This window comes from Coregonus clupeaformis, unplaced genomic scaffold (assembly GCF_020615455.1).
Source record: "Coregonus clupeaformis isolate EN_2021a unplaced genomic scaffold, ASM2061545v1 scaf0083, whole genome shotgun sequence".
Lineage (NCBI taxonomy): Eukaryota > Metazoa > Chordata > Actinopteri > Salmoniformes > Salmonidae > Coregonus > Coregonus clupeaformis.
The window spans coordinates 738,669-872,592 of record NW_025533538.1 but is presented as its reverse complement, the minus strand read 5'-3'; the positions used below and the strand labels follow the sequence as shown (position 1 = coordinate 872,592).

Genomic DNA, 133,924 nt, shown 5'->3' with positions numbered 1-133,924 from the left:
GGGGAAAAAAAGTATTTAGTCAGCCACCAATTGTGCAAGTTCTCCCACTTAAAAAGATGAGAGAGGCCTGTAATTTTCATCATAGGTACACGTCAACTATGAAAGACAAAATGAGAAAAAAAATCCAGAAAATCACATTGTAGGATTTTTAATGAATTTATTTGCAAATGATGGTGGAAAATAAGTACTTGGTCAATAACAAAAGTTACTCAATACTTTGTTATATACCCTTTGTTGGCAATGACACAGGTCAAATGTTTTCTGTAAGTCTTCACAAGGTTTTCACACACTGTTGCTGGTATTTTGGCCCATTCCTCCATGCAGATCTCCTCTAGAGCAGTGATGTTTTGGGGCTGTCGCTGGGCAACACGGACTTTCAACTCCCTCCAAAGATTTTCTATGGGGTTGAGATCTGGAGACTGGCTAGGCCACTCCAGGACCTTGAAATACTTCTTACGAAGCCACTCCTTCGTTGCCCGGGTGGTGTGTTTGGGATCATTGTCATGCTGAAAGACCCAGCCACGTTTCATCTTCAATGCCCTTGCTGATGGAAGGAGGTTTTCACTCAAAATCTCACGATACATGGCCCCATTCATTCTTTCCTTTACACGGATCAGTCGTCCTGGTCCCTTTGCAGAAAAACAGCCCCAAAGCATGATGTTTCCACCCCCATGCTTCACAGTAGCTATGGTGTTCTTTGGATGCAACTCAGCATTCTTTGTCCTCCAAACACGACGAGTTGAGTTTTTACCAAAAAGTTATATTTTGGTTTCATCTGACCATATGACATTCTCCCAATCCTCTTCTGGATCATCCAAATGCACTCTAGCAATCTTCAGACGGGCCTGGACATGTACTGGCTTAAGCAGGGGGACACGTCTGGCACTGCAGGATTTGAGTCCCTGGCGGCGTAGTGTGTTACTGATGGTAGGCTTTGTTACTTTGGTCCCAGCTCTCTGCAGGTCATTCACTAGGTCCCCCCCGTGTTGTTCTAGGATTTTTGCTCACCGTTCTTGTGATAATTTTGACCCCACGGGGTAAGATCTTGCGTGGAGCCCCAGATCGAGGGAGATTATCAGTGGTCTTGTATGTCTTCCATTTCCTAATAATTGCTCCCACAGTTGATTTCTTCAAACCAAGCTGCTTACCTATTGCAGATTCAGTCTTCCCAGCCTGGTGCAGGTCTACAATTTTGTTTCTGGTGTCCTTTGACAGCTCTTTGGTCTTGGCCATAGTGGAGTTTGGAGTGTGACTGTTTGAGGTTGTGGACATGTGTCTTTTTTACTGATAACAAGTTCAAACAGGTGCCATTAATACAGGTAACGAGTGGAGGACAGAGGAGCCTCTTAAAGAAGAAGTTACAGGTCTGTGAGAGCCAGAAATCTTGCTTGTTTGTAGGTGACCAAATACTTATTTTCCACCATAATTTGCAAATAAATTCATAAAAAATCCTACAATGTGATTTTCTGGATTTTTTTTTCTCAATTTGTCTGTCATAGTTGACGTGTACCTATGATGAAAATTACAGGCCTCTCTCATCTTTTTAAGTGGGAGAACTTGCACAATTGGTGGCTGACTAAATCCTTTTTTTCCCCACTGTACAGTGATGGTGAAGAGATGGCAGGAGCAGTGGAATAGAGATCATAAGGGCAGGCATTTATTTCAAGTACAGAGGAAAGTCGGGGAGGGGAGGACGGCAGGAAGGAACAGAAGAGAGGAGGCTATTTTTACAAGATGAAGGGTGGGACACAGCCAGTTGAATAAGACCTTAAATGTGATAGGAAAGCGTCCAACAGGAAAGTGTGATTATTGCCAGGATACAGAGACCATGGAGCATGTATTTCTACAGTGTGGGCAGTATCAGAGGGAAAGAGAGAGGAAGCGATCTAGTATGAGGGAGAAGGGGATACAGGAAATTAGTTTAAAGAGTATATTGAGTAGAACGTCATTAGATATAGTCTCAAATATTGTTATATTTTTTAAGAGCAACGGGGCTGGCAGGTAGGATTTAGTTTCTCCCTGTCTCTGGCCCACACCCAGTACAGTAGGTGGCGGTAATGCACCATAACGTTGGATGCCAACCGCCGATAAACCCCACCGAAGATGAAGACAACAGCACAGCACCCTAACTGTACTGTTGTAGCCGACAACATTTCATATCATACAAAGAAACAATAGCTTCCACAATGAATCGGGTAAGTCTGGTTTCAACATTATAGGCCTGCAGTGCTGTATAAAATGTCTAGGCATAGTTTTCAATCATCTTTGACGGTAAAACTTGCTGGGATTTGTTTTCCTTCAGCAAAAAGTAGCCTACTACTATTAATGTTTAGGAATCTGTGACTATGACCTAAACATCTCTCCTTCCTCCCAAAGTGTGCACATGTTCACATCCCTTCACGGATTTCGAACACATTATCCATTATTTGACCAGATACTCAAGTGGCCTCTCTAACAAAGAATATAAATGTATTCTAAAATGGAAGGCAATCAGAACGAGGCAAGATCAGGTGGGACCATTATAACCAATGAGAGGGCAGATAATCGAGTTTCCACTAGTTACCCCAGCCACAAAGTCAAACGTCTATATCGCATTTTTATTTATTTATGGTTAGGTATAAAGTTAGAAGTGTGGTTAAGGTTAGGGTTAAAGTCATATTTTAATAAGATCAATTGCATAAATGGGCGTGGTTTATAACTTTGTTTGTGGTAACTAGTGACGACCAGGCACTACTCCCATGTAAGTGTTTATTTTCTCAAAGTTGCCGGGATGTCACGTGTCCTACTTTTACCAATACACTCCTAACAACCTAATCGTTACGAAATGTATATTCGATCAAATAAGCCAGATTTTGGGCCCAGTTATCCCTCTCGTTTCTCCTCTTCCTCGCTGTTTGAAAGGAAATGACTGGTATAATAAATATAATATAATAATAATATGCCATTTAGCAGACGCTTTTATCCAAAGCGACTTACAGTCATGCGTGCATAACTTTTTTTGTGTATGGGTGGTCCCGGAATATGGTGGAAACTAGCCCATGCCTCCACCAATCCAATGCTTTTAGATTTGTGGGTTGTAGTGAACGATTGAACATTTCAGGTAAAAGGAGATATTCGAGGGATGCTCCCAAATCAATCAGAGGTTTAGACTGAATTAATAAAATCATTAGTTTAATATGAATCTATGTAGAATACTTCTTGCCGCCAACAGGACAAAGCTAGCCTGTCCCCCTCCACCCTCCAGGAGTCCCCAGGTCGACCGCCTCCCGGTACTTTACTGCTCGACTGCAGGAAAACACCGGGGCAGAGTGGAACTGAGAGAGGAGAAGTGGAACATGGAGATTTGATTTCATTAAGTAAGAACCATGATGTGTGGATTAGACTACAGTCTGCTTCTGTAACAATTAATTGCTTAATTATATATTTATGAAAATATCTGGTTGTTCCATACAATTTTGAGAAGTGTAACTTTGTATAAAAAAATAACAACTTTGATTTCACCTAAATTTAACATTCTTGTCATAGAGCATGTGTTAAACGTAATAAAAAACGTGTTTTCCCATCTCAAGAGGTGAAATAAAAATGAAATACTATGGTAAATGCCAATGTGCCAAATAAAGTAACAGTGTTGAACATAATAATAACAGGGGACTACTGAAAACAACACAACCACTAGTTTACATTGGTAAAATAGTCCTTTAAAATCAGCCACGAATTCGCTTATAACAAGGGTAATGGAAGCAAGTTTTGTGCAACAGGGAGTGGCAATTGATTTCAATATTCACAAAAAAATGTAATTGTTAAAACATTTCTACCATGTCAATTTATGGGTAAAAGGGTTCACTTGCTCAGTTTTCCACCACAAAACACCAGAGAATTGACAGAAAGATTAGAACCAGCTCACCTGCTTTTACTCTATGATTTGACTATTAGATGATCAATGTCTCTTTTGCAAAAAAAACATGTAAGGAACAGTTTCACCTTATTTTTTATTTTTTTAGTCATTTAGCAGACACTCTTATCCAGAGCGGCTTACAGGAGCAATTAGGGGTAAGTGCCTTGCTCAAGGGCATATCGACCGATTTTTCACCTAGTCGGCTACGGGATTTGAACCAGCGACCTTTCGGTTACTGGCACAACGCTCTTAACCACTAAGCTACCTGCCACAGTTCATGTGACATGGTTGACCTTAAAATCAAATCAAATTGTATTTGCCACATGCGCCGAATACAACAGGTGTAGACATTACAGTGAAATGCTTACTTACAAGCCCTTAACCAACAATGCCGTTTTTTAAAGAAAACATGAGGGACAGACATAAATTAATCACAAATCACATTAAATAAATAAACTTCAGAAATGACTGTCAAAGTAACCAAATAACTAGGGCTTTACATGCATACATAATTTCCTATTAAACTGATTATGGCAGTAGGCTGAGTATGGCATTAGTCATGTAAACACCTTACTCTGCTTATCTTAATTGGCGTGAGGTCATAACCAAAGTAAGCATAACCCTTTAAAAACACCTGCTTTTCTGAGCAATCTTTGGAATTATTAGGACATGTCAACACTTTAATCAGAGTTATGGCGGTTCGTTTCCCACGGGGGGCCAGTATAAAGGTGTATGCACTCACTAACGGTAAGTTGCTCTGGATAAGAGCGTCTTCTAAATGACTAAAATGTAAATGAATTTAATCTGCGTATGTGCTAGCATGCTTCCTTCTTTTGTGTGAGTGCAGTGAGTTCTGAAAAACTGAAAGTATGCAGCTTAAAAATAGTTTTGAAATACAAACTTTATTTGTCTGAACTCAGAATGAAATATGCTACATGGCCTCTGTGGTAGAACGTTTATTTAGATTGATAAATGCAAAAAATTGCCAAAGTCCCATCAGGTAGCCTGATTTCAGATGTGTCCATGTAAACAGGATTATTAGAGAAATTATTCATAGCATGTCAACGTTTAAATCAAACTCCTATACTAATTGACTATTCACAATAATCATATTATTCTGCGCATGTAACCGTACTCAATGATGTTAAAACTTTGAGAAATTATTGTATTAGGTGGGTTAAAATCTTTCTAAAAGTTACACAGGGTTGACTGAGGGACCTGTCAAAATGCTGAATTTTGTCACTTTAGCAGATCTTTATTCATATGAAAATTTGATTAATCGAATTCTCCATATGTTCTGTTTTAATGGGTACTTTATTTAATATAACAGAGATTGAAAATGTTATATTGGTGCACAATTTCTACTGAACAAATATAAAAAGCGACGTAAAATACATTAATTTAGTGGAACGACCTGTCTGTTTATGGGCCCATGTTTGCAAAATCTAACAATTCAATGTCTTTGTTTCACAGGGGACAGCCCTAATCGTTGCTCTCTCAGTGGGAGGAGCTTATCATCTGGGGAGCCTCAACAACATCATGATGCTGACAAGACAGAGAAAAGTCTATCCGGATCAGAACACCTCAAGAAACACCAGCAGAGAGGTGTAGGGAAGAAACATCATCATTGCTGCTCTGACTGTGGGAAGAGTTATGCTAAACAGAGGGAATTGATAATTCACCAGCGGATTCACACCGGAGAGAAACCGTACCACTGCTCTCAGTGCGGGAATAGTTTCACTGCATCTAAAACCTTAAAATCTCATCAGAGAATTCATACAGGGGAGAGGCCTTACCCCTGCTTTGATTGTGGGAAATGCTTCAATCAATCAGGAACCCTGACTGCACACCAACGCACACACACAGGAGAAAAGCCTTATAGCTGTGAGCAGTGTGGGAAGAGCTTCAGTCAATCAGTATCCTTGATTACACACCAACGCATACACAAAGGAGAGAAGCCCTATATCTGTGGTCAGTGTGGGATGAGCTTCAATCATTCAGGATCCCTGATTACACACCAACGCATACACACAGGAGAGAAGAAGCCTTATAGCTGTGATCAGTGTGGGAAGAGCTTCAATCAATCAGGACACCTGACTACACACCAGCGCATACACACAGGAGAGAAGCCTTATAGCTGTGATCAGTGTGGGAAGAGCTTCAATCATTCAGGAGCCCTGATTACACACCAGCGCATACACACAGGAGAGAAGCCTTATAGCTGTGATCAGTGTGGGAAGAGCTTCAAGCAATCAGGAGCCCTGAGAACACACCAACGCATACACACAGGAGAGAAGCCTTATAGCTGTGATCAGTGTGGCAAGAGCTTTAATCATTCAGGAGCCCTGATTACACACCAGCGCACACACACAGGGGAGAAGCCTTATAGCTGCGATCAGTGTGGGAAGAGCTTCAGTCAATCAGTATCCCTGATTACACACCAACGCATACACACAGGAGAGAAGCCTTATAGCTGTGATCAGTGTGGGAAGAGCTTCAGGAAGTCAGGAGCCCTGAGCACACACCAACGCATACACACAGGAGAGAAGCCTTATAGCTGTGATCAGTGTGGGAAGCGCTTCAATCAATCAGGAGCCCTGAGCACACACCAACGCATACACACAGGAGAGGAGCCTGATAGCTGTGATCAGTGTGGATAGAGTTTTCCTCCAGATTCCACCCTGACTATACACCAGCTCTCACACACTGGAGAGAAACGTTACTCCTGTCTATGTGGAAATAGCTTTGCTCATTCATGGTCACATAAAAAAACACCAGAAAGCAGAAACATGTTTTCTTTCATCTCCCTCCTCTCCGGCACCGGTTCCAGATCCCTAAATAAAGTTTCAGTAGAAAATATATTGTAAAGAGTCATCCAATCCTCCCGTTCTCTAACAGTTTACTGAGTCTGAATACCATGGTAACATGTGTAGCATAATATGCAGCTGGGTGGGGGGGGGGGGGTGTTGAGCTGTATCTTATTTCATTATCTCCTATTATCCATTAAATAATTGTAGTATAATGTAGAATAATGTTTCAACAATACTAGGTGTGTATTCATGCATTCAATTAATCAATCAATTAAATCCATTATCTGCTCAACAACGACTGCTTATCACAATTATATTTTTTATCCATTATAACAATCTTTTTTTTTGAAGGAGCATAGGCCGCTTGTATAATTAGTTTGCGCCTAAAAGATGTTCACATATTTATTGTAAATCCCTTCACCAGGTTTTAGTGTAGCTGATGGGACATACGGAAGTACAGAAGCCATAGGACTATTAGTGTGGTCAAGTTATGTTGTTGCATTTAATTGGGATATCTTTCAACTTTCCTTATTGTACAGTGGGGGAAAAAAAGTATTTAGTCAGCCACCAATTGTGCAAGTTCTCCCACTTAAAAAGATGAGAGGCCTGTAATTTTCATCATAGGTACACGTCAACTATGACAGACAAATTGAGAAGAAAAAAATCCAGAAAATCACATTGTAGGATTTTTTATGAATTTATTTGCAAATTATGGTGGAAAATAAGTATTTGGTCACCTACAAACAAGCAAGATTTCTGGCTCTCACAGACCTGTAACTTCTTCTTTAAGAGGCTCCTCTGTCCTCCACTCGTTACCTGTATTAATGGCACCTGTTTGAACTTGTTATCAGTATAAAAGACACCTGTCCACAACCTCAAACAGCCACACTCCAAACTCCACTATGGCCAAGACCAAAGAGCTGTCAAAGGACACCAGAAACAAAATTGTAGACCTGCACCAGGCTGGGAAGACTGAATCTGCAATAGGTAAGCAGCTTGGTTTGAAGAAATCAACTGTGGGAGCAATTATTAGGAAATGGAAGACATACAAGACCACTGATAATCTCCCTCGATCTGGGGCTCCACGCAAGATCTCACCCCGTGGGGTCAAAATGATCACAAGAACGGTGAGCAAAAATCCCAGAACCACACGGGGGGACCTAGTGAATGACCTGCAGAGAGCTGGGACCAAAGTAACAAAGCCTACCATCAGTAACACACTACGCCGCCAGGAACTCAAATCCTGCAGTGCCAGACGTGTCCCCCTGCTTAAGCCAGTACATGTCCAGGCCCGTCTGAAGTTTGCCAGAGTGCATTTGGATGATCCAGAAGAGGATTGGGAGAATGTCATATGGTCAGATGAAACCAAAATATAACTTTTTGGTAAAAACTCAACTCGTCGTGTTTGGAGGACAAAGAATGCTGAGTTGCATCCAAAGAACACCATACCTACTGTGAAGCATGGGGGTGGAAACATAATGCTTTGTGGCTGTTTTTCTGCAAAGGGACCAGGACGACTGATCCGTGTAAAGGAAAGAATGAATGGGGCCATGTATCGTGAGATTTTGAGTGAAAACCTCCTTCCATCAGCAAGGGCATTGAAGATGAAACGTGGCTGGGTCTTTCAGCATGACAATGATCCCAAACACACCGCCCGGGCAACGAAGGAGTGGCTTCGTAAGAAGCATTTCAAGGTCCTGGAGTGGCCTAGCCAGTCTCCAGATCTCAACCCCATAGAAAATCTTTGGAGGGAGTTGAAAGTCTGTGTTGCCCAGCGACAGCCCCAAAACATCACTGCTCTAGAGGAGATCTGCATGGAGGAATGGGCCAAAATACCAGCAACAGTGTGTGAAAACCTTGTGAAGACTTACAGAAAACGTTTGACCTGTGTCATTGCCAACAAAGGGTATATAACAAAGTATTGAGAAACTTTTGTTATTGACCAAATACTTATTTTCCACCATAATTTGCAAATAAATTCATAACAAATCCTACAATGTGATTTTCTGGATTTCTTTCTCTCGTTTTGTCTGTCATAGTTGACATGTACCTATGATGAAAATTACAGGCCTCTCTCATCTTTTTAAGTGGGAGAACTTGCACAATTGGTGGCTGACTAAATACTTTTTTCCCCCACTGTATATTAAGTGTTCTCCAAAAAGACGTTCACACATTTTTATTGTGAATCGAATAATGTGTTGGTTGTTAGGAAGAGGCATCATGGGGGCAGGAAGCCAGCTCTGCCCATCAATACTTATAGGTCATGTCAACCACAGACCTCACACTACTCTGTTTTCTCACAGCCAGTAAGGTCTCCTACCAAACTTCTTCTCTTCACTCTGGAAATACAGTTGATATTATCTTATACCTATAACATTCTATACAGTTTATTTAGTCAATATTTTCTAAACTCAATTTCTTGAACTGCATTGTTGGTTAAGGGCTTGTAAGTAAGCATTTCACTATAAGGTATAACCTGTTGTATTCGGCACATGTGACATAACATTTGATTTGATTTGATATATTTAGTGTTTTCCTTGCACTGCCAGTCAGTTGACTTATCCTACAAGACTTCCCCCCTTCACTTCACTCTGTAAGTAAGTTTGATGACATCTTGAAATATATATTTTGATGATTTGTTTAGTCATAAACCATATTATTCTAGGTATGACAGCCCCATGTTTCAATTCTATAGTCAGGGTAAAATGTATTTAGACCAATAAAGGAATAGTAATGTTGTGTGCTAGGTATATATATATATATATATTTAAATCAGTTATAAAGTGTGTTTTAGTTGTCTATCTTTATGTTTCTAAGACTGCAGGGAGGGAGATGCAACAACGGATTTGAGAACAGCAGGAAGTGTGTTGGTGGGCTTTCTGTGGTCTGTGGCAGGTATGGGCTCATTCGTAACTTTGAATAGCAAATGATAGAACATTTTATATTAAATCTATAGACATTTGTAAATTGATATAGAGTATGCACAATAAAGTTGCTTCTGAATGTCTTTCTGGTGTGCACTGTTGCTTTTCTTGTCCATATTTAGAGCTGTTCTTCACACCTCAAACACAGGCTTGTGGTTTCCATCTCTCAGCAACTGTGAAACAAACTGCGTCAGAGTAATGCTTGTCGTGGAGCTGTTCACACTCAACTCAGCAACTACGACAGCAAAGTGGGGACAAATCCTACTGTTAGTGTGATCCAATAGGTTTGAGCTTAATTTAATGTCCTTGTGATGTGTGACTGTGTTGCAGTGGAACCCTAACCCCACATGCAACAGTAGATCCTCATCTCTCCCAGGCCCCCATCTCTCCACAACGTGGTTCTGAGAGCACTGGTATTCAGCTAGCAAGAAGCTAACAACCTCATTTCAATCTGAAATTATCAACAGGATAACATGACCATCTGTCATAAATATTACAAAACAAACTCTTATACATTGCAGATGATGCAAAATATGATATATTTCGGTACGAAAGTAAGAAAAAAAAGTATTATTTACTTATAGTAATACATCTAAAGTAACATTTGACCCATAATGGATTACAACAGCTCTTTAATGTAATTGCTTGCGCTCACTCTTACACAATGTGCAGGCTCAATCCCATAACACCTTCTACACATTATTTACTGATCTCTTAAATGGACATCTAGTGGATATAAATGAATACAGCAATGTGCATTTACCACCTGGCTACATCAGGCCATGACCCCTACTGCAGCAAAGAGAGTGGACACAGGCGGGCAGGATGATGTTCACTACACCTGCATCCACCACAGAAACCAGGAAGTGCCTGTCTGTTGCAAAATAGTCACATTGATGGTTGTTGTGTTGTTGAGATGCCAGTAGAGAGCGCTGTAGTACAGTACACTGGAAACACCAGGTTTTAGTGTAGCTGGTGGGACATACAGAACTACAGAGAAACCATAAATCTATTAGTATGGTCACATTATGTTGTTGCATTTGTTTTAAAGTATTTTAAAATTGATATTTTCCAACTTTCCTTCCAGTATAGTATGTGTGCTCCAAAAAGGTGATTTGTTCTGCAGAATGAACACCTTCCTAATATTGAGTTGCACCCCCCCATTTGCCCTCAGAACAGCCTCAATTCATCGGGGCATGGACTCTACAAGGTGTCGAAAGCGTTCCACAGGGATGCTGGCCCATGTCTACTCCAATGCTTCCCACAGTTGTGTCAAGTTGGCTGGATGTCCTTTGGGTGGTGGACCATTATTACAAGGGAAACTGTTGAGGATGGAAAAACCTAGCAGCGTTGCAGTTCATGACAAAAACCGGTGCGCCTGACACCTACTACCATACCCCTTTCAAAGGCGCTTAATAGGTATTTTGTCTTGCCCATTCACCCCCTCTGAATGGCACACATACACAGTCCATGTCTCAATGCTTAAACATTCTTCTTTAACCTGTCTCCTCCCCTTCATCTACACTGATTTGAAGTGGATTTAACAAGTGACATCAATAAGGGATCGTAGCTTTCACCTGGTCACCTGAGCAGGTGTTCCTAATGTTTTGTATACTCAGTGTAGACTAATGTCTTAAAGAGGTAGTATAGTTCTGTATTAGCTACTTGTGTCCTGACCAATGTTCCCTCATGTTTTGGGGCACTGAGCTAATTTTAGGTCTTGTGAACGGAAACTTGAACATTGTGAGAATTTTGTGCAACTTCTGGCGCGCGTTTACAGTAATAAAGTAATACACACGCGGCTCTGAACTGATCTGAAAAGCCATTCACTCGCGGTTGATTGAAAGACCGCTCGTGGCCTACCCCTGCGGATATAATTCTACTCAATTGCGCTCTGGATCTGCCTACAACAAAATCACTGACTCAATCTTGCAAAGCTATATTTGTTTTGGTTTGTTGCTGTGGTGTATTGAGAAATGTATTATGTGTTGATGAGTTTAGATTTTAAATGGTTGCAAATAGCCAATGGGATTTGTATGCAGGAGTTGAGTTATTTGATTTAACAAATGACAATGGGGTTTCCGTTCTTGCATTGAAGTGATTGGATTATGAGATGCAAGGGCGGTAAAAGTTCAATGATATAGGAGAGTTGGGCTGAAGACACTGTAGAGAGTAGTTGATTGGAATGTGTTAAGGTGAATGTGAAATAAATCAGTTTTGGCTATTATAAGTAAGCTTCAGAGTCATCAGTAAAAGAACCCAGCATCTTAGGATGCAGCAGTTGCATTGAAAAGGTCCTGATTATAATGTTTATTCGAGCACAGAAAAATCGTTTATCTATATAGTAATGCTCTGCTAGCTAGTAAGTTGATTTACTGTACAAGTCCACTTCCCTTCACTCTATAAGTACTTGAGAATATCTCTGTAGCTCAGCTGGTAGAGCACGGCGCTTGTAACGCCAAGGTAGTGGGTTCGATCCCCGGGACCACCCATACACAAAAATGTATGCACGCATGACTGTAAGTCGCTTTGGATAAAAGCGTCTGCTAAATGGCATATTATTATTATTATTATTATTATTTATTATTATTATTATTATTATTATTATTATCTTGAAACATTGTTTAATTGTGTTTTTAGTGATAAACCATATATTCTGATAATGATAGGGCCATTGGTCTCAATGCTATAGTCAGGGTTGTGAGAATAAAACAGATTTAGACCAACACATGAATAATCATGTTGTATGCTAAGTATCAGGTGTAGTTATTTCACCAGTTAAAGTGTTTTAGTTGTCTACCTTTGTGTCTAAGACTGCAGGGAGAGTGATGCAACAATAGCCTTGAGAACAGCAGGAAGTGTGTTGGTGGTCTCTGGTCTGTGGCAGGTATGGGCTCATTCATTGGTTACCCTCTTTTTCTGTATTGTTCAATCTACATACAGTGCCTTCAGAAAGTATTCACACCCCTTGACTTTTTTTGACATTTTGTTGTGTCACAGCCTGAATTTAAAATGGATTACATTGAGATTGTGTGTCACTGTCCTACACACAATACCCCATAATTCCAAAATGGAATTATGTTTTTAGAAAGTTTTACAAATTAATAAAATGATGAAAAGCTTTAATGTCTTGAGTGAATAAGTATTCAACCCCTTTGTTATGGCAAGCATAAATAAGTTCAGGAGTAAAAATGTACTTAACAAGTCACATAATAAGTTGCATGGACTCACTGTGTGCAATAATAGTGTTTAACATGATTTTTGAATGACTACCTTATCTCTGTACCCCACACATACAATTATCTGTAAGGTCCTTCAGTTGAACACTGAATTTCAAACACAGATTCAACTACAAAGACCAGGGAGGCTTTCCAATGCCTCGCAAAGAAGGGCACCTATTGGTAGGTGAAAAAAAAGATTAATAACTTCCCCATGCACAAAGGGATATTCAATTACACTGGATGGTGTATCAATACACCCAGTCACTATAAAGATATAGGCATCCTTCCTATCTCAGTTGCCGGGAGGAAGGAAACCGCTCAGGGATTTCAACATGAGCCAATGGTGACTTTAAAACAGTTACAGAGTTTAATGGCTGTGATAGAAGAAAACTGAGGATGGATCAACAACGTTGTAGTTCTTCCACAATACTAACCTAAATGACAGAGTGACAAGAAGGAAGCCTGTACAGAATAAGGCACTAAAGTAAAACTGCAAAACAAATGTGACAAATAAATTAACTTTATTTCCTGAATAGAAAGCGTTATGTTTGGGGCAAATCCAACACAACATCACTGAGTACCACTTGTGGCGGAGTCTAGGGATATGGCTTTTGCTGTTCTGTTCAGGGACTTTATATTGATATATATACAGTGGGGAGAACAAGTATTTCATACACTGCCGATTTTGCAGGTTTTCCTACTTACAAAGCATGTAGAGGGCTGTAATTTTTTATCATAGGTACACTTCAACTGTGAGAGACGGAATCTAAAACAAAAATCCAGAAAATCACATTGTATGATTTTTAAGTAATTATTTTGCATTTTATTGCATGACATAAGTATTTGATCACCTACCAACCAGTAAGAATTCCGGCTCTCACAGACCTGTTAGTTTTTCTTTAAGAAGCCCTCCTGTTCTCCACTCATTACCTGTATTAACTGCACCTGTTTGAACTCGTTACCTGTATAAAAGACACCTGTCCACACACTCAATCAAACAGACTCCAACCTCTCCACAATGGCCAAGACCAGAGAGCTGTGTAAGGACATCAGGGATAAAATTATAGATCTGCACAAGGCTGGGATGGGCTACAGGACAATAGGCAAGCAGCTTGGTGAGAAGGCAACAACTGTTGGCACAATTATTAGAAAATGGAAGAAGTTCAAGATGACGGTCAATCACCCTCGGTCTGGGGCTCCATGCAAGATCTCACCTCGTGGGGCATCAATGATCATGAGGAAGGTGAGGGATCAGCCCAGAACTACACGGCAGGACCTGGTCAATGACCTGAAGAGAGCTGGGACCACAGTCTCAAAGAAAACCATTATTAACACACTACGCCATCATGGATTAAAATCCAGCAGCGCACGCAAGGTTCCCCTGCTCAAGCCAGCGCATGTCCAGGCCCGTCTGAAGTTTGCCAATGACCATCTGGATGATCCAGAGGAGGAATGGGAGAAGGTCATGTGGTCTGATGAGACCAAACTAGAGCTTTTTGGTCTAAATTCCACTCACCGTGTTTGGAGGAAGAAGAAAGATGAGTATAACCCCAAGAACACCACCCCAACCGTGAAGCGTGGAGGTGGAAAAATCATTCTTTGGAGATGCTTTTCTGCAAAGGGGACAGGACGACTGCACCGTATTGAGGGGAGGATGGATGGGGCCATGTATCGCGATATCTTGGCCAACAACCTCCTTCCCTCAGTAAGAGCATTGAAGATGGGTCGGGGCTGGGTCTTCCAGCATGACAATGACCCAAAACACACAGCCAGGGCAACTAAGGAGTGGCTCCGTAAGAAGCATCTCAAGGTCCTGGAGTGGCCTAGCCAGTCTCCAGACCTGAACCCAGTAGAAAATCTTTGGAGGGAGCTGAAAGTCTGTATTGCCCAGCGACAGCCCCGAAACCTGAAGGATCTGGAGAAGGTCTGTATGGAGGAGTGGGCCAAAATCCCTGCTGCAGTGTGTGCAAACCTGGTCAAGACCTACAGGAAACGTATGATCTCTGTAATTGCAAACAAAGGTTTCTGTACCAAATATTAAGTTCTGCTTTTCTGATGTATCAAATAGTTATGTCATGCAATAAAAGGCAAATTAATTACTTAAAAATCATAGAATATGATTTTCTGGATTTTTGTTTTAGATTCCGTCTCTCGCAGTTGAAGTGTACCTATGATAAAAATTACAGACCTCTACATGCTTTGTAAGTAGGAAAACCTGCAAAATCGGCAGTGTATCAAATACTTGTTCTCCCCACTGTATATATATATATATATTTACTTTTACCCCTTTTTTCTCCCCAATTGGTAGTTACATTCTTGTCCCATCGCTGCAACTCCCCTACCGACTCGGGAGAGGCGAAGGTCGAGAGCCATGCGTCCTCCGAAACGGTGCCTCGGTGCCAGAGTATGCAGGTCGTGCTGAATTCGGTGGGGATAAAAGAGAATGTCTGCACCCTGAGAATCACAGACCTGAGGGAGAGCGACTCAGCTGAGTACTGGTTCACATTCAAGACTCCGACACAACACTATTGGTATAATTTCCTTCAAAGAGAGACACATGTCAGGCTGTCTGTCACAGGTACACTAGTTTGTGATGCTTTATCAGTTACATTCAAGTATTTTGACCTTAATATGAATGACAGTCTACAGTGAATTCAGAAAGTATTCAGACCCCTTCCCTTTTTCCACATTGTTACGTTACAGCCTTATTCTAAAATTGATCAAATAAAACATTTCTCATCAATCTACACACAATACCCCATAATGACAAATGCGAAAACAGGTTTTTAGATTTTGAGCATCGTGTTTCAATTAATCATCCTTGAGATGTATCTTTAACTTGACTGAAGTCCAAATTTGGTGAATTCTATTGATTGAACATGATTTGAAAAGGCACACACACCTATTTATATAACATCCCACAGGTTGACAGTGCATGTCAGAGCAAAAACCAAGCCATGAGGTTGAAGGAATTGTCCGTAGAGCTCCGTGAGTGGATTTTGTTGAGGCAAAGATCTGGGGAAGGGTACCAAAAAATGTCTGCAGCATTGAAGGTCTCCAAGAACACAGTGGCCTCCATCATCCTTAAATGGAAGAAGTTTGGAACCACCAAGACCCTTCCTAGAGCTGGTCGCCTGGCCAAACTGAGCAATCAGAAGAGAAGGGCCTTGGTCAGGAAGGTGACCATGAACCCGATGGTCATTCTGACAGAGCTCCAGAGTTCCTCTGTGGAGATGAGAGAACCTTCCAGAAGGACAACCATATCTGCAGCACTCCACCAATCAGGCCTTTATGGTACAGTGGCCAGACGGAAGCCACTCCTCAGTAGTAGGCACACGACAGCCCGTTTGGAGTTTGCCAAAAGGCACCTAAAGGACTCTCAGACCATGACAAACAAGATTCTCTGGTCTAATGAAACCAAGATTGAACTCTTTGGCCTGAATACCAAGCGTCACGTCTGGAGGAAACCTGGCACCATCCCTACGGTGAAGCATGGTGCTGGCAGCATCATGCTGTGGGGATGTTTTTCAGCAGCAGGGACTTGGAGACTAGTCAGGATCAAGGGAAAGATGAACGGAGAAAAGTAGAGAGATATCCTTGATGAAAACCTGCTCCAGAGCACTCAGGACCTCAGAATGGGCGAAGGTTCCCCTTCCAACAGGACAACGACCCTAAGCACACAGCCAAGACAACGCAGCAGTGGCTTCGGGACAAATCTCTGAATGTCCTTGAGTGGCCCAGCTAGAGCCCGGACTTGAACCCGATCGAACATCTCTGGAGAGACATGAAAATAGCTGTACAGCGATGCTACCCCTACAACCCGACAGAGATTGAGAGGATCTGTAGAGAAGAATGGGAGAAACTCCCCAAATACAGGTGTGCCAAGCATGTAGCGTCTTCCCTAAGAAGACACAAGGCTGTAATCGCTGCCAAAGGTGCTTCAACAAAGTACTGAGTAAAAGGTCTGAATACTTATGTAAATATGATTTCGTTTTTATTTATATATTTTTTACATAAATATGCAAAAATGTCTAAAAATATATATTTTTGCTTTGTCATTATGGGGTATTGTGTGTAGATTGAGGGGAAAAAACAATTGAATCCATTTTGGAATAAGGCTGTTATGTAACAAAACGTGGAAAAAGTCAAGGGGTCTGAATACTTTCCGAATGCACTGTATATAATATGAATGTTTTGCTTCATATAATTAGAATTGTTGTCAAGTAATGTAATATGGTATGTTTTTAATCCCAGGTCTGCAGGTGAAGGTGTCTTCTGCCACGGTGACAGAAGGAAAGGCAGTGTTACTGACCTGTAGAACCACCTGTACTCTGACTGACAACCCCACCTACATCTGGTACAAGAACGGACAACTCATAAACAACCAAAATAACTACCTGTTCCTAGACCCAGTCAGCGGAGAGGATGCAGGCAGATACTGCTGTACTGCAAAAGGATACGAGAATCTCCACTCTCCTGAAGACTCGTGTGATTATTTGTAAATAAATGACAGTTTTAAACTTCACTAACATCAGCTCTGAGGATAGTGGAGAATACTACTGTGAAGCTCTCAACATTATAGGGAGAGAGACATTCCATTTACATTTACATTTTAGTCATTTAGCAGATGCTCTTATCCAAAGCGACTTACAAATTGGTGCATTCACCTTATGATAGCCAGTGGGACAACCACTTTAAAATATATATTTTTTTGGGGGGTGGGGTAAGAGGGGGTAGAAGGATTACTTTATCCTATCCCAGGTATTCCTTAAAGAGGTGGGGTTTCAAGTGTCTCCGGAAGGTGGTGAGAGACTCCGCTGTCCTGGCGTCGTGAGGGAGCTTGTTCCACCATTGGGGTGCCAGAGCAGCGAACAGTTTTGACTGGGCTGAGCGGGAACTGTGCTTCCGCAGAGGTAGGGGGGCCAGCAGGCCAGAGGTGGATGAACGCAATTCCCTCGTTTGGGTGTACGGACTGATCAGAGCCTGAAGGTACGGAGGTGCCGTTCCCCTCACAGCTCCGTAGGCAAGCACCATGGTCTTGTAGCAGATGTGAGCTTCAACTGGAAGCCAGTGGAGTGTGCGGAGGAGCGGGTTGACATGAGAGAACTTGGGAAGGTTGAACACCAGACGGGCTGCGGCGTTCTGGATGAGTTGTAGGGGTTTAATGGCACAGGCAGGGAGCCCAGCCAACAGCGTGTTGCAGTAATCCAGACGGGAGATGACAACTGCCTGGATTAGGACCTGTGCCGCATCCTGTGTAAGGCAGGGTCGTACTCTGCGAATGTTGTAGAGCATGAACCTACAGGATCGGGTCACCGCCTTGATGTTAGCGGAGAACGACAGGGTGTTGTCCAGGGTCACGCCAAGGCTCTTCGCACTCTGGGAGGAGGACACAACGGAGTTGTCAACTGTGATGGCGAGATCATGGAACGGGCAGTCCTTCCCCGGGAGGAAGAGCAGCTCCGTTTTGCCGATGTTCAGCTTGAGGTGGTGATCCGTCATCCACACTGATATGTCTGCCAGACATGCAGAGATGTGATTCGCCACCTGGTTATCAGAAGGGGGAAAGGAGAAGATTACTTGTGTGTCGTCTGTGTAGCAATGATAGGAGAGGCCATGTGAGGATATGACAGAGCCAAGTGACTTGGTGTATAGCGAGAATAGGAGAGGGCCTAGAACTGAGCCCTGGGGGACACCAGTGGTGAGAGCACGTGGTGCGGAGACAGATTCTCGCCACACCACCTGGTAGGAGCGACTTGTCAGGTGAGATGCAATCCAAGAGTGAGCCGCGCCGGAGATGCCCAACTCGGAGAGGGTGGAGAGGAGGATCTGATGGTTCACAGTATCAAAGGCAGCAGATAGGTCTAGAAGGACGAGAGCAGAGGAGAGAGAGTTAGCTTTAGCAGTGCGGAGAGCCTCCGTGACACAGAGAAGAGCAGTCTCAGTTGAATGACCAGTCTTGACACCTGACTGGTTTGGATCAAGAAGGTCATTCTGAGAGAGATAGCAAGAGAGTTGGTTAAAGACGGCACGCTCAAGAGTTTTGGAGAGAAAAGAAAGAAGGGATACTGGTCTGTAGTTGTTGACATCGGAGGGATCGAGTGTAGGTTTTTTGAGAAGGGGTGAAACTCTCGCTCTCTTGAAGATGGAAGGGACATAGCAAGCGGTCAAGGATGAGTTGATGAGCGAGGTGAGGTAAGGGAGAAGGTCTCCGGAAATGGTCTGGAGAAGAGAGGAGGGGATAGGGTCAAGTTGGCAGGTTGTTGGGCGGCCGGCCATCACAAGTCGCAAGATTTCATCTGGAGAGAGAGGGGAGAAAGAAGTCAAAGCATAGGGTAGGGCAGTGTGAGCAGGACCAGCGGTGTCATTTCACTTAACAAATGAGGATCGGATGTCGTCAACCTTCTTTTCAAAATGGTTGACGAAGTCATCCACAGAGAGGGAGGAGGGGGGAGGGGGAGGAGGATTCAGCAGGGAGGAAAAGGTGGCAAAGAGCTTCCTAGGGTTAGAGGCAGATGCTTGGAATTTAGAGTGGTAGAACGTGGCTTTAGCAGCAGAAACAGAGGAAGAAAATGTAGAGAGGAGGGAGTGAAAAGATGCCAGGTCCGCAAGGAGTCTAGTTTTCCTCCATTTCCGCTCGGCTGCCCGGAGCCCTGTTCTGTGAGCTCGCAATGAGTCGTCAAGCCACGGAGCAGGAGGGGAGGGCCGAGCTGGCCGGGAGGATAGGGGACATAGAGAGTCAAATGATGCAGAAAGGGAGGAGAGGAGGGTTGAGGAGGCAGAATCAGGAGATTGGAGGGAGAAGGATTGAGCAGAGGGAAGAGATGATAGGATGGAAGAGGAGAGAGTAGCGGGAGAGAGAGAGAGAAGGTTGCGACGGCGCATTACCATCTGAGTAGGGGCAGAGTGAGTAGTGTTGGAGGAGAGCGAGAGAGAAAGGGATACAAAGTAGTGGTCGGAGACTTGGAGGGGAGTTGCAGTGAGATTAGTAGAAGAACAGCATCTAGTAAAGATGAGGTCAAGCGTATTGCCTGCCTTGTGAGAAGGGGGGGACGGTGAGAGGGTGAGGTCAAAAGAGGAGAGGAGTGGAAAGAAGGAGGCAGAGAGAAATGAGTCAAAGGTAGACGTAGGGAGGTTAAAGTCACCCAGAACTGTGAGGGGTGAGCCATCCTCAGGAAAGGAACTTATCAAGGCGTCAAGCTCATTGATGAACTCTCCAAGGGAACCTGGAGGGCGATAAATGATAAGGATGTTAAGCTTGAAAAAGGATGTTAAGCTTGACTTCCAACCATGTCCGTATTCATGTTTCATGTAAGTATTGCATGATGGTATATACGTTGATTTGACAGAAGTATTTTCTAACATGTATTAATGATCCTGTGGCAGTGTTTCCCTGGGTTCCTGTGGTGGGGGCTGTCCTGACTGCTGGAGCTCTTCTAGTCACCATCTACTGCACTCTGAAGAGGTCAGCATTTAATTTACATGTATTGTATTTGTAACATATCAACCCCTAAAGGTCAGTAAAGAGCAGAACTCAATCTGTCCCTCTTTACAGGAGATCCACAGGAGGAAGTGATGCCACAGCAGACACACAGGTGATTATATCAGTTAAAACTCCACACCTGGTCACATTAATTTACTACATCACTACACATTGTCTTTCTTTCTTATCTTATTATTATCCCCCCCCACAGAGTGTCCATCCACACCCTAACAGTACACAGGTCTGAACATGAGGACCAGGTCACCTGACTACGACACTCTGGCAGTAAGTCTCTTGTAATGTAGATTGTGTGTGTCTGTAAACATGTTAGATATAGTGGTGTGTAAAGTGTTCATTCAGTGTGTCTTCTTTCAGAGTGTGAGGGACTCCCCCAGTGACACAGCCCCTCAAAAAGACTCAGTCCTCTGATTATGAAAACTGGCGAAAACCAACACAGAACCTGGACTGAAGAGAACCACCACAGAACATGGACTGAAGAGAACCACCACAGAACATGGACTGAAGAGAACCACCACAGAACATGGACTGAAGAGCTATGGCACCAAAACCAAAGCTAGGCCTTACACCTCTGTTCTCTTAACAATCATATTGCTACCACATCTAGAAGTTTTCCAGACCATGAACTTCAACTTTTGAGTGAATGCTGTATTTGAATGATCTGTCCTTGTTAGGATAGTGATCTACAGTATATATCAAGATTTTACTTCTGCTCTTTATCATTGGGATTTTGCATTTCTATATTTTTGATTACACAAAAACTTTTCTCAGCGACTAACATGGATAATATTGATAACAGCGTTTAATATTTTTTGCTCTAGGACCGAATGCTCCTGATATGTTTAATGATTTACTTCGTGTTGCTGTCAGTCATTATTGCGCAATTGCCTTTTATGAAAATATTATATTACGCAATACCATATTGTTCAGTGTAATAATATTCTATGTTTGATTATCAAATTATTCTTTACTACCTTTTTTAGACACATTGTGGTTCAGGATCAATAAACTACAGTGAGTGTACAAAACATTAGGAACACCTGCTCTTTCCATGTCATAAACTGACCAGGTGAATCCAGGTGAAAGCTATGATCCCTTATTGATGTCACTTGTTAAATCCACTTCAGTCAATGTAGATGAAGGGGAGGAGACAGGTTAAAGAAGGATTTTTAAGCCTTGAGACAATTGAGACATGGATTGTGAATGTGTGCCATTCAGAGGGTGAATGTGTAATACAAAATATTTACAGTTGAAGTCGGAAGTTTACATACACTTAGGTTGGAGTCATTAAGACACGTTTTTCAACCACTCCACAAATTTCTTGTTAACAAACTATAGTTTTGGCAAGTTGGTTAGAACATCTACTTTGTGCATGACACAAGTAATTTTTCCAGCAATTGTTTACAGATTATTTGACTTATAATAATTGACATCATTTGAGTTAATTGGAGGTGTCCCTGTGGATGTATTTCAAGGCCTACCTTCAAATTCAGTGCCTCTTTGCTTGACATCATGGGAAAATCAAAAGAAATCAGCCAAGACCTCAGAAAAAAAATGGTAGACCTCCACAAGTCTGGTTTATTCTTGAGAGCAATTTCCAAATGCCTGAAGGAACCACGTTCATCTGTACAAACAATAGTACGCAAGTATAAACGCCATGGGACCACGCAGCCGTCATACCGCTCAGGAAGGAGACGCGTTCTGTCTCCTAGAGATTAACTTACTTTGGTGCGTAAAGTACAAATCAATCCCAGAACAACAGCAAAGGACCTTGTGAAGATGCTGGAGGAAACAGGTACAAAGGTATCTATATCCACAGTAAAACTAGTCCTATATTGACATAACCTGAAAGGCCACTCAGCAAGGAAGAAGCCACTGCTCCAAAACCACCATAAAAAAGCCAGACTACGGTTTGCAACTGCACATGGGGACAATGATCGTAGTTTTTGGAGAAATGTCCTCTGGTCTGATGAAACAAAAATATAACTGTTTGGCCATAATGACCATCGTTACGTTTGGAGGAAAAAGGGGAAGGCCTGCAAGCTGAAGAACACCATCCCAACCGTGAAGCACGGGGGTGGCAGCATCATGCTGTGGGGGTGCTTTGCTGCAGGAAGGACTGGTGCACTTCACAAAACAGATGGCATCATGAGGAAGGAAAATTATGTGGATATATTGAAGCAACATCTCAAGACATCAGTCAGGAAGTTAAAGCTTGGTCGCAAATGGGTTTTCCAAATGGACAATGACCCCAAGCATTCTTCCAAAGTTGTGGCAAAATGGCTTAAGGACATCAATGTCAAGGTATTGAAGTTGCCATCACAAAGCCCTGACCTCAATCCTATAGAACATTTGTGGGCAGAACTGAAAAAGCGTGTGCGAGCAAGGAGGCCTACAAACCTGACTCAGTTACACCAGCTCTGTCAGGAGGAATGGGCCTAAATTCACCCAACTTATTTTGAGAAGCTTGTGGAAGGCTACCCGAAACATTTGACCCAAGTTAAACAATTTAAAGGCAATGCTACCAAATACTGAGTGTATGTAAACTTCTGACCCACTGGGAATGTGATTAAAGAAATAAAAGCTTAAATAAATCGTTCTCTCTACTATTATTCTGACATTTCACATTCTTAAAATAAAGTGGTGATCCTAATTGACCTAAGACAGATAATTTTTACTAGCATTAAATGTCAGGAATTGTGAAAAACTGAGTTTAAATGTATTTGGCTAAGGTGTATGTAAACTTCCGACTTCAACTGTAAGTGCCTTTGAACGAGGTATGGTAGTAGGTGCCTGGTGCACCGGTTTGTGTCAAGAACTGCAACACTGCTGGGTTTTTCATGTTCAACAGTTTTGTGTGTGTTTAAAGAATGGTCCACCACCCAAAGGACATCCAGCCAACTTGACACAACTGTGGTAAGCATTGGAGTCAACATGGGCCAGCATCGCTGTGGAACGCTTTCGACACCTTGTAGAGTCCATGCCCTGACGAATTAATGCTGATACAAGGATCCAATATTAGGTACTATTACAGTGCTAGCTAGCTACATATGGTTTTACAGTACTAATCATATTTCATGAATGTACAAAGTCCACTTTGACCCAAGAGAACAATCCAGACTAAGAATTGACTAAAGATCATAATGAATACTAGTGTTATATGGACAGTTGACCTGATCCTAGATCAGCACTCCCAGGCAACTTTCAGGCATTTTGGTGCCACAACAGCCCTTCCATGGGAGAGCATCCTCACCTGGCGGACAGTGGCCCGTTTCTAAAAGACAGGAAGAGGTCTGCTGGAGTTAACCACACACAGCAATGGTGTTGGTCAGGTGACCCACTCCCTTCTCATGGTCTCCTGGGGGTTAGAAAACTAAATAGATTAGTATAAAGCCACACTGTCAGGTCAGGATTAGATAAACCCTGAACTAATAGAAAATAATGTATTCCAAACATGCAACAGCCCCCTTACAATGTCTGGTACTGTCCCCTGAGGGAATATAATCATTCTCTATTGTAAGTCTTCTGACCATGATAACATTTAATTTAATTGAGAAAGGTCAAGTCAAATGTGAGTGTGCGTGTCTGCCTGCCTCTCAGTCAGTCTGTTGTTACTCAAAGCATATTCTACCTCGATCAGTAGAGCGTTGCATGGTGATGAACTTGGCTGACTTCTTCCTGGCCTCAGTGATGGTCAGAATCAGGGGGATCTGATAGGTGCTCACCTCTACTGTAATAGATTGAGGGGAGACCACAATAGAAGTGTTGAATGCAGAATAAAGCATCTCTCATGGTGATTGGATGTCAAAAAAATCCTTGCCGACAGCTAAGAAGAGTTGCTATTTTTATGCTAGTCCCAGATCTGTATGTCCACTCACCCACATCTACTAATCATAGACCAGGGGGTCAATCTGAAATTATAGAAAGGATGATCAGAGAGAGAGAATTCGTCATCAGAGTAGGAGTGCTGATCTAGGATCAGGTCGACTCTGTCCATATAATACTAGTATTCATTATGATCTGACCTTTGGTGCATTCTTAGTCTGGATTGTTGTCTTGGTTCAAAATGGACCCTGTACATTCATGAAATATGATTAGTAAAGGAGGGCTCACCTGCTAACACTGTAGTAGTACCTAATACATATAGAATACTTGTATCAGCTGTTATAGATTCATTTTATGACGATGAGCTCCTACATTTGCTCCAGTATTAAAGTTGCCTTCCAGTGGCCACCACCTCTCCTCCAGCCACATCTGGAACTCCAAGAGACAGACAGAGAGAGAGAGAGAGACAGTCTGAGAGCTGGGAAAATAGACAAATGTAAAACAAATGTTGCTTATTCATAGGTTGCACCTCAGTCAGCGGGTCGCGTCATGTCAATGTTATGAATATTCTCCAAGCCTCCCTCTGCTGTTGGTGCATAGACATGCACAAAAGTCACGATGGATGGAGGCTAATGACTATTTTGTCTAAGTAACACTATAGTGGCCTGGAAATATGACGACATTGCTAAAGTAGACAAATGTTTAGTAGGAAACAACTGACATCGTTATCATGTCATCAACGTGGTCCTCTGTAGCTCAGCTGGTAGAGCACGGCGCTTGTAACGCCAAGGTAGTGGGTTCGATCCCCGGGACCACCCACACACAAAAATGTATGCACGCATGACTGTAAGTCGCTTTGGATAAAAGCGTCTGCTAAATGGCATATTATTTATTTATTATCAAATGGATGGCAATGTCATTAGCTAACAAGTTAATCAAAAATAGCTAGCAATGCTAACGGCAGCTAGCAAAAAGAAATCAGCATGCTCGATCAGTCGGACATGCTTCTCAGACAGGGGCTTGCTTGTTCGTTCTTGTCTGAGAATAGCCATAGCTAGCTACCACAGTGATCCCCTCGGGAGTAGCTAATTTCAGTACATCATTCATAAGGCTAGCTAGCTAGTGTAGGAGCTCCCTAGGTGAGTCCTCTTTACCTTTACTGGACAGGCTGAGATATGCTGTCCATGTTCACTTCATGGATCTCCTTTCTTGCCACAGTGTGACTTAAAAAAATATGTACATGTATATTTACATTGCCCTTGGCTGGAACATGTATGACAGGGCAAAAATCAAGACATATTTCACACAAAAGTAGGATGGATGCACAACGCATACCATTTTTGGTCATAACAAAGTTCATTTAAATAATGTATGAGTTGAGAATCTCAAATAGAGTTTGGTAGAGTTTGGTTTGAGAGCCAAACTGAGAGGCTGTCATGTTAGGTGAGGTTTTGCTCACCTGCAGACAGCAGGTATTCAGCTCAAGGCGTTATTGGCCCCGGCAGCGCTTTCTCCTCTGTCTGAGCATTGATCTTGGCATCTGCAGAACAGAGACAACAGAGGAAGGATTCAAGATTGTTTTTCTGGGAACGCACTTTTAAAGGAGTACTAATCTACTTCCACTGTTGGCTATTGACCCCAGAATCTTATTTAGGAAAATCCAGCATCGTATTATTAAACAGACTTTCCAAACGTGGGTCTGTTGTAGACCCACTTCCTTCCTGCTTACATCATGTCAAAATAAAATTCCCCCACAAACTATTCATTTTTGTCCACATATGGCGTACGTGCATGACTTTTATTTTAGATTTTGTTCCAAATTCCCCCCTTCATAATGACTAACCTTCCTGCCCACTGACACAGTACGTCTAAAAATGTTTTGTGCAACCCAATACAATTGATAGCAATGTTAATGTTTTTCCATCAACTCCCATGTAGTTGCATTGATCGGCCCGAGCTCTTATCCCTGTAACACAAACCCTTGAGACACCATCAAGGTCGGCATGGTGTTGGTCCAGATGACGACTCCCGATGCTGACTCTCAGCCGTTCATGCCTTTACTCAACCCGAGTTCGGCCCGAGTCCTGGTCCTAGCTGGGCAGTTATACTACTCCCAGACTGCATTGTAACGCCCAGCATGCAACGCTCCAACTGGCTAACGTTAGCAATTAGCAAGCCCAGCCTAAGTCTACACATGCCATTCCACATTTATTTTGGGTCATAATCATGTTATAATGAGGAAAATATGATTATACCATTGTCCACCAATCAACTGCATTTCACTCAAAATAATTTGAATTCAGATGCTGGAAGAGTTAGTCACCTCCCCCTCTGCTCTGGAGGATGGTCGAAGACCGCCCTGAACAGAACCATGCACCTCTCATAGAACCCAGCTCCTCCTCTCCTCTCTCCCAGACGGCCGTAGCCCTCTCCAACGCCCGTCCGGTCAGCAGGGAAATTACCGTGGCAACCTTGGACCCCTCGGTGGTGGGGGCTCCTGTCTAATAGACAAAATAGACGGAACACTGGAGTAAGATGCCATGGCATTTCGATGGAGTACCGTCACATTTCTCCGGAAGGGACAGTCGGCCATCACTGACCTGGGCGGACGACTGGGTAGGCTGGGGGGCTGGCTCACTGTGATAACCCGTGGTAGGAGACATTCAACGTGGAGGACCTCCATGGCCGTACTCAGTGTAGCCAGCTGGTCGTGGTGTTGATGGAGTAGATGACCTTGTTCGTTAACCGTCTGGAAGAGGGTTGAATCTTCTGCTGCTTCCATATTGGGAGGTGTTATTCTGTAACGTATACGCCGGGAGTCAGAAATCAGGTGTAGAAGGTAAGTTTTAATACTGAACAGATACAAAACAACAAACATGAGCCGCTTACTGAACGTGCAAGAAAAACCAATAACACCGGGAGTAGACGTGGCAATCGTCAGATTGGGGGAGGAGAAGAGGTAGGGGGCCTACGTGGGTAACTGGGGGGACATGCCTTAATGGTTAACTGATTAATAAATAAATAAATAAATAAACTGCATAATAAATACATGACAGGTCAATTGTTTGAATCAGGGGCTGGGCGCAAGCCCAAGAGGCAAAAAAAAATCAAACCACAGGAGCTCACTTTCAATGTTCAAAATACACCAGAGAAAATAATTTTGCCACAGAAATAAATTACTGTGGATTAAGTTTTATCACAAGCACATATACGTAACTGCTGAGCCCTTTCCCGACCATGCAGAGTTAAAAAGTAAGCTAAGTAGCTAAGGAAAATAGTAACACCATAAAATAACAATAACGAGGCTATATACAAGGAGTACCGGTACCGAGTCAATGTGCAGGGGTACAAGGTAGTTTAGGTAATTGTGGTAATATGTACATGTAGGTAGGGGTAAAAGTGACTAGGCTATCAGCACGTGTGTAATGTTGAGATGGAATTGTCAATCAGTAAAGCAGAAGCCAATGGGTTAATAAGAACAGTGGTTAAAAACAAATTGCAAGAGTTGTGGAACAAGGAGAGAAAGGGAAGACACCTGTATAAGATCCAGGAAAAGGTGGGGGCAGGGAGGTCCTCAGGCCGAGAGAGAAGGTAGGAAAGTGTAGTCACAAGGCTGAGACTGGGACACACAAGGCTCAATAGTACATTGAAATTGGTGGGGAAACTTCAGACTGGAAGGTGTGATCATTGTCAGGAGGAGCTGGAGACAGTGGAACAATGCCAGAAATATGTTAGGTAAAGAAAGTGATTTGTTTGAGTTTTGAGGAGTAATGGAGTTAAGTGAACTGCTGGGGAAATCTTCAGGGGATGTAGTATTAAATTATCTATTTTGTTTCCTTAAGGAGACAAGAATATTGGGCAGGATTTAGACCTTCTCTGTCTCTTGTCCACACTCCAGTCCAATTGGTGGCGGTATTGCACCTTAAAGTTGGTTGCCAACAACTAAATAAAATGTTGCAAGATGGTCATTCAAAACGTAAAATCCAAAATGGTGACAAATACTGACATTTAATCAATTAGAAATTACATGACGCTCCCCTAGAATCAAAATACAAACTAAACTCTCCCCCTGACTGAAATTGAAAAAGCATGACCCTCCCCCGGGAAATACAGTAATTGCATACATTTCTGCCTGTCAACTAAAGTATAATGGATTTATACTATAGTCCAGTTGGTGGCGGTAATGCAAGATATTGGATGCCGACCACCATTAAAATCCACTGAAGAAGAAGAAGAAGAAGAAGGAGGAGACGAATTCTTCATTGCAAATCTTTTCTGATATGTGAGATAATTTACTTGTTCTCTGTAATATCGTATAGCTTTGGAATCGTGACATTATCTAGTGTGGAGGAAAAGATGCAGGTTTCTGGACTCATACCCAGACTCTGAGAAGGCATTGTGTGACTATTAGCTTAGCAACCGCGTGACCCAGCATGACAACGTAAACGCGATTGTTCGACAGTCTGCTGGGTGAGGCGTTATACGTTCCTCCATTCATTGCCGAATGAGATTCCTAGATCCTCCTTTCTCTAATATCTCTGCCATGAGTTCTTCAATCGAGATAGCTGTGTATTTTTCTACTGCATGACCAGTGTGAGCCAGAATGTCTGATGAAGAAACAATAGCTTCCCCAATGGATCCGGTAAGTTTGGTTTCCTTTTACATTTTAGTCATTTGGGCAGACGCTCTTATCCAGAGCGATTTACAGGAGCAATTAGGGTTAAGTGCCTTGCTTAAGGACACATCGACAGATTTTTCACCTAGTCAAAATCGGGGATTAGAACCAGCGAACTTTCGGTTACTGGCACAAGGCTCTTACCCACTTCGCTACCTGCCGCTTTTAACAGTATAGGCCTGCTGTATAAAATGTCTATGCCTAGTTTTTATCATATTTGATCCTGCACATTCCTCTGTTAATGGCTGGACCAAAAAAAAAAAGACTAGAACTTGTTGGGAATTTTTTTCCTTCAGCAAGGTACTATATCATGCGTAGGAATCTGTGTCTAGTACTTAATGATCTCTCCTTCCTCCCAAAGTGTTCACTTGTTCACCTCCACTGATTTGAAAATCAGATTATCCATTATATGACCAGATACTCGGAAGTTGCGACTCACAATTAAAATACATCTTATTCTGTGGGGTTTATCGGCGGTTGTCATCCAACGTTTTGGTACATTATGCCACCTACTGTACTGGAGTGTGATGAACTCAATCCTATATGACAGCCCCGTTTCTCTTTAAAAATACATATTTGAGACTGTATCTAACGATGTTCTACTCAGTATGCTGATCAAACTCAATTCCTGTACCCCATTGTCCCTCATACAGTTTCAGTCTCTCTTTTTCCCTATCATACTGCCCACACTGTATCAGTACATGCTCCACTGTCTCTGTTTCCTGGCAGTAATCACACCTTCCTGTTGGATGCTTTCCTATCACATTTAATGACTTATTCAGCTGGCTGTGTCCCACCCTTAGCCTTGTAAGGATGGCCTCCTCTCTTCAATCCATTCCTACCATTGACAGAGATTTTTTAGTGGACTAAGAGATAAAACTGGGTTAATCACGAACATAGAGTTAGAAATCTTTGTTGCTAGGCAAATAACTTAATTGGGTCATTTCACTGTGTGTGTGGGTGAAGTGGGAATCTGACCTAGGGTCGAATTGCTCACTCTTACTTAAATCCATGGCTGTCCTACTTTATCAGAGACTGAAACCAGACTGGCCTTTTGCCTCTCTCCTCAAACAAAGTGGAAAGAGCGGTCAGGGTTGAGCAGAGTTCAGGCTAAACCTTTGTCTCTCCTTGGCTATCTTCTTGATTGATTACAGCATGATGGGGTGGGGTTTGTCTATGTTTGAAAGATTTAAGTATGGACCTGTCATGTCCAACAATCAGTCTTCAGGTCAAGCCCGGGAGAGCCGGGGTTGAACAGAGTTTAAACTAAACATGAGTGTTTTTGCAAGATAAGGGATTGATTGATTGTATTACTATTGATTCTGAACTGAATGAAAGTCTAATTTAGCCGCCATCATAGACAAAGGAAGTAGGCGGAGCGATAAAGAGCGGGAAACTGAAGAGGGAGGGATTTTAAGCTAGGGTGTGTGTGAAGGAGACTATATAGCTAGGGAAAAGAGAGAGAGAGAGAGAGAGAGAGAGAGAGAAAAGGGGGCTACTCTGCAGACCAGCACGGGTTTGTTGAATTGAAATAAAGTCAAATCTTGATTCTACAAAAACTCTGGAAGAACTTTGATTTTTAATAAAGGAATAGGGGCGGCAGGTAGCCTAGTGGTTTAGAGCGTTGGGCCAGTAACCTGAGCCGACAAGGTGAAAAATCTGTCAATGTGCCTTTGAGCAACTTAACTCTAATTTCTCCTGTAAGTCGCTCTAGATAACATTGCCTGCTAAATGACTAAAATGTAAACAATGAATAGATGCCTGCCCTTAGTGTCACTGTTCCACTGCTCCTGCCATCTCTGCACCACCGCTGCCCATACAAGTCCCTTAGCCTCTGCCTTGCTCATTGGCACCTTAACCTCCTGTCTCCTAAGGGCCTGTTTAGCTAGCACATCTACTTCCTCATTCCCTTCCACCCCCACATGGGCCGGGACCCAAGCAAAGCTTATATGGACACCCATCTGTCTCAGCCGGGCATTAATTTGAAATCCCTCAAATAGCAGGCCTTGTCTGCTATGTTAGCTAAATGATTGCAGGCTTATCAACACAGTATATGAGTCAGAACATATAACTACTCTGTCTGGCTTGACTTCCTCCACCCACTGCAAGGCCAACAGTACGGCCATCAGTTCTGCCATGTACACAGCCAGGTGGAATGTAATAAGTCTCCTGACAGCCACCCCACTTTCCTGTTGAACAAAGGCTGATCCAGTCCTACCTGTCCATGGGTCTTTTGATCCATCTGTATATATGTCCAAAAAATACAGATTTACCGTTTCAGGTGTCTTTTTAAAGAACTAGCATGGATCAACCCCCTCTCTGTCTTTCTGTACTCTCTCTAACACTTGTAAATCAACTACTGGAGGTGGGAGTAGCCATGGTGGACTCACAGGGATAGGTACCATGGGGCTAAAGTCCCTGCCATACAGTCCCATCTGCCTCGCCTGCTTATCACCCACCCACAAAGGTTTTATTCTGTCCATGTTCATGCTCCCAACTTTTCTGTATTACCCTTTTGTGGGGTGACACACCCCATGTTCCTGTAAGTTAACCCAATAATTAATTGCCAGCGATTGCCTCTTAATATGTAATGGCAATGAAAATAAATGTCTTAAAAAATGAAAGGCAGTCGTTACCACAACCACAAAGTCAAAAATATACATCGTAGAAATGAATGTAAACAGAATTGTGCTTTTTAGATTTTAAGGTTAGGGTTAGGGTTAGGGTTAGGGTTAACCCTAACCCTAACCCTAACCCTAACCCTATGTCTTCCCGAGTGGCGCAGTGGTCTAAGGCACTGCATCGCAGTGCTAACTGTGCCACTAGAGATCCTGGTTCGAATCCAGGCTCTGTCGTAGCCGGCTGCGACCGGGAGACATGGGGCGGCGCACAATTGGCCCAGCGTCGTCCAAGGTAGGGGAGGGTTTGGCCGGCAGGGATGGCGTTTGCAATGCCAGGGTTGTGGGTTCGATTCCCATGGGGGGCCAGTATGAAAAAAATAATGTATGCACTCACTAACTGTAAGTCGCTCTGGATAAGAGCGTCTGCTAAATGACTAAAATGTAAATGTAAATGTAAGGTTAGGGTCAGGCATAATGTTAGCAGTGTGGTCATTGGGGAGTAAAAAGTACAAACAAAAAAAATGAAACAGGGACTCGCTCCTGCAGGTTCATGCTCTACAACATTCGTATAGTACGATCCTACTTCACACAAGAAGCAGAGCAGATCCTAATCCAGGCGTTTCTCATCTCCCGTCTGGACTACTGCAACTCAGTATCAGGTCATTAACATAAAAAAATATATATTAAATGTTCTTATTACATGCTAGAACAAAACAAATATAGTGTTGAGTTTTTGCTCTCATCTGATTGGCAGGTAATCCATCAATCAACTACAAAGTAGCAGTAGGTGGGATCTCCACTCATAACAATAGTAACAATGCAAAACAAAACGTTTTACAATAAGATTCACATGGATACATTAATTCATATCAAATCCTGGTCTCTTCTACATAATACAACTAATGAATATGCAATCAGCAATGTAAAACAAAACAAGAAACATGAAACCACATTCCAGATGTATGTTTTACAATGACATTCACATACAAGCATTCATTCCGTGTAACAAATCCCCAATAAAAAAGTAGAATGGTAAGGTATAAGATATTATCAAGTGTATTTCCAGAGAGAGAAGAGAGCAGTTTGGTAGGAGACCTTACTAGCCGTGAGAAAACAGAAGAGTGTGAGGTCTGTGGTTGACATGACCTATATGTACTGATGGGCAGAGCTGGCTTCCTGTCCCCATTTTTTTTATTTTACCTTTATTTAACTAGGCAAGTCAGTTAAGAACAAAGTTCTTATTTACAATGACGGCCTACACCTGCCAAACCCGGATGACGCTGGGCCAATTGTGGGCTAATTGTGCGCCGCCCTATGGGACTCCCAATCACGGCCGGTTGTGATACAGCCTGGAATCGAACCAGGGGGTCTGTAGTGACGCCTCAAGCACTGAGATGCAGTGCCTTAGACCACTGCACCACTTCCTGCCCCCATGATGCCTCTTCCTAACAACAAACACATAGTTGCATTCACAATAAAAATGTGTGAACATCTTTCTGGAGCACTCTTAACATACAATGAGGAAAGTTGAAAGATATCACTATTAAAATCCTTTAAAATAAATGCAACAACATAATTTGACCACACTAATAGGCCTATGGCTTCTGTACTTCTGTATGTCCCATCAGCTACCCTAAAACCTGGTGAAGGGATCTACAAGAAATATGTGAACATCTTTTAGGACCAAACTAATTATACAAGAGGCCTATGCTCCTTATAAAAAATAATAATAATTATAGATTTTAAAAACATAATTAATGTGATAAGAAGACATTGTTGAGCAGATAATGGATTACATTTATTGATCTGTTGAATACATGAATACACACCTAGTATTATTAAAATATATTCATAAGACTTTATTTATTTATAGACAGTTACAAGGCTTCTCTCCTGTGTATAAGTTGGTGTGTAGTCAGGTCTCCTGATTGACTGAAGCTCTTCCCACAATCAAAGCAGGTGTAAGGCTTCTCCCCTGTATGAATTCTGAGATGTAAGGTTTTAGGTGCAGCAAAACGCTTCCCACACTGAGAGCAGTGGTAAGGTTTCTCTCCGGTGAGAATCCACTGGTGAATGATCAATTCCTTCTGTTTAGCAAATCTCTTTCCACAGTCAAAGCAGCAGTGGTGAGGTTTCTTCCCTATACATCTCTGCTGGTGTTTCTTGAGGTGTTCTGATCTGGAGAGACTCTTCTCTGTCTTGTCAGCATCATGATGTTGTCGAGGCTCCCCAGATGATAAGCCCCTCCCACTGAGAGAGCAACAGTTAGGGCTGTCCCCTGTGAAACAAAGATATTGAATAGCATGGACATCTGAAATCAGGCTACCTGATGGGACTTTGATAAATGCAGAAAATTGCCAATCAAAATAAACGTACTACCGCAGGGACCATGTTATTTTTGAGAAGCATATTTATTTCAGAATTCGGACATATAAAGTTTGTATTTGAAAACTATTTCTAAGCTGCATGCTTTCAGATTTTCTTAACTCACTGCACTCGATCAAAAGAAGGAAGCTTGCACCGCTTGTGCTACCACATGTACAGATTAAATACACCGCTATAACTCTGATTAAAGTGTTTACATGTCCTAATAATTCTAAAGATTGCTCAGAAAACAAGGTGTTTTTAACAGGTTGCTTCGATTGTCACCTTAAGCCAAATAAGATAAGCAGAGTAAGGTGTTTACATGAATAATGACATACTCGGCCTACAGCCATAACTAGTTTAATGTCAAATTATGAGTGTGTATGTAAACATACTCATTGTAAAGCACTAGTTATTTTGTTGCTTTGACAGTCATTTCTGAACATTATTATGAATGTTATTAGTAATTCATTTATGTCTGTCCCTCATTTTAAGGTTGATATTATGAGTTTCTGTGGTATTAAGGAATTCAGGATGCACTAATATAACGAAACACTTAGATGGAGATTTGATGCAAGGTATTTCATAATACGGTACCGGATTCAACATAATAAGATACAAGTAAGTTGCCTCTTGCTATCCGAAAGATAGACCCAGAGATCTGTTTATATACTTGAGTGTAAACAAGTTCTAACCAACAGATGCCAAGCATCATTTGGTGTCACTCCCAACCCTGATGGTATCAGTTTGCACCCCAGTCAGGACATTCATCACGTACTCATTCTAAGATTAACACCAGTGGCCCCCCAGAATTCTTGGCACCCATCAGTGACATAAATAAATGGAATGTCCTCATCCTCAAGTCCTATGTAACACGTAATATCAAAGGTCAACTGTGATGGAAATAGTGGAATGACCCAGATATTTTGATCATAATATAATTAATCAATTAATGACTAAAGTGCATAAAGATGGCAGAATTCTTAAGTGACGTCATTGTTTTAGCACTATCCACTGAGTTACAAAACGACGGTGCACAACATTGTTCAATGTTCTGTTAGCAGTTGATGTTATTCTTCAATAACATATACCCCAAAGCAAATCAGGGGGAGATACATATATTTATTAAAAGAGAACAAATCATAGTTGTTATGCTGGAAAGTAGATGGTAGATCTTTCTCCTTCCCTGTCCTCAGTTTCTCCACTGGAAAAAAAGTAAACGTCCTGGTTTCAAGATAAATTGACATTTCACCTAGATATCCCTAATATGTTGACTGCTGTGTACAACATAGAAGCTTATCAGGTTCTGATCTTCTTACTATGCTTCTTCACCCGAGATCAGCCCCCGACTGCTAATCAATCAGTTCTTTATTCTCCAGGCTCTGCTTTGTCATCAAAATGGACAACCTTACAATGAGTGACATGTACGGATTTGTGATTTTCCCTGGACTTTCACTGCTGACCTTGTTATGAGTAAAACTTGATAATGACCTTACCATTTTGGCCCTAATGTCTCTGTTACATATTTCTTTTACCATTATCCACTGTTCTGGCACTATGTCATGTCCCCCCTCAGGAGTTATTCCCCACGCCTCTTTTACTTGTCTGTCTATGATTTCTTGAATCAGAATTTTAGCTGTGTGTTGTGCGTTCCTTTCTTAGTAGGGTAGGCTTCAACCCATCGTGAGAAACGATCAACAACAACCAGCACATCTTCCTGTAGTCCACTGTCACCCGCCAATCACCATTCAATTTTTTTCCCCTGGCTATACTGGGCTATTAAAGGCAGAATGTGTATTTTCAACAATACCAATGTCCCATAGATCTTTAATCACTACTTTAGTAGCGGCAATAGCTTTCTTGATAACAGGATATTGTTTTGTGCAAGGTGGGGCAACACCTGTCAAGAACACTGGTTCCATATCCAAAGTTCCACACACATTTTTCTTCATAGTCCAAATAGCATGGTTCTGAACTGTAGATTCCTGCAGTTGTCTAATTTGCCAAGTCACCTTTCCTTCAGAGATGTTCAGTGTAGAGTCAAGTTGCATAATAACATCAAGGCCTAAGATAGGTTGTTCAAAGGAGCCTATCCACACCCCTGCATCAATCTTCATTGGCCCAATAGAAATTGATAATGGTTTGGTCTGCTTCATATCTGTCTTCACCCCCCACTCCTGTTGCTCTCATCTTCTTGCCTGTGTACTGATGACATTTATTTTGCATAAGATATGGACAATACAGTGACTTCAGCACCTGTATCTACTAAGAAATCTACTGCAAAGTTGTTAACCGTCATGTTCACATACAGTGGGGAGAACAAGTATTTGATACACTGCCGATTTTGCAGGTTTACCTACTTACAAAGCATGTAGAGGTCTGTAATTTTTTATCATAGGTACACTTCAACTGTGAGAGACGGAATCTAAAACAAAAATCCAGAAAATCACATTGTATGATTTTTAAATAATTAATTTGCATTTTATTGCATGACATAAGTATTTGATCACCTACCAACCAGTCAGAATTCCGGCTCTCACAGACCTGTTAGTTTTTCTTTAAGAAACCCTCCTGTTCTCCACTCATTACCTGTATTAACTGCACCTGTTTGAACTCGTTACCTGTATAAAAGACACCTGTCCACACACTCAATCAAACAGACTCCAACCTCTCCACAATGGCCAAGACCAGAGAGCTGTGTAAGGACTTCAGGGATAAAATTGTAGACCTGCACAAGGCTGGGATGGGCTACAGGACAATAGGCAAGCAGCTTGGTGAGAAAGCAACAACTGTTGGCGCAATTATTAGAAAATGAAAGAAGTTCAAGATGACGGTCAATCACCCTCGGTCTGGGGCTCCATGCAAGATCTCACCTCGTGGGGCATCAATGATCATGAGGAAGGTGAGGGATCAGCCCAGAACTACACGGCAGGACCTGGTCAATAACCTGAAGAGAGCTGGGACCACAGTCTCAAAGAAAACCATTAGTATAACACTACGCCGTCATGGATTAAAATCCTGCAGCGCACGCAAGGTCCCCCTGCTCAAGCCAGCGCATGTCCAGGCCCGTCTGAAGTTTGCCAATGACCATCTGGATGATCCAGAAGAGGAATGGGAGGTCATGTGGTCTGATGAGACAAAAATATAGCTTTTTGGTCTAAACTCCACTCGCCGTGTTTGGAGGAAGAAGAAGGATGAGTACAACCCCAAGAACACCATCCCAACCGTGAAGCATGGAGGTGGAAACATCATTCTTTGGGAATGCTTTTCTGCAAAGGGGACAGGAAGACTGCACCGTATTGAGGGGAGGATGGATGAGGCCATGTATCGCGAGATCTTGGCCAACAACCTCCTTCCCTCAGTAAGAGCATTGAAGATGGGTCGTGGCTGGGTCTTCCAGCATGACAATGACCCAAAACACACAGCCAGGGCAACTAAGGAGTGGCTCCGTAAGAAGCATCTCAAGGTCCTGGAGTGGCCTAGCCAGTCTCCAGACCTGAACCCAATAGAAAATCTTTGGAGGGAGCTGAAAGTCCGTATTGCCCAGCGACAGCCCCGAAACCTGAAGGATCTGGAGAAGGTCTGTATGGAGGAGTGGGCCAAAATCCCTGCTGCAGTGTGTGCAAACCTGGTCAAGACCTACAGGAAACGTATGATCTCTGTAATTGCAAACAAAGGTTTCTGTACCAAATATTAAGTTCTGCTTTTCTGATGTATCAAATACTTATGTCATGCAATAAAATGCAAATTAATTACTTAAAAATCATACAATGTGATTTTCTGGGTTTTTGTTTTAGATTCCGTCTCTCACAGTTGAAGTGTACCTATGATAAAAATTACAGACCTCTACATGCTTTGTAAGTAGGAAAACCTGCAAAACAGGCAGTGTATCAAATACTTGTTCTCCCCACTGTATATTCCATCCAATTTTAGTATGTACAACAGCTGAGATGGGACCTAAGAGGGGGTCTGTGAGTTTCCATCCACAGCATTCAGCAAACTCTGCTGCTGAGCCGTAGAGAGCTTCTTACATTTCTGTATCAGCATTGTGTCGTTGGGGATGTTGTCCTGTTTCCATATTCCCTTAGACGGACCCTGCTTCTCCTGGCCACTTCTTATACGGACACGTTTTCTTTTCCGACATTCTTTTTGCCAGTGACCAGAAGTCCCGCAATAATGACATATACCAGGTTTCTCTTCTGCGGAACGAGTAATGTTGTTGGTTTCACTCGGAACCTGCACAACTCTGATGACAGCCGGTTTATTATGTTGATTGATGTGTCTGTCCAGTCGTGACAGCCTGTCAATGATGTCGCCATAGTTTTGTCTCTCCCAATCAGCAGTTGTGGAAACAAAAGTTTTGCGCAAATCATCATATATGGATTGCATCAATTGATGTGTGATTGCCCCATTTTTGGATGAGTTGAGTGCATTTTCATCTTCCATGTCGGGTAACCCACTGTGTCTAACCACCTCTGCTCTAAACCTTTCTTCAAATTCAGCAAACGGTTATTTCGGTTTTTGGATACATTTGGTTATCTCTCCCCAATTGGTGGTGGCATTGGTCAGACCCTTAAGGAAAACATATGGCTCTCCATCCATCGGCCACATCTTGCTCTTCACCACCCACAGCGCTATAAACCTTTTCTTCAAGTACACCATGTTCACGGGTGTTCAAAACAAAGCCTAACAACTGTAACCCATCATAAGGATGTAGATTGTAGAGTTTTTTTAATCGCTTTAAATGGTTCCACGTCTTCATACCCACGTCTCGTGGATGCTTCAAAGTCTTTGACCATTCATCCACGTTTTGGAGATGCTGATTTATTTGTGATTACTGTCACCGGGGGTTTGTCTTTACTCCCTTTAACAGCCTGTGTTCTGATTGGCCTAAGACATCGTTTGTCACCGCTGTCAGAATCTGTTGATTCAAAGCCAGGCAGTGCTGACCAGATGCTTGAAACCCGATCTGCCTTGCACAACTCAGCATGAGGGTAGAACAGAGAGCACACAGGTGGGGGCCAAGTCTTCCTTTAGCACTCCTGCAATTGTTGAATTTCCTCTTTTAATGTTAGGATCTGTTCCCCAAGAGCCTTCAAACTCTCTTCACCTCTTTGCTAGGCAAATAACTTAATTGGGTCATTTCACTGTGTGTGTGTGTGGGGGTGAAGTGGGAATCTGACCTAGGGTCGAATTGCTCGCTCTTACTTAAATCCATGGCTGTCCTACTTTATCAGAGACTGAAACCAGACTGTGGCCTTTTGCCTCTCTCCTCAAACAAAGTGGAAAGAGAAGCCAGGGTTGAGCAGAGTTCAGGCTAAACCTTTGTCTCTCCTTGGCTATCTTCTTGATTGATTACAGCATGATGGGGTGGGGTTTGTGTATGTTTGAAAGATTTAAGTATGGACCTGTCATGTCCAACAATCAGTCTTCAGGTCAAGCCCGGGAGAGCCGGGGTTGAACAGAGTTTAAACTAAACATTAGTGTTTTTGCAAGATAAGGGATTGATTGATTGTATTACTATTGATTCTGAACTGAATGAAAGTCTAATTTAGCCGCCATCATAGACAAAGGAAGTAGGCGGAGCGATAAAGAGCGGGAAACTGAAGAGGGAGGGATTTTAAGCTAGGGTGTGTGTGAAGGAGACTATATAGCTAGGGAAGAGAGAGAGAGAGAGAGAAAAGGGGGCTACTCTGCAGACCAGCACGGGTTTGTTGAATTGAAATAAAGTCAAATCTTGATTCTACAAAAACTCTGGAAGAACTTAGATTTTTAATAAAGTATAGTGATTAATTTCCACAACACCATCCTCCCCTACTTTACTCTGTACCTGGAATAGGGGCGGCAGGTAGTCTAGTGGTTTAGAGCGTTGGTAACCCGAGCAGACAAGGTGAAAAATCTGTCAATGTGCCTTTTGAGCAACTTAACCCTAATTTCTCCTGTAAGTCGCTCTATAGATAGGTGTCTGCTAAATGACTAAAATGTAAACAATGAATAGATGCCTGCCCTTAGTGCCACTGTTTCACTGTTCCTGCCATCTCTGCACCACCACTGCCCATATCATTCCCTTAGCCTCTGTCTTGCTCATTGGCACCTTAACCTCCAGTCTCCTAAGGGCCTGTTTAGCTAGCATATCTACTTCCTCATTCCCTTCCACCCCCACATGGGCCGGGACCCAAGCAAAGCTTATATGGACACCCATCTGTCTCATCCGGGCATGAATTTGAATTCCCTCATATAGCAGGTCTTGTCTGCTATGTTAGCTAAATGATTGCAGGCTTATCAACACAGCATATGAGTCAGAACATATAACTACTCTGTCTGGCTTGACTTCCTCCACCCACTGCAAGGCCAACAGTACGGCCATCAGCTCTGCCATGTACACAGCCAGGTGGAATGTAATACGTCTCCTGACAGCCACCCCACTTTCCTGTTGAACAAAGGCTGATCCAGTCCTACCTGTCCATGAGTCTTTTGATCCATCTGTATATATGTCCAAAAAATACAGATTTACCGATTCCGGTGTCTTTTTAAAGAACTAGCATGGATCAACCCCCTCCCTGTCTTTCCGTACTCTCTCCAACACTTGTAAATCAACTACTGGAGGTGAGAGTAGACATGGTGGACTCACAGGGATAGGTACCGTGGGGCTAAAGTCCCTGCCATACAATCCCATCTGCCTCGCCTGCTTATCACCCACCCATCCAAAGGTTTTATTCTGTCCATGTTCATGCTCCCAACTTTTCTGTAGAACCCCTTTTGTGGGGTGAGACAACCCATGTTCCAATAATTAATTGCCTTCTAATATGTAACGGCAATGAAATATATGTCTTAAAAAATGAAAGGCAGTTGGGAGGAGGCAAGATCAGGTGGGACCATTCTAGCCAATGAGACGGCAGATACGCATGTGAACAACAGGCACAATGGTTTCCACTAGTTACCACAGCCACAAAGTAAAAAATTTATAAGGTTAGAAGTGTGGTTAAAGATAGGTTTTATCAGTACACTCGTAACAACCTAATCATTATTACATTTACATTTGAGTCATTATGAAACCTATATTCGATCAAATAAGCCACAAGTCGCCTCTTCCTCTCTGTTTTGAAAGGAAATGACTGGTATAATAAATATGGTGGAAACTCTGACTAGCCCATGCCTCCACCAACCCAATGCTATTAGATTTGTGGGAAGTAGTGAATGATTGAACATTTCAGGAAAAATGAGATATTCTAGGGATGCACCCAAATCAGAGGTGTAGACTAAAGTAATCAAATGTTTGGTTTAATGATAAACTGTTTAATATTTATTGTGGCCAACAGGACAAAGCTAGCCCGTTCCCCTCCACCCTCCCAGAGTCCCCAGGTCAAAAGCCTCCCGGTACCGCTTTACTGCAGGGTCTGGTCGACTGCAGGAAAACACTGGGGCAGAGTGGAACTGAGAGAGGAGAAGAGAAGGAAGATGGAGATTTGATTTCATTAAGTAAGAACCATGGTGTGTAGATTAGACTACAGTCTTCTTCTGTAACAATAGTGGAGGTGCATAAAGATGGCTGCCCGCATGTACTTACCACAAATTCCTTGTTTTGCTAAGTTCACTGAATTGTACATTGCTCTCCTTTTACTGTTTTTTTGGTATGGTCATTAGCACAGTAAATATGATTCCAATTTTAGCTTCAAGACGCCGGCAATTTGAAAAAGTGAAAAACTAGATTGTGTTGATTTATTGGAACATTGAACAATGTCACGCACTGTAGTTTCAAAACTCAGTGGATATTGCTAAAAAAATGACTTCATATCAGAAGTCTGCCATCTTTACGCACTTTAGTCATTAATTGATTAATTATATATTGATGAAAACATTTTAAAAAGTGTAACATGGTTAAAAAAAAGTATTTTTCACCTAATTATCATTTGGTCATAAAGAGCACATGTTCAACTTCATAAACATGTTTTCCAATCTCAAGACATTGAATAAAACTATTACTATACTAAGTGCTATGTGCCAAATAAAGTGACATGGTTGAACGTAACAGGGGACTGCTGAAAACAACAAAGCCACTGCATTAATAATCATAATAATAATTTGACATTAAACTAGTTATGGCAGTAGTCTGAGTATGGCATTAGTCATGTAAACACCTTACTCTGCTTATCTTAATTGGCTTAAGATGACAATCGAAGCAACGCTGTTAAAAACACCTGGTTTTCTGAGCAATCTTTTGGAATTATTAGGACACACAAACTCCTTAATCAGATTCATGTAGGCATATTTAATCTGTGCATGTGCTAGCACGAGCAGCGCAAACTTCCTTCTTTTGCACGAGTGCAGTGAGTTTGGAAAAAGTGAAAGTATGCATCTTATAAATAGTTTATATGTCCGTATTCGGAAACAAATATACTTCTCAAAAATAACGTGGGCGCTGTGGTAGTACGTTTATTTTGATTGGCAATTTTCAGCATTTATCAAAGTCCCATCAGGTAGCCTGATTTCAGATGTCCATGCTATTCATTATCTTTGTTTCACAGGGGACAGTCCTAACCGTTGCTCTCTCAGTGGGAGGGGCTTATCATCTGGGGAGCCTCAACAACAACATGATGCTGACAAGACGTCTGTCCAGAAGAGTCACTCCAGATCAGAACGTCTCACTAAACACAAGCAGAGACGTATAGGGAAGAAACCTTCCCACCGCTGCTCTGGCTGTGGGAAGAGTTTTTCTAAACAGACGGAATTGATGTTTCATGAGCGGATTCACACTGGAGAGAAACCTTATAGTTGTGATCAGTGTGGGAAGAGCTTCAATCAATCAGGAGACCTGAGAACACACCAACGCATACACACAGGAGAGAAGCCTTATAGCTGTGATCAGTGTGGGAAGAGCTTCAATCAATCAGGACACCTGACTACACACCAACGCATACACAGAGGAGAGAAGCCTTATAGCTGTGATCAGTGTGGGAAGAGCTTCAATCAATCAGGACACCTGACTACACACCAACGCATACACACAGGAGAGAAGCCGTATAGCTGTGATCAGTGTGGGAAGAGCTTCAATCATTCAGGATCCCTGACTATACACAAACGCATACACACAGGAGAGAAGCTTTATAGTTGTGATCATTGTGGGAAGATCTTCACTGAATCAGGAGACCTGGCTACACACCAACGGATACACACAGGAGAGAAGCCTTATAGCTGTGATCAGTGTGGGAAGAGATTCAATCATTCAGGATCCCTGACTACACACCAACGCATACACACAGGAGAGAAGCCTTATAGCTGTGATCAGTGTGGGAAGCGCTTCAATCAATCAGGATCCCTGATTACACACCAACGCATACACACAGGAGAGAAGCCTTATAGCTGTGATCAATGTGGGAAGAGCTTCAATCATTCAGGATCCCTGACTACACACCAACGCATACACACAGGAGAGAAGCCTTATAGCTGTGATCAGTGTGGGAAGAGTTTCAATCATTCATTATCCCTGACTAGACACCATCGCATACACACAGGAGAGAAGCCTTATAGCTGTGATCAGTGTGGGAAGAGCTTCAATCATTCAGGATCCCTGACTACACACCAACGCATACACACAGGAGAGAAGCCTTATAACTGTGATCAGTGTGGCAAGAGCTTCATTCATTCAGGAAACCTAATTACACACCAACGCATACACACAGGAGAGAAGCCTTATAGCTGTGATCAGTGTGGGAAGTGCTTCAATCATTCAGGATCCCTGACTACACACCAACTCATACACACAGGAGAGAAGCCTTATAGCTGTGATCAGTGTGGGAAGAGCTTCAATCATTCAGGAGACCTGATTACACACCAACGCATACACACAGGAGAGAAGCCTTATAGCTGTGATCAGTGTGGGAAGAGCTTCAATCAATCAGGATCCCTGACTACACACCAACGCATACACACAGGAGAGAAGCCTTATAGTTGTGATCAGTGTGGGAAGAGCTTCAATCAATCAGGATCCCTGACTACACACCAACGCATACACACAGGAGAGAAGCCTTATAGCTATGATCAGTGTGGGAAGCGCTTCAGGAATTGAGGAGACCTGACAACACACCAGCTCTCACACACTGGAGAGAAACCTTACTCCTGTCTATGTAGAAAGAGCTTTGCTCATTCAGGGTCATTGAAAAAACACCAGAAAGAACAAACATGTTTTCTTTCATCTCCCTCTTCTACAGCACCGGTTCCAGATCCCTAAATAAAGTTTCAATAGAAAACATTTTGTAAAGAGTGATTTATCTCCCATTCTCTAACAGTTTACTAAGTCTGATTACCATGGTAACCTGTGTAGCATAATATGACGCTTTGGATCGATATGTATCAAGCGTCTCGGAATAGGATGTTTGTGTGTGTGTGTATTGTGGGGGTGTTCAGAGCTGTATCTTATTTCATTAACTCCTATTATCCATAAAATAATTGTATAATGTTTCAACAATACTAGGTGTGTATTCAAAAGATCAATACATTAAATCCATTATCTGCACAACAACGTCTGCTTATCACATTGTTTTTAAAAACTTTAATAATAATCTATTTTTTATAAGGAGCATAGGCCTCTTGTATAATTAGTTTGGTCCTAAAAGATGTTCACATATTTATTGTAAATCCCTTCACCAGGTTTTAGTGTAGCTGATGGGACATACGGAAGTACAGAAGCCATAGGACTATTAGTGTGGTCAAATTATGTTGTTGCATTTATTTTAAAGGATTTTAATAGTGATATCTTTCAACTTTCCTCATTATATATTAAGTGTTCTCCAAAAAGATGTTCACACATTTTTATTTTGAATCGAATGATGTGTTGGTTGTTAGGAAGAGGCATCATGGGGACAGGAAGCCAGCTCTGCCCATCAGTACTTATAGGTCATGTCAACCACAGACATCACACTCTTCAGTTTTCTCACAGCCAGTAAGGTCTCCTACCAAACTTCTGTCTTCACTCTGGAAATACACTTGATAATATCTTATACCTTATCATTCTACTTTTTCATTGGGGATTTGTTACGCGGAACGAATGCTTGCATGTAAATGTAACTGTAAAACACACATCTGCAATGTGGTTTCATGTTTTCTTGTTTTGTTTTTCATTGCTTATTTCATATTCAATTTTTTAAATATGTATTTTTTAAATGTTTAGTTGTATTATGTAGAAGAGACCAGGATATGTTGTTGCCCTGTGTCCCACCACTCAATGTTTTAGTCATGGTCCTGAGAATAAAACAGGTTTAAAACAATCAACAGAGAAACATGTGTCTTATTCCTTTTCCTGCTTAATTGAAGTATCAGATGTAGTTTTTCACCAGTTATAAAGTGTGTTTGTTGTCTATCTTTATGTTTCTAAGGCTGAAGGGAGGGATATGCAACAATAGCCTTGAGAACATCTGGACTAATATAGAACTCTGTTCCAAGTTGCTGTCAGGTAAAAGTAGATGACAGCAGACAACATGATTCTTAATGAAAGCGGTGTTGTTGAACGTTTTTTTGACTTTACTCAACTTTTATAGATCAGGTCAAATCTTATCCAATAACTTTCTGTAGTAGGATTAGCCTACATGACATGTGAGACGTTATGTTGTCATAACGTAATTGAGCTTCGATATTTAAATAGATGTTTGATTAATCTGGTCTAGGGGTGCATCAGTTGCATCCTTGAGACTTGAATTCTCTCCCGACAACCCACTAATCCTTATCTGAACACTGTGACAACATAGTAACTGTACTGTAGCCTACACATTTATTGTCTTAGTAATAAACGCTGAAGAAACAATAGCTTCCACGATGGATCCGCCATGTCTGGTTTCCTTTTAACAGTATAGGTCTGCTGTGCTGTATAAAATGTCTAGGCCTAGTTTTCATTATCTTTGATCCTCCACATTCCTGTGTTCTGTTTAAATGGCTGGACAAAAAAAACATGACGGTAAAAGTTGTTGGGATTTTGTTTCCTTCAGGAAAGTAGCATACAACTATATCATGTTTAGAAATATGTGATATTACATAATTATCTGTCTTTCCTCCCAAAGTGTGCAATTGTTCACATCCACTGATTTGAAAGTCAGATTATCCATGTATGACCAGATACTCAAGTGGCCACTCTAACGATGAAAATACATCTTCTGTGGGGTTTATCGGCGGTATCCAACGTCATGGTGCATTACCCCACCTACTGTAATGGAGTGTGGGCCAGAGACAAGGATCGAGGAACTTAGTCCCACCTGCCAGCCCCGTTTCTCTTTAAAAAGATAACATATTTGTGACTGTATATAACAATGTTCTACTCAGTATGCTTATCAAACTCAATCCTGTACCCCCTTCTCCCTCATACTGGATCAGTCTCTCTCTTTCCCTATCATACTGCCCACACTGTATCAGTACATGCTTCACTGTATCTGTTTCCTGGCAGTAATCACACCTTCCTGTTGGATGCTTTCCTATCACATTTAATGACTTATTCAGTTGGCTGTGTCCCACCCTTAGCCTTGAAAGAATAGCCTCCTCTCTTCTGTCCATTCCTACCATCCTCCCCTCCCTTACTTTATTCTGTACCTGGAATAGGGATAGATGGCAGCATTCGCGCAAAACTGAAAGCGCGAACCACCGCATTTAACCATGACAAGGTGACTGGGAATATGTTAGAATACAAACAGTGTAGTTATTCCCTCCGTAAGGCAATCAAACAGGCAAAATGTCAGTTTGAGTCGTAATTCAACGGCTCAGACACGGGAAAACCAGCCATGTCTCTGACACCGACGTCTTGCTTCCAGACAAGCTAAACACCTTCTTCACCCGCTTTGAGGATAACACAGTGTCACTGACGCGGCCCGCTACCAAGGACTGTGGGCTCTCCTTCTCCGTGGCCGACGTGAGTAAGAAATTCAAGCGTGTTAACCCACGCAAGGCTGCCGGCCCAGACCGCATCCCTAGCCACGTCCTCAGAGCATGCGCAGACCAGCTGGAAGGAGTGTTTACGGACATATTCAATCTCTCCTTATCCCAGTCTGCTGTCCCCACATGCTTCAAGATGTCCACCATTGGTCCCGTACCCAAGAAAGCAAAGGTAACTGAACTAAATGACTATCGCCCCGTAGCACTCACTTCCGTCATCATTAAGTGCTTTGAGAGACTACCTTACCTGACACCCTAGACCCACTTCAATTTGCTTACCGCCCCAATAGATCCACAGACGATACAATCACCATCGCACTGCACACTGCCCTATCCCATCTGGACAAGAGGAATACCTATGTAAGAATGCTGTTCATTGACTATAGATCAGCATTCAACATTATAGTACCCTCCAAGCTCATCATTAAGCTCGAGGCCCTGGGTCCTGCACTTCCTGACGGGCCGCCCCCAGGTGGTTAAGGTAGGAAACAACACCTCCACTTCGCTGATCCTCAACACTGGGCCTCACAAGGGTGAGTGAGAGAGCGAGAGAGACTGCTGTGACTCACCCAAACTTAAGGAAAGCTTTGATGATGTACAGACTCCGTGAACATAGCCTTGCTATTGAGAAAGGCTGCCGTAGGCAGACCTGGTTCTTAAGAGAAGACAGGCTATTTGTACAGTGCCCACAAAATGAGGTGGAAATTGAGCTGCACTTCCTAACCTTCTGCCAAATGTATGACCATATTAGAGACACATATTTCCCAATTTTGATAAACTCCCATATCTATTAGGTCAAATACCTCAGTGTGCCAACACAGCAGCAAGATTTGTGACCTGTTGCCACAAGAAAAGGGCAACCAGTGACGAACAAACACCATTGTAAATACAACCCATTTTTATGTTGATTTATTTTCCCTTTTGTACTTGAACTATTTGCACATAATATGACATTTGAAATGTCTTTATTCTTTTGGAACATTTGTGAGTGGAATGTTTACTGTAAAAGTTTTTCACTTTTGGTTATTATCTATTTCACTTGGTTTGGAAATGTTAACATATGTTTCCCATGCCAATAAAGCCCTTAAATTGAAATTGAATTGAGAGAGAGGGGGAGCAGGGTTGTACACCGAAGTTAGATGGTAATTAAATACGTAAATTCCAAAATGGTGACATACTGACATTTAATCAATTACAAATTACATGACCCTTCCCTGGACCAAAAAAATTATAATACTAAACCCTTCCCAGACTGAAATTGAAAAAGCATGACCTTCCCCCATTTTCATCCAGAAATACAGTAATTAGGTACATTTCTGCATGTCCCTAAAGTGTAATGGGTTTATACTATAGTCCAGTTGGAGGCGGTAAAAAAAGATATTGGATGCCAACCACCATTAAAGCCCACTGAAGAATAATAACTTATTCATTGCAAATCTTTTCCAATATGTGAGAATTTACTTGTTCTCTGTAATATCGTATAGCTTTGGAATCGTGACATTATCTACTGTGGAGGAAATACCCTGACTCTGAGAAGTGTTATGTTGCGTCAATTCAAATCTGGTATAGGAACAAAGAGGTCAATACACGTCTTCTAAAATAGACTAGTATTTTAATTAATGCACACACTTGAATGGTAAATATGATGTTCGTATATACGGGCCCACTGAAAAACCCCGCAGGGCAGTCAGAGAACTAACTGTCCCAACCCAAAATTATTATTTTAATACTCTGACAGAGATAGGCCTGCTTGGAGCAGGAACTATCAGAGTAGAGACTGAGCGTGGTTTAGACTTACTCAGCCTATCGTTGGCGCACAGGCTGGTCCGAGCTCTTGGCGCTTCACTGTTGCCAGGCATTACAGTGGGGAAAAAAAGTATTTAGTAAGCCACCAATTGTGCAAGTTCTCCCACTTAAAAAGATGAGAGAGGCCTGTAATTTTCATCATAGGTACACGTCAACTATGACAGACAAAATGAGAAAAAAAATCCAGAAAATCACATTGTAGGATTTTTAATGAATTTGCAAATTATGGTGGAAAATAAGTATTTGGTCACCTACAAACAAGCAAGATTTCTGGCTCTCACAGACCTGTAACTTCTTCTTTAAGAGGCTCCTCTGTCCTCCACTCATTACCTGTATTAATGGCACCTGTTTGAACTTGTTATCAGTATAAAAGACACCTGTCCACAATCTCAAACAGTCACACTCCAAACTCCACTATGGCCAAGACCAAAGAGCTGTCAAAGGACACCAGAAACAAAATTGTAGACCTGCACCAGGCTGGGAAGACTGAATCTGCAATAGGTAAGCAGCTTGGTTTGAAAAAAATCAACTGTGGGAGCAATTATTAGGAAATGGAAGACATACAAGACCACTGATAATCTCCCTCGATCTGGGGGCTCCTCGCAAGATCTCACCCCGTGGGGTCAAAATGATCACAAGAACGGTGAGCAAAATCCCAGAACCACACGGGGGGACCTAGTGAATGACCTGCAGAGAGCTGGGACCAAAGTAACAAAGCCTACCATCAGTAACACACTACGCCGCCAGGGACTCAAATCCTGCAGTGCCAGACGTGTCCCCCTGCTTAAGCCAGTACATGTCCAGGCCCGTCTGAAGTTTGCTAGAGTGCATTTGTATGATTCAGAAGAGGATTGGGAGAATGTCATATGGTCAGATGAAACCAAAATATAACTTTTTGGTAAAAACTCAACTCATCGTGTTTGGAGGACAAAGAATGCGGAGTTGCATCCAAAGAACACCATACCTACTGTGAAGCATGGGGGTGGAAACATCATGCTTTGGGGCTGTTTTTCTGCAAAGGGACCAGGACGACTGATCCGTGTAAAGGAAAGAATGAATGGGGCCATGTATCGTGAGATTTTGAGTGAAAACCTCCTTCCATCAGCAAGGGCATTGAAGATGAAACGTGGCTGGGTCTTTCAGCATGACAATGATCCCAAACACACCGCCCGGGCAACGAAGGAGTGGCTTCGTAAGAAGCATTTCAAGGTCCTGGAGTGGCCTAGCCAGTCTCCAGATCTCAACCCCAAAGAAAATCTTTGGAGGGAGTTGAAAGTCTGTGTTGCCCAGCGACAGCCCCAAAACATCACTGCTCTAGAGGAGATCTGCATGGAGGAATGGGCCAAAATACCAGCAACAGTGTTTGAAAACCTTGTGAAAACTTGCAGAAAACGTTTGACCTGTGTCATTGCCAACAAAGTATTGAGAAACTTTTGTTATTGACCAAATACTTATTTTCCACCATAATTTGCAAATACATTCATTAAAAATCCTACAATGTGATTTTCTGGATTTTATTTCTTCTCATTTTGTCTGTCATAGTTGACGTGTACCTATGATGAAAATTACAGGCCTCTCTCATCTTTTTAAGTGGGAGAGCTTGCACAATTGGTGGCTGACTAAATACTTTTTTCCCCCACTGTACATATATTGTATTTGTAACATATCAACCCCTAAAGGTCAGTAGAGAGCAGAACTCACTCTGTCCCTCTTTACAGGAGATCCACAGGAGGAAGTGATGCCACAGAAGACACACGTGATTCTATGACCACCTCCACACTGCTGACATCACAATACTGCATCACGACAGTCTCTTTCCTACTAGTTGTAAAAATATATATATCTTTTGTCATCTCTCTCTGACTGGGTCTAGGTACAGGTAGTTATCTAGTCTTTGGGTTGGTAAGACATTTTCCGTTCTTGTACCAGATGTAGGTGGGGTTGTTAGTCAGAGTACAGGTGGTGCTACAGGTCAGTGTCAGATTCCTCTGTCCCTCACTCACTACATCACAAGGGACTTACTGCCATGGTGTCATACTCTGGTGACCTGGTCCTCATGTTCAGAGCTGTGTACGTGTCACTGTTAGGATCGGGTGAACTCTCTGTTGGAGAGAGACACACAGAGTCATGGGTAACTGCATACGTGGAGTGTGTCTGGAAGTGGGCGTTGCGAAACAAGTGGGAGGCTCAATCCAAGTGGTGTATTGAAACCTAACAGCTAATTTGGCAGATTGGTTGCCACCCAAGACCGTTTTGCGTGGCTTCTTGCTGCTTCCTTGTAGCATTTAAGCTAAGCCTAACCCTTTTCCTAACCTTAACCTCATTATCCTAACCTGCTAAGTTAGTTATCCTAACCTGCTACATTTATTCTCCTAACCTGCTACGTTGGTTCTCATTACCTTCCACGTTAATTATCCTTACCTGCCTAACTGGCTTAGCTAAAACGCTACAATGAAGCAGGAAGCCGCCACGCAAAACAGTCTTGAGTGGTAACCATTTGCGATCAATTAGCTGTTATGTTTCGACACACCTACTGGTGTTGATCCACCCACTTGTTTCGCAACGCCCACTTCCAGACACACTCCACGTATGCAGTTACCCATGACTCTGTGTGTCTCTCTCCAACAGAGAGTCCACCCGATCCTAACAGTGACACATACACAGCTCTGAACATGAGGACCAGGTCATCAGAACATGACACCATGGCAGTAAGTCCCTTGTGATGTAGTGAGTGTAGGAGTGAGTGAATGAATGAGTGAGGGACAGAGGAATCTGACACTGACCTGTAGCACCACCTGTACTCTGACTGACAACCCCAACCCCACCTACATCTGGTACAAGAACGGAAAATGTCTTACCGACCCAAAGACTCTAGATAACTACCTGTACCTAGACCCAGTCAGCAGTGAGGATGCAGGCAGCTACTCCTGTGCTGTAGAAGGACCTGAATATCTCCACTCTCCTAGACAGGTGAGTCTGCTGGAATCAGTTGACTGAGAACTGCATTGACCTGTAGCACCACCTGTACTCTGACTGACAACCCCAACTCCACCTACATCTGGTAGATGGACTTAATGACTGTGGTATTACTTTATTTGACTCTCTCCCATTAGGGAGACTTGAGTCCTGTGTATGACAACATCTGTGTAGCCTGGTGAAAGTAAACCCAGCACAGGACACAAAACTAATTTGGGGTTGTTTATTCTGTCAAAGCTTACATTTAAAAAAAGGATGATGTAAGGTGGAAATCACCACAAGGTGGAGTCACCATGAAGTAAAGTTCAGTCTAAATCACCATCAAGTGAAATAAATATGTTAGTAAAGTGCATGAAAACAATATGAGTACAATAAGTACAAAGTGAAATGCATAAACGGTAGTGGCTGTGCTTTCTACAACAAAAATACAAGAAAATACAAAGACCACAATGTTCACAGTTAGAATAGACTTTCCAATGTTTCAAATGTCTGAGTACAAGATGTCCGTCAACAAAATGACGTTGTGCATGAAAAACTAAAATCCATTCTGTCATCAAATACAATATGAATACTTACAAACACACTGTCCACGTGATACCCTAAACCCACATGCAACAGTAGATCCTCATCTCTCCCAGACCCCCATCTCTCCACAACGTGGTTCTGAGAGCACTGGTATTCAGCTAGCAAGAAGCTAACATCCTCATGTCAATCTGAAATGATCAACAGGATAACATGACCATCTGGCATAAATATTACAAAACAAACTCTTATACATTGCAGATGATGCAAAATATGATATATTTCGGTACAACAGTAAGATAAAAAAAAATTATGATTTACCTAAAGTAATACATCTAAAGTAACGTTTGACCCATAATGGATTACAACAGCTCTTTAATGTAGTTGCTTGCTCTCACTCTTACACAATGTGCAGGCGCAATCCCATAACACCTTCTACACATTATTTACTGATCTCTTAAATGGATATCTAGTGGATAGAAATGAATACAGCAATGTGCATTTACCACCTGGCTACATCAGGCCAGGACCCCTACTGCAGCAAAGAGAGTGGACACAGGCGGACAGGATGATGTTCACTACACCTGCATCCACCACAGAAACCAGGAAGTGCCTGTCTGTTGCAAAATAGACTGTTTTTGAGTCACATTGATGGTTGTTGTGTTGTTGAGATGCGAGTAGAAAGCGCTGTAGTACAGTACACTGGAAACAACTAGGTTTTAGTGTAGCTGGTGAGACATACAGAACTACAGAGAAACCATAAGCCTATTGTTACAGTCCAATTATGTTGTTGCATTTATTTTAAAGGATTTTAATATGGATATTTTCCAACTTTCATTCTAGTATAGTACGTGTGCTCCAAAAAGATTGTTTATAAGCACTTCAGTGACGTGTTGTTTGTCAGGAAAAGGCATCATGGGTGCAGGAAGCCAGATCTGCATCACCTTCTTAGACCCTCAGTACATCTAGTTGGTGTCAACCACAGAACTCACAGTCTTCTGTTTCACACAGCCAGTATAATGTATCCTACCAAACTCCTCTCTTCACTCTGGAAGTACCTTTTACATTACCATTCTACCTTCTCTTGGTGATTTGTTCTGCAGAATGAACACCTTCCTAATATTGAGCTGCACCCCCCCATTTGCCCTCAGGACAGCCTCAATTCATCGGGGCATGGACTCTACAAGGTGTCGAAAGCGTTCCACAGGGATGCTGGCCCATGTTTACTCCAATGCTTCCCACAGTTGTGTCAAGTTGGCTAGATGTCCTTTGGGTGGTTGACCATTATTACAAGGGAAACTGTTGAGGATGGAAAAACCTACTACCATACCCCTTTCAAAGGCGCTTAATAAGTATTTTGTCTTGCCCATTCACCCCCTCTGAATGGCACACATACACAGTCCATGTCTCAATGCTCAAACATTCTTCTTTAACCTGTCTCCTCCCCTTCACCTACACTGATTTGAAGTGGATTTAACAAGTGACATCAATAAGGGATCATAGCGCTCAACTGGTCACCTGAGCAGGTGTTCCTAATGTTTTGCATACTCAGTGTAGACTGTCTTAAAGAGGAAGTATAGTTCTGTATCAGCTACTTGTGTCCTGACCAATGTTCCCTCTGTTTTGGGGCACTGAGCAAATTTTAGGTCTTGTGAGCGGAAACATGAACATTGTGAGAATTTTGTGCAACTTACGGCGTGCGTTTACAGTGAATACTGAGGCTTTACCCTTACAGTTTTAGACAGTAGCCAGTAGGCAATTGTGGCTATTTGAGCATAATGTAGGCCTAACAATAAAACCAATGGAGCCAATCCCATAACATTTTTACATGGAAATAGCTTTTGAGTTCTATGATATAGCCTACAGTAGCCTATATGTGGTATTCAATGCAGGCCTACATTGCATGATAATTTAAAAAACGTTTTTACCTTAAAGGCTTGACATTAATTACTGATTTTTTTTACTTGGTCTTTAACACCATGGGCTAAATAGGTGCCTGTAAATTGCATTGTGTTGCATGATGCAAGAAACCACTATACAAAATAAAACAAAGTATTATTACCATACAGAGAATTAGACAATGTAGGCTACCCCTCTGCCTATTGGCGTATTTGCATGGTCAAGCCTGTCTCAAAATACAACACTGCCCCTTTAATTAAGACATAAGCTTTTTACCTAACTGGCTTTTTAAAGACCTCTTGAAATGTACAGTGAGGGAAAAAAGTATTTGATCCCTTGCTGATTTTGTACGTTTGCCCACTGACAAAGAAATGATCAGTCTATAATTTTAATGGTAGGTTTATTTGAACAGTGAGAGACAGAATAACAACAAAAAAATCCAGAACAACGCATGTCAAAAATGTTATAAATAGATTTGCATTTTAATGAGGAAAATACGTATTTGACCCCTCTGCAAAACATGACTTAGTACTTGGTGGCAAAACCCTTGTTGGCAATCACAGAGGTCAGACGTTTCTTGTAGTTGGCCACCAGGTTTGCACACATCTCACAAGGGATTTTGTTCCACTCCTCTTTGCAGATCTTCTCCAAGTCATTAAGATTTCGAGGCTGACGTTTGGCAACTCGAACCTTCAGCTCCCTCCACAGATTTTCTATGGGATTAAGGTCTGGAGACTGGCTAGGCCACTCCAGGACCTTAATGTGCTTCTTCTTGAGCCACTCCTTTGTTGCCTTGGCCGTGTGTTTTGGGTCATTGTCATGCTGGAATACAAATCCATGACCCATTTTCAATGCCCTGGCTGAGGGAAGGAGGTTCTCACCCAAGATTTGACGGTATATGGCCCCGTCCATTGTCCCTTTGATGCAGTGAAGTTGTCCTGTATCCTTAGCAGAAAAACACCCCCAAAGCATAATGTTTCCACCTCCATGTTTGCCGGTGGGGATGGTGTTCCTGGGGTCATAGGCAGCATTCTTCCTCCTCCAAACACGGCGAGTTGAGTTGATGCCAAAGAGCTCCATTTTGGTCTCATCTGACCACAACACTTACACCCAGTTCTCCTCTGAATCATTCAGATGTTCATTGGCAAACTTCAGGCGGGCATGTATGTGTGCTTTCTTGAGCAGGGGGACCTTGCGGGCTCTGCAGGATTTCAGTCCTTCACGGCGTAGTGTGTTACCAATTGTTTTCTTGATGACTATGGTCCCAGCTGCCTTGAGATCATTGACAAGATCCTCCCGTGTAGTTCTGGGCTGATTCCTCACCGTTCTCATGATCATTGCAACTCCACGAGGTGAGTTCTTGCATGGAGCCCCAGGCCAAGGGAGATTGACAGTTATTTTGTGTTTCTTCCATTTGTGAATAATCGCACCAACTGTTGTCACCTTCTCACCAAGCTGCTTGGCGATGGTCTTGTAGCCCATTCCAGCCTTGTGTAGGTCTACAATCTTGTCCCTGACATGCTTGGAGAGCTCTTTGGTCTTGGCCATGGTGGAGAGTTTGGAATCTGATTGATTGATTGCTTCTGTGGACAGGTGTCTTTTATACAGGTAACAAACTGAGATTAGGAGCACTCCCTTTAAGAGTGTGCTCCTAATCTCAGCTCGTTACCTGTATAAAAGACACCTGGGAGCCAGAAATCTTTCTGATTGAGAGAGGGTCAAATACTTATTTCCCTCATTAAAATGCAAATCAATTTATAACATTTTTGACATGCGTTTTTCTGGATTTTGTTGTTGTTATTCTGTCTCTTACTGTTCAAATAAACCTACCATTAAAATTATAGACTGATCATTTCTTTGTCAGTGGGCAAACGTACAAAATCAGCAGGGGATCAAATACTTTTTTCCCTCACTGTAGCCTACACGTTTAATGTTCTTGTAGGAAGCAGTAACATTTTTGACTTATACTTATCTATAACTGGCCTAATAACTCGCTAACTAAAATGTCTGCAGCATTGAAGGTCACCAAGAACACAGTGGCCTCCATCATCCTTAAATGGAAGAAGTTTGGAACCACCAATACCCTTCCTAGAGCTGGTCGCCTGGCCAAACTGAGCAACCGGGGGAGAAGGGCCTTGGTCAGGAAGGTGCCATGAATCCGATGGTCACCCTGACAGAGCTCCAGAGTTCGTCTGTGGAGATGAGAGAACCTTCCAGAAGGACAACCATCTCTGCAGCACTCCACCAATCAGGCCTTTATGGTAGAGTGGCCAGAGGGAAGCCACTTTCAGTAAAAGGCACATGACAGCTCGTTTGGAGTTTGCCAAAAGGCACCTAAACGGCTCTCAGACCATGAGAAAGAAAATTATCTGGTCTGATGAAACCAAGATTAAAATATTTGGCCTGAATGCCAAGTGTCATGTCTGGAGGAAACCTGGCACCATCCCTACGGTGAAGCATGGTGGGGGCAGCATCATGCTGTGGGGATGTTCTTAAGCTGCAGGGACTGGGAGACTAGTCAGGATCAAGGGAAAGATTAACAGAGAAAAGTACAGAGAGATCCTTGATGAAAACCTGCTCCAGAGCGCTCAGGATCTCAGAATAGGGCGAAGGTTCACCTTCCAACAGGACAACGACCCTAAGCACACAGCCAAGACAACACAGCAGTGGCTTTGGGACAGGTCTCTGAATGTCCTTGAGTGGCCCAGCTAGAGCCCGGACTTGAACATCTCTGGAGAGACCTGAAAATAGCTGTGCAGCGACGCTCCCCATACAACCTGACAGAGCTTGAGAGGATCTGTAGAGAAGAATGGGAGAAACTCCCCAAATACAGGTGTGCCAAGCTTGTAGCGTCTTCCCTAAGAAGACGCAATGCTGTAATCGCTGCCAAAGGTGCTTCAACAAAGTACTGAGTAAAAGGTCTGAATACTTATGTAAATGTGATATCTGTTTTTTATGTATAAATATTCAAAAATGTCTATAAATATGTTTTTACTTTGTCATTATGGGGTATTGTGTGTAGATTGATGAGGGGGGAAAACAATTTAATCAATTTTGGAATAATGCTGTTATGTAAACAAAATGTGGAAAAAGTCAATGGGTCTGAATACTTTCCGAATGCACTGAATATAATGAATGTTTTGCTTCATATGATTAGAATTGACGTCAACTAATGTAATACGGTATGTTTTTAATCGCAGGTCTGCAGGTGAAGGTGTCTTCTGCCACGGTGACAGAAGGAAAGGCAGTGTTACTGACCTGTAGAACCACCTGTACTCTGACTGACAACCCCAACCCCACCTACATCTGGTACAAGAATGGACAACTCGTAAACAACCAAAATAACTACCTGTTCCTAGACCCAGTCAGCGGAGAGGATGCAGTTAGATACTCCTGTACTGCATAGGTATACGAGAATCTCCACTCTCCTGAAGAGACTCATTTGTGAGTATTTGTAAATAAATGACAGTTTTAAACTTCACTTGTATGGTGTGTGCTCTTGTATTGAGTTGAGTTCTTTAAACTCCTAACATCAGCTCTGAGGACAGTGGAGAATACTACTGTGAAGCTCTCAACATTATAAGGAGAGAGACTTCCAACCATGTCCGTATTCATGTTTCATGTAAGTATTGCATGATGGTATATACATTGATTTGAGAGAAGTATTTTCTAACATGTATTAATGATCCTGCAGCAGTGTTTCCCTGGGTTCCTGTGGTGGGGGCTGTCCTGACTGCTGGAGCTCTTCTAGTCACCATCTGCTGCACTCTGAAGAGGTCAGCATTTAATTTACATGTATTGTATTTGTAACATATCAACCCCTAAAGGTCAGTAGAGAGCAGAACTCACTCTGTCCCTCTTTACAGGAGATCCACAGGAGGAAGTGATGCCACAGAAGACACACGGGTGATTATATCAGTTAAACAACCACACCTGGTCACATTAATTTACATCACTACATTTTCTTTTCTTATTACACCCTGAGTATCAACTCCAACTTCACACCAGCCGGCATTAATTGACTGTGTCATGACAGTCGCTTTCATACTATTTTCACTGTTACCTCTGTGTCCATCCTGACCCTAACAGTGACACGTACACAGGTCTGAACATGAGGACCAGGTCACCTGACTACGACACTCTGGCAGTAAGTCTCTTGTAATGTAGATTGTGTGTGTCTGCAAACATGTTAGATATAGTGGTGTGTAAAGTGTTCATTCAGTGTGTCTTCTTTCAGAGTGTGAGGGACTCCCCCAGTGACACAGCCCCTCAAAAAGACTCAGTCCTCTGATTATGAAAACTGGCGAAAACCAACACAGAACCTGGACTGAAGAGAACCACCACAGAACATGGACTGAAGAGCTATGGCACCAAAACCAAAGCTAGGCCTTACACCTCTGTTCTCTTAACAATCATATTGCTACCACATCTAGAAGTTTTCCAGACCATGAACTTCAACTTTTGAGTGAATGCTGTATTTGAATGATCTGTCCTTGTTATGATAGTAATCTACAGTATATTTACAGCTTTGCTTTATCTTGGCAAGGTCGCAGTTATACATGAGAACTTGCTCTCAACTGGCTTACCTGTTTAAATAAAGGTTAAATAGAAAAAATAAAAATATTTTTTTACACTTCTCTTTATCATTGTGATTTTGCATTTCTATATTTTTGATTACACAAACTTTTCTCAGCGACTAACATGGATAATATTGATAACAGCAGTTAATTTTTTTTGCTCTAGGACCGAGTGCTCCTGATATGTTTAATGATTACTTTGTATTGCTGTCAGTCATTATTGCGCAATTGCCTTTTATTAAAATGTTATATTACGCAATACCATATTGTTCAGTGTAATAATATTCTATGTTTGATTATCAAATTATTCTTTACTACCTTTTTTAGACACATTGTGGTTCAGGATCAATAAACTACAGTAAGTGTAAAAAAACATTAGGAACACCTGCTCTTTCCATGTCATAGACTGACCAGGTGAAAGCTATGATCCCTTATTGATGTCACTTGTTAAATCCACTTCTGTCAATGTAGATGAAGGGGAGATGACATGTTAAAGAAGGATTTTTAAGCCTTGAGAGAATTGAGAATGTGTGCCATTCAGAGGGTGAATGTGTAAGAAAATATTTAAGTGCCTTTGAACGGGGTATGGTAGTAGGTGCCAGGTGCACCGGTTTGTGTCAAGAACAGCACCACTGCTGGGTTTTTCATGTTCAACAGTTTCCCGTGTGTATAAAGAATGGTCCACCACCCAAAGGACATCCAGCCAACTTGACACAACTGTGGTAATCATTGGAGTCAACATGGGCCAGCATCGCTGTGGAACACTTTCGACACCTTGTAGAGTCCATGCCCTGACGAATTAACGCTGATACAAGGATCCTATATTAGGTACTATTACTGTGCTAGCTAGCTACATATGGTTTTACAGTACTAATCATATTTAATGAATGTACAAAGTCCACTTTGACCCAAGAGAACAATCCAGACTAAGAATTGACTAAAGATCATAATGAATACTAGTGTTATATGGACAGTTGACCTGATCCTAGATCAGCACTCCCAGGCAACTTTCAGGCATTTTGGTGCCACAACAGCCCTTCCATGGGAGAGCATCCTCACCTGGCGGACAGTGTCCCGTTTCTAAAAGACAGGAAGAGGTCTGCTGGAGTTAACCACACACAGCAATGGTGTTGGTCAGGTGACCCACTCCCTTCTCATGGTCTCCTGGGGGTTGGAAAACAAAATAGATTAGTTGAAAGCCAAACTGTCAGGTCAGGATTAGATGAACTAATATAGAAAATAATTTATTCCAAACATGCAACAGCTGTCACGCCCTGGCTCTGGGGACTCTGAAATGTTGAGCCAGGGTGTGGATTTTCTATGTTTAGTTTCTCGGGGTAGCTTCTATGTTGTGTTTTCTATGTTTTGGGTTTTGTTCTAGATCATATAGATCTATGTTGGTCAGGGTGGTTCCCAATCAGAGGCAGCTGTTGCTCGTTGTCTCTGATTGGGAGCCATACTTAGGTAGGCTGTTTTCAGCTATTCTTTGTGGGATCTTGTTCTGATTTGGTTTGTGTTATACCGTAGACGTCACGTTATCGTTGTTGTTTTGATCGTGTGATCATTCTAAATAAATAATATGTTCACCTTCAACGCTGCGCCTTGGTCCGCTTCATCATGTGTCAACGATCGTGACAGAAGATCCCACCTTGACTGGATCAAGCAGCGTGACGAGGAGAGAGGATGGACGTGAGAGGAGATGAGTGCGAGTCTGGCAAGAGGGATGGAGGCCTTGGCCACGGGTAGGAGTGAAGGCCATACATTTTTTAGGGGGGGGCTAACGCCGTGGACGACGGGGCAGCAGGAGGACGCCAGGTTACGGGAGTCACTGGTCACCAGGGGGAAGGAGGTTGTAGAGGCACGGCGAGAGGTACTGGCATGTGTTGCCAGTCCGGTCCGGCCTGTTCCTGATCCCCACGTAGGGCCAGTGGTGTGTGTTCCCAGTACGGTCCGGCCCGTTCCTGCTCCCCGCACCAAGTCAGTGGTGCGCTTCGTCAGCCCGGCTCGGCCCGTTCCTGCTCCCCGCACCAAGTCAGGGGTGCGCTTCGACAGCCCGGCTCGGCCCGCTCCTGCTCCCCACACCAAGCCAGTGGTGTGCGTCGTCAGTCCGGCACGGCCCGTGCCTGTTCCACCGGTGGCTGGTCCGGCACCGGTCAGATGCTTCACGTCGGAGCTAGAGCAATCCGCTCCACCAGTGGTCAGTCCAGCTCCGGCCAGCAGGGCCAGACCGGACCAGGGGTACTGTGGGGGGTTAGAGAGGGAGTGGGGATCATGCCCAGAGCCGGATCCGCCGCCAAGGCGGAGTGCCCACCCGGTCCCTCCCCTGTGGTGTTCTGTTGGCGCGGTCGGAGTCCGCGCCTTTGGGGGGGGTACTGTCACGCCCTGGCTCTGGGGACTCTGAAATGTTGAGCCAGGGTGTGGATTTTCTATGTTTAGTTTCTCGGGGTAGCTTCTATGTTGTGTTTTCTATGTTTTGGGTTTTGTTCTAGATCATATAGATCTATGTTGGTCAGGGTGGTTCCCAATCAGAGGCAGCTGTTGCTCGTTGTCTCTGATTGGGAGCCATACTTAGGTAGGCTGTTTTCAGCTATTCTTTGTGGGATCTTGTTCTGATTTGGTTTGTGTTATACCGTAGACGTCACGTTATCGTTTTGATCGTGTGATCATTCTAAATAAATAATATGTTCACCTTCAACGCTGCGCCTTGGTCCGCTTCATCATGTGTCAACGATCGTGACAACAGCCCCCTTACAATGTCTGGTACTGTCCCCTGAGGGAATATAATCATTCTCTATTGTAAGTCTTCTGACCATGATAACATTTAATTTAATTGAGAAAGGTCAAATCAAATGTGAGTGTGTGTGTCTGCCTGCCTCTCAGTCAGTCAGTTGTTACTCAAAGCATATTCTACCTCGATCAGTAGAGCGTTGCATGGTGATGAACTTGGCTGACTACTTCCTGTCCTCAGTGATGGTCAGAATCAGGGGGATCTGATAGGTGCTCACCTCTCCTGTAATAGATTGAGGGGAGACCACAATAGAAGTGTTGAATGCAGAATAAAGCATCGCTCATGGTGATTGGATGTCAAATAAATCCTTGCCAATAGTTGAGCTGCTGTTTTTAAGCTAGTCCCAGATCTGTACGTCCACTCACCCACATCTACTAATCATAGACCAGGGGGTCAATCTGAAATTATAGAAAGGATGATCAGAGAGAGAGAATTCGCCATCAGAGTAGGAGTGCTGATCTAGGATCAGATCGACTCTGTCCATGTGTAACAGTACTCTTCTTGCGTTGTGTACAATCAATCATCAACACGAACTCCATCTTGTAACACCAGTCATGGAGCTTTATTCTGATAGGAACAGCACAAAATTGCACGTCATGCAATGCACGGCTCACTATCCAACTCTGCACTCACGCACGCTGGTTTGGTGCTTGTTCACTGGGCATGTAGTTACCAAAATAAGACAATTACAATATAATATCTTTAACAATGTACCTGATTGGAACAGCACAAAATTGCACATCATGCAATGCACAGCTCACCATCCAACTCTGCACTCACGCACTGTACAAAATATACAAACCCCCCACCAGACACAGTAAGTTGCTAGCTAGTATTAGCTGGAATTCTCTACAACAAAATGCACAACAAATATTCACCAAAAAACACTGCCTCTTATGTGTGATGTTCGAATAACATTTATCATACATCATCACTTGGGAGTATAAAAATCACTTTTGACATACAGTGCTTTGCAACCAACAACTTACCGCTGGTTTGGTGCTTGTTCACTGGGACGATTCTAACTGAAACATCCTCCCTCGTAAGCAAGCTACGCCAACCAGCCAATAAGATGCCATGTTGAGTAGGTGAAGGCAAGACAAAACCACAAACCCATTGACTTAACAATAAAGTGTCAAGGGGAATCACCAATATAACCCTGTTACACTCCACTTGCAAAGAAAAATAATAAAAATACAAAAACGGCACTGTGCAAACATACCAGGTACAGAAACACTCAACATATGTACAGAATAATTCAGAGAGAGAATTTTTTTTTATAGATATATTTTTATACTACCTAATATAGAAAACTAAAAGGTAAAGCTGTGTATATCGAGGATGCAGACCCTGCTTTAAAACAGTCACTAAATATTCCAGTCATTAGACCATTCTCCTTGAGAATTAGAGTGAAAAGCGGTTGATCAATCCCCTTAGCCCTCATAGGTAAACATGCCTGTTACATGTTAAGTACACTCAGTGACTTTAAAACATCCAAGTAATAAAATAAACAACCATAAGAGACTTTATCATATCCGTCACATTACCATCCTGCAACCTCTAATCATGGTCATAATAGTGTAAAAACAAAACAAATAAAAGGTGTCAATACCATTCACATACTAACCTTCAAGAGCTAACTTTCTGCTGATTCATAATCTCAATCAGTCTAGACACTGGTTTAAATATTCTTCCTGCCCTTGACCTAATACGACCCAGAGTACCTTCAACTGCATAAGGGGTAACAGTGTTGTGTACTGTTGCAATAGTGGGTCTGTCAACACAGTCAGTGCGTAACTGATCAGGTAAGGAATGGTCCGAGTTTGGTAGGTCAGTACGGATATAGTAAGCAGACTGGTCAATTATCTCACTCACTACACTGTTACGGTCTCGGTCAGATTCTTGAAGACTCTCTGATGGAGGCAGACCTTCCAGCTGCAGTATATCTTCCACAGAATCCAAAGGTGGAATATCCTGAGCTTCCAAGGATCGCACATCACCCTCCAGGCTTGTGTCACCTATTCCTTCAGAAGGCAACTCTGACACCCACACTCTTGTTCTGTACTCAGCATCATCATCCACTGCAGTGTCCATGGCAGCTGAGACCACAAAGCTGTCATTCATGTCCTCAGACTCTGTTAATCCAGACATGTCTGTTCCCTCATCAACGGCAGCATGGGGAAGAGGAAGAAAGTTGACTGGCATTATCAGGTTGCGATGTACCGTCTTCTCCTGTCCAGTGGAGCTGTTCTGAATCTTAAAAGTGTGACTGTCAGCATTCAATCCAGTGACAAGGTAGACAGTATCCTCCCAACGGTCAGCGAGCTTCCGCTTTCCTCGCTCCCCCTTGTTAGCCAGCAACACTCGATCCCCAATCTCCACTGGTGCTCCTCTGACTCTGTCATAAAGGTCAGCATGCCTCTTCAACTGCTTCGCTGCCGATGCCTGTGCTGTATTCATGGCTTCTTTCAGATCTCTCCTCAAAGACTGAACGAATTGATCAAAGTCGACAACTTCTGGGTTCGCTATGACAGAGCCAAAGACTATGTCAACAGGCAGTCTTGACGTCCTCCCAAACATTAGCAGGAAAGGGGCAAAGCCTGTGGTCTCGTGGATGGTACAATTGTACGCAAACGTGAGGGACTTCAGCGCCTGAGGCCATCTGTGCTTTGCTCTCGTCGGCAGGGCCCGGATCATGTTTCCCAACGTCCTATTCATCCTTTCACAGGACCCGTTCCCCATCGGATGGTACGGCGTGGTGTGAGACTTCTGAACACCTGCAACACTCAACAGTTTGGCTATTAAAGCACTCTCAAAGTTGGCTCCCTGGTCTGAGTGTATACGGCGAGGTATCCCGTAGACACAGAAATAGTTGTTCCACAACTGATGAGCTACTGATTTAGCAGACTGGTTCGGGCACAAGAAGGCATGAGCCAATTTGGTGAAGTGGTCAGTAACAACGAGCACATCCAAGGACCTGTTTGAAGAATCTTCTGCAGACCAAACGTCTATGCACACTAGTTCAAGAGGCTCAGTTGTTATTATGTTCTCAAGAGGAGCTCTTGCTTCCGGATCAGGAGTCTTGCTCACAACGCATCTCCTGCAGCAGTTCACATATGCTTTTACTTCCCTCTCCAGGCCATGCCAGAAGAACCTCTGTCTTGTCAGGTAGACTGTTCTGTTGGCCCTGGTGGCCAGCTTCATCATGGACACCCTTCAACACCATTGCTTTCATGGAGGCTGGAACCACATACAGATACATCTTCCTCTTTGTAACCACATTCTTCGAAACACGATACAGTACACCCATCTTCATGGTCAACTTGTCCCAACTTCTGAGAAGACACAAAACCTCAACACTCTCATGGGCACGCTCTCTCCGGGATGGTCTTCTCCCCCTCTCCACAAAGAAGATCACTCTGCTGATCACGTTGTCCTCACGCTGCTTACTCATCAGTAGGTCGTGTGGCAGAACATCGACATCGGTCTGCTCTGATGGCATAACAGCCTGTGGAAGCTGTGGCAACAGTAGTGCATGTGAGCCCACTTCACCCACCCAGCACGTGTGTGAATGAAGAACAGCTGCAACTTCATGTCTTGATAAAGCACCAGATGGGGGGGTCAACTGTAGCCTGACAGTTAATGACCACTTCGTTGGAGTCAGAGGCTTTGTCAAAGGGGTGGCTGGACCAGCAAAACACATCTTGCACTCTGTCTGTGCGCACAGCGTTTGCTTCAGCTAGTAAGGTCTCGTACGGGACCCTTGTCAGGTGATGGAGTGCACTGGGACTTACGAAGGGCTCTCTGCTCAAAGCATCTCAACAACATTTATTTTTCCAGGGACGTACTTGATGTCAAACTCGTACGGTGCCAGCTTGGCGACCCATCTCTGTTCACAAGCATCAAGCTTTGCTTTGGTCAGAATGTATGCCAAGGGACTTTTATCCGTCCATACCGTGAACTGCTGTCCCCGTAGCCAGTGGTGGAACTTGTCACAGATAACCCATTTCATGGCAAAGAACTCGAGCCGGTGCGCAGGATACCTCGACTGCGCATAACTGAGGGACTTGCTTGCGAAGGCTATAGGTCTCGCTGTAGCTCCCTGTTCCTGCACCTGGGACAGCACAGCACCTAAGCAGTTGCTGGACGCATCCACCGAGAGTAGAAAGGGTTTGTCGAAGTTGGGGTGGGCCAACAAAACCTGGTCCAGTAAGGCTTGCTTTAGCTGGAATAAGGCCTGTCTGCATTCTGTTGTCCAGTCGGCAGCCGTCAACTTCCTGACAGGTGAGCGTCGCTTCTTTTTCCAGCGTGGAGTCTTGTGTCCAGTAGTCAATCCAAAGAGAGGCTTTGCGATGGTCGAGCAACCTTCAATGAATTGTTGATAATATACCACCATCCCAAGGAATGACCTCAATTTCTTCTGAGATGGAATGTCAGTGCCATCTTCCATCAGATCAGCTTCTGTTACTCCTGTAATGGCCCTCACCTTCTCAGGGTCTGTAGCTACACCATCCAAACTAATGATATGCCCCAGAAACTTCACAGACCTCTGCAGAAAGTTACACTTTTTAGGCGCCAACTTCAGGTTGTGAGCCTTGAGACGCTCAAAAACCATTTCCAGGCGCTGTATAGCCAGATCTTCAGTGGGCGCGTAGACCAAGACATCGTCAAGGTAACACAGCAGGCTAAGAAAGTTCTGATCCCCAAAGATGTTTAGCATCATCCTCATAAAGGTTGCAGGACTATTACATAACCCCTGTGGCATACGATTGTATTCGTACAATCCAAATGGCGACGTAAAAGCTGTGAATCTCCAGTCATCCTCATGCACTTACACATTGTAGTAGCCAGAGGTAAGGTCCATTGTCGAGAAAAAGGCATTTCCACCTAAAGCAGCCAGCGCATCAGCCTGGTGAGGGATTGGGTGTGCGTCCTTGATAGTGCGAGCACTGAGCAAACGAAAATCAGTACAGAGTCTCAGGTCTCCAGATTTCTTCCATACAAGGACAAGGGGAGAGGCGAACTCACTACTAGACTTCCTTATGATTTCACGTTCTTCCATCTCATTCAATGCTTGCTTGAGCTTCTCATAATGATTTGGTGAAAGGCGTCGGTAGGGCATCCGAAAGATTTTATCATCACTCAGTTGAATGCAGTGAAGACATCCAGAAGCTTTTCCACAATCCAACTTGTGCCTGGAAAAAATGGACTGATACTCAGCTATGAGCTGGATGAGTTTCTTCTTACCAGCAGGAGACACTTGACAGGAGTCGACATCAATATCAGTCAAACCTCAGGACTGTCACGTAAGACCTCAGGACTGCTTGAACTGTCAGGTCCGTCAGTATCGTGAAGTTGGCTGGAACCGTCATCAGTCAGTGTCAAGTCATCTTGGCAGTCAGTGAGTATATCAGCCGTTCTCTGCACTTGCTGCTGAAAAGCTGATGATGAATCATCATTCACACACGAACAGTCAAAGTCCTCTAGAGCCATGCAAGGAAAGACATCGGCTAGAGTGGCATTTCATCTCAATGTCACGGTCTTCTGAAGGGTTTACCACGCTAACAGGGAGCCACCCATCCCCCCGCAATAGAGCTACTGTCCTCCATACCAGGATTGACCTTGGTGTTGACATTGAACTGCTGGGCTCAATGAGTACAGCACTGCCCACTGATAGATTCTGAGTGTTTCGTAGTCTGCCCCAGACTACGTGCTCCTGCATAGGCTCTAGAGTCCCATCCCCTTTTAGTCTCACAGTTCCAACTTTGTCAGGTACTTCACTGTCTCTCCATCTCTCCACATTAGCCATCATGTTGATTAGCTTGCTCTCCTCACCCCCATCACACACAGGAGTATAAACTCTCTTCCAGAGATCTCCATTAGTCTTCAGGTGGCGAATCAAGTGCTTTAGGAGATTGCTGCCCAAGATGAGGTCATCACTCTGGCCTTCAACCACCAGTATAGGCACGGCAACTCTACAGCCGTACACCTCCATCTCCAGCTCACATACTCCCGAAGGCCTCGTCTTCAACCCACCACAACCAACCAAGACTACCTCTGTAGGACTCAATTATGGACTTTTCAACACTCCTGCATGCAACAGTTCAGGTAAGACCCTAGAGCTCAAGGTACAAGCCATGGACCCACTGTCAAGCATAGCTCTCACTTCTACTTCTCCTCCTATTAACACCTTGGCATAGAATAAATCATCATATGGGAAAAGTCTCTGTGTGTTCTGCATTATGATACTCTTAATCTCCATTTAGTCACAAACACTTTTATATACAGACTCCAAATCAACAGCTCTCACCGATGGGGACTCTACAAAAGGCCCAACACTCTCCCCTTCTACATGCAGGCCTACTAGTTTCCCGGGAGCTGAGCAGTGATTACTGTAGGGACTCCACCAGCTGTGCTCAGAGCTGTGCCCTTTGGGCACTGAGAGCGTGTGTGGCCAGCTACATGACAAAGAAAGCAGAGGTGATTGGCCCTGCAGTGAAAGTAAGTATCATGTCCAGCATCCCCGCACACATTACATGGCCCATTAGACTTCAATTTGCTCCTATTCTCTTTGTTGGAACTTACGGTCAGACTGTTGTGGCCTCTGCTCCAGCACACGCTCCAGCATTGCAAGGATACGTTCCATCGGCTCAGCTGAGCCCTGAATAGTCTGGGCTGGAGAAGGCAACGCATTAGGTACTTCCATGTGGGGCCTCACAGCAGGCATGGTGATTGGCATGACAGCACCAACTTCCTGCTTCATTGTTGCGATGGCTGGGGTCACCTTAGATAAGTGAGAGTACCTCTGCTCCCTCCTGTATTCATCCAACCTCTCATGAACATCTGCAGCGGTCCACTGCTGTAATGGTTTGCACTTAAAGATAAGCGACAGTTCGGCGTTAGGGCAATGTCTGATGAACATGACTGTGAGCTCACGAGATGGGTCTTCAACACTTTTTTTCTGTCTCTTTAGACAATCTTCAGCAACCTCCATAGCCCTGTTCAGTCTGAGCCAATAGTCGAATGGTTGTTCATCAGTCAGAGGTAATGTGGCATAAAAGTCAGCGAGGGGCATGCTTGAAAAAGCAGTGTCACTAAAATGTTGTTTCAGTATGTCAAAGATGGGACTCGGGCCTTTGGATAAATCAACGGAGGGATTGCTGCGTATGCCCACTTTAACATCATCACGGGCCCTTCCCATAAGCCTACCCATAACCTTATCTGCTTGGTCCATCACAGATACGCCCCTCTTACGCATGTAAACCATGACCATATCCTCCCGCTCATGCACTGTGCACTTTTCAGAGCCATCCCCCCGAAAGTACACCGGTTCCCTGATATCAGACTTCAATACCAGGTTCAGGCCTGACACATCCATACCCCTAGAGCTGCATGCATTTCCCATAACATTGTCACCAACATGTCCAACAATTGCCTTTGACTCCAAACAGGAGGTAATGCTCTCCCCAATGGAATGACCAATCTGCTGTCCTATGTCTGCTATGAAATCCATGGAGACCTCCCCACTCCCTGCATTAGGCAAAACTCTTTCATACACATCCTTGGGCGTTTCCATGGGTAAACTATCATCAAAACTCCCAAAACCCTCCAGTTTAGGCATAGGTGTAGAAGCAACTGGAATTTTGGCTGAACCCCTACCAACAGATGGTGACAGATTAAATGTCAGGAAACCCCTACGTCTCCCAACACCTTCCATCTTAACAATTGGAAATCAACACACTAACAAAAATGTAAATATATATATATTTTACCTCACGTCAAAATCGAACCTATATCTAGTACTCTGGTAAAACTCACCCTACTTATATCAGATATGTTAGAATTGCAAATAAACAAGTAACACAAAAGTTATATCCTTTATCCGTGAAGAGAAAGTCTCAACCAGAGAAATCATCAATTTCGATAGTAAAACGTTGCAGTGGCGAAATGCGATACAGCCATCAACTGCACCAGCAACGTCTTATCTGATTCTTCAACGGCAACCACGGCGAAGTTCTGAGATGGAAATCCAGCGAAGGATGATCCGATCCAGAAGAACGGTCACGGCACCACTGTAACAGTACTCTTCTTGCGTTGTGTACAATCATCAACACGTACTCCATATTGTAACACCAGTCATGGAGCTTTATTCTGATAGGAACAGCACAAAATTGCACGTCATGCAATGCACGGCTCACCATCCAACTCTGCGCTCACGCACTGTACAAAATATACAAACCCCCCACCAGACACAGTAAGTTGCTAGCTAGTATTAGCTGGAATTCTCTACAACAAAATGCACAACAAATATTCACCAAAAAACACTGCATCTTATGTGTGATGTTCAAATAACAATTACAAACAAATTGATATAAATTATACATTTACATTATTGGGGATTTATTATTCTCCTAAATTGATGGGATGACTAACTTAGAAAGAATGCATTCTTGATTGGGCTAATGTAGGCTGTGACACCTGGCAGGCTGTGATTGATGTGAAGAGCTGTTTTAGGGGGTAAAGGGAGATAGGGATTTGTATCTCCAGATGCTGGAATATACTGGTTCTTTGTGATCTGTGAGCCTTCCTTGGACATAGGAATGGTGTCTAAGGGAGCTGGCTCTTCTCACTATGACAGGGTGTTATGATATGGACATATGCCTGGTAACAGAGATGCATCAACGGATTGGCTGAGTAAGTTTAAACCACGCTCAAGTCTCTACTCTAATTGGTCAGCAGAGAGGTAGGAAACTCCCTCTGTCGGAGTATTTGAGTATTGAATCTGAAACAATGTTCTTAGTTCTCTGGGGTGCCCTGCGAGGTATCTCAGAGAGCCCGTATATACGAAACATCATATTTACCATTGAAGGTTTTTGCATTAATTAAAATAACTAGTATATCTTAGAAGTCGTGTTGACCTCTTTTGTTCCTAATACCAGATTTGAATTGACGCGACTTTGACAATTGGTGACCCCGACGTGATCTGGTAGAAGGGACTTCGCTGGGTAAATGTCCGGCCCATTTGGTCACCTCTTTCATCGAACCGTGTGTTTCACAAACTGCCCGGGCTTCTAAAAAGGTAAGCAGCTACCTATTGTTAAATAACTAAAGATCTGCACATTGGCTTTATCCAAATTAATTTTGTGAAACAACTGTCTGATGTAAGTGAACTAAATTATGAAACTATTATGAGTAGATAAGCACAATATTGTGACATGCAGACCTTTGGTAAATTTGATGTTTAAACCTTGGTACCGTAGAGTATTGTTTCACCGGCACGTACCAGGAGCCTAGGTACGGATAGGATCGGGAAATAGTACTGAAGTCTCCAGGCTAGGATCACCAGGGGTGAGAACCGGAGATACAGGGAATTATTGGCTAAGGGCTTTGGCTACTGACACATATCCATCGAGATATGGCTAGGATCAGAGGAGCGCCAACATTTTAGTTGAGTATTGTTTCTTTGACACATATCCAGAAGAGATATGGCTAGGTTCTGAGAAAATACTGAAGTCTCCAGGCTAGGATCACCAGGGGTGAGAACTGGAGACACAGGGAATTATTGGCTAAGGGCGTTGGCTACTGACACATATCCATCGAGATATGGCTAGGATCAGAGGAGCGCCAAAATTTTAATTGAGTATTGTTCTTTTGACACATATTCAGAGAGATATGGCTAGGATCAAGGAAGATACTGAAGTTTCTGGACCACAAATGGTGGAACCGTGAGATACAGGGATTAATTGATTAAAGTGTAACGTTGTGGCACATATCCACTGAGATATGGCTAGGATCATAATGGCCACTTAAATTTTAGATAGTGTTACGCTACTGACACGTATCAGAAGGCTAGATACGGATAGAGTCAGGGGGACACTGGGTGTTGTTGTATGCATGAGTGCGCGAATGATCACAGATGAAATAAAATAGTGAATAGGAGTTATTAAAAATAATAAACCTGTATATTAAGACGTCTGTGGCTGTCCAAACTGTATAATTTGGGGATAACTGTTGGGTTTGTGGTTGCTTAAACCATATAACCCGTTAAAAACAAATGGGAATTAAAGCAAAAGTGATGAATTGTGTGACTGAACTGAAACGGTTGAGCTGATATGTTTGAACTGTGCCGTTTGGTGTTTGACAGCATAATACTGCTTTTGAATAGTTGTGTCGAAGCAATTCGGTTCAGTATTTGATTTGAGGTTTGATGTTTGACATAGCATAATACTGGTTTTAGGTGCTTGGTTTGGGCTATTTGGTTTATTATTTTGATTTAACGTTTGATGTTTGACCGTGCAAAATACTGGTTAAACAATTAGACCGAAATAATTCGGTTTATCGTTGAGATATAAACGTGCACCAACTTTAACTAATTAGGTGGGAATTATTTGATTTAAATAAATAGACTGAAGTACTTTGAATAACGGCAGAATATTAGAAACGCGCTAAAATGAGAAACAGCTCCTCATAGCTCCTCACAAAGTCTGTTCCCCCTGGACAAGAAAAAGGTAGAGTTGCGAGGGGAGGGGCTGGAGAGAGCGAAAGTGTGGCTTTTGGAGCCAGAAAAGACTGGCAGTTGGCTGGGAACGCATGGGGGTATCTGACGAGAGAATGTTCTAAACTTGCTCACCCGAGCGTCATGGGTGAGAAAGTAGAGAATATTTACATTTGCGTTTTTGGTAATTTGGCAGACGCTCTTGTCCGGAGCGATTTATGGGAGCAATTGGGGTTGAGTGCCTTGCTCGAGGGCACATCGGCAGATTTTTCGCCTGGTCGGCTCGGGGATTGGAACCGGCGACCTCTCGGTTGTTGGCGCGGCGCTATTGGTCACTAAACTGCCTGCCGCCCCATATGAGTTTAAGATTGTGGCGTTGTTGGATAATGTGATTGGAATAAACTGACTAAGTAAATGTTGTTTTAGACGTAATGTATAATATAGTACAAAGCAAATAGAGGGTTAAATTGAACTAATTATCATGGTAGAGCTAACGTAGTACAGTGAGGGAACTTCATTTTGTGTCAGAGGGTAAGATGAGATCATTAATGGTACTATTGGTGGAAATCTATTTATCATTTCAAGGCATGGAGTAACAATCTGCATTTATGAGTGTAAATTCCACTGCTGATGTGTTGATTGAATGGGTATGATGGAGTAGTTGGTTTGGTAATGTTGAATGGACTATTTGTAGCGTGTTTTGGGGTTAAATAGAAAAAACTCACGTATTCAATAGGGAATCAAAGGGAGAGAGTTTTTTGCTGAGGTGAAAGCTACTGCGATTTTCATTTGGTGACGTCACTTGCTCTATGAACTGGGAGTAGTTACTTTGAGAGCATCGCAGATGGTGTGGAGTGACTGGCGATGTCCCTGGTTCGAACACAGGTAGGGACAGTAGACAAAGCTTTCGCAGTGGGGCTATATACCTAGATTACTATGTGGATTGAGAAATGTGAAAGGTTGAATTAGATAGCTTAAATAGAAGTATTCTAGAAAAGTCTATGAAAATATGTTATAAGGTTACCATGCACTCTCCCCGAAGGAGCAAGGGGAGGGTGAGAGACAGTACAGTTCAGATGGTAGGAACATCATTAAATGTATGCTAATCAACGATAGCAAGTATTTGTTTTATTAATTAGGGCATAATCAGAGAGAACAGTTAAATAAATTGAATAGCGAACTGAAATGGGTTAGCGGGAAAATACAAAATAATTGGACGATTTTAGAACGATAATTTATTTTGGTTAGGATGAAAGTATGCATTGGCTGTTGTGATGGGGGAATAGCGCCAGCCTGTGGTGGGTTATGGATTTGTTACATAAACTTATATTTTAAACTAAAGTGATGGAATAGGCTACAATTATAACATTATCAGAAAAAAGACACAATTTAATGTGAAATAGTTATTACAATTATTATTGATAGTTATTACAGTTATTATCATTGATCCAGTAATGATATAAGGATAGTAGAGGAAGGCAGGGGATTTAATCTCATTTAGGGAAGTTATATTAGGAAGAAAATACCATTAAATGAGGGAACATTTGATGTAACCGTGATTGTATTGGCTAAAAACTCAAATATGACATTTACAGGGGGGACAGGAACAATAGAAGGGGAGACAGATTTTCCTAGGGGGTTGAACAAATAATTGATAATGGATCATTTGAGATGAGATCACATGTAGCAGAGTTAGGGTAATGAATTAAATAATCATTGTATACTCGAGGAATTTTGAGTGGTTTAATGAATTAGATATGAGGAATTAGAATGATACAAACAATTATTGATGGGTTAAGACTGGGGATATCATGTTTTGTGTGTATCACCATCTCTAGATTATAACCAGGAGAAAGAGATTAGCTCATCTCAGTTAGGCAGTATTTAGGTCAAAAGAGGGAGCTACCAAATTAAGTTGAGCCTAACTATATCTGATTGTTATTTTTCAATTGGGTTTTTCAAATAAAAAAATAAAAAAAACACACCCAGCATGATGTTTATAAAGGGTTGTTATGTTGAATTTAGGGGGATTTTCAACAGATCATGGGTGGTGTTTACTATGCTATAGGATGGAACGGTTTGTTGGGGGATATTTGAACATAAATTAATGGAATTAGCTGCAGTAATCAAAGGAATAGTTATCACTAGGTAAATGGATAAAACAGGGGAAAAACATTATTGACTGGCAGAATACACCAAATGGGGATCAGTATGGCCACTCCACTGGGAGATATAGAATAAAGTTAAATTGGAGCGCAAAAACCCAGCCCAGAGTCCACCTGGAGATAAGTTTTAACGGATGACAGGAAGAGATTTTCTTAACTCAGGAACAGGAGGCTGAGTTAGCAGCAATTCCGTTCAAATTATGGTCACAAGGACAACAGATGTAGGACTAATTAAGGGGGTAGCTCCAGTACAAGTGATTCCTCGATTCGATAATAGACCATAACAAAAGCAATATACTATGAAACCAGAAGCAATAAAAGGGATAACACCTACATTTGAGCATTTACTTAAGGGAGGGGTGATAATTCCTGGAGATGAGGTACACTGCAACTCTCCAGTATTTCCTGTTAGAAAGGAGGCACCTAGCGCCGACTGGAGGATGGTCATGGACTTGCAGGGGGTTAATAGAAGTATCATTCCCAGAGTTCCATGTGTACCAGATCCACATACATTGCTGAACCAATTGAAACCAGAGAACTCCTATTTTACAGTGATAGATTTAGCTAATGCTTTCTTTAGTATCCAAGTTCATCCGGATAGTCAGGGGTGGTTTGGCTTTACTTTTCAGGGAAGGAAATGGACTTAGGCTAGGATACCTCAAGGCTACTCGGAAAGTCTTACAATCTTTGTCCAGGCTATAACTAGGAATTTGGGAAAGTTTGAACCTAGGGAAGGAAGCCAAATGTTAGTTTATGTAGATGTTATTCTATTGGCTAATCCCACTCAGGAGGGATGTAAGAAGGATACAATCCAATTGTTAACCTTCCTTGGCAGAGCGAGGTCATTTACCTAGGACACACTATAACACAGGAGGGGCGAATGTTAAACTCATCCAGGAAAACTGCTATATTTGAAGCGCCAAAACCATTAAACAAAAAACAAATGATGAGCTTTTTGGTAATGATAAACTGCTGTAAAGCTTGGGTACTCCATTATGTACTGCATACGGGTAAATTAAGTGATCTTATCTATGGGAAGGCAATGGCAGCCCATGGTAAAATAATTTGGAACTCTAAGGAGGCATACATACATCAGGGATGTTATCCAAATGGTAGAGAGTAACGAGGGATATGACATTGGTCGTGATTTAAAGATGATTACGTTTTTTGGTGGGCTATTAGATATAACTGGGTTAATCATGAACATAGAGATTTTTATTCTTTGTTGCTAGACAGAAGACTTAGGTGACCTAAGAATAGACTTGTCATGTCCAACAATTAGTCTTCAGGTCAAGCCCGGGAGAGCCTGGGTAGAACAGAGTTTGAACTAAACATGTGTTTTTACAAGATAAGAGATTGATGATTGGATTACTAATTGATTCTGAACTGGATGAAAGTTGAATTAAGCTGCCATAAAAGACAAAGGAAGTGGGAGGAGCAATAAAGAAGCAAAAGACAATCTCAAAAATGAAAGGTATGGCAATTGGATGATAAATTACATAAGGAATTGTTTAGAAAGGTGGTAATATTGACACATGGGCAAATCATGTGTCAAAAAGGGGGAGTGATAGGATTAAATAATAATGATAGGATTAAATAATAATGATAGGATTAAATAATAATGATAGGATTAAATAATAATGATAGGATTAAATAATATTGATAGGATTAAATAAAAAATACTTGAAAATAAAAAACACAACAATAGAAATTGAGAGCTCAACATGTATGTGTGAAGATAGTTTATTAACCACACCTGTATGTCAGAGGTTTTGTGCCCCACAGGTGAACTAAAGGAGAAGGTGACCCACTCTATCTCACCAGGAGACTGGGTGTGGATCCAGTCCCTAAAAGAAGAAAAACTGGAAGCAGGCCTGTTGGGAAGGGCCCTATCAGGTCCTATTAGATCCACCTGGGTGCATGTCACACACTGCAAAAAGGTAAACCCAGTTACACCTGATGAACAAACACAGAGTTAGGAGAAAGAACCGATCACCATTAGGGCTCGGGGGTTGGCTCCTTAACGAAGATTCCCTTACCCTGTCTGATCATCCCTGTGTGAGTTTGGTAGAAGGTGAAGCAATGGGTTGGCGTCTGACATGTTCTCAGGGCGAGGATGGGGATTCACAGGTCTCCTGACGGTAGGTAGCTGTCTGATTGTGGGGGCCATATTCCTAACATACTCAAACCCTTCTGATCAGCCAAAAGTAGTAGTTAACCTAAAACAAGTTGATAAAATAATACCTGAGCACAGTCTACGAAGGCATAGGAGACAGCTAGACGTAGGGAAAGGGGAAGTTTAGGGACTTTAGGGGAGGACATCACTATATGTATGTCACCATGTACATCCTGGGACTATGTAGTTGCTCATATCGAGAGCGTGGGGGATATGTAAATCTCCATACACAGTTTAGGGACAGGTGTAGTATTGTGAAAGTAGGGAATTACCAGAAATGGCAGTGCGACCCATAGAAGGGTAGGTACTGTCTGAAAGTCTGAAGTACGCAAAAACAGGTTTATCCTCCATGCAAGCCACCTGGGAATGTGGTGAAAGAGTCTTGTAGTAACTTGAACTATCTGTATCCCCCGATAACAAAGTCATTCCGACCTAGGTTGCCTACGTTTGAAGTCTCAGGGGATTCTAATTGTTTTTCTAGGACTAGTAAGATAGGATACAGAGTAGGGCATCTTAGCTCTGCTCCTACACAGAGAATATCACAACTAAAAGAGAACATGACTAATCTCTCCTCTTTGTTGCAGCCAGAGGATTTTAGGAACCAAAACCAGGCCCGTGCTGACATCTGATGGTTGTGTGGTGATAACTGATTGTGAATTCACCTACATACGCAAATAATCAAACGTGTCAGAGACTGGTGAGTTGTCACGTAGAAAGTAGGACCTCCTCCCGGGATCCTTTGATGAAAGGATCCTGTGATGGGATAGGAGTAACTCGAGGGGTTCCAGAACAATTCAAAGCTAGGAATCAGATCGCAGTTGAGTTTGAATCAAGTATTTTCTGGTGGTCAACAATTAATAAAAACGTAGATTGAATGAACTATATTTACTATAACCAGCAAAGATTTATAAACCACATTTTACATTTTACATTTTAGTCATTTAGCAGACGCTCTTATCCAGAGCGACTTACAGTTAGTGAATGCATACATTTATTTTTTCTTCATAATGTCAAAGTGGAAGAAAGATTCTAACATTTGTAAATCATTTATAAAACACTATTATCTTGATTAGATAATTATTCAACCCCCTGAGTCAATACATGTCAGAATCACCTTTGGCAGTGATTACAACTGTGAGTCTTTCTGGGAAACTCTCTAAGAGCTTTCCACACCTTGATTGTGCAACATTTGCCCATTATTATTTTCGACATTCTTCAAGCTCTGTCACCACTTTCAGGTTTTGCAATAGATTTTCAGCAAAACTGGAAATTGGCCACTCAGGAATATTCATTGTATTCTTGGTAAGCAACTTATTGTCCTGCTGAAAGGTGAATTCATCAGACTGAACCAGGTTTTCCTCTAGGATTTTGCCTGTACTTATATCCATTCCGTAAATGTTTTATCCTGAAAAACTCCCCAGTCCTTAATGATTACAAGCATACCACACTCGTGATGCAATAACCACACTCGTGATGCAATAAAGGGATTAGCTGAGCAGACAGCGGCAACTAGCTTAATGACATGGCAGAATAGAATAGCTTTAGATATGCTTTTGGCTGAGCGGGGCGGAGTTTGTGTTCTGTTTGGATCTATGTGCTGTATTTTCATCCTCAAACAATATAGCACCGGACGGGTCAGTGACAAAAGAGCTTCAGGGGAGTAACTACACTGACGAACAAACTGGCTGAGAGATCTCGTATTGATAGCTCCATAAACGGTTGGTTTGATAACATATTTGGTAAATGGAAAACTATTGTTGTAACTATTCTGGGTGAAGTTATAGCTTCTATGGGTATACTTGTTCTTTGTGGATGTTGTCTTATTTCCTGTGTCTGAGGTTTGGTGAGAAAGGAGATGGAGAAGTGATTTCCCAACAGATGGTGAGATACGGCCCAATCCTGGACTCCGACCTAAGGAATTGAGGATATGACCTACCAGGCTTGGTGGAGGGACACTAGAGGGTGTCTAAAGGGGGCCAAAATATACTTCTCTGTTTGTGTTTTATGTTTTAATAGTCTTATGTTTTGTGTTCTATTAATCCTGTGTTTTATGCTTTATTAATCAAGTTAACCATGTGAATGTTTGTCTTTCCTTATGTGATGGTTTGATGTTCTTTGATGACTGGTAACAATTTGCAGGTTGGGTGTAGATGGACTGAGGGTTTTAATTTTTTAGTATCATTATGGCCTATTAATAAAAGTGTGATTTTTTGTTTGTATTGTATTATAATGAATGACAATCTGTGTTTTCTTATTTTTTTATTTTTTGAATCACACCTTATTAGGTGTGAAAAGGGGGATTCTTGGGGATTTATTATTCTCCTAAATTGATGGGATGACTAACTTAGAAAACATGCATTCTTGATTGGGCTAATGTAGGCTGTGACACCTGGCAGGCTGTGATTGATGTGAAGAGCTGTTTTAGGGGGTAAAGGGAGATAGGGATTTGTATCTCCAGATGCTGGAATATACTGGTTCTTTGTGATCTGTGAGCCTTCCTTGGACATAGGAATGGTGTCTAAGGGAGCTGGCTCTTCTCACTATGACAGGGTGTTATGATATGGACATATGCCTGGTAACAGAGATGCATCAACGGATTGGCTGAGTAAGTTTAAACCACGCTCAAGTCTCTACTCTAATTGGTCAGCAGAGAGGTAGGAAACTCCCTCTGTCGGAGTATTTGAGTATTGAATCTGAAACAATGTTCTTAGTTCTCTGGGGTGCCCTGCGAGGTATCTCAGAGAGCCCGTATATACGAAACATCATATTTACCATTGAAGGTTTTTGCATTAATTAAAATAACTAGTATATCTTAGAAGTCGTGTTGACCTCTTTTGTTCCTAATACCAGATTTGAATTGACGCGACTTTGACAACATCATCACTTGGGAGTATAAAAATCACTTTTGACGTACAGTGCTTTGCAACCAACAACTTACCGCTGGTTTGATGTTTGTTCACTGGGACGATTCTAACTGAAACATCCTCCCTCGTAAGCAAGCTACGCCAACGAGCCAATAAGATGCCATGTTGAGTAGGTGAAGGCAAGACAAAACCACACACCCATTGGCTTAACAATAAAGTGGCAAGGGGAATCACCAATATAACCCTGTTACACATGTAATACTAGTATTCATTATGATCTGACCTTTGGTACATTCTTTGTTTGGATTGTTGTCTTGGGTCAAAATGGACCCTGTACATTCATGAAATATGATTAGTAAAGGAAGGCTCACCTGCTAGCACTGTAGTAGTACCTAATACATAGAGAATACTTGCATCAGCTGTAATAGATTCATTTTATGACTATGAGCTCCTACATTTGCTCCAGTATTAAAGTTGCCACCACCACTCCTCCAGCCACATCTGGAACTTCAATATAGACAGACGGAGAGAGAGACACACTGCGTCTGAGAGTTGGGAAAACAGACAAACGTAAAACAAATGTTGCTTATTCATAGGTTGCACCTCAGTCAGTGGGTCGCGTCATGTCATTGTTATGAATATTCTCCAAGCCTCCCTCTGCCGTCGGCGCATAGACATGCACAAAAGTCACGATGGATGGAGGCTCATGACTATTTTGTCTAAGTAACACTATAGCGGCCTGGAAATATGACGACATTGCTAAAGTAGACCAATGTTTAGTAGGAAACAACTTTGACATCATTATCATGTCGTCAAATAGATGGCAATGTTGTCATTAGCTAACAAGTTCATCAAAAATAGCTAGCAATGCTAACGGCAACTAGCAAAAATGTGGTGGTATCCCCTCAATCGTAGCTAGCGTTATGCTGCATATCAAAAGTCAATCTGACGACATCAAAATGACAAACGGTTTAACTAATTATTTGCCTCCTTTTGCAATGTCATTGTATTTCCAAAACACTAACTTTTTGAAGAAATCAGCACTCATTGACAAAGCATTGAGTAGAATGCTCGATCAGTCGGACATGCTTCTGATAAGTTGAGTCAATTCAAATCTGGTATTGGAACAATAAGAGGTCAATACACGTCTTCTAAAATAGACTAGTATTTTAATTAATGCAAAACACTTCAATGGTAAATATGATGTTCGTATATACGGGTCCACTGAAATACCACGCAGGGCACTCAGAGAACTGGTCCATTGTTATAAGTTCTTCTTTAAATACTCTGACAGAGATAGTTCCCGCTCCCTGCTGGCCTATCAGAGTAGAGGCTGGGCGTGGTTTAGACTTACTCAGCCTATCGTTGGCGCACAGGCTGGTCCCAGACCCTTGGCGCTTCACTGTTGCCAGGTGTTTAGTTGTTTTGCAACTTGTCCAGAGAGTCAGCAACCGCAGACATCTTTGTAGCAGAACACATGTCCTTGAGCGCGCGCGTGTGTGTGTGTGTATGTGAGACACAAGCCTTATCTCACCCTACTCCCTAACAGTTCCTCACATTAATCACAGCTTGTTATGTTAAACAATTTATATCAGTACAGTACAAACCTATTATGTTTAATCATCATTGCTTTCTTATTAAGCTAACAGCACATCTAAAATATAAGAGAATAATTTCCCACAATCCCCCTTTTCACACCCACTGGGTGTGAACCCAAAATAAGAAATTTCAGGGAAATGTAGGATTCCCCCCTTTATTGTGGGAAATTATTATCTTATATTTTAGATGTGCTGTTAGTTTAATAAGAAAGCATTGATGATTAAACATAATAGGTTTGTACTGTACTGATATAAATTGTTTAACATAACAAGCTGTGATTAATTTGAGGAACTGTTAGGGAGTAGGGTGAGATAAGGCTTGTGTCTCACATACACACACACACTGCCTCTTTGTTAGAACGCTCAAGGACATGTGTTCTGCTACAAAGATGTCTGAGGTTGCTGACTCTCTGGACAAGTTGCAAAACAACTAAACACCTGGCAACAGTGAAGCGCCAAGGGTCTGGGACCAGCCTGTGCGCAAACGATAGGCTGAGTAAGTCTAAACCACGCCCAGCCTCTACTCTGATAGTTCCCGCTCCCTGCTGGCCTATCTCTGTCAGAGTATTTAAAGAAGAACTTATAACAATGGACCAGTTCTCTGAGTGCCCTGCGTGGTATTTCAGTGGACCCGTATATACAGTGGGGAAAAAAAGTATTTAGTCAGCCACCAATTGTGCAAGTTCTCCCACTTAAAGATGAGAGAGGCCTGTCATTTTAATCATAGGTACACGTCAACTATGACAGACAAATTGAGAAAAAGAAATCCAGAAAATCACATTGTAGGATTTTTAATGAATTTATTTGCAAATTATGGTGGAAAATAAGTATTTGGTCACCTACAAACAAGCAAGATTTCAGGCTCTCACAGACCTGTAACTTCTTCTTTAAGAGGCTCCTCTGTCCTCCACTCGTTACCTGTATTAATGGCACCTGTTTGAACTTGTTATCAGTATAAAAGACACCTGTCCACAACCTCAAACAGTCACACTCCAAACTCCACTATGGCCAAGACCAAAGAGCTGTCAAAGGACACCAGAAACAAAATTGTAGACCTGCACCAGGCTGGGAAGACTGAATCTGCAATAGGTAAGCAGCTTGGTTTGAAGAAATCAACTGTGTGAGCAATTATTAGGAAATGGAAGACATACAAGACCACTGATAATCTCCCTCGATCTGGGGCTCCACACGGGGGTCAAAATGATCACAAGAACGGTGAGCAAAAATCCCAGAACCACACGGGGGGACCTAGTGAATGACCTGCAGAGAGCTGGGACCAAAGTAACAAAGCCTACCATCAGTAACACACTACACCGCCAGGGACTCAAATCCTGCAGTGCCAGATGTGTCCCCCTGCTTAAGCCAGTACATGTCCAGGCCCGTCTGAAGTTTGCTAGAGTGCATTTGGATGATCCAGAAGAGGATTGGGAGAATGTCATATGGTCAGATGAAACCAAAATAGAACTTTTTGGTAAAAACTCAACTCGTCGTGTTTGGAGGACAAAGAATACTGAGTTGCATCCAAAGAACACCATACCTACTGTGAAGCATGGGGGTGGAAACATCATGCTTTGGGGCTGTTTTTCTGCAAAGGGACCAGGATAACTGATCCGTGTAAAGGAAAGAATGGGGCCATGTATCGTGAGATTTTGAGTGAAAACCTCCTTCCATCAGCAAGGGCATTGAAGATGAAACGTGGCTGGGTCTTTCAGCATGACAATGATCCCAAACACACCGCCCGGGCAACGAAGGAGTGGCTTCGTAAGAAGCATTTCAAGATCCTGGAGTGGCATAGCCAGTCTCCAGATCTCAACCCCATAGAAAATCTTTGGAGAGAGTTGAAAGTCCGTGTTGCTCAGCGACAGCCCCAAAACATCACTGCTCTAAAGGAGATTTGCATGGAGGAATGGGCCAAAATACCAGCAACAGTGTGTGAAAACCTTGTGAAGACTTACAGAAAACGTTTGACCTGTGTCATTGCCAACAAAGGGTATATAACAAAGTATTGAGAAACTTTTGTTATTGACCAAATACTTATTTTCCACCATAATTTGCAAATAAATTCATTAAAAATCCTACAATGTGATTTTCTGGATTTTTTTTCCCTCATTTTGTCTGTCATAGTTGACGTGTACCTATGATAAATTATAGGCCTCTCTCATCTTTTTAAGTGGGAGAACTTGCACAATTGGTGGCTGACTAAATATTTTTTCCCCCACTGTACGAACATCATATTTACCATTGAAGTGTTTTGCATTAATTAAAATACTAGTCTATTTTAGAAGACGTGTATTGACCTCTTATTGTTCCAGTACCAGATTTGAATTGATGCAACTTAACAATTTGTGACCCCGACGTGATCTGGTAGAAGGGACTTCGCTGGGTATTGTCCGGCCCATTGGACATCTCTGTCATTGGACGGTGTGTTTCACAAAGAGTCCGGACTACTAAAAACAGGTAAGCAGTCACCTATTGTTATATAACTAAAGTTCTGCACATTGGCTTTATCCAAATTAATTTTGTGAAACACCTGTCTGATGTAAGTGAACTAAATTATGAATTATTATACGAATTATTATGATTAGATAAGCACCATATTGTGACATGCAAACCTGTGGTGAATGTGATGTTAAACCTTGGTACTGTCACGGTTTCGGCCGAGGTTGCTCCTCCTCCTGGTTCGGGCAGGCTTCGGCGGTCGTCGTCCCCGGAGTACTAGCTGCCACCGATCTATGTTTCATGTTCGTTTGGTTTTGTCTTGATGTTGCACACCTGTGTCTTGTTAGTCCTCGTTAGTGTCCTATTTAGTTCTCGTTGTGTGTGTTTGTCTTTGTGTGTGATTGCTCTTCTGTTTTGTGTTGGAGCTACCTACTTCCCTCCAGTGTTTTGGAGAGGTTTTTCGCACATGTTAGTGCGCCGTTTGTTTGACGCCTGTGTGCGCCGGTATTTTCGCCTTCGGGCTTATTGTGCTTATTTTCTACGTGAATATTGCACTAAAGTCTTTTGGACTGAGCGTCCTGCGCTTGATTCATGCACCACACCCACCTTCAGAACCCCGTGACAGTACCCCCCCCTTGACGCGCGGCTCCAGCCGTGCGCCGACCCCGGCCTCGGGGACGACCAGGAGGACGCGGAGCAGGGCGCGCGGGATGGTCCCGGTGGAACTCCGACAGGAGAGATGGGTCTAGGATGTCCCTCCGCGGCACCCAGCACCGCTCCTCCGGGCCGTACCCCTCCCACTCCACGAGATACTGGAGACCCCCCATCCGGCGTCTTGAGTCCAAGATGGACCGAACGGTGTACGCCGGAGCCCCCTCGATGTCCAGTGGGGGCGGAGGAGTCTCCCCTATCTCATTGTCCTGGAGTGGACCAGCTACCACCGGCCTGAGAAGAGACACATGGAACGAGGGGTTAATATTCTTATGCTCAACAGGTAGATGTAACCTATAACACACCTCGTTCAATCTTCTCAGGACTTTAAAGGGCCCCACAAACCGCCGACCCAGCTTCCGGCAGGTTAGGCGGAGGGGTAGGTTTCTGGTAGAGAGCCAGACTCGATCTCCGGGTGCGTACACCGGCCCCTCACTGCGGTGGAGATCGGCGCTCGCCTTGTGACGAAGGACGGCCCGCTGCAGGTGGACGTGGGCAGCGTTCCACGTCTCTTCCGAGCGCCTCATCCAATCATCCACCGCAGGGGCCTCGATCTGGCTCTGCTGCCAAGGTGCCAGAACCGGCTGGTAACCTAACACACATTGGAAGGGGGTTAGGTTGGTAGAGGAGTGGCGGAGAGATTTCTGGGCCATCTCGGCCCAGGGAATGTACCGTGCCCACTCCTCCGGCCGGCCCTGGCAATACGACCTCAGAAACCTACCCACATCCTGGTTGACACGTTCTACCTGCCCGTTACTCTCCGGGTGGTACCCTGAGGTAAGGCTAACCGAGACCCCCAAACGCTCCATGAACGCTCTCCAAACACGGGAGGTAAACTGGGGGCCTCGATCAGACACTATATCCTCGGGTACCCCGTAATGCCGGAAGACGTGGGTAAATAGGGCCTCAGCGGTCTGTAGGGCAGTAGGAAGACCCGACATAGGGAGAAGACGACAGGCCTTAGAGAACCGGTCCACAACGACCAGGATGGTGGTGTCCACCTGAGACAGGGGAGGAGGAGCGCACAGGCGTTTGCTCTAGAGTTCCGGACTCTAGCGGCGGACGCAGGGTGGAATGAACGGGCCCTCATCGACCATTTTCGATGTAGCCTACGGGAGGACGTTCAACGTGAGTTGGCCTGCAGGGATACCCATCTCACCTTCGACCAGTTGGTCGATATGTCCATCCGTCTGGACACCCTGCTGGCCACCCGTGGACGTCCCGAGGGGGGTCCGTCCATTCCGCCCTCCGGCACCTCCGAGCCGAGCCCTATGGAGCTCGGGGGTGCCGGCGCTAGAGAAAGGAGGAGGAGGAGCCCGAGGGGGCCTGTCTCCTGCACCAAGTGCGGTCGTGGAGGGCACACTGCGGCCAGGTGCTGGGGAGGGTTCTCCGGGGGAGAAGACAACAGGCCACGCACTGGGTGGGCCTCCCAGGTGAGTAGACGTCCCACTTACCCAGAGCTTTCTGTTGCGCACTTTTGTATACCTGTGTGTTTTCCACAGGTTGCACCTCATTCCCAGCATAAGGCGCTAGTAGATTCAGGCGCAGCTGGGAATTTTGTTGATCGGAAGTTTTGTTTAGATTTAGGGATCCCTCTCCTACCTGTTGACAAACCTTTTCCCGTTCATGCCTTAGATAGCCGCCCGTTGGGGTCGGGGTTGATTAGGGAGATCACAGCACCACTTAGGATGTGTGCGCAGGGGGGTCATGAAGAGACTATACAGCTGTATCTGATCGACTCTCCTGCATACCCAGTGGTGCTGGGAATTCCCTGGTTAAGCACCCATAACCCTGCTATTTCGTGGCAACAGAGGGCTCTCGGTGGGTGGTCTGCTCAGTGCGAGGGGCGATGTCTGGGTGTTTCTGTGGGGGCGACTTCGGTGGAAAGTCCAAACCAAGTGCCCGCACTGCACATTCCGCCTGAATATGGGGATTTAGCTCTCGTGTTTAGTAAAACTAGGGCGACGCAGTTGCCTCCTCATAGACAGGGGGATTGTGCGATTGATCTCCAGGCAGGAGCAGCGCTCCCACGGAGCCACGTGTATCCTTTGTCTCAAGAGGAGAGAAAAGCTATGGAGACTTACATAGCCGAATCTTTGAGACAGGGATACATTCGGCCCTCCACTTCTCCCGCCTCCTCGAGTTTCTTTTTTGTGAAGAAGAAAGATGGAGGTTTGCGCCCGTGCATTGATTACCGTGGTCTCAATCAGATTACTGTGAAATACAGTTATCCACTCCCTCTGATTGCGACCATGACAGAGTCATTGCATGGAGCGCGGTTTTTCACAAAATTGGATCTCAGGAGCGCGTATAACTTGGTGCGCATTAGGGAGGGCGACGAATGGAAGACAGCGTTTAGTACCACGTCAGGTCATTTCGAATATCTCGTCATGCCATATGGGTTGATGAATGCTCCATCAGTCTTCCAATCCTTCGTAGATGACATTTTCCGGGATATGCAGGGACAAGGGGTGGTCGTGTACATTGATGACATTCTGGGGTACTCGTCTACCCGAGCCGAGCATATAACCCTGGTGCGTCATGTATTGAGGAGGCTGTTGGAGCACGACCTATATGTCAAGGCAGAGAAATGTCTGTTCTTCCAGGAGTCGGTCTCCTTTTTGGGTTATCGGTTGTCCGCGTCAGGGGTGAGAATGGAGGTGGATCGTGTGTCCGCTGTGCGTAATTGGCAAACTCCAACCACTGTAAAAGAGGTGCAGCAGTTCTTGGGCTTTGCGAATTACTACCGGAGGTTTATCCGGGGTTTTGGACAGGTGGCAGCTCCCATCACGTCCCTTCTGAAAGGGGGTCCGGTGCGCCTGCAGTGGTCAGCTGATGCGGACAGGGCCTTTAGGAGACTGAAGGACCTGTTTACGTCGGCTCCGGTGCTGGCGCATCCGGATCCCGCATTACCCTTTCAGGTTGAGGTAGACGCGTCTGAGGCTGGTATAGGGGCCGTTCTCTCTCAACGGTCCGGCACGCCACCTAAACTCCGCCCCTGTGCTTTTTACTCAAAACAGCTCAGCCCGGGCGGAGCGTAACTATGACGTTGGGGACAGGGAGCTGTTAGCTGTAGTTCAAGCCCTTAAGGTGTGGAGGCATTGGCTTGAGGGGGCTCAACACCCTTTCCTCATTTTGACTGACCATCGGAACCTGGAGTACATCCGGGCAGCGAGGAGACTGAACCCTCGCCAGGCTCGATGGAGTATGTTTCTCACCAGGTTCGTATTTAAAATCACGTACATCCCTGGGTCCCAGAATGGTAAGGCAGATGCGCTGTCCTGGCGGTATGACACGGAGGAGAGGTCCGTTGAGCCTACTCCCATACTACCGGAGTCTTGCCTTGTGGCACCGGTGGTGTGGGAGGTCGATGCCGAATCGAGCGGCGTTGCGTGCACGACCCCAGCCCTCCACAGTGTCCTGAGGGTCGGAAGTACGTTCCGCTCGAGATTCGGGATCGACTCATTTACTGGGCTCACACGTCACCCTCCTCTGGACATCCGGGTATTGGCCGGACAGTGCATTGCCTTAGCACTAAATACTGGTGGCCCACTTTGGCTAGGGATGTGAGGGTTTATGTCTCCTCCTGCTCGGTGTGCGCCCAGTGTAAGGCGCCCCGACATCTGCCCAGGGGTAAGTTACAACCCCTGCCCGTTCCACAACGACCATGGTCCCACCTCTCGGTGGATTTTGTGACAGACCTTCCCCTCTCTCAGGGGAATACCACAATCCTGGTCGTTGTGGGCCGGTTCTCTAAGGCCTGTCGTCTTCTCCCTATGTCGGGTCTTCCTACTGCCCTACAGACCGCTGAGGCCCTATTTACCCACGTCTTCCGGCATTACGGGGTACCCGAGGATATAGTGTCTGATCGAGGCCCCCAGTTTACCTCCCGTGTTTGGAGAGCGTTCATGGAGCGTTTGGGGGTCTCGGTTAGCCTTACCTCAGGGTACCACCCGGAGAGTAACGGGCAGGTAGAACGTGTCAACCAGGATGTGGGTAGGTTTCTGAGGTTGTATTGCCAGGGCCGGCCGGAGGAGTGGGCACGGTACATTCCCTGGGCCGAGATGGCCCAGAACTCTCTCCGCCACTCCTCTACCAACCTAACCCCCCTTCCAATGTGTGTTAGGTTACCAGCCGGTTCTGGCACCTTGGCAGCAGAGCCAGATCGAGGCCCCTGCGGTGGATGATTGGATGAGGCGCTCGGAAGAGACGTGGAACGCTGCCCACGTCCACCTGCAGCGGGCCGTCCTTCGTCACAAGGCGAGCGCCGATCTCCACCGCAGTGAGGGGCCGGTGTACGCACCCGGAGATCGAGTCCGGCTCTCTACCAGAAACCTACCCCTCCGCCTGCCCTGCCGGAAGCTGGGTCGGCGGTTTGTGGGGGCCCTTTAAAGTCCTGAGAAGATTGAACGAGGTGTGTTATAGGTTACATCTACCTGTTGAGTATAAGAATATTAACCCCTCGTTCCATGTGTCTCTTCTCAGGCCGGTGGTAGCTGGTCCACTCCAGGACAATGAGATAGGGGAGACTCCTCCGCCCCCACTGGACATCGAGGGGGCTCCGGCGTACACCGTTCGGTCCATCTTGGACTCAAGACGCCGGATGGGGGTCTCCAGTATCTCGTGGAGTGGGAGGGGTACGGCCCGGAGGAGCGGTGCTGGGTGCCACGGAGGGACATCCTAGACCCATCTCTCCTGTCGGAGTTCCACCGGGACCATCCCGCGCGCCCTGCTCCGCGTCCTCCTGGTCGTCCCCGAGGCCGGGTCGGCGCACGGCTGGAGCCGCGCGTCAAGGGGGGGTACTGTCACGGTTTCGGCCGAGGCTGCTCCTCCTCCTGGTTCGGGCAGGCTTCGGCGGTCGTCGTCCCGGAGTACTAGCTGCCACCGATCTATGTTTCATGTTCGTTTGGTTTTGTCTTGATGTTGCACACCTGTGTCTTGTTAGTCCTCGTTAGTGTCCTATTTAGTTCTCGTTGTGTGTGTTTGTCTTTGTGTGTGATTGCTCTTCTGTTTTGTGTTGGAGCTACGTACTTCCCTCCAGTGTTTTGGAGAGGTTTTTCGCACATGTTAGTGCGCCGTTTGTTTGACGCCTGTGTGCGCCGGTATTTTCGCCTTCGGGCTTATTGTGCTTATTTTCTACGTGAATATTGCACTAAAGTCTTTTGGACTGAGCTTCTGCGTCCTGCGCTTGATTCATGCACCACACCTGTTATGTGGGCAGCTTGTCTCTCCCTTTTCTGTTTCCCTTCCTCCTTGTTTTGTCCCCTCTTTTTCTGTTGTATCTGTATGTGTGTTTGTCCCCTTTATGTGGGTGTGTCTGGAGTGGATCAGGGGGCGTGCTCAGGATCTGCCTCTCCTGTGCAGCTGCGGGTTGTTTCCAGTGATTCCTGCCTACGCAGCTGCATCCTATTCTCTCATCAACCTGCACTACTTATTCCTGGGCATGGCTCTCCACCGGCGCCAGATCGTTGTTCTTACCAGAGCGTTTCGGACATATCTCCCAACCTGCCTGCCTTCCTGCCTGTCGGTCTGCCTGCCTGCCTGCCTGCCTGCCTCAGCCTCTCCTTCCTCCGGAGCCGACTAGCCCACTCTGTTCCTTTACTTCAGTTGTTTTTGGACTAAGACAATTTTAACTTTGATTAAATATTTTTGTTTCTTCCACTCCCTTTGTCGTGTTGTTTCTCTGAGTGCTGGGTTGAACCATAGCCTAACAGAACGATCTGGCCATGGACCCAACAGAGAAACAGCACGGGGCAAACAAAGACAGCTTCCAACAAGCTATCCAGGCTCAAGGAACGTTGCTAGGACAGCATGACCAGTTGATTCGGACTCTTGTGGAAGATAATCATCAACTGCTGAACCAGGTGACTCAGTTAACTACACACGTCTCTAAATTGTCTGTTATCAGTTCTCCATCTCTCTCTGACCCCCAGTTTGATGCACCCCAAGTTGTTTCCTCGGACACTAGGCAGGCTTCGTTCCGTCGGGAACCCCCTGTCACGTCGCCTGAACCGTTCAATGGAGAATTGGACAAGTGCCGGGGATTTTTGCTTCAGTGTGACTTGATTTTTCGGCAGAGACCACTGTCGTTTTCTACTGATTCATCTAAGGTACATTATGTTCTGGGGCTGTTAAGAGGGAAAGCTCTGGTTTGGGCTGAGGCTGTGTGCTCAGATCAAACTTTGACTGGATTGACTTTTGCTGATTTCTCTGCTAAATTGAAGACTGTTTTTGACCATCCTGACCATGTGGGTAATTCCTCCAAGATACTTTTTAATTTGAGGCAGGGTTCTAACAGTGTGGCAGAGTACTCTATTGAGTTCTGGACGTTGGCAGCGGACTCCAAGTGGAACAATGTGGCACTTCAAGGAGCATTTCTAAACGGTTTGAATGAAGCCATTAAGGATGAACTGGCTGCTCGTGATGAGCCACATGATTTACATTCTCTCGTTTCCCTGTCCATCAAGCTAGACAATCGGTTGCGGGAGAGGCGTCGGGAGAGAGGCGATCGGCCACATCTAGGAGGACGAGTTCCCCAGCCTTCAACCACTCGAGTCTCGCCTCTCCGGAGTCGGCAGCTTCTTGTTCCTGATTCCATCCCGAGCACAGAGGAGGAACCTATGCAAGTGGGTCGAGCTCGACTACCTCCAGCAGAGCGGCAACGGCGCCTCCAGGCAGGTGAGTGCCTGTACTGTGGAGACGCCACACACATTCTGGCTACATGCCCTAAGACCGCTGAGGCCCTATTTACCCACGTCTTCCGGCATTACGGGGTACCCGAGGATATAGTGTCTGATCGAGGCCCCCAGTTTACCTCCCGTGTTTGGAGAGCGTTCATGGAGCGTTTGGGGGTCTCGGTTAGCCTTACCTCAGGGTACCACCCGGAGAGTAACGGGCAGGTAGAACGTGTCAACCAGGATGTGGGTAGGTTTCTGAGGTTGTATTGCCAGGGCCGGCCGGAGGAGTGGGCACGGTACATTCCCTGGGCCGAGATGGCCCAGAACTCTCTCCGCCACTCCTCTACCAACTAGGCAGGCTTCGTTCCATCGGGAACCCCCTGTCACGTCGCCTGAACCGTTCAATGGAGAATTGGACAAGTGCCGGGGATTTTTGCTTCAGTGTGACTTGATTTTTCGGCAGAGACCACTGTCGTTTTCTACTGATTCATCTAAGGTACATTATGTTCTGGGGCTGTTAAGAGGGAAAGCTCTGGTTTGGGCTGAGGCTGTGTGCTCAGATCAAACTTTGACTGGATTGACTTTTGCTGATTTCTCTGCTAAATTGAAGACTGTTTTTGACCATCCTGACCATGTGGGTAATTCCTCCAAGATACTTTTTAATTTGAGGCAGGGTTCTAACAGTGTGGCAGAGTACTCTATTGAGTTCTGGACGTTGGCAGCGGACTCCAAGTGGAACAATGTGGCACTTCAAGGAGCATTTCTAAACGGTTTGAATGAAGCCATTAAGGATGAACTGGCTGCTCGTGATGAGCCACATGATTTACATTCTCTCGTTTCCCTGTCCATCAAGCTAGACAATCGGTTGCGGGAGAGGCGTCGGGAGAGAGGCGATCGGCCACATCTAGGAGGACGAGTTCCCAGCCTTCAACCACTCGAGTCTCGCCTCTCCGGAGTCGGCAGCTTCTTGTTCCTGATTCCATCCCGAGCACAGAGGAGGAACCTATGCAAGTGGGTCGAGCTCGACTACCTCCAGCAGAGCGGCAACGGCGCCTCCAGGCAGGTGAGTGCCTGTACTGTGGAGACGCCACACACATTCTGGCTACATGCCCTAAGCGGCCAAAAGACAAGGCTCGCTCGTAACGGTGGGTCTACTTGCGAGCCCAGAGTTAGATCCTGAACCCATCATTCCCCGATTACAAGTACCTGTAACCTTGCGTTTCCAGAGTCATTCCCTGCCACTCTCAGCTCTCATAGACTCAGGTGCAGAAGATAACTTTATTAGCCACCAGTTCGTTACACAAGCTCGTATCCCCATGGAGCCACTACCTACCCCCATTCGGGTCACAGCCCTTGATGGGCGCCTCCTCGCGGAGATAACTCATCAAACCACCCCCGTTTCCCTAGTGATTTCTGGCAATCATTGTGAAAGCATTCAGCTAAGAGTTATGTCTGGCTCAGCTACCTCCCTAATCCTTGGCTTCCCCTGGTTGGCTCTTCACAACCCACAAATTGATTGGACACGTCACACCATTCTCAGTTGGAGCACTAACTGCCATTCCGAGTGCCTGAGGTCAGCGGTTCCCCCACTAAGTGTAACCCAACTCCTCCCTCAGCTCCTCTTGATCTGTCATCTGTCCCCAAAGAATACCATGACTTAGCGGAGGTTTTCAGTAAGGACAAGGCTCTGTCTCTACCACCACATAGGCCTTATGATTGCCCTATTGAACTGCTTCCTGGTGCTCCCTTGCCCTCTAGTCGGTTATACAATCTGTCCCGACCGGAAAGAGAGGCAATGGAGCAGTACATTGGTGATTCTCTGGTCTCGGGCATAATCCGTCCCTCGTCGTCTCCTTTGGGTGCAGGTTTCTTTTTCGTGGAAAAGAAGGACAAGTCGTTACGCCCCTGTATCGATTTCAGGGGTTTAAACAACATAACTGTTAAAAACAAGTATCCCCTTCCACTCATCAACTCAGCTTTTGAACCTCTGCATGGCGCCACAGTGTTTTCCAAGCTCGACCTCAGGAATGCTTATCACCTTGTCCGTATCCGAAAGGGAGATGAGTGGAAAACCGCTTTCAACACTCCACTGGGACATTTTGAGTATTTGGTCATGCCCTTTGGGCTTTCAAATGCCCCTGCGGTTTTCCAAGCCATGGTGAACGATGTTCTTAGGGATTTTTTGAACCGTTTTGTCTTTGTATACCTGGATGATATTCTTGTTTTTCCAAGTCACCCGAGGAGCATGAGTCACACGTCCGTCAAGTCCTTCAACGGCTCTTGGAGAACAAGCTGTACGTCAAAGCAGAGAAGTGTGAGTTCCACAAACAGTCTACATCGTTCCTTGGATTCATAATTGAGAGCGGGCAGGTGAAGGCGGACCCCGAGAAGATCCGGCAGTGACGGAATGGCCCACACCCACCACCCGTAAGCAACTTCAACGATTTTTGGGCTTTGCTAACTTCTACCGTAGATTCATTAAGGGTTTTAGTAGAGTGGTGGCACCCCTTACAAGACTCACATCTCCTAAAGTCCCTTTTCGGTGGTCCCCTGAGGCGGAGCAGGCGGTAGGGGTTTTGAAGGAACTGTTTTCCACCTCCCCCGTGTTGATACACCCCAATACCTCTCTGCAGTTTGTTGTGGAGGTGGACGCGTCGGACTCAGGTGTGGGAGCAGTCCTCTCCCAGCGCTCCCCCACTGACCAAAAGCTTCACCCCTGTGCTTTTTTCTCCAAGAAATTGTCACCCACAGAACGGAATTACGACGTTGGAAACCGGGAACTGCTGGCGGTCAAGCTTGCACTGGAAGAATGGCGGCACTGGCTGGATGGAGCTGAACTGCCGTTTGTGGTCTGGACTGACCACAAAAACTTGGCTTACATCCAAGCCACTAAGAGACTCAACTCACGCCAAGCCAGATGGGCCCTGTTTTTTAGTAGGTTTAACTTTATTCTTACATACAGACCGGGGTCAAGAAATGTTAAACCAGATGCTTTGTCCCGCCAGTTTGCTGACCCTTCGGAGACCAGCGAGCCTGAGGCAGTCCTGCCTTCCTCATGCGTCGTGGCGGCTGTTCAGTGGGAGATCGAGTCTCTTGTGAAGACTGCACTTGCCACGGACCCGGGACCGGGTGATGGACCTCCCAACCTACTCTTTGTTCCCGAGACGGTCCGGTCTCAGGTGTTGCAGTGGATTCACACCTCCCGTTTTGCTGGTCACCCTGGGATGAGACGCACGTTGACGCTGCTTAGGAGACATTTTTGGTGGCCTTCAATTGAAACTGACGTTCGGGCTTTTGTGGCAGCCTGTTCAACCTGTGCTCGGGGCAAAGCCTCCCATCAGTCCCCTTCGGGGCTGCTGCTACCCCTCCCAGTTCCCAGCCGTCCCTGGTCCCACATTGCCATGGATTTTGTCACCGGCCTACCCAAGTCTGAAGGTAATGATACTATACTTACCATTGTGGACAGATTCTCTAAATCTGTCCACTATATAGCATTACCAAAATTACCGTCTGCCAGTGAGACAGCGGACCTCCTAGTCCAACATGTATTCCGTCCCCATGGAATACCTGTGGACATCGTATCTGATAGAGGCCCACAGTTTACTTCCCGTGTTTGGAAGGTTTTCTGTTCTGCTTTGGGTGCTTCCGTTAGTCTGTCCTCAGGGTTTCATCCCCAGACCAACGGTCAAACAGAAAGAGCCAATCAAAACCTCGAAGCAACCCTTCGTTGTGTGGCTGCTCAACATCCATCATCCTGGGCCAAACATCTGCCCTGGATAGAGTACGCCCACAACTCCCTCACCGCCTCTGCCACCGGTCTTTCACCCTTCGAGGTTACCATGGGTTATCAACCCCCTCTGTTTCCTGCTCAGGAGAAGGAATTGGCTGTTCCTTCGGTTCAGGAGAACCTCCGCCGCTGCCAGAGAGTGTGGAGCGACGCTCGGGAAGCATTGCTTCGGACCACCGACAGGAACAAGACAACAGCGGATAGGAGCAGGACTCCCGCACCTGTGTTTCATCCTGGTCAAGAGGTTTGGCTGTCATCTAAGAACGTACCTCTTCGTACCAAATCACGCAAGCTGTCTCCTCGGTACCTGGGTCCGTTTGTGGTGGAGTCCATCATTAACCCCGCTGCGGTTCGTTTGAAGTTGCCTTCAGCCATGAAGATACACCCTACTTTCCACGTCTCCCAACTGAAACCTGTGTCCTCCAGCCTTTTGTGTCCGCCGGCTGATCCACCTCCACCTGTTCGCCTCATTGACGACCATCCGGCCTACACCGTCAGTAGGCTCCTGGACTCTCGGAGGCGGGGTAGGGGTCTCCAATACCTAGTCGATTGGGAAGGTTATGGACCAGAGGAGAGGTCTTGGGTCCCTAAGCGTTTTGTGTTGGATCCTCAGCTGATCACGGACTTCCATCACGACAACCCTGACAGGCCTGGTGGGTCGCCAGGTGGCGACCATTGAGGGGGGTACTGTTATGTGGGCAGCTTGTCTCTCCCTTTTCTGTTTCCCTTCCTCCTTGTTTTGTCCCCTCTTTTTCTGTTGTATCTGTATGTGTGTTTGTCCCCTTTATGTGGGTGTGTCTGGAGTGGATCAGGGGCGTGCTCAGGATCTGCCTCTCCTGTGCAGCTGCGGGTTGTTTCCAGTGATTCCTGCCTACGCAGCTGCATCCTATTCTCTCATCAACCTGCACTACTTATTCCTGGGCATGGCTCTCCACCGGCGCCAGATCGTTGTTCTTACCAGAGCGTTTCGGACATATCTCCCAACCTGCCTGCCTTCCTGCCTGTCGGTCTGCCTGCCTGCCTGCCTGCCTCAGCCTCTCCTTCCTCCGGAGCCGACTAGCCCACTCTGTTCCTTTACTTCAGTTGTTTTTGGACTAAGACAATTTTAACTTTGATTAAATATTTTTGTTTCTTCCACTCCCTTTGTCGTGTTGTTTCTCTGAGTGCTGGGTTGAACCATAGCCTAACAACACCCACCTTCAGCACCCCTTGACAGGTACCATAGAGTATTGTTCCACCGGCACGTACCAGAGGGCTAGGTACGGCTAGGATCGGGGAAAATACTGAAATCCCCAGGCTAGGACCACCAGGGGTGGAAACTGTGGGATATAGGGAATTATTGGATTAAAAGTGTTGCGCTACTGGCATGGATCGTAACTACGAGGGTACGGCTAGGATCAGAGGGACACTTACAATTTTAGATAGTGTTGCGCTATCGGCAAGGTCCGTAACTAGTACGGCTAGGATCGTAGGAGCACTTTAAAGTACACTATAGTGTTGCGCTTCGGCAGGGAGCTGTACTGGATGTACCGCCCAGATCGGAGGAGCACTTTAAAGTATAGGGTGTTGTATGCAAGAGTGCGAATGATCCCAGTGTAATAAAAGAGTGGATGCGGGTTATTAAAATTAATAAACCTGTATACCTTGATAGAAAACTAATTAGGAGTTAAAGTCTGGTTGCTTAAACCGTATAACCCGTTAATAACAATTGGGAATATAAAGGTAGAATAATGAATAACTAGTATGACTAAACTGAAACGTTTGAACTGATATAACTGAACTGTAACGTTTGACATAGCATAATACTGGTTTTAAATAATTATGTTGAAGCAATTTGGTTTAGTATTTGATTTAACGTTTGATGTTTGACCCTGCAAAATACTGGTTAAATAATTAGACTGAAATAATTTGGTTTATCGTTGAAATATAAATATGCACCGACTTTAACTAATTAGGTGGGAATAATTTGATTTAAATAAATAGACTAACGTACTTTAAATAACGGCAGAATATTGGAAACGCTAAAACGAAAAGCAGACAAAGCCTGTTCCGACTGGACACAGGAGGGAGAGCCGCGAGGGGAGGGGCTGGAGACAGCGAGAGTGTGGCTTCCATGTAGTTGCCTTGATCGGCCCGAGCTCTTATCCCTGTAACACAAATCCTTGTGACGCCATCAAGGTCGGCATGGTGTTGGTCCAGATGACGACACCCGGCGCTGACGCTCAGCCGTTCATGCCTTCACTCAACCCGAGTTCTGGTCCTAGCTGGGCAGTTATACTACTCCCAAACTGCATTGTAACGCCCAGCATGCCATTCCACATTTATTTTGGGTCATAATGAGGAAAATATGATTATACCATTGTCCACCAATCAACTGCATTTCGCTCAAAATAATTTGAATTCAGATGCTGGAAGAGTTAGTCACCTCCCCCTCTGCTCTGGAGGATGGTCGAAGACTGCCCTGAACAGAACCATGCACCTCTCATATGAACCCAGCTCCTCCTCTCCCAGAAGGCTGTAGCCCACTCCAACGGCCGTCCGGTCAGCAGGGAAATTACCGTGGCAACCTTGGACCCCTCGGTGGTGGGGGCTTCTGTCTAATAGACAAAATAGAGGGAGCACTGGAGTAGGAAGCCATGGCATTTCGATGGAGTACCGGCATATTTCTCCGGAAGGGACAGTCGGCCATCGCTGAACTGGGCGGAGGACTGGGTAGTGGGCTGGCTCACTGTGATAACCCGTGGTAGGAGGCATTCAACGTGGAGGACCTCCATGGCCGCACTCAGTGTAACCCGTGGTAGGAGGCATTCAACGTGGAGGACCTCCATGGCCGTACTCAGTGTAACCCGTGGTAGGAGGCATTCAACGTGGAGGACCTCCATGGCCGTACTCAGTGTCGCCAGCTGGTCGTGGTGTTGATGGAGAAGATTACCTTGTTCGTTAACCGTCTGGAAGAGGGTTGAATCTTCTGCTGCTTCCATATTGGGAGGTGTTATTCTGTAACATATACGCAGGGAGTCAGAAAGCAGGTGTGGAAGGTGAGTTTTAATACTGAACAGATACAAAAGAAAACCATGGGACGCTTACTGAACGTGCGAGAAAAAACAATAAAACCTAAGGACTGATGACAACAGAGGGCTAAATAAAGGGGAAGTAATCAGGGAAGTGATGAAGTCCAGGTGTGCCTAATGATGGGTACGTAATGAAGGTTGCAAGATGCGCGTAATGATGGGTTGCCAGGACCGGTGGATAGTAGTCCGGCGACTTCGAGCGTCGGAGAGGAGGAGCGAAAGTAGACATGGCAATCGTCAGATTGGGGGAGGAGAAGAGGTACGTGGGTAACTAGGGGGCCATGCCTTGATGGGTAACTGATTAATAAAAAAATTAACTGCATAATAAATAAATTACTGGTCAATTGTGTGAATCAGTGGCTGGGCGCCCAAGAGGCAACAAAAATCAAACCACAGGAGCTCACTCTCAATGTTAAAATACACCAGAGAGCATCATTTAGCCACATAAATAAATTACTATGGATTAAGTTTTATCACAAGCACACACAGGTAACTGCCGAGCCCTTTCCCAACCATGCAGAGTTAAAAAAGTAAGCTAAGTAGCTAAGGAAAATAGTAACACAATAAAATAACAATAACGAGGCTATATTCAAGGTTTACTGGTACCGAGTCAATGTGCAGGGGAACAAGGTAGTTTAGGTAATTGTGGTAATATGTACATGTAGGTAGGGGTAAAAGTGACTAGGCAATCAGCACGTGTGTAATGTTGAGATGGAATTGTAAAGCAGAAGCCAAGGGATTAATAAGAACAGTGTTTAAAAACAAATGGTAAGAGTTGTGGAACAAGGAGAGAAAGGGAAGACACCTGTATAAGGTGGGGGCAGGGAGGTCCTCAGGCCGAGAGAGAAGGGAGGAAAGTGTAGTCACAAGGCTGAGACTGGGACACACAAGGCTCAATAGTACATTGAAATTAGTGGGGAAACATCCGACTGGGAGGTGTGATCATTGTCAGGAGGAGCTGGAGACAGTAGAACAGTGCCAGAAATATGTGAGGGAAAGGGAGCGATTGTTATTCGTTTTGAAGAGTAATGGGGTTGAAGAGCCAGGATTAAGTGAACTGCTGGGGAAATATTCAGGGGGATGTAGTATTTAATGATGTATTTCGTTTCCTTAAGGAGACAAGAATATTGGGCAGGATTTAGACCTTCACTGTCTCTTGTCCACACTCCAGTCCAGTTGGTGGCGGTATTGCACCTTAAAGTTGGTTGCCAACAACTTTGGTGAGTGTAATGATTCTGTTAATTTTGGTTGTTTATTTCACTTTTGTTTATTATCTATTTCACTTGCTTTGACAATGTTAACATATGTTTCCCATGCCAATAAAGCCCCTTGAATTGAATTGAGAGAGAGAAAAGAGAGACAGAGAGAGGAGGGTTGTAAGATAGTAATTCAAAACGTAGATTCCAAAATGGTGACAAATACCTACATTTAATCAATTACAAATTACATGACCCTCCCCTGGAATGAAAAACTTAAAAAAACTAAACTCTTCCCCCTGACTGAAATTGAAAAAGCATGACCCTCCCCGGGAAATACAGTAATTGCGTTCATTTCTGCCTGTCCCTAAAGTAATGGATTTATACTATAGTCCAGTTGGAGGCGGTAATGCAAGATATTGGATGCCAACCACTATTAAAGTCCACTGAAGAAGAAGAAGAAGAAGAAGGAGACGAATTTGTCATTGCAAATCTTTACCGATATGTGAGATAATTTACTTGTTCTCTGTAAAATCGTATAGCTTTGGAATCGTGACATTATCTAGTGTGGAGGAAAATATGCAGGTTTCTGGACTCATACACTGACTCTGAGAAGGGATTGCGTTACGATTCGTTTGGCAACCGCGTGACCCAGCATGACAAGGTGAACGTGAATGTCCGACAGTCTGCTGGGGGAGGCGTTATACGTTCCTCCATTCATTGCCGAATGAGATTCCTAGATCCTCCTTTCTCTAATATCTCTGCCACGAGCTCTTCAATTGAGATAGCTGTGTATTTTTCTACTGCATGGCCAGTGTGAACCGGAATGTCTGATGAAGAAACGCTGAAGAAAATTTGGCTTCCACAATGGATCCGGTAAGTTTGGTTTCCTTTTAACAGTATAGGCATGCTGTATAAAATGTATATGCTTCGTTTTTATCATATTTGATCCTCCACATTCCTCTGTTCCGTGTTAATGGCTGGACAAAAAAAAAAAGACTACAACTTGGGATTTTTTTTCTTTCAGCAAGGTAACCTACTACTATATCATGTGTAGAAATCTGTGTCTAGTGTTAATGATCTCTCCTTCCTCCCAAAGTGTTCACTTGTTCACTTCCACTGATTTGAAAATCAGATTATCCATTATATGACTAGATACTCGGAAGTGGCCACTCACAATGAAAATACATCTTCTGTGGGGTTTATCCGCAGTTGGTATCCAACGTTATGGTGCATTATGCCATCTACTGTACTGGAGTGTGGGCCAGCGACAAGGATCGAGGAACTAAATCCCACCTGCCAGCAAATCCTATATGACAGACCCGTTTCTCTTAAAACATTTAAATATTTGAGACTGTATGTAACGATGTTCTACTCAGTATGCTCATCAAACTCAATTCCTGTACCCCCTTCTCCCTAATACTAGATCAGTCTCTCTCGTTCCCTATCATACTGCCCACACGGTATCAGTACATGCTCCACTGTCTCTGTTTCCTGGCAGTAATCACACCTTCCTGTTGGATGCTTTCCTATCACATTTAATGACTTATTCAGCTGGCTGTGTCCCACCCTTAGCCTTGTAAGGATAGCCTCCTCTCTTCTGTCCATTCCTACCATCCTCCCCTACTTTACTCTGTACCTGGAATAGGGGCGGCAGGAAGCCTAGTGGTTTAGAGCGTTGGGCCAGTAACCCGAGCTGACTAGGTGAAAAATCTGTCAATGTGCCGTTGAGCAACTTAACCGTAATTTCTCCTGTAAGTCACTCTAGATAAGAGTTTCTGCTAAATGACTAAAATGTAAACAATGAATAGATGCCTGCCCTTAGTGTCACTGTTGCACTGTTCCTGCCATCTCTGCACCACCACTGCCCATATCATTCCCTTAGTCTCTGCCTTGCTCATTGGCACCTTAACCTCCTGTCTCCTAAGGGCCTGTTTAGCTAGCACATCTACTTCCTCATTCCCTTCCACCCCCACATGAGCCGGGACCCAGGCAAAGCTTGTATGGACACCCATCTGTCTCATCCGGACATGAATTTGAATTCCCTCATATAGCAGGCCTTGTCTGCTATGTGAGCTAAATGATTGCAGACTTATCAACACTGCACATGAGTCAGAACATATAGCTACTCTGTCTGGCTTGACTTCCTCCACCCACAGCAAGGCCAACAGTACGGCCATCATCTCTTCAATGTACACAGCCAGGTGGTCTGTAATACGTCTCCTGACAGCCACCCCACTTTCCTGTTTAACAAAGGCTGATCCAGTCTGACCTGTCCATGGGTCTTTTGATCCATCTGTATATATGTCCAAAAAATACAGATTTACAGTTTCCAGTTGCCTATTAAATTGCAACAGATGGATCAACCCCCTCCCTGTCTTTCTGTACTCTCTCCAACACTTGTAAATCAACTACTGGAGGTGGGAGTAGCCATGGTGGACTCACAGGGATAGGTACCGTGGGGCTAAAGTCCCTGCCATACAATCCCATCTGCCTCGCCTGCTTATCACCCACCCATCCAAAGGTTTTATTCTGTCCATGTTCATGCTCCCAACTTTTCTGTAGCACCCCTTTTGTGGGGTGAGACACCCCATGTTCCTGTAAGTTAACCCAATAATTAATTGGCAGTGATTGCCTTCTAATATGTAATGGCAATGAAAATAAATGTCTTAAAAAATGGAAGGCAGTCGTAACCACAAAGTCAAAACATAAATGTGCTTTTTTGAGTTTAAGGTTAGGGTCAGGCATAAGGTTAGCAGTGTGGTCATTGGGGAGTAAAAAGTACAACAACAAAAAATAATTCAACAGTGACTCGCTACTGCAGGTTCATGCTCTACAACATCCGTAGAGTACTGATATAACGACTTTTGATACAGGATTTCTTAATGTCTGTAAAATCATAAGCTGTGTGTGAGTGACAGAGGACAAGGACACGCCATATGTTGTGTCGGTCACGGATGGGGGGCCAGAAGGTCGGTGTGCCAAGATAGATTGGGGGCCACTGTTGCTAATCTTAGGAGGAGTACGTGATGGAATGGCCTGGCTAGGGTGCGACATGATACCATGTAGGGGGATCCTATTGTAGTCGGACACTCAATAATGGTTGGCAACTGTTGGACAGAAGTAGATTGGAGAGCATCATAAACTGAGGGATTTTCTATGGAAGTCATTCAGATGACAAGAGGCTACGCCCGTAACGCTTGTCATTGAATCCAGTACTGTAACAATCAAATAAACATAAATAAACTCTCCATCTAAAGTGTTCAACTATTCTCTTACATCCTGAAGTACTCGATACCAGAGAAACTCGTCATAACAAGTACGATCCAACTTCACACAGGAAGCGGAGCAGATCCTAATCCAGGCGTTTCTCATCTCCCGTCTGGACTTCTGCAACTCAGTATCATGTTATTAACATAAAAAATATATATATTAAATGTTCATATTACATGCTAGAACAAAACAAATATAGTGTTGAGTTTTTGCTCTCATCTGATTGGCAGGTAATCCATCAATCAACTACAAAGTAGCAGTAGGTGGGATCTCCACTCATAACAATAGTAACAATGCAAAACAAAACGTTTTACAATAAGATTCACATGGATACATTAATTCATATCATATCCTGGTCTCTTCTACATAATACAACTAATGAATATGCAATCAGCAATGTAAAACGAAACAAGAAAACATGAAACCACATTCCAGATGTATGGTTTACAATGACATTTACATGCAAGCATTTGTTCCTTCTAATAAATCACCAATAAAAAGTAGAATGGTAAGGTATAAGATATTATCAAGTGTATTTCCAGAGTGAAGAGAGAGAAGTTTGGTAGGAGACCTTACTGGCCGTGAGAAAACTGAAGAGTGTGAGGTCTGTGGTTGACATGACCTATAAGTACTGATGGGCAGAGCTGGCTTCCTGCCCCCATGATGCCTCTTCCTAACAACCAACACATCCTTCGCTTCACAATAAAAATGTGTGTACATCTTGTTGGAGCACAGTTAATATACAATAAGGAAAGTTGAAAGATATCCCAATTAAAATCCTTTAAAATAAATACAACAACATAATTTGACCACACTAATAGGCCTATGGCTTCTGTACTTCCGTATGTCCCATCAGCTACACTAAAACCTGGTGAAGGGATTTACAATAAATATGTGAACATCTTTTAGGCGCAAACTAATTACACAAGAGGCGTATGCTCCTTATAAAAAATAGATTAGTTATGTTTTTTAAATCTATAATAATAATGTGATAAGCAGATGTTGTTGAGCAGATGATGGATTGGATTTATTGATCTGTTGAATACATGAATACACACCTAGTATTATTGAAACATTATTCTACATCATTTAATGGATAATAGGAGTTAATGAAATAAGATACAGCTCTGAACATCCCCACCACACACACACACAGCACTCCTACTCCGAGACGCTTGATACATATGGATCCAGAGCTGCATATTATGCTACACAGGTTACCAGGGTAATCAGACTTAGTAAACTGTTAGAGAATGGGAGATAGATGACTCTTTACAAAATGTTTTCTATTGAAACTTTATTTAGGGACCTGGAACCGGTGCAGGAGAGGGGGGAGTTTGTGCTTTCTGATGTTTTTTCAGTGACCCTGAACGAGCAAAGCTCTTTCCACATAGACAGTTAAGTCTTCTCTCCTGTGTGTGTGCATTGGTATTTGCTCAGGGCTGCTGATTGATTGAAACTCTTTCCACACTGATCACAGCTATAAGGGTTCTCGCCTGTGTGTATACGTTGGTGTGTGGTCATGTGTCCTGACTTCCTGAAGCTCTTCCCACACTGATCACAGCTATAAGGCTTTTTCCTGTGTGTTTGCGTTGGTGTGCAGTAAGGCTTCTCCCCTGTATGAATTCTCTGAGATTTAAGGTTTTAGGTGCAGCGAAACTCTTCCCACACTGAGAGCAGCAGTACGGTTTCTCTCCAGTGTGAATCCGCTGGTGAGTTATCAATTCCTTCCTTCCCACAGTCAAAGCAGCAGTGGTGAGGTTTCTTCCCTATATGTCTCTGCTGGTGTTTCTTGAGGTGTTCTGATCTGGAGAGACTCTTGTCTGTCTTGTCAGCATCATGTTGTTGTTGAGGCTCCCCAGATGATAAGCCCCTCCCACTGAGAGAGCAACGGTTAGGGCATGGACATCTGAAATCAGGCTACCTGATGGGACTTTGACAAATGCTGAAAATTGCCAATCAAAATAAACATACTACCGCAGGGACCATGTTATTTTTGAGAAGCATATTTAATTCAGAATTCGGACATATAAAGTTTGTATGTGAGAACTATTTCTAAGCTGCATACTTTCAGTTTTTCTGAACTCACTGCACACGATCAAAATAAGTTAGCTTGCGCTGCTTGTGCTACCACATGTACAGATTAAATACACCGCTATAACTCTGATTAAAGTGGTTACATGTCCTAATAATTCTAAAGATTGCTCAGAAAACCAGGTTTTTAACTGCGTTACTTGGATTGTCACCTTAAGCCAAATAAGATAAGCAGAGTGAGGTGTTTACATGAATAATGCCATACTCAGCCTACTGCCATAACTAGTTTAATGTCCAATTTATGAGTGTGTATGTAAACATACTCATTGTAAAGCACTAGTTATTTTGTTGCTTTGACAGTCATTTCTGAACATTATTATGAATGTTATTAGTAATTCATTTACGTCTGTCCCTCATTTTAAGGTTGATATGATGAGTTTCTGTGGTTTTAAGGGATTCAGGATGCACTAATATAACTAAACACTTAGATGGAGATTTGATACAAGGTATTTAATAATACGGTGTCGGATTCAACACAACAAAATAAGTAAGTTGCCTCTTGCTATCCGAATGATAGACCCAAAGATCTCTCAGTTTATATACTTGAGTGTAAACAAGTTCTAACCAACAGTTGCCAACCATCATTGGGTGTCACTCCCAACCCCGATGGTATGAGTTTGCACCCCAGTCAGGACATTCCATCACGTACTCATTCTAAGATTAACAGCAGTGGCCCCCCAGAATTCCTGGCACCCAGACTTTCTGGCACCCATCAGTGACATAAATAAATGGAATGTCCTCATCCTCAAATCCTATGTAACACGTAGTATCAAAGGTAAACTGTGATGGAAATTTTTGTTTAACCTTTATCATGCTTTTTCTTTAAGCTTAATTGCTTCTGCCTTAATTCTGAGATGATTGATATAACTAGATCATATGACATGGGATTGTGTGTGCAGGGGTATGGGCCTGTTTCTAACTGTTCTGTGGATGTGTAGCATAGGAACCTAGTTTTAGGGAATTATGGACATGATGTCTGGGCGCACAGCCAAGAGCGGACAGGCGAGACCTATGCTTTCCTGCTAGTCAGAAGGGAAAGAACCGGTTCCTCTCAATCTACTGAAACCAGAGCAAAGTGTTAAATCCTGCGCTCTAATGATAAAGCTGTTGTCCTGGCAAAGGCCTTTTGCTGAGCAAAAGGTTCAAACTTGGTTTGGTGTGTATATGTGTGCGTGTCAAGCCCCACATCATCTAGGCAGACAGCGAAATATGCTTTCTTGCTCAGGTCAAGGGGCCATTAATCTACTATTGAGGAAGTATGTCTGGGGAGATTTCCTGTTGTTTTGGCAAGTATTATCCTCAGAATGAGACAACCTTTTTCCCAGTTAATCTGCACCCCAGTTTCGTCTCATTGTCCAGCACATACACACACCAAGATCACGAGTTTTGTACATGCTTGCATAAGATGACTTGCCTATATAAGGTTTCTGTACTCCTCGTGTCATTCGAGCTCTCTGGCGTACACCTTAGAAGTGCATGTCCGACCAGCTCCATTATTGCAGTAATTAATTGGTAAATAAAGTATAAATGTTTGAAGAAATAACAAAGTCTCTCCTTATTGGGTAGAATTTCCACGACACAACCCTGTTACATGAACTGAACTCTCGTTTTAATGTGGTGAAACTAGTCCTTTAAAATAAATAAATATATATATATATATATATATGTCAAATCATAGAGTAAAAGCAGGTGAGCTGGTTTTGTGGTGGAAAACTGAGCAAGTCAACCCTTTTACCGATACATAGACATGCTTTTTTGAAGATTGCATTCAATTGCCACTCCCTGTTACAAAAAACAAGCTTCCATTCCCCCTGTCACAAGTGAATTTATGGCTGATTTAAAGGACTATTTTACCCATGTAATCTGGTGGTTTTGTTGTTTTCTGTAGTCCACTGTTACGGTCAACCCTGTTACTTTATTTGGCACATAAGCACTTAGTATAGTCATATTTTTATTCAATGTCTTGAGATGGGAAAACATGTTTTTTATTAAGTTGAACATGTGCTCTTTATGATAGAATGTTAGAATTAGGTGAAATATATATTTTTTACCACGTTACACTTTAAGAAATGAGTGGAACGACCCAGATATTTTGATCTAAATATAATTAATCAATTAATGACTAAAGTGCATAAAGATGGCAGAATTCTTAAGTGACGTCATTGTTTTAGCACTATCCACTGAGTTATGAAACGACGGTGCACAACATTGTTCAATGTTCTGTTAGCAGTTGATGTTATTCTTCAATAACACAGACCCCAAAGCAAATCAGGGGGAGAAAAATATATTTATTCAATGTGAACAAATCATAGTTGGTATGCTGGAAAGTAGATGGCAGGTGTTCATTCTTCCATATCCTCAAGTTTCTCCACTGAACAAAGAGACATGATGTTATTTATAGCCTCAAGCCTAGCATGTGGCTGACCAATTAGAATTCTTTGCAATAAAATTGGGCCATCCCTGCAACTCCCGTATGGATTTGGGTGAGTCAAAAGTCGAGAGCCATGCGTCCTCCAAAACACGACCCTGGCAAGCCGCACTGGTTCTTGACACACTGATTGCTTAACCAATGTGTTGGAGGAAATGCCGTACAGCTGGCGACCGAAGTCAGCGTGCATGCGCCCGGCCTTCACAAGAAGTCACTAGAGCGTGCCAATCCCTCTCCTAACCCGGACGACGCTGGTTCAATTGTGCGCCGGCTCATGGGTCTCTCGGTCGTGGCCGGCTGCGACACAGCCCGGGATCCAACCCGAATCTGAAGTTACACCTCTAGCACTGCAATGCTGTGCCACGCGGGAGGCCCGCGAGTCACTGCTTCAATGTTTGCAGAGAATAACAGGGTGTTGTCCAGGGTTATGCCAATGTTCTTTGCACCCTTGAGGGCAACACTGTGGAGTTGTCAAACATATGATGGAGATGTCTTTGAGCGGGCAGGCCTTCCCTGGGAGGAAGAGCAGCTCTTTCTGAGATACAGTTCAAGTCAGTTTACATACACTTAGGTTGGAGACATTAAAACTCGTTTTTCAACCACTCCACAAATTTCTTGTTAACAAACTATAGTTTTGGCAAGTTGGATAGGACATCTACTTTGTGCATGACACAAGTACTTTTTCCAACAATTGTTTACAGACAGATTATTTCACTTATAATTCACTGTATCACAATTCCAGTGGGTCAGAAGTTTACATACACTAAGTTGACTGTGCCTTTAAACAGCTTGGAAAATTCCAGACAATTATGTCATGGCTTTAGAAGCTTCTGATAGGCTAATTGACATAATTTGAGTCAATTGGAGGTGTACCTGTGGATGTATTTCAAGGCTTACCTTCAAACTCAGTGCCTCTTTGCTTGACATTATGTGAAATCAAAATAAATCAGCCAAGACCTCAGAAAAGAAATTGTAGACCTCCACAAGTCTGGTTCATCTATACAAACAATAGTACGCAAGTATAAACACCATGGAACCACGCAGCCGTTATACCGCTCAGGACGGAGACGCGTTCAGTCTCCAAGAGATTAACGTACTTTGGTGTGAAAAGTGCAAATCAATCCCACAACAGCAGCAAAGGACCTTGTGAAGATGCTGGAGGAAACGGGTACAAAAGTATCTACAGTAAAACGAGTCCTATATCGACATAACCTGAAAGGCCGCTCAGCAAGGAAGAAGCCACTGCTCCAAAACCGCCATAAAAAAGCCAGACTACGGTTTGCAACTGCACATGGGTATAAAGATCGTACTTTTTGGAGAAATGTCCTCTGGTCTGATGAAACAAAAATGGAACTGTTTGGCCATAATGACCATTGTTTATGTTTGGAGGAAAAAGTGGGTACTTACAAGCCGAAGAACACCATCCCAACCGTGAAGAACGGGGGTGGCAGCATCATGCTGTGGGGGTGCTTTGCTGCAGGAGGGACTATTGCACTTCACAAAATAGATGGCATCATGAGGAAGGAAAATTATGTGGATATATTGAAGCAACATCTCAAGACATCTGTCAGGAAGTTAAAGCTTGGTTGCAAATGGGTCTTCCAAATGGACAATGACCCCAAGCATACTTCCAAAATTGTGGCAAAATGGCTTAAGGACAACAAAGTCAAGGTATTGAAGTGGCCATCACAAAGCCCTGACCTCAATCCTATAGAAAATGTGTGGGCAGAACTGAAAAAGCATGTGCGAGCAAGGAGGCCTACAAACCTGACTCAGTTACACCAGCTCTGTCAGGAGGAATGGGCCAAAATTCACCCAACTTATTGTGGGAAGCTTGTGGAAGGCTACCCTAAACGTTTGACCCAAGTTAAACAATTTAAAGGCAATGCTACCAAATACTAATTGAGTGTATGTAAACTTCTGACCCACTGGGAATGTGATGAAAGAAATAAAAGCTGAAATAAATTATTCTCTACTATTATTCTGACATTTCACATTCTTAAAATAAAGTGGTGATCCTAACTGACCTAAGACAGGGAATTTTTACTAGGATTAAATGTCAGGAATTGTGAAAAACAGAGTTTAAATCTATTTGGCTAAGGTGTTTGTAAACTTCCAACTTCAACTGTATCTGCTAGGCATGTGACGCCACCTGGGTCAGAAGGCCGGGAAGGATAAAAGTAGTTGAGTGTCATCCGCCTAACAATGATAAGAGAGACAATGTGAGGATTTGACGGAGCCGAGTGACTTGGTGCAGAGAGAGAAGAGGAGCCCTGGGGGACACCAGTTGTGGGAGTATGTGGTGGAGACACATATCCTCTCCACGTCACCTGGTAGGAGCGGCCTTCCAATTAGGATGCAATCCAAGAGTGTGCAGAGCCTGAGATGCCCAGCCCTGAGAGGGTGGAGAGGAGGATCCTGGAGAGAGAAAGCGAGCGAGAGAAATGGAGTGAAAGTTGAGAAAGATGAGGAATAAATTATATTTTGTATTCATGTTCTCTACTCTAGTGTGTTTGACTGAACAACACCCTTTACATGTGACTATATTCATGATAACACTACTTATTGCACCTTAATGCTTAATCATGCACCCATGTTTTACCTGCAGCACTGCTCCAGAGGTGTCAGGATAGAGGGTTCATCTTTAGTTAGCTAGCATTCGAGGGCTGACTGTTCTCAAATATTTCTGCAGTGTAAAAATAAAATGTTGATAATTGGTGTAGTCTGACTACTGCAGTAGGCTACTGCTTGTCCATGTGCTAGCTAACAGCAAGAAACCCAGACGAGAGAAACGTGAAAGCATCCAGGCAGCAGAGATGAGCTTGCTTAGCTATATTGGAGCTATAAAGCATTATGTATATTTTGAAATAACATTATTGTATTCAAGTTATATACAGGTGATTCTGCAACTTCGGGCACTTTGGCCCTGCAAGTTTTCAGAAATGAAAACCTATTGAAACACCATTTTACCAGTATTATAATTGTCTTTGATTTGTCTAGAAACAATATCTGATAAGGGCTGCGATAGTACTATTTCCCAGACAGCCATAGATAAATGGAATTTCCATCATGTCATCAATCCTTCATTTTAGTTGAAAATGAAATATCATGCAATTAATTTATAACACATTTCTTATGCAGTTGTACATGAACTTGTATTGAATATTATTTTAAGTGGTTTTCCTAATATTAATAATTCAACATGACGCCTGAATGTATAAACTTGCCTTTGTTACAGCTGAAAACATTTATTTATCATGGAAAATAAGATATTCCCACCCAAACTTTTTGTGAGATTATGATAACAACCATAGGGAAATCATATCTAAAACAAATCAATCAATCAATGTAAATTATACTTAATATTGATGTCTTTTTATACAGGATTTGTTAATGTCTTTTATATTGTGAGCTGCATGGGATTGGGAGGATGAGGACATTCCATGTATTTATTTCTGTCACTGGTGGGTGCCAGAAAGTATGCGGGCCAGGAAGGATGGGAGGCCACTGGTGCTAATCTTAGAAGGAGTACATCATGGAATATACTGACTAGGGTGCAACACTATACCATATAGGGGGATGCTATTGTAGGTGATGAGTGGCACTCAATAATGGTTGGCAACTGTTGGATGGAATTAGCTTGCAAAGCAGTATATAAACTGAGATATTTTGTATGCCTTTCATTCAAATGACAATAGGCTACTTACGTACCGCTTGTCATGTGAATCCGGTACTGTAATATTAAATACTTTGTACCAACTCTCCATCTAAGTGTTTAACTATTCTCTTGCATCCTGAATTCCTCTACCAGAAAACACATCATAACAATACTAATTTACCTCAAAAATACGGGTGTGGCGGAAATTACAAGGTGTGGTGGAAATGACATCTATGTAAAAATAAACGTATGAAAATATGTTATTTCAAACATTTTGAACAACAACCATTTAATTAATTCATATAAGACAACGTAAGATTCCAAAAGTAGCCAATGGGCAGAGCTCAAGGAAGTAGGCCAGTGTTTTTGAGAGATGGGCCCAGATAGCAGAGGGGTCATGCCATGAGAGATGGGCCCAGATAGCAGAGGGGTCATGCCATGAGAGATGGGCCCAGATAGCAGAGGGGTCATGCCACATAGAAGAGCTCAGTGAGCAAAGTGAAACTGTATCATTTGTGGTATATCCAACACAGGTGTGGAGGGTCACCTGCTTGTGAGAATCACTAAAGTGAACGGCCTGGATTTCACTGGTGTATTTACACAGGTAGTTATCTGCAAAGTCAATATGCACGATGATATTCTCTTTTAATTCTCTCAGTTTGGAGTATTGGTGTCGAATGTTGTACACGTGTTTCCCCAACTTCTCTTTCAATCCTTTGGAGAAGTCCACCAGTACAATCTGCAGTGTGCCACACATCTTTTATTTTACTGTCAAATGTACAGTGAACTTCTTCTCCATGTTACTCTCTTTGTTTTTCTATTGTCTCTCTCCAGCTTTGTTTTCCCACTGAAACCACCATATCTGCTCACCAGCATCAGTCAGATGTTTTAAGCTCCTTTGTTTTCCCACTCAAACCACCATGTCTGCTCACCAGCATCAGTCAGATGTTTTAAGCTCCTTTGTTTTCCCACTCAAACCACCATGTCTGCTCACCAGCATCAGTCAGATGTTTTAAGCTCCTTTGTTTTCCCACTCAAACCACCATGTCTGCTCCATGTCAGATGTTTAAGCTCTTTTGCCTGGCAAAGGGTGCACTCTCTGTACGTGCACTCTTTCTTCAGGTTCTCACAGCACAAAGACTCAATAAAGGTTCTCAATGTTGCTGCAGCTGATCACTTTGTGATACTGTAGTTTGTCCGCCATGAACTGGAGGTTAGTGTGGGTTTTGCAGAGTCATGTGTCCCTATCCTGGACTGTCGGCTTGACAAGCCAAAAGGGAAGTTTTTTGCAGAATTCATAGTAAGCCATTTTAATCTCTGAATATTCCCTCTTAAACTTCTGATAAAGGTTCTGAATTGTGCCATTCAAGAAGCACTTTTTCTTCTTGTTCCTCGTTAGTGAGTCCTTTTTCCATGTTGTTGCTTTACTGTTGTCATCACGTTCATAGAATCTAGTGATTTTTCTCTTCTGTGGCTGTGCTAATTCTGTTACACTGCTTTTTTCCTGGAGTATTGAAGACTTGTTGGCCTGCTTTCATTTGCCTTCATTGCTTTTGCTGAAAATCAAAAATGCTCTGTTTGCGGCTTTGACCAGGCATTTATTGAGCATTTATTTTTTGAAGTCACTTGTTTGTCTTTGGCACTGTGCATTTTTTGATACTTGTGCTTTAACTCTGCAATGATGGCATTTTGAAACAATAAAATTCTTCAAGTTATTTTCAACTTGTGCACACCTTGGAGCCTTTTCTAGATGAAATGAATTTAAAACATGATTAAATAAACCTGAAATAAAATAAAATAAAAACTAATAACATGGATTTGTGTAATTTCCACTACGTTCTGTCATTTCCACCACCGTTAAGTTTGTGATGGAAAATGACAGGCTGCTTAGCATTCTTTGCCTATTATTACAGCTTGCATATAGTTTACACTAAATACATAAAGTATACCATTTTATTCAAAATTCTACCACAAATTAAAGAAATTATAACCTGTTTGGAAATGACTGACAATAGAAAATATTCTCTACACAAGCAATATTTACCTCGATTTTTCTTCAACTTCTGGACATCACATCTGGAACAAAATGTCCACTATAGCCATGTGCTTCAGTGTCACAATACGTTTCCATGGTAACTAAATTAACATTCTCTAGAAAAAAAACGTTATTAATGAGGAATTTGCCCTTAGTGGTGGAAATGACACCACTACCAAAGGATAGGTATATTTTGATATTTAAGTAGATAACATTATATAATGTGTAATTATTGTTTTCTCATAGAAAAACGTAGTAGAAGCTCAAAAGTCTGGGTCAGGGACAAGGGCAAAACAGTGAAGTTGAGGTATAAAATTCATCTGAAAAGTAGCTAATATACTTGATAGAGAGGTGTTAAAAAAATCTGGGATGATTGTAGTGTGAACCTCACATATAAAATATTTACAAAATTACATCCAAAAGATTGACACTGAGGACATAGAAGTGCCTGTAGTTGCAGAAGCACCCATACATAGACAGAAGGGGGTTAGTTATAAATACGATATATTTGTCTGTAGCTTAGTTTAGAAGAAAGACTTCGTTAATAAATAAAAACAATTGAGAATTACTTGTGAATTAGGTTTGATGCACCCGTTGCAATAAATATATTGTATAAATATCTCTTTGTCCTATTATAGCATCCATTATAGCAGCAGCAAAAAACCGGGACCAGTAATTCCCAGAAACCCCCGCACGAGAGTTAGCTGTTGAGATGTAACCGCTTTGCGCATGTGTTCCAAGTGGCTGTCAGGTAAAAGTAGGTGATAGCAGACAACAGGATTCTTAGTGAAAATGGGTGTTGTTGAATGTTTTCTTGACTTTACTCAACTTTTATAGATCACGTAAAATGTTATCCAGGAACTTTCTGAAGTAAGATTAGGCTACATGAGATGTTTATTTGTCCTAACTTTATTCAGTTTTGATATTTAAAAATATGTTTGATTGCTCTTGTCTAGCGGCGCATCAGTTGCAGCCTTGAGACTGGAATTCTCTCCTGGCAACCCCCTAATCCTTATCTGAACATTGTGACAACAAAGTAACTGTACTGTAGCCTACACATTTAAAGTCTTAGTAAGAAACGCTCAAGAAACAATAGCTTCCACGATGGATTCGGTAAGTCTGGTTTCCTTTTAACAGCATAGGTCTGCTGTGTTGTATGAAATGTCTAGCCCAAGTTTATATTATCTGTGATCCTCCACATTCCTGTGTTCGGTTTAAATGGCTGGACAAAAAAAACAACGGTACAACTTGTTAGGATTTATTTTCCTCTAAACAAAGGAACCTACTATTATATCATGTTTTGGAATCTCTCATAATACCTAATTATCTCTCGTTACTCTGAAAGTGTGCACTGATTTGAAAATAAGATTATCCATTATACTGTGCCTTGCAAAAGTATTCATTCCCCTTGGCGTTTTTCCTATTTTGTTGCATTACAACCTGTAATGCAACAAAATAGATGGACATACACAAAATAGTCCAAATTGGGGAAGTGAAATGAAAAACATAGCTTGTTTCAAAAACATAAATAACGGAAAAGTGGTATGTGCATATGTATTCACCCCCTTTGCTATGAAGCCCCTAAATAAGATCTGGTGCAACCAATGACCTTCAGAAGTCACATAATTAGTTAATTAATTAAATAATAAAAAAATAAAAAAAATGGGGGGGGGGGGCTTTCCAGCATGTCACGTGACCTACTTTTATCAGTACACTCGTAACAACCTAATCATTATGAAACCTATATTAGATCAAATAAGCCTCAAGTCGCCTCTTCCTCTCTGTTTTGAAAGGAAATGACTGGTATAAGAAATATGGTGGAAACTCTGACTAGCCCATGCCTCCACCAACCCAATGCTATTAGATTTGTGGAAGTAGTGAACGATTGAACATTTTAGGAAAAATTAGATATTGTAGGGATGCACCCAAATCAATCAGAGGTGTAGACTAAATTAATAAAATGTTTGGTTTAATGATAAACTGTTTAATGTTTATTGTGGCCAACAGGACAAAGCTAGCCCGTTCCCCTCCACCCTCCAGGAGTCCCCAGGTCAAACGCCTCCCGGTACCACTTTACTGCAGGGTCTGGTCGACTGCAGGAAAACACCGGGGCAGAGTGGAACTGAGAGAGGAGGAGGAGAAGAGAAGGAAGATGGAGATTTGATTTCATTAAGTAAGAACCATGGTGTGTAGATTAGACTACAGTTTGCCTCTGTAACAATAGTGGAGGTGCATAAAGATGGCGGCCCGCATGTACTTACCACAAATTCCTCATTTTGCTAAATTCACTGTATTGTACATTGCTCTCCTTTACTGTTTTTTTGGTATGGTCATTAGCACAGTAAACATGTTCCCAATTTTCAATGACATCATATCAGAAGTCTGCCATCTTTATGCACTTTAGTCATTAATTGATTAATCATATATTGATGAGAAAATCTGGGTAGTTCCACCCATTTTTAAAAGTGTAACATGGTATTAAAAGAAAAAAGAAAAAAACTAATTATCATTTGGTCATAAAGAGCACATGTTCAACTTCATAAACATGTTTTCCAATCTCAAGACATTGAATAAAACTATTACTATACTAAGTGCTATGTGCCAAATAAAGTGACATGGTTGAACGTAACAGGGGACTGCTGAAAACAACAAAGCCAGTGCATTACATGGGTGAAATAGTCCTTTAAATCAGCCATAAAACTGCTTGTGACAGAGGCAATGGAAGGTTGTTTTGAATGCAATCTTCACAAAAAAATGTACTTGTTAAAAGATTTCTAGCATGTCTATGTATGGGTGAAAGGGTTGACTTGCTCAGTTTTCCACAACAAAACAGCATAACATTTACAAAGATTAGGACCAGCTCACCTGCTTTTACTCTATGATTTGACTATTAGATGTTCAATGTTTCTTTTGCAAACATATTTTTTAAGGAATAGTTTCAGCAAACAAAATAACTAGGGCTTTACAATGAGTGTTTACATGCACACTCATAATTTGACATTAAACTAGTTATGGCCGTAGGCTGAGAATGGCATTAGTCATGTAAACACCTTACTCTGCTTATCTTAATTGGCTTAAGGTGACAATCCAAGCAACGCTGTTAAAAACACCTGGTTTTCTGAGCAATCTTTAGAATTATTAGGACACGTAAACATCAGATTAATGTAGGCATATTTAATCTGTGCATGTGCTAGCACGAGCAGCACAAACTTCCTTCTTTTGCACGAGTGCAGTGAGTTTGGAAAAAGTGAAAGTATGCATCTTATAAATAGTTTACATGTTCCGAATTCGGAAACAAATAAGCTTCTCAAAAATAACGTGGTCGCTGTGGTAGTATGTTTATTTTGATTGGCATTTATCAAAGTCCCATCAGGTAGCCTGATTTCAGATGTCCATGCTATTCAATATCTTTGTTTCTCAGGGGACAGCCCTAACCATTGCTCTCTCAGTGGGAAGGGCTTATCATCTGGGGAGGCTCAACAACAACATGATGCTGACAAGACGTCTCTCCAGAAGAGTCACTCCAGATCAGAACGTCTCACTAAACACAAGCAGAGACTTATAGGGAAGAATCCTCCCCACCGCTGCTCTGGCTGTGGGAAGAGTTTTTCTAAACAGACGGAATTGATGTTTCATGAGCGGATTCACACTGGAAAGAAGCCTTATAGCTGTGATCAGTGTGGGAAGAGCTTCAATCAAACAGCACACCTGACTATACACCAACGCATACACACAGGAGAGAAGCCTTATAGCTGTGATCAGTGTGGGAAGAGCTTCAATCAATCGGGAGACCTGAGAACACACCAACGCATACACACAGGAGAGAAGCCTTATAGCTGTGATCAGTGTGGGAAGAGCTTCAATCAATCAGGAGCCATGAGAACACACCAACGCATACACACAGGAGAGAAGCCTTATAGCTGTGATCAGTGTGGGAAGAGCTTCAATCATTCAGGATACCTGATTACACACCAACGCATACACACAGGAGAGAAGCCATATAGCTGTGATCAGTGTGGGAAGAGCTTCAATCATTCAGGATCCCTGATTACACACCAACGCATACACACAGGAGAGAAGCCTTATAGCTGTGATCAGTGTGGGAAGAGTTTCAATCATTCAGGATCCCTGATTACACACCAACGCATTCACACAGGAGAGAAGCCTTATAGCTGTGATCAGTGTGGGAAGAGCTTCAATTATTCAGGATCCCTGATTAAACACCAGCGCATACACACAGGAGAGAAGCCTTATAGCTGTGATCAGTGTGGGAAGAGCTTCAATCAATCAGGATCCCTGATTACACACCAGCGCATACACACAGGAGAGAAGCCTTATAGCTGTGATCAGTGTGGGAAGAGCTTCAATCATTCAGGATCCCTGATTACACACCAACGCACACACCCAGAAGAGAAGCCTTATAGCTGTGATCAGTGTGGGAAGAGCTTCACTCAATCAGGATCCCTGACTACACACCAACTCATACACACAGGAGAGAAGCCTTATAGCTGTTATCAGTGTGGGAAGAGCTTCAGGAAATCAGGAAACCTGACTGTACACCAGCGCATACATACAGGAGAGAAGCCTTATAGCTGTGATCAGTGTGGGAAGAGCTTCAATCGTTCAGGAGACCTGACTACACACCAACGCATACACACAGGAGAGAAGCCTTATAGCTGTGATCAGTGTGGGACTAGCTTCAAACATTCAGGATCCCTGACTACACACCAACGCATACACACAGGAGAGAAGCCTTATAGCTGTGATCAGTGTGGGAAGAGCTTCAATCGTTCACTATCCCTGACTACACACCAACGCATACACACAGGAGAGAAGCCTTATAGCTGTGATCAGTGTGGGAAGAGCTTCAATTGTTCACTATACCTGACTACACACCAACGCATACACACAGGAGAGAAGCCTTATAACTGTGATCAGTGTGGGAAGAGCTTCAATCAATCAGGAGCCCTGACTATACACAAACGCATACACACAGGAGAGAAGCCTTATAGCTGTGATCAGTGTGGGAGGAGCTTCAATCATTCACTATCCCTGACTACACACCAATACATACACACAGGAGAGAAGCCTTATAACTGTGATCAGTGTGGGAAGAGCTTTAATCAATCAGTACACCTGATTACACACCAACGCATACACACAGGAGAGAAGCCTTATAGCTGTGATCAGTGTGGGAAGAGCTTCAATCATTCAGGATCCCTGACTACACACCAACGCATACACACAGGAGAGAAGCCTTATAGCTGTGATCAGTGTGGGAAGAGCTTCAGTCATTCAGGATCCCTGATTAAACACCAACGCATACACACAGGAGAGAAGCCTTATAGCTGTGATCAGTGTGGGAAGAGCTTCAATCAATCAGGAGCCCTGACTATACACAAACGCATACACACAGGAGAGAAGCCTTATAGCTGTGATCAGTGTGGGAAGAGCTTCAATCAATCAGTACACCTGACTATACACCAACGCATACACACCGGAGAGAAGCCTTATAGCTGTGATCAGTGTGGGAAGAGCTTCAATCATTCAGGATCCCTGACTGCACACCAACGCATACACACAGGAGAGAAGCCTTATAGCTGTGATCAGTGTGGGAAGAGCTTCAATCATTCAGGATCCCTGACTGCACACCAACGCATACACACAGGAGAGAAGCCTTTATAGCTGTGATCAGTGTGGGAAGAGCTTCAATCGTTCACTATCCCTGACTACACACCAACGCATACACACAGGAGAGAAGCCTTATAGCTGTGATCAGTGTGGGAAGAGTTTCAGGAATTCAGGAGACCTGACAACACACCAGCTCACACACACTGGAGAGAAACCTTACTCCTGTCTATGTGGAAAGAGCTTTGCTCATTCAGGGTCTTTGAAAAAACACCAGAAAGCGCAAACATGTCGTCTTTTATCTCCCTCATATCCTGCTCTGGTTCCAGAAACCTAAATAAAGTCTGAATACCATGATAACCTGTGTAGCATAATATGTAGCTCTGGATCCATTTGTATCAAGTGTCTCTTAGTAGGAGTGCTGTGTGTGTGTGTGTGTGTGTGTGTGTGTGTGTGTGTGTGTGTGTGTGTGTGTGTGTGTGTGTGTGTGTGTGTGTGTGCTGGGGTGTGGAGTATTCAGAGCTGTATCTTATTTAATTAACTCCTATTATCCATTAAATAATTGTATAATGTAGAATAATGTTTCAACAATACTATGTGTATTCAATAGATCAATCAATTCAATCCATTATCTGTCAACAACGGCTGATTATCACATTCATTCTGTTTTTTAAATCTATAATAATAATCTATTTTTTATAAGGAGCATAGGCCTCTTGTATAATTAGTTTTCTCCTGAGATATGTTCACATATTTATTGTAAAACCCTTCACCAGGTTTTAGTGTAGCTGATGGGACATACGGAAGTACAGAAGCCATAGGACTATTAGTGTGTTCAATTTATGTTTTTGCATTTATTTTAACATATTTTAATAGGGATATCTTTACACTTTCATTATTTTATGTTAAGTGTGCTCCAAGAAGATGTTCACACATTTTTATTATGAATCGAATTATGTGTTGGTTGTTTGGAAGAGGCATCATGGGGGCAGGAAGCCAGCTCAGCCCATCAGTATTTATAGGTCATGTCAACCACAGACCTCACACTCTTCTGTTTTCTCACGGCCAGTAAGGTCTCCTACCAAACTTCTCTCTCTTCACTCTGGAAATACACTTGATAATATCTTATACCGTACCATTCTACTTTTTATTGGTGATTTGGTACGACGAACGCATGCTTGCATGTAAATCTTATTGTAAAACATACATCTGGAATGTGGTTTCATGTTTTCTTGTTTTGTTTTACATTGCTGATTGCATATTCATTTTTAAATATATGTCATTTTTAAGTGTTTATGTAGAAGAGACCAGGATATGTTGTTGCCCTGTGTCCCAACACTCAATGTTATAGTCATGGTCCTGAGAATAAAACCGGTTTAATACAATCAACAGAGAAACACCTGTCTTACATTGCTACACATCTGTTATAATAAGTGCTTTTTCCTGCTTAATTGAAGTATCAGGTGTAGTTATTCACCAGTTATAAAGTTTGTTGTCTGTCTTTGTTTCTAAGGCTGCAGGGAGGAAGATGCATCAATATGCGCACAATTGGCCCAGCGTTGTCCAGGGTAGGGGAGGGAATGGCCGGCAGGGATGTAGCTCAGTTGGTAGAGCATGGCGTTTGCAACGCCAGGGTTGTGGGTTCGATTCCCACGGGGGGCCAGTATAAAAAATTTATTCACTAACTGTAAGTCGCTCTGGATAAGAGCGTCTGCTAAATGACTAAAATGTAATGTAAATGTAATATCCTTGAACATCTGGACTCAAATAATACTCTGTTCCAAGTTGCTGCCAGGTAAAAGTAGACGATAGCAGATAACAGGATTCTTAGTGAAAGGGATGTTGTTGAACATTTTGTTGACTTTACTCGACTTTTATAGATCAGGGAAAATCGTATCCAGGAACTTTCTGAAGTAAGATTAGCCTACGTGAGATGTGAGACGTTGTGTTGCCATAACATAATTCAGTTTTGGTATTTAAATAGATGTTTGATTGTTCAAGTCTAGGTGTGCATCAGTTGCAGCCTTTAGACTGGAATTCTCTCCCGGCAACCGCCTAATCCTTAACTGAACACTACAACAAAGTAGTCTAACTGTACTGTAGCCTACAACATTTAATGTAATACAAAGAAACGGTAGCTTCTACAATGGATCGGGTAAGTCTGGTTTTAACAGTATAGGCCTGCTGTGTTGTATAAAATGTCGAGGCCTAGTTTTCATCATCTTTGATCATCCACATTCCTGTGTTCGGTTTAAATGGCTGGACAAAAAAAAATTAAAATAACAAAAATAACCTGACGGTAAAACTTGTTGGGATTTTTTTTCCTTCAACAAAGTAGCCTACTACTATATCATGTTTAGGAATATGTGACTATGACTTAATTATCTCTCCTTTCTCCCAAAGTGTTCACATTCCTTCACTGATTTCGAACACATTATCCATTATTTTACCAGATACTCAAGTGGCAGGTCTAACAAAGAAAATAAATGTCTTCAAAAATGGAAGGGAACCGGGAAAGAGGCTAGATCCGGTGGGACCATTTTAGCCAATGAGAGGGCAGATATGCGTGTTTCCACTAGTTACCACAGCCACAGAGTCAAACGTCTATATCGTATTTTTTTTTATTTAGGGTTAGGCATAAAGTTAGAAGTGTGGTTAAGGTTAAATTCACATTTTAATAAGACCAATGGTAGAAATGGGCGTGATTTGTGACTTTGTTTGCGGTTACTAGTGACAACCCGGCACTTCTCCCATATACAGTGTTTTTGTCCCCAAAGTAGCCGGGATGTCACGTGTCCTACTTTTACCAATACGCTCATAACAACCTAATCGTTGCACAATTTCTATTCGATAAAATAAGCCAGAAGCCAGATTTTGGGCCCAGTTATCCCTCTCACTTCGCCTCTTCCTCGCTGTTTGAAAGGAAATGACTGGTATAAGAAATATGGTGGAAACTAGCCCATGCCTCCACCAATCCAACGCTCTTAGATTTGTGGGAAGTAATGAACGATTGAACATTTGAGGAAAAATGAGATATTCTAGGGATGCACCCAAATCATTCAGGGGTGTATGTTGAGGTGGGTGGGGGTGTTCAGAGCTGTATCACACCAGATACTGACTATCTTTTTTTAAAGGTATCTGTGACCAACAGATGCATATCTGTATTCCCAATCATGTGAAATCCATAGATTAGGGCCTAATTCATTTATTTCATTTGGCTGATTTTTTTAACATGAACTGTAACTCAGTAAAATCTTAGAAATTGATGCATGTTGTGTTTTATATTTTTGTTGAGTGCACTAATAATTGAATAACCTACTTGAATAAATTAATGGGCTTACTACTGTTTTAGGTGTTCTGGGTCAGTACTGTTTCAATGTGACTTACACCCATCAGAGTTTCTGTGCTACAAAAAGCTCAACAGTGGAACTGTCCTGCACATACAGTTGAAGTCGGAAGTTTACATACACCTTAGCCAAATACATTTAAACTCAGTTTTTCACAATTCCTGACATTTAATCCTAGTAAAAATTCCCTGTCTTAGGTCAGTTAGGGTCGCCACTTTATTTTAAGAATGTGAAATGTCAGAACAATAGTAGAGAGAATTATTTATTTCAGATTTTATTTCTTTCATCATATTCCCAGCGGGTCAGAAGTTTACATACACTCAATTAGTATTTGGTAGCATTGCCTTTAAATTGTTTAACTTGGGTCAAACGTTTAGGGTAGCCTTCCACAAGCTTCGCCCAATAAGTAGGGTGAATTTTGGCCCATCCCTCCTGACAGAGCTGGTGTAACTGAGTCAGGTTTGTAGGCCTCCTTGCTCGCACACGCTTTTTCAGTTCTGCCCACAAATGTTCTATAGGATTGAGGTCAGGGCTTTGTGATGGCCACTCCAATACCTTGACTTTGTTGTCCTTAAGCCATTTTGCCACAACTTTGGAAGAATGCTTGGGGTCATTGTCCATTTGGAAGACCCATTTGCGACCAAGCTTTAACTTCCTGACTGATGTCTTGAGATGTTGCTTCAATATATCCACATAATTTTCCTTCCTCATGATGCCATCTATTTTGTGAAGTGCACCAGTCTCTCCTGCAGCAAAGCACCCCCGCAGCATGATGCTGCCACCCCCGTTCTTCACGGTTGGGATGGTGTTCTTCGGCTTGCAAGCATCCCCCTTTTGCCTCCAAACATAACGATGGTCATTATGGCCAAACAGTTCCATTTTTGTTTCATCAGACCAGAGGACATTTCTCCAAAAAGTACGATCTTTGTCCCCATGTGCAATTGCAAACCGTAGTCTGGCTTTTTTATGGCGGTTTTGGAGCAGTGGCTTCTTCCTTGCTGAGTGGCCTTTCAGGTTATGTCGATATAGGACTAGTTTTACTGTGGATATAGATACTTTTGTACCTGTTTCCTCCAGCATCTTCACAAGGTCCTTTGCTGTTGTTCTGGGATTGATTTGCACTTTTTGCATCAAAGTACTTTCATCTCTAGTAGACAGAACGCGTCTCCTTCCTGAGCGGTATGACGGCTGCGTGGTCCTATGGTGTTTATACTTGCATAGTATTGTTTGTACAGATGAACGTGGTACCTTCAGAAATTGCTCCCAAGGATGAACCAGACTTGTGGAGGTCTACAATTTTATTTCTGAGGTCTTGGCTGATTTCTTTTGATTTTCCCATGATGTCAAGTAAAGAGGCACTGAGTTTGAAGGTAGGCCTTGAAATACATCCATAGGTACACCTCCAATTGACTCAAATTATGTCAATTAGCCTATCAGAAGCTTCTAAAGCCATGACATCATTTTCTGGAATTTTAAAAGCTGTTTAAAGGCACAGTCAACTTAGTGTATGTAAACTTCTGACCCACTGGAATTGTGATACACTGAATTATAAGTGAAATAATCTGTCTGTATTCAATTGTTGGGAAAATTACTTGTCATGCACTAAGTAGATGTCCTAACCGACTTGCCAAAACTATAGTTTGTTAACAAGAAATTTGTGGAGTGGTTGAAAAACGAGTTTTAATGACTCCAACCTAAGAGTATGTAAACTTCCGACTTCAACTGTATCAACATCCAAGTAATCATGTAGTCTCAGAACCAAACTGGTAAATCCAAAATAAATGTAATGAGGCGCCTACAATCCTGAGCTCGGTGCCAGAGTATACAGGTCGTGCTGAGTACCTTGGGACTAAAGAGAAAGACTTCACCCTGAGAATCACAGACCTGAGAGAGAGCGATTCAGCTGAGTACAAATTCAGATTTAAAACACAGTATGCATAATGGGGGTACAGCTTCCCTGGTACAACTGACTGTCACAGTGTCACGACTTCCGCCGAAGTTGGTGCCTCTCCTTGTTCGGGTGGTCGTCGTCACCGGCTTTCTAGCTGCCACCGATCTTTGTTTCTTGTTCTATGTGTTTTGTCTTGATTGTACACACCTGGTTCCATTTCATTCTAATTATTTCCCTATTTAACCCTCTGGTTCCCACATGGTTTTGTGCGTGTTTGTTCTTTGTTTTGTGTCTAAGACTTATGTGAGCTGGTGTGTTTTCCCTGCGTGGAAATAGTGTTGTTTATCTTTCGAGTAAAGTACGTTGTTTACTCAGTTCTGTGTCCTGCGCCTGACTCCGTCCTACCGCTTCACATTGACACATGACACACAGGTAATATGTAATATCTAATTCTAATAATTCATTAGAATCATTCAGACCTGCAGGTGAAGGTGTCTTCCTCCACAGAGGAAAATAAGAGAACACTGACCTGTAGCACCACCTGCCTTCTGACCGACAACCCCAACCCCACCTACATCTGGTACAAGAACGGACAACATCTCGACTCAACGTCCCAACAATACTCCTGTAATACTCTAGTGGTCTGACTTTACTCTGCAGACAGTTACTCCTGTACTGTAAAAGGCCATGAGGATTTCCTCCCTCCTACAGTGTGTGAGTCTGGACACACCTATAATAATCATCTTAAGTATCAACCATTAAGGCCTGTGGACCAATAGTAGAACATGTGGGGAAAAACAGACAAATCTGTGAACTCTTGAGTAGTAACACTAGTAGAAATTATACAGTATAATATAAAAGGTAGAAAATGGCTGATGGTATGTTATCTTGTTATACCGTTTTAGAATTATTATTTTTTAACTCTATTTTTCTCTTGTTACGTTTGTTGGGGAACCAAAGTCTTTGAAGAATGCAGCTGTAGTAATCATAGTGGTTGTTCTGATTCTCATCCTCTGTCTCTTTGGGTTCATGTGGTTCAGGTGAGTGAGAAGAATTGACCCCTTTTCACATTCTGTTTTATAATCTATCAAATATTGCTTGATTGATTGATTTATGAATTGATTCATTAATTCATTCACAAAACAGGAAGAAGGCCTCCATTATCCACGTCTGATACACAAGACAGGAGAGACACAGTAGAGAATGGGCTGCGGCATTCTGGATGAGTTGTCCTCCTCTCATGCCTTTAGAATTTACTAGTGTGGATGATTAATTAACACCAGAAAGTTAAAACAGAGTTCAGTGGCAATTGAAATTATTCAACGAACTGTTCCATCCCATAGTATACCAAACATTACCATTATTCTAAATATTTCATAAATTTTACTTATCCCAAGTGTTCATTAAGTCCTCATTACATTAATTCTCATAAGAAATCATATATACCCCAAACTCCATAAATTTCACTGTGCGTGCTCCTCCAAGACCTATCACCCTTGACCTGCTGAAAACCCCCCAAAATTGAAACAACAAGGCTTTATAAACATCATACTAGGTGTGTTGTTTTTTGTTTGAAAAACCCAATTTGAAAAACAACAACCACAAATAGCCAGGCCCTACTTAAATACTGCCTAACTTCACTACTGCTCCCCCTTTCCCTGGGCAACATTCCAATGAGATAAGCTAATTCTCTTTCTCCTGGTTATAATTTTGTTAACCTTCAATTACCATCAGTAATCTAAAGATGGTAGTACACACAAAACATGATACAGATTTCCCCAGTCCTAACCCATCAATAATTGTTTGTATCAATCTAATTCCTCATAACTAATCCATAAAACCACTCAAAATTCCTCGAATGATTATTTAATTCTGCTACATGTGATCTCATCTCAAATGATCCATTATCAATTATTTGATCAACCCCCTAAGAAAATCTGTCTCCCCTTCTATTGTTCCTGTCCCCCCTGTAAATGTCATATTTCATTTTTTTGCCAATACAATCACGGTTACATCAAAAGTAATGCAATGTCTATATTAGGGTGTAAGGTAAATTATTCCTGTTTTCTTTTTCAGCTAAATGTTTTATATCCCTCAGTTAAGCCTTTCCTCTACTATCCTTCTATCATTACTGGATCAATGATAATAACTGTAATAACTATTAATAATAATTGTAATAACTATTTCACATTAAATTGTGCCCTTTTTCTGATAATGTTATAATTGTAGCCTATTGCATTACTTTAGTTTAAAATCTAAGTTTGTTTATTTAACAAATCTAGAACCCACCACAGGCTGGCGCTATTCCCCCAGCACAACAGCCAAAGCCACTTGCATCCCCTGGTCCCCGTAACGAAAATAAATGATCGTTCTAGAATTCACCAACTATTTGCATACACTACTGGTGTTAAGCAACCTATCGAATAAAGTAATAACCATTAGAATATATCAAAGCACTGCCTTCCAGTCAAGCATTCAGACCTCCACTTGAAATCCCACAGCTCAACCCAACTCGCTTGACTGTCTCAAAAAAATGTTTTGCGCTAACCAGAGCCATTAATTATTCTCCTTTGTCCTCAACTCAATTTTCACAGCTCTATCGCCATTTCAGTTCGCTATTCAATTTCTTTAACTGTTCTCTCTGATTAGGCCCTAATTAATAAAACAAATACTTGCTATCGTTGATAAGCATACATTTAATGATATTCCTATCATTTGAACTATCTCTCACCCCTCTCCTTGCTCCTTCCTACACAACGGGGAAGGCGCGGGGACCTTGCAACACATCCTCAGACCCTTCTAGAACACTTCCACTCAAGTCATCTAATTCAACCTTCCACATCTCTCAATCCACGCAGTAATCTAGGTCTATAGCCCCAATGCGAAAGCTTTACCCACTGTCCCTACCTGTGTTCGAACCAGGGACCCTCCCCACACATTCCGCGATGCTTTCAAAGTACGCCAAACAACCACTTCCTTGTCGCACAACCAGCCACGTCATCACTCCCTACTAGCCAGCCCTTTCATCTCAAACACTAGATCCCCTAGTAGCAAAAATAAAACACACTCTCAAACAGCGTTCTGCATTTACCTCTATCATCGGGTTTAAAAACTAACGTAACATTAACCATCCTCTATTGCTGTAGTAACGTCTTGTTTGGTTCAGTTTATTTATTACGGAGTGTCCATAATACTATAATAATACATAATCGAATTCCCCTCATACATACAGATTTCACCTTATACCATTGAATTGCCAAATAAACCATAATAGTTCAATGGAGCCCCCTATTGGCTCTCCACTATTTACAAATTACTTCCATAACCACACCAGTCATGGTCCGATCACCCATCAAACCCCATCACATGATCAAACAACGGCACAACCTTAAACTCATATGGGGCGGCAGGTAGCCCAGTAACCAAGAGCACCGTGCCAGCAACCGAGAGGTCGCCGGTTCCAATCCCCGAGCCGACCATGCGAAAAATCTGCCGATGTGCCCTCGAGCAAGGCACCCAACCCCAATTGCTCCTGCAAGTCGCTCTGGACAAGAGCGTCTGCTAAATGACCAAAAATGCAAATGTAAATATTCTCTACTTTTATATTTCAACGATAAACCAAATTATTTCAGTCTAATTATTTAACCAGTATTTTGTAGGGTCAAACTTCAACCGTTAAATAATAAACCAAATAGCTTCAACTTAATTATTTAAAACCAGTATTATGCTATGTCGAACATCAAACATTAAATCAAATAATAAACCAAATTGCTTCAACATAATTATTTAAAACCAGTATTATGCTATGTCAAACATCAAACGTTACAGTTCAATTATATCAGTTCAAACGTTTCAGTTTAGTCATACTAGTTATTCATTATTTTACCTTTATGTTCCCAATTGTTATTAACGGGTTATAAGGTTTAAGCAACCACAAACCCAACAGTTATTCACAAATTATACAGTTTGGACAGCCACAGACGTCTTTAATTCCTAATTAGTTTTCTATCAAGGTATACAGGTTTATTCATTTTAGTAACCCGCATTCCCTCTTTTATTTAGTCTGCAAACACTCTTTTATTACACTGGGATCATTCACACTCTCATGCATACGACACCCTATACTTTAAAGTGCTCCTCCGATCTGGGCGGTACCCCCAAGTACAGCTCCCTGCCGAAGCGCAACACTATAGTGTACTTTAAAGTGCTCCTACGATCCTAGCCGTACTAGTTACGGACCTTGACGATAGCGCAACACTATCTAAAATTGTAAGTGTCCCTCTGATCCTAGCCGTACTCTCGTAGATACAATCTTTGCCAGTAGTGCAACACTTTTAATCCAATAATTCCCTGTACCCCCAGTTCCCACCCCTGGTGGTCCTAGCCTGGGGATTTCAGTATTTCTCCCTGATCCTAGCCGTACCTAGCCCTCTGGTACGTGCCGGTGGAACAATACTCTATGGTACCAAGGTTTAACATCACATTCACCACAGGTTTGCATGTCACAATATGGTGCTTATCTACTCATAATAATTCGTATAATAATTCATAATTTAGTTCACTTACATCAGACAGGTGTTTCACAAAATTAATTTGGATAAAGCCAATGTGTAGAACTTTAGTTGTATAACAATAGGTGTCTGCTTACCTGTTTTTAGTAGTCCGGACTCTTTGTGAAACACACCGTCCAATGACAGAGATGTCCAATGGGCCAGACAATACCCAGCGAAGTCCCTTCTACCAGATCACAGTCGGTGGTCACCAATTGTTAAGTTGCGTCAATTCAAATCTGGTATTGGGAACAAAAAGAGGTCAATACACGTCTTCTAAAATAGACTAGTATTTTAATTAATGCAAAACACTTCAATGGTGAATATGATGTTCGTATATACGGGTCCACTGAAATACCACGCAGGGCACTCAGAGAACTGATCCATTGTTACAGGCTCTTCTTTAAATACCCTGACAGTGATAGTTCCCGCTCCCTGCTGGGCCTATCAGGGTAGAGACTGAGCGTGGTTTAGACTTACTCAGCCTATCGTTGGCGCACAGGCTGGTCCCAGACCCTTGGCGCTTCACTGTTGCCAGGCATAAGTTGTTATCATCACAACTTGTCCAGAGAGTCGGCACTTTTGCAGTACACGTCCTTGAGCGCGGTTTAACAAAGAGGCAGTGTGTGTGTCACAAATCTTATCTCATCCTACCCCCTAACGTTCCTCACATGAATCACAGCTTGTTATATTAAACAGTCTATATCAGTACAGCACAAACCTTTTATGTTTAATCATTAATGCTTTATTATTAAGCTAACAGCACATCTAAAATATAAGAGAATAATTTCCCACACTACATTAGAACACATATCAGAATATATAGGCCTCCTGCCTACGTGATAATATGAAGCACATATTCAGATTACCTTCACAGAACAAATTTGTAAAGAAAAAATAAAGTCCTACCTTTGTTTTCAAAACCTCCCACAATGACTCTCCCCATGTCATGTCCATTTAACTCCTGAGAGTACATTTCTTGTTCAAAGCCATGAGCGGGCCTGTGGCTGTGACGTTTAGCCTCCTTTTAAGGCTGTTCTGAAGACTCTGGCTGTAGTGTCTATTTTTTCATTTTGAGTGTTAACTATAACCTGGGTGTCCTCTTTAGCCTTGTCTACAAGGCTTGCTGCCACCAAATGTGCCTTGGTTGGAGCATGTTCAAAAACCTTTTTTCTGTGGTCTCTTTGTTGTTTTGTTGTTTTACATCTGAGGCAGAGGATGTTACTGTACATTCCACCCACTCTTTTGCTAGTTTATTCCCTCCAGTCGTTTCTAGACCCAATAACCTACCTTTTTGCATTTTGTACAGCCCAACTTTGAATTATAAATGACAAGCCAGGGGTTATACGTTTGCTTGTTCTTGACCTGCAAATTGCACCAGCTCCGAGCACTTCGTTGGTGGATGAACTATCCTCCTACCCCCAGCTCCCCGTCTCCCTCTCCCGCTGAGTCTGACTCGCTACTCTGCCTACTAGCTAGTGGAGGTGCCGGTGGTGATGCTGAACTGGCGGGACTAGCAGCGCTGCTAGCTAAGGCATCGCCACCAGGAACAGTTTGCCCCTCACTCCTCTCCTCAGGCACTGACAGTTCTCTGGCTCATTCTGGGTTCGATTCACCATCTTACTCTGGATTTTTGGACTTCAAAAATGTAATCAAACTCAATTGCCTTTTCTTATCCAGTTTTTTTTATTTGTCTTTCCCACGATTCAAATTCAGTTGAGAGACGACTAGCCTAGGCTACGTGACGTCAATACGTAAGGACCTCTTCACTAGCTGACCACCACTACCAACACCTGTGTCAAGATCAGTTACTAACCCCACCCGCCCTTCCCGTAACCTCTATGTACAATTAAGAGAGCAGGTCTGGAATCAGTGTGGCAGGATAGGATGATTACACAGAATGATCACCGCGCTTTTACATGGTTTTTCTGGGGGGCGGGAGAAATAACGAGGAGGCAACTTGATTTAACAATTAATAAATCATGCTGCGAGAGGTACCAGATCCTGGCAAATAATTGCCAGAACAAACAAAGTCAAATCTGAGATGTGCCTGATGCTGTTCCGGCAGGATCCGGCTCAAATTAAGCACTGCTATATCATATTTTTATTTATTTAGGGTTAAGCATAAAGTTAGAAGTGTGGTTAAGGTTAGAGTTAAGATCACATTTTAATAAGATCAATTGTAGAAATGGGTGTGGTTTGACTTTGTTTGTGGTAACTAGTCACAACCAGGCACTACTCCCATACAATGTGTTTTATTTCTCAAAGTTGCCGGGATGTCACGTGTCCTACTTTTACCAATACACTCCTAACAACCTAATCGTTACAAAATGTATATTCGATCAAATAAGCCAGAAGCCAGATTTTGGGCCCAGTTATCCCTCTCGCTGTTTGAAAGGAAATGACTGGTATAAGAAATATGGTGGAAACTAGCCCATGCCTCCACCAATCCAATGCTCTTAGATCTGTAGGTTGTAGTGAACGATTCAACATTTCAGGTAAAAGGACATATTCGAGGGATGCATCCAAATCAATCAGAGGTTTAGACTAAATTAATAAAATATTTGGTTTAATATTAATCTATGTAGAATATGTCTTGCGGCCAACAGTACAAAGCTAGCCCGTCCCCCTCCACCCTCCAGGAGTCCCCAGGTCAAACGCCTCCCGGTACTTTACTGCTGGGTCTGGTCGACTGCAGGAAAACACCGGGGCAGAGTGGAACTGAGAGAGGAGGAGAAGGAGAAGAAGAACATGGAGATTTGATTTCATTAAGTAAGAACCATCGTGTTTGGGTTAGACTACAGTCTGCTTCTGTAACAATTAATTGATTAATTATATTTAGATGAAAGTATCTGGTCATTCCACTCAACTTTGAGAAGTGTAACTTGGTCAAAGAAACCGTTTGATTTCACCTAATTTTAACATTCTGTCATAAAGAGCACGTATTCAACTTCATAAAAAACATGTTTTCCCATCTGAAGGGGTTCAATAAAAAAATACAATAGTAAGTGCCTATGTGCCAAATAAAGTAACAGTGTTGACCATAACAGGGGACTACTGAAAACAACAAAACCACCAGATTACATGGGTAAAATAGTCCTTTAAATCAGCCAAAAATGCGCTTATTACAGAGGCAATGGAAGCTAGTTTTGTGCAATAGGGAGTGGCAATTGAATGCAATCTTCACAAAAAAAGTTATTGTTAAAACATTTCTAGCATGTCTAGGTATTGGTAGAAGGGTTGAGATGCTCAGTTTTCCACCACAAAACACCAGAGAATTGACAAAAAGAGTAGAACCAGCTCACCTGCTTTTACTCTATGATTTGACAATTAGATGTTCAATGTTTATTTTGGAACAGTTTCACCAGATTAAAACAAGTGTTCAGTTCATGTAACAGGGTTGACCTTACAATGAGGGACAGACGTTAATTAATCACAAATCACATTAAATAAATAATGTTCAGAAATGACTGTCAAAGTAACCAAATAACTAGGGCTTTACATGCACACTAATCATTTCCTATTAAACTGATTATGGGAGTGGGCCGAGTATGGCATTAGTCATGTAAACACCTTACTCTGCTTATCTTAATTAGTGTGAGGTCATAACCAAAGTAAGCATACGCCTTTAAAAACACCTGTTTTTCTGAGCAATCTTTGGAATTATTCGGACATGTAAACACTTTAATCAGAGTTATATTAGTGTAATGTGCTAACACTTTTGTGCAGGTGCAGTTAGATCAGAAAAACTGAAAGTATATAGCTTAGAAATAGTTTTCACACACAAACTTTATTTGTCCAAACTCATAATCAAATATGCTTTAAAAAAATAACATGGTCACTGTGGTAGAACGTTTCAATTGGTAGAAATCTGTCAATTGAAATAAATGAATTAGGCCCTAATCTATGGATTTCACATGATTGGGAATACAGATATGCATCTGTTGGTCACAGATACCTTAAAAAAAGGTAGTCAGTATCTGGTGTGACCACTATTTGCCTCATGCAGTGCGACACATCTCCTTCACGTAAGATAATGGATTTAATTTATTTTTGTATTGAATACATGTTTAACGGAAATTACCACCAGGGACTCAAAGTCAAAATTAAATGAATACATCTTTATTATCAGCATGCAGGAGAAGTTCCAACAAACTTAATGCACCATAGTACACGTTGGTCGGGAGCCCTTTCAGGGCAGTCCCGTTAGTTCTCTTATAAACTGCTTACACTGAAATTATATTTGCATGATTTACATTATTCATTATTCATAATGAATTCATAATTAATGTTTGGTTCCTGCATATGACTGGCACCGTCTCCTATCTTAACTTATAGAACATATTCTGGCCATTCTGCCAAAAGTTATGAGGGGGACATGACCGTCTCCCCCTCAAATCTTTACCCAGCACCTACGGGAACCAATGATTGTATGAGACAAGATGTACATTTCAAGGCTATCTCTTCAGACAACAACATTTCCCTCACACATGAATATACACCTACTTTTGTTGAAACATTATTCTACATTATTTAATGGATAATAGAAGTTAATGAAATAAGATACAGCTCTGGACACCCCCACCCCACAACACACACACAGCACTCCTACTCCGAGACGCTTGATACATATGGATCCAGAGCTGCATATTATGCTACATAGGTTACCATGACTTAGTAAACTGTTAGAGAATGGGGGATAGATGACTATTTACAAGATATTTCTATTGAAACTTTATTTAGGGATCTGGAACAGGTGCAGGAGAGGAGGGAGATGAAAGAAAACATGTTTGTGCTTTCAGGTGTTTTTTCAGTGACACTGAATGAGCAAAGCTCTTCCCACATAGACAGGAGTAAGGTTTCTCTCCAGTGTGTGTGAGCCGGTGTTTGCTCAGGGTTCCTGATTGATTGAAGATCTTCCCACACTGATCACAGCTACAGTGGGGAAAAAAAGTATTTAGTCAGCCACCAATTGTGCAAGTTCTCCCACTTAAAAAGATGAGAGAGGCCTGTAATTTTCATCATAGGTACACGTCAACTATGACAGACAAATGGAGGGAAAAAAATCCAGAAAATCACATTGTAGGATTTTTAATGAATTTATTTGCAAATTATGGTGGAAAATAAGTATTTGGTCACCTACAAACAAGCAAGATTTCTGGCTCTCATAGACCTGTAACTTCTTCTTTAAGAGGCTCCTCTGTCCTCCACTCGTTACCTGTATTAATGGCACCTGTTTGAACTTGTTATCAGTATAAAATACACCTGTCCACAACCTCAAACAGTCACACTCCAAACTCCACTATGGCCAAGACCAAAGAGCTGTCAAAGGACACCAGAAACAAAATTGTAGACCTGCACCAGGCTGGGAAGACTGAATCTGCAATAGGTAAGCAGCTTGGTTTGAAGAAATCAACTGTGGGAGCAATTATTAGGAAATGGAAGACATACAAGACCACTGATAATCTCCCTCGATCTGGGGCTCCACGCAAGATCTCACCCCGTGGGGTCAAAATGATCACAAGAACGGTGAGCAAAAATCCCAGAACCACACGGGGGGACCTAGTGAATGAACTGCAGAGAGCTGGGACCAAAGTAACAAAGCCTACCATCAGTAACACACTACGCCGCCAGGGACTCAAATCCTGCAGTGCTAGACGTGTCCCCCTGCTTAAGCCAGTACATGTCCAGGCCCGTCTGAAGTTTGCTAGAGTGCATCCAGAAGAGGATTGGGAGAATGTCATATGGTCAGATGAAACCAAAATATAACTTTTTGGTAAAAACTCAACTCGTCGTGTTTGGAGGACAAAGAATGCTGAGTTGCATCCAAAGAACACCATACCTACTGTGAAGCATGGGAGTGAAAACATCATACTTTGGGGCTGTTTTTCTGCAAAGGGACCAGGACGACTGATCCGTGTAAAGGAAAGAATGAATGGGGTCATGTATCGTGAGATTTTGAGTGAAAACCTCCTTCCATCAGCAAGGGCATTGAAGATGAAACGTGGCTGGGTCTTTCAGCATGACAATGATCCCAAACACACCGCCCGACGAAGGATTGGCTTCATAAGAAGCATTTCAAGGTCCTGGAGTCTCCAGATCTCAACCCCATAGAAAATCTTTGGAGGGAGTTGAAAGTCCGTGTTGCCCAGCGACAGCCCCAAAACATCACTGCTCTAGAGGAGATCTGCATGGAGGAATGGGCCAAAATACCAGCAACAGTGTGTGAAAACCTTGTGAAGACTTACAGAAAACGTTTGACCTGTGTCATTGCCAACAAAGGGTATATAACAAAGTATTGAGAAACTTTTGTTATTGACCAAATACTTATTTTCCACCATAATTTGCAAATAAATTCATTAAAAATCCTACAATGTGATTTTCTGGATTTTTTTTCCACATTTTGTCTGTCATAGTTGACGTGTACCTATGATGAAAATTACAGGCCTCTCTCATCTTTTTAAGTGGGAGAACTTGCACAATTGGTGGCTGACTAAATACTTTTTTTCCCCACTGTATAAGGCT

The 133,924-nt window shown here is 43.0% G+C and overlaps 1 protein-coding gene, 1 long non-coding RNA gene and 1 pseudogene across 2 annotated transcripts; all 3 read left to right on the top strand.

Annotated features, from left to right (window-relative positions):
• Positions 1 to 2,089: 2,089 nt before the first annotated feature.
• LOC121559711 (zinc finger protein 501-like) lies at positions 2,090 to 6,756 on the top strand. Its single transcript, XM_041872823.2, has 3 exons — positions 2,090 to 2,195; positions 3,212 to 3,356; positions 5,369 to 6,756. The coding sequence occupies exons 1-3, from the start codon at positions 2,187 to 2,189 to the stop codon at positions 6,553 to 6,555; spliced, it is 1,341 nt and encodes a 446-aa protein (XP_041728757.1). The 5' UTR covers positions 2,090 to 2,186; the 3' UTR covers positions 6,556 to 6,756.
• Positions 6,757 to 28,412: 21,656 nt separating this feature from the next.
• On the top strand, positions 28,413 to 119,191 carry LOC121555877 (annotated as a pseudogene).
• On the top strand, positions 57,095 to 58,587 carry LOC121555870. Its single transcript, XR_005998010.2, has 5 exons — positions 57,095 to 57,395; positions 57,646 to 57,727; positions 57,818 to 57,857; positions 58,041 to 58,098; positions 58,189 to 58,587. It is a non-coding gene; the product is annotated as an uncharacterized LOC121555870 (long non-coding RNA).
• Positions 119,192 to 133,924: the final 14,733 nt, after the last annotated feature.

Bases quoted from the DNA above. Each gene is read 5' to 3' on its own strand.
- LOC121559711 (XM_041872823.2), top strand. The intron at 3,357-5,368 runs GTAAGAACCATG...TTTGTTTCACAG, and splicing joins TGGAGATTTGATTTCATTAA to GGGACAGCCCTAATCGTTGC.